The sequence below is a fragment of the Panthera leo genome, chromosome B4 (assembly GCF_018350215.1).
Source record: "Panthera leo isolate Ple1 chromosome B4, P.leo_Ple1_pat1.1, whole genome shotgun sequence".
Classification (NCBI taxonomy): domain Eukaryota; kingdom Metazoa; phylum Chordata; class Mammalia; order Carnivora; family Felidae; genus Panthera; species Panthera leo.
The window spans coordinates 63,099,167-63,206,942 of NC_056685.1; the positions used below are offsets into that span (position 1 = coordinate 63,099,167).

The 107,776-nt window shown below is 37.6% G+C and overlaps 1 protein-coding gene across 1 annotated transcript; it reads right to left on the reverse strand.

Moving 5' to 3' along the window:
• Positions 1–11,624: 11,624 nt before the first annotated feature.
• On the reverse strand, positions 11,625–97,881 carry IPO8 (importin 8). The gene is made up of 25 exons (XM_042946181.1): positions 97,594–97,881; positions 91,480–91,561; positions 84,306–84,462; positions 81,095–81,253; positions 79,940–80,096; positions 76,405–76,494; positions 74,564–74,658; positions 73,628–73,712; positions 71,136–71,270; positions 69,214–69,313; positions 66,146–66,222; positions 65,742–65,858; positions 65,221–65,310; positions 63,614–63,779; positions 62,274–62,434; positions 61,311–61,436; positions 57,564–57,630; positions 53,981–54,106; positions 53,212–53,309; positions 49,904–49,999; positions 30,997–31,217; positions 26,749–26,954; positions 23,937–24,140; positions 23,259–23,375; positions 11,625–13,574 (listed from the first exon to the last, which is right to left on the reverse strand). The coding sequence occupies exons 1-25, from the start codon at positions 97,675–97,677 to the stop codon at positions 13,477–13,479; spliced, it is 3,114 nt and encodes a 1,037-aa protein (XP_042802115.1). The 5' UTR covers positions 97,678–97,881; the 3' UTR covers positions 11,625–13,476.
• Positions 97,882–107,776: the final 9,895 nt, after the last annotated feature.

Here is a 107,776-nt window from a genome sequence, read left to right on the forward strand (position 1 = left end):
AGAAAATTTTCATTTTAAACTTGAAAGCCAAGAGTAGGTCATTTCAATTGATAAGCTTTAAGTTAAATACGTAGAGTGTAATTCTTTTAAATCTTCCTATATGTTATATTCTGCATTAGCTAGTACCCATTTTAACAGAAAAGGCATAAATGACAAGATTAGAAACCTCATCATGTCTCAGTTATCCATTCCAAACTCAATGCATCACCTTTGACTAGATGACAAGGTCATATCTGAAAGTCTTGTGCTTTGGAGACAGAAACAACCAGCTTCTTTAGCAACAAAAATGTCAGGAAGTAGGAAATTCCCTCAAGACCTGGATTTTAGATACCCTTATGAAGGTAGTGGAGATACAGGGATCCTTTTCATAATCCTCTGAATCACAGTGTAGGTGGTTGCCTAATAATTCTTGGTCCCTAGGGCATCTGGGTGGCTCAGTCAGTTAAGCATTTGACTTCGGCTTGGGTCATGATCTCTCAGTTCATGAGTTCAGGCCCCATGTTGTGCTCTGTGCTGACAGCTTAGAGCCTGGAGCCTGATTCGGATTCTGTGTCTCCTTCTCTCTCTCTGCCCCTTCCCCACTTGTGCTCTGTCTCTGTCTCTCTCAAAAATAAATAAAGTTTTAAAAAATAATAATTCTTGGTCCCTAAGTATAATGCTCATAGCCCCTGATAAACTCACCCAGACAAGAGGGGAAGGCCTAACACAGAATGCCAAGACGGGAGAGAGGGCAAAGAAGGGCTGCTGGGGTAATGTGATCTCTCCAGATGGATTCTTTCATCTTAGATGAAAAGGTCAGTCCTATGATCTTACTATTCTTTTGCAAACATTGCAGTGGTTGACTTTAATACAGGGATTAAGGTCTATCCTTTAAGTGATGTAATGTGAACAATTCTTTCTTAATCTTATATTGATTTAAGGCTCTGCATAGGCTTTGATTTAGTTAAGTGTGCGTAGTAGTTCACAGATAGCTGAATTCCAGCAACAACGACAATTGCTATACTTACACTGCAGCTGTTGAGCTGCTAACTTTTCTTTATAACAGTGTTATAGAATAGAAAGATAGTAGTTGTTTGAATACAACAGACATGATTCTCCATTTGTCTGTACTGTATTAAAATGTTTTAAAATCACATATTTTTTTAATTTTGAAAACACTCAAACCTTGAGTTACAGACTAGATTGTTTCCAGACTTTTTCATGAAACTTTAAAATACAGTAAATAATAATACTCCACTGATAATTTTTTAAGTAATTATTTAAGGGGATTTCATAATGTCTTAATGATAAGTGACACCTGCACATGAGTGCTCCTTTTGAATTGGACTCAGAGTCATTTAAAAAATAATATCTTGGGGCACCTGGGTGGCTCAGTTAAGCATCTGACTCTTGATTCCGGCTCATGTCATGATCTCACAGTTCGTGAGTTCAAGGCCCGTGTCAGGCTCCAAACTGACAGCACAGAGCTTACTTGGGATTCTCTCTCTCTCCCTCCCTGCCCCTCTCCTGCTTGCTTGTTCTCGTTCTCTTTCTCTCTCAAAATAAATAAATAAACTTAAAGAAATAATAGCACGGATGTTTCTCTTCCTTTACTAGCTAAATTCTGGATCAATATACTATCTATGAGTGGCAAAGCTGAGAGAACGTAGTGGAGAACCGGGGGGTAGGTAGGGGAAATTAAAAATAAGTGCTCTGAAGTCTTGTGATGACTGAAAGAATGTAAAACAAAAATGTAAGAATGCATGAGATAGCATGTTTACATTGTGCCAAAAAAAAAAAAAAAAAAATACCACCCAAAAACAAAAACCAAAACCCAAAAGCCAATACCATACTTATTATTTCAAGGAATACATCACAATAGCAGGGTTACTTGTATCATTTGCCTTGAAGTAACAGGTATGCCCACTCATTGCCTGCCATACCCATATCTCACCTCTAAAGAAAATCAGGGAGGCCAAATGCCTTTTGGGGTTTGGGGCAAAACCATGCTCTATAGAGGAATTCCACAGAAGGTAGTGACAAACTGACCAATTTCGTTCTTTCTTTTTAATAGACACAGATTCAAAGAACTATGCAGAAATGGAAGTTCTGTCCTAACGTTTACCAACGTATGTGCTGGTGCTCCGTGAGCCCTGCTGTGTAGCTATCTTTGGGAGCAAGGGTGAGTGAGTAGCTAAGAGGGAGATGATAACCTGTTAGACCTAACATGTTCCTGAATCCTTGTGAAAGAGACCCTTGTCACTGAAGGTAACCAGGAATGTCTTTTGTAATCCTGAAAAACCAGAAACTGGGCTTCTGCTTCAGAAATGCCCACTAAGGCTGGAACAGGATGCTTGTTTTCGCCTCCCATTAATCTCTTACAGATAACATAGTCTTTCCCCTTCCTGAAACACAGATGGTGACACAAGGTCTAATTAAAGGTTAGCTGCCGATTAGGTGCATGTGAGCCCTTTGATCTCACTACAGTGCCTTTCTGTGCATCCCCTCACTCTAAAACTTCTGCACAGTAAAACCCGAACTTTGCAGAGAATAACTATATACAGAGCCCGGATCATCTTCCACCCCATCCCCACTGTCAGTAAGTTACCCTGATAAAACTGTGCAAATTGTATGGAGTTGCCTGCTTCATTTCCGGTCTCACAGTGTCTTCTCAGTTTGGGGAATAGCTTCCTGTCCCTCCCCTAGCTTCTAACGGTAGAGATGAGAGTGTTCCACAGACAACACCTTCCCTCCAGCAGCAAATCATCTACTTCACCATCCAACTGTGGGGGTGGCTGCTGCTGTGGAGCTGTTTTCTCCTCCTAAAGGCCAGGTGCCTGCACAGAAAACTACCTGTCTCTGAGATCATATTTAGCCTCTGAGAAGCTCAAAGTTCCAAGCTCATTGGCAGAACCTCAAATACCCATTTATTCATTTGTTCATATTAATCATGCTTGGTCTCCAGATACAGGGTATATAAAGAAGGCAAAATGTGTACAAAATACTATATAAAACATAGTCTCTTCCCTCAAATCCCTTACAATCAATGGCATGAGCAATTCAAGGCAGATCAGAAAAAATACAAGTGCTGTGAAAAAGAAGAGGAAGGACCTAACAGCAAGGCCAGCGATTATCCACTGTGAAGGAATTCTAATTTGCTAACATGCACGAGGAGAGACCAGTTGGAGTCAGATGGTCTGGAAATCAGCAGTCAAGATAGAGCTGCAGAAGTTTCCAGAATGAATGACTGCCAAGCAAGAGAAATGACGGTACTGTCCTCACTCACTAGACTGTACGAATGGGAGTCACTATAAACTAAGAGAGCTGAGTTGGGGACACTGGGCCACAGCTGAAAGGTGCCCATAAGGCCTTACTGCTTAGTTCTCATCTGCCCCAGTTCTTCCCTTCATCCTCAAGGATATCTTTTGGGAAAAGGCCACTCTTGCCTCAGTTGCTCTTAGCTCCCTGCATATTCCAAACCCTTTGGAAATCCTCCCATTTCTAGCTCTTGGGGGGCATCCATCTACTTGTGAAATCTTTTTCACACAGATCTCCAGGGTGAATTTCCTCTCACATGACCTGCAGGGAGCACATGCACTCTCTCACCTCCTCTATCCACAGCAGAGCCTCTCACCCCCTCCTCCCTTCAACACAGCCTTCTCCTCCCTCCGATGCCACTGCTGCCTGCCCCAGACTCTCCCACTGCCCAGTCACTGACTCTCTGTTGCACACACACCTCTCTTCTGGCTATGGGATCAGCCACACACACCTCTCTTCTGGCTATGGGATCAGCCACACACACCTCTCTTCTGGCTATGGGATCAGCCACAGCTGCCCTGGTGTCTGAGCTGCGTCCAACCCTTTGCTCACTGATTTTTGTGGCCTCACTCCCTAGCAGACTGCCCAAGAAGATTCCAACCCATCCAGAGTCAGCACTTACACACTGATCTTAATGGAGAGAATGAAATGGGGACGGGAGCCATTTCAGACCCATCTGGATTTTTTTTTTTAACAGATGAAACATATGTGTATGTGTATCTGGTCACATGACCAAGTTTCCCCTTGATTTTCTCCATGGATTTTTTAGTTTTCACTCTTCCTTACTGAAGAGAAAAGTGGACTATAATTCACTATATTGCTTAAATGACATAATTTAAAATAATTGTTTTCTATCTTAGGAATTTTCCCTGATCAACAATTTACTGGTTTCAGTGTGGTCTTAACATAAGAGATGGGGAAAGGAACTTGCTGTCACGATAGGTAAGTACATGAGAATCAAAGGGCCAGCATTTACCATTGCACTCAGCTTTATTGTATTGTTATTCCATTTTTTTATTATCTTTTCATTATTTTTGAATTCCAGTATAATTAACGTACCGTGCTATATTAGTTTCTGGTTGAATCACTATATTGTAGTATATACATATACTGTGATTCAACAATCCTGTGAACACTGAATATGTATCAAGATAAGTATACTCTTAGTCCTTCACCTATTTTACTCATCCCCTCACCCACCTCCCCTCTAGTAAATACCCGTTTGTTCACTCTACTTAAGAGTTTTGGGTTGTCTTTTTTTCTTTGTTCATTTGTTTTGTTACTTAAATTCGACATATGAGTGAAATCATATGGTATTTGTCTTTCTCTAATGGACTTATTTCACTGAGCATTATACTCTCTAGCTCCATCCGTGTTGTTGCAAATGGCAAGATTTCATTCTTTTTATGGTTCAGTAATATTCCGGTGTATGGAATCCCTTCATCTAGTGATGGACACTGGACACATGAATTGCTTTCATATATTTAGCTCTTGTAAATAATGGTGCAATAAACACAGGAGTCCATGTATCTTTCCAGATTATTGTTTTCATATTAACTGGGTCAATACCCAGTCGTGAAATTACTGGATCATATGGTTATTTTATTTTCAATTTTTTGAGGAACCTCCATACTGCTTTCTACAGTGGCTGCACCAGTTTGCATTCCTACCAACAATGCATGAGGGTACCTTTTTCTACTCATCCTTACCAGCACTAGTTGTTTCTTCTTTGTTTTGTTTTGTTTTGTTTTGTTTTGTTCTGTTTTGTTTTAGTCATTTTGATAGCTATTAGGTGATATCTCATTGTGGTTTTTATTTGCATTTCTCTGATGATGAGTGATATTGAGCATGTTTTCATGTGTCTATTGGCTATTTGGATGTCTTCTTTGGATAAATCTCTATTATGTCTTCTGCCCATTTTTTAATTGAGTTGTTTGGTTTTGAGGTGTTGAGTTGTAGACTTATTTATATATTTTTTACACTAAACCCTTGTCAGATATATCATTTACAAATCTCTTCTTCCATTCAGTAGGTTGTCTTTTAGTTTTGTTGGTTGTTTCCTTTGCTGTACAGAAACTTTTTATTTTGATGAGCTCTTAATAGTTTATTTTTGCTTTCATTTTCCTTGCCACAGGACACATGTCTAGAAAAATATCGTTACAGCCAATGTCAGAGAAATTACTGTCTGTGCTCTCTTTGAGGAGTTTTATGGTTTCAGGTCTCACATTTAGGTCTTTAATCCACGTTGAGGTTATCTTTGTGTGTGATACAAGAAAATGGTCCAGGGTGCCTGGGTGGCTCAGTCAGTTAAGCTTCCAACTCTTGATTTCAGCTCAGGTCATGATCTGACCTCAGGCTCAGGAGCCTGCTTGGGATTCTTTATTTCCCTGTCTCTCTGCCCCTCTTCTCCCGCAAAAATAAATAAACTTGAAAAAAAAAGAAAATGGTCCCGTTTCATTCTTCTGCATTTAGCTGTCCAGTTTTCCCAACACCATTTCCCACTGCATATTCTTGCCTTCTTTGTAGTAGATCAATTGACCATATAATCATGGGTTTATTTCTGGACTCTCTATTCTGTTCTGGTGATTTATGTGTCTATTTTTGTGGTGATACCACACCATTTTGATTACTATAGCTTTCTAGTATGTCTTGGAAACTAGAATTGTGATGCCTCTAGTTTTGATTTAGCTATTAGTGGTCTTTTGTGTTTCCATGCAAATTTTAGGATTCTTTGTTCTACTATTGTGAAAAATTTTATTGGTATTTTCATAGAGATTGCATTAAATTTCTGTAGATTACTTTGAGTATTAACAATATTTTAATATTTGTTTTCCCAATCCATGAGCATGGAATATGTTTCCATTTGTTTGTGTCATCTTCAATCTCTTTCATTAATGTTTTATACTTTTCAGAGTACAGGTCTTTCACTTCCTTAGTTTAGTCTTAGGTATTTTATTCTTTTTAGTGCAATTATAAATGGGATTATTTTCTTAATTTCTTCTTCTGCTACTTCATTATTAGTGTACACAAATGCAATGAATTTCTGTATATTGATTTTGGATTCTGCAACCTTACTTAATTCATTTATCAGTTCTAGTAGTTTTTTGATGGAGTGCTTAGGGTTTTCTACATATAGTCTCCTGTCATCTGCAAATAGTGAAAGTTTTACTTCTTCCTCACCAGTTTCAATACATTTTATTCCTTTTTCTTGTATGAATGCTGTGGCTACAACCTCCAGCACTCTCCTGAATAAAAATAGTGAGAATGGACATTCTTGTCTTGTTCCTGAAAAGCTCTCAATTTTTCACCATTGAGTATGATGTTAGCCGTGGGTTTTTCATATGTAGTCTTTATTATGTTGAGCTACTTTCCCTCTAAACCTACTTTGTTGAGGACTTCTATCTTAACTGGATGTTGTACTTGTCAACTGCTGTTTCAGCATCTATTGAAATGATCATATGGTTTTTATCATCTCCTATTGATGATGTATCATGTTGATAGATTTGCAAATATTGAATTACACTTGTATCCCAGAAATAAATCCCACTTGATCATAGTGAATGATTTAGTGTATTATTGTATTTAGTATGCTAATATTTTGTTGAGGATGTTTGCACCAATGTTGATCGGAGATACTGGCCTATAGTTCTCTTTTTTTTTTTTTAGTAGTGTCTTTAGTTGGTTTTGGTATCAGAGTAATGCTGGCCTCATAGAATGAATTTGGAAGCTGTCCTTCCTCTTATATTTTTTGGAATAGTTTGAGAAGAAAAGGTATTAACTCTTTTTTAGATGTTCAGTAGAATTAATCTGTGAAGCCATCTGGTCCTGGACTGGGAATTTTCTTATTACTAACTCAATTTCATTCTGGTAATCAGTCTGTTCACATATTCTATTTCTTCCTGTTTCAGGAAGGTTGTTTGGGAGGTTGTATGTTTCTAGAAATTTATCCATTTCTTGTAAGTTGTCCAGTTTGTTGCCATTTTTCATAATAGTCTCTTAGAATTCTTTGTATTTCTGTAGTGTTAGGTGATATTTCTCCTCTTGAATTTCTGATTTTGTTTATTTTAGTTCTCTCTCTCTCTCTCTTTTTTTGGATGAGTTTGGCTGAAAGTTTTTCAATTTTGTTGATCCTTTCAAAGAACCAGCTCCTGGCTCCGTTGATTAGTTCTATTGGGTGTTGTTGTTGTTGATGTTGTTGTTTCTATTTCATTTATTTCTGCCCAATCTATTATTTCCTTCCTTCTGCTTGTTTGGGGACTTGTTTGCTCTTTTTCTTGTTCCCTCAGGTGTAAGGTTAGGTTGTTTATTTAAGATTTTTCTTCTTTCTTGAGATATTGTTATAATCTCTCTTAGAAAAGCTTTTACTGCATCCTGAATGAATGAATGTGGACCATTGTGTTTTCATTTTCATTTGTTTCCATGTATTTTTTTATTTCCTCTTTGATTTTTTTTTGGTTGACCCATTTATTGTTTAATAGCATGATATTTAACCTCCATGTATTTGTGTTCTTTCCAGATTTTTTGTTTGGTCAATTTCTAGTTTCATAGCATTGTGTTCAGAAGAGATGCATGGTATAAGTTCTATCTTTTAAAATTTGTTGAGACTTGCTTTGTGGCCTAATACGTGATCTATTGTGGAGAATGTTTCATGTGCACTTGAAAAGAATGTGTATTCTGTTGTTTAGGATGGAATGTTCTGAATATATGTTAAATCCATCTGGTCCAGTGTGTCATTTAAAGGCATTGTTTCTTTGTTGATTTTCTGTTTGGATGATCTGTCCATTGTTGTAAGTGGAGTGTTAAAGTCCCCTACTATTACTTACTTTGTTAATAGCTGCTTTATATATTTGGGAGCTTTCATGTTGGGTGCATAAATATTTGAAATTGTTATATCCTCTTGTTGGATTAGTCCCTTTATGATTATGTAGGGTTCTTCTTTGTCTCTTGTAAAGGTCTTTGTTTTAAGGTCTATTTTCTCCAATATAAGTATTGCTACCCTTGCTTTCTTTTCACTTCCATTTGCATGAGAATTGTTTTTCCATCTCTTCACTTTCAGTCTGCATGTATGTTTAGGTCTGAAATGAGTCTCTTGTAGGCAGCATATATATGGGTCTTGATTTTTTATCTACTCAGTCACCCTTTGTCTTTTGATATGAGCATTTATTTGGTCCATTTACATTCAAAGTAATCATTGAGAGGCATGTACTTATTACCATTTTGTTACTTTAAGTTGTTTTTGTAGTTCTTCTCTTGCCCTCTTCTCTTGTGGTTTGCTGGCATTCTTTAGTGGTATACTTGGATTCCTTTCTCTTTATTTTTTGCATATCTATTACTGGTTTTTGATTTCTGGTTTCCATTAGGTTTATATATAATATACATATAGGTGTCTATGCTAAGCTGATGGTCACTTAAGTTTGAACTCATTCTAAAAGCACATAAAGTTTTATTCCTCTCTCTCTCTCTCTCTCTCTCTCTCTCTTTCTCTCATGTTTTAGGCACATCATGTCATACTTTAAATCCTTTTATTTTGTGAATCCTTGACTGATTTTTATAGATATACTTGATTTTACTGATTCGACTTGAGCTTTCTATTTTTCCTACTCCTGCCTATGGTCTTCCCTTTCCACTCAAAGAATCCCCTTTCAGATTTCCTCTAAAGTTTACTGGCGGTGAATTCCTTTAACTTTTGTTTTTGTAGAAAACTTTATCTCTCCTTCCATTCTGAAAGATAGCCTTGCCAGATAAGGTATTCTTGGTTGTAGGTTATTTTCTTTCAACACTTCAAATAAATCATGCCACTCCCATCTGGTCAGCAAAGTTTCTGCTGAAAAACCACCTGATAGTCCTTAAGGGGTTTTCTTTCCTGTAACTGTTTTCTCCTGCTGCTTTTAAAATTCTCTTTATCACTACTTTTTGCCATTTTAATTACTCTGTGTCATGGTGTGGACCTCCTTGGGTTGATTTTGTTCGGTGCTCTCTGTGCCTCCTGGATCTGAATTTCTGTTTCCCTCCCCAGATTTTGGAAGTTTTTAGCTCTTAGTTCTTCAAATAAATTTTCTGCCCCTTTCCCTCTCTTCTTCAGGGATCCCTATAATGTAAATGTTATGCTAGATAGCATCATTGAGTCCCCTTAATCTAGTCCCATTTTTTCTTTTTTCTTTCTCCTGTTCATCATGATTGCTCTCCATCCATTACTCTGTTCTCCAGATCACTGATCCGTTCTTTCTCTGGTCTTATTCCAATTATTCATTTCAGTTATTGAGATTTTCATCTCTGTTTGGTTCTCTTTTATGTTTTCTGTCTCTTCGTTGAGGGTGTCAATGAGGTCCTCCACTCTTTTCTCAAATCTGATGAGAATTTTTATGGCCACTACTTTAAATTCTCTATCAGGCATATTACTTATTTCTGCTTGTTTAGCTTTCTTGCTGTGATTTTGTCCTATTCTTTCTTTTGGAACAAATCATCTGTCTTCTCATTTTGTCTAACTCTCTGGGTCTGTTTCTGGGTGTTAGAAAAATTAGCTATGTCTCCTACTCTTCAAAGTATTGTCCTTATGAAAAAGAGGCCCTGTGGTGCCCTGCAGTGCAGAGACCCCCGCTTACAGAAACAGGTGCTTCAGGGGCGTCTCCTATATGCGTTGCATGCACCCTATTGTGGCTGAGCTGCATTTGCTTTCAGTCTAATTGTCCGCAATGGCTGTTCCTGACTATTGTGGGTACGGTTTGGTCCCTGTGTCAATGGGCCAATAGGGGGAATACCTTGGGCTTGAGTTGAGCCAAACCAGGTGTTTGCCAGAGCTGCAGTAGCACCCAATTGCAGGGCACTCTCCCTATGTTGAACCCTGAGATGTTCACTGCTGGGTAGGGCCTGCAGTCAGACCACATATCTTCACACAGTCACTGCTGGCACATTTGGACTGGTATGTATGGTTTTCCTCACCCTTCCTCAGGGCAGGAGTCATTTCAGAGTGGTGCTGGCCAGGGCTGCTTTCATACTATCAAGCTTGTGGCACTGCTTCGGATGGACTTCTGAGTGTGGTTTGGGGGGAGATGGGTGCACTTGTTAGCAAAGCTAGATGGAGAGTGTCAAAGCTACGCTGGTTCCTGCAGGTATCTAGGCTAGGGGGCAGAGGAGAGAAATGGTGCTTGCTAGCTCTTTTGTTCTTGGAGAAATGTAAGATCCCTGCCCCTCCAGCACACATTCTGAGATTAGTAAATATATCTTCCTGTATATCCCAGGCATTTTTTTTTTTTAATTTTTTTTTTTTAACATTTATTCATTTTTGAGACCGAGAGAGACAGAGCATGAACGGGGGAAGGTCAGAGAGAGAGGGAGACACAGAATCCGAAACAGGCTCCAGGCTCTGAGCTGTCAGCACAGAGCCCGACGCGGGGCTCGAACTCACAGACCGCGAGATCATGACCTGAGCCGAAGTCGGATGTTCAACCGACCGAGCCACCCAGGCGCCCTCCCAGGCATTTTTAAAACTGCTGCTTCTATGCCATATCTCAGTAGGGTTGTTTGCTATGCTGTCTCTTTAAGGGTGAGGACTCAGTTTCCTCTTGCCCTCTTGCTCTGAGCAAAGCCTGATTTTTAAAGTTCCCAGTGTTGAGCCCCATTGATCGTAAAAACTCATAAAGTTCAGTCCTTCCCGCTTTCAAAGGCAAAAATTATGGGGATTCATCTTCCCATGGTGGATCCCCCATGCCTGGGGTGCTGGATGTAGAGTCTGCTAGTCTCTTCTATCCATGCCTGAGGTGTGCCTCCCTCCCCTCCTCAGTTTTGAGAGGCGGTTTGGTTTCTAACTGCATTGCTGCCCTTCCTACACTCTTTGAAGTGGCCTCTTCTCTACATTAAGCAGTGAAAGTCTGTTCTGCGAGTCTTTGGGTCATTTTCTGGCTTATTTACACTGATGTGGATTTTATCTAAGTGTATTCATGGTAGTAAGTGAGGTAAGGATCTTTCTACTCTGCCATCTTCCCTGGAAGTCCCCGTTCCACTCAACTTTGACCTCTCCTAATCTGATGACAGTCTATCAGAAAATGGCTCTCTTTCCAGCACCTTTTTTATTTTCCTTCAAAGTCCTGCTGTGGCTTAATGGCCTTAGCTTTTTCAGAGTTTGTATCTTTCTCATCGGGATACCACAGTTGATGAGACGGGCTCTAGCTCCCAACCGCTCCCCACTCTCGCCGCTCCTGATGAGCCCTTGTTACCCTCCCAGGCCAACAGTTACCTTGCTCCACCTGCCCCCAAATAAGGATTTTTATCACCTGCTTAAAGCACCTCTGCATTTCAGATTTCACACAAAGGGGTTCAGAATCCTGGGAATCAGTCCATGTTTTATTTTACAGTACATTCATATAAGTTCCTGCATTTCCAAGGTAACCAGATCACATTCAGGTTAGCACTGCTGGTAACAAAATTATACAACTACCCTGGCTTCAAAAACAAGATAGGATGATACACATTAATATCTGTTTCCCTTTAATACTGTAGAAGACAATACCTCACAAAAATAAAATCACATGCCTTTTACAATCCAGTGTGAAGGCATATTTATGTTAAAAGAAACCATTTTAGACATGTGGAGAAGAAGAGTTTCAAAGCTTAAGATATCTAAAATGTCCCCCCAGTGCCATCTGTCTCTTCTGTCAGCTGGCACATTCAATATCAATGCCTTGGGAAGAGAGGGACAGAGGAAAGCAAGGGACCATTTAGCTCTGAAACTCATGGCTTCTTAGGCTACTTCTGTAAAAACTACTTAAATAACCTAAAATGCTAAAAAGAGTTAATATTAACAAGGGATGGTAATATAGGAAGCACCTGGAGAAAATTCCTCCAGTAACTGAGGGGAAATAGAAGCTGCAGACATTTCACAAAAATGGAAAACTGTATCACATCCAGTAATACATTAAGTTTTGAAAATACACTTTCACTTTACTGTACGAAAAGACTATGATCCATGTTCTAGTCTTGAATCTGTTCATAAAAAGAGCCACAGCCTCCATCTGCAATATTTTCTGTAGGCATCATTACCATCAAAGAGTGACCAATATCCCAACCCTTGAAGAATATAACAAGCCAAACTGAGCTATAATAAAGGCTAGAATGAATTAGGTAGGAGAAAATTCAGATGTGTGAGAAGTAGAAGTTAAATTCATTTGGGTCATTTTTTCTAGATAAAAAAGGTTAGAAAATGTTTTGGACCCAGGTCCAACATAGCTGGAATGATAAGTTGTTGAAAATGCAAGCCCCCATCCAGAAACCACGTGCTTAACGTAGCACCCTTCTCCCGGAAGTTCAATGTGCTTTTGTATTATTACCAATTCATTACATAATGAAGTACATGATTCAGAATATACTTGGACTTATTGTTAATTCCAATGACTAAAGAGTTCCTGCCACTTGCTGCCAAGAAATTTTTGAGTCCTTCACTTATTAGGTTATAAATGGAATTTATACTCATATTTTCTGACCCCAATAGAAACACCACCCCTTTCAAGGCTCAAATATATGATGGAAGAGGGAATAAGACACTTAGTAAGAAAGCCTCAAAACATACAATGAAAAACCAGAGCCAGTGCATGTTACAACCCCTGAAGACAGCCCCCAGCAGCAGGGTGAGCAAGGGGAGCAGTGATGTTTTTGAAACCAGAGTGACTTGTAACTAACTGCCTAACAGTAAAATCACACAGTAAAATGCAGAATAAGTCAACAAATAGCCAAGGTTTACATTATATCTAGAAATATGTTTTATGCTTTAAAAAAAATTGCAATGCACTCCAAAAAAATTTTTCAGATAATTCATGTACAACAGAAGGCACTGTTATCCGCATAAATCCATTGATTCTGCATGGCAAAAACCTGAGACGTGCAATTCAATCCTTTAAATCCACCTTGGTCATTCATCCTTTGGAGAATATGATTTGTCCTTTTCAATCCACTGATTTTGTTCTTCTTTAATTTCATACATTACAGTAGCTGCTTAGAATATATATTTCAGGGTGAGAACGGTCAAAGGGGAAGAGGGAGTGGATAAATGTGCTGCCCAATGTCAGTTATCCGGCACAGCAGCAGGGTGCTGAAAAGCAGCCCACTGTCATCCTCCCCTTGACCTTCACATTCCCCCCGGTGAAGGAAAACATAGTGATGACATTCGGTAGGCTGATGTTCCTTCTTTCAGTTGTTGCTGGGCACAGTCCCAAAGTTAAATGCGGAGAGGACTCCTTTGTTTTCAAACGTGAAGCCTCCCTGTTGTTCAATCTTCTTCTTGGCCTCTAGTATTTGTCAAGAGAAAGGGAGGGGACAAAATTAGAGTATTTAAGGTGACAAAGTTGGAAATAACCTAAAATGAGCTAGATTTATTTATACTTAGCATTGTGAAGGACTGTGACTTATGATATTAGTTATCCTGCCCAACCAAGCATTAGCCTTTTTTGGTTTTAATTCTAGTGTAGTTACTATACAGTGTTCTATTAGTTTCAGGTGTATAATACAGTGATTTAACACTTCCACACAACACTCACTGCTCATCAAGGTAAGTATATTCCTGAACTCTTTCACCTATTTTGCCCACTCCCCACCCCCGCACCTCCCCTCTGGTAACCATCTGTTTGTTCTCTTTAGTTACGAGTGGGTTTTTTGGTTTGTCTCTCTTTTTTTCCCCTTTGTCCATGTGTTTCTTAAATTTCGCATATGAGTGAAATCATATGGCATTTATCCTTCTCTGACTGGCTTATCTTCCTTGGCATTATACTCTCTAGATCCATCCGTATTGTTGCAAATGACAGGATTTCATTCTTATTTATAGCTGAATAATATTCCATTGTACATATATATACACAATTTCTTTATCCATTCACTATTGATGGACACCTGGGCTGCTTCTATCAATTGGCTATTGTAAATAATAATAGCAATAAACACAGGGGTGTGTGTGTGTGTGTGTGTGTATATATATATATATATATATATATATATATACATACATATATATATGTATACATATATACACACATATATATACACACATATATACACACATACATATATATACACACATACATGTGCACATACATGTACATATACATATACATATCTTTGATTAGTGTTTTTGTATTCCTTATAGCTAAATACCCAGTAGTGCAATTACTGGATCATATGGTAGTTCTATTTTTCACTTTTTGAGGAACCTCCATACTGTCTCCCACAGTGGCTGCACCAATTTGCATTCCCATCAACAGTGCACAGGGTTTCCTTTTTCTCTACATCCTTGACAACACTTGTTGTTTCTTGTGTTTTTTATTCTAGCCAGTCTGATAGGTGTAAGGTGATCTCTCATCATGCTTTTGATTTGCAATTCTCTGATGATGAGTGATGTTGAGCATCTTTTTACATTGTCTGTTGGCCATCTGGATATCTTCTTTGGACAAATGTCTGTTCAAGTGTTCTGACCATTTTTTAAATGGATTGTTTTCTGGGTGTTATGTTGTATGAATAACTTACACTAACCATTTACTGGACTGTCATTTGCAAATCTCTTTCCCATCCAGTAGGCTTTTAGTTTTGTTGGTTGTTTCCTTTGCTGTGCAGAAGTTTTTATCATGATGTAATCCCAACAGTTTATTTTTGCTTTTGTTTCCCTTACCTCAGGAAACTGATCTAGAGAGACGTTGTTATAGCTGATGTCAGAAAAATTACTGCCTGTGCTCTCTTCTGTAAGTTTATGGTTCCAGGTCTCACATTTATGTCCTTAATATATTTTGAGTTTATTTTTGTATATGGTGTAAGAAAGTGGTCCACTTTTCCCAAAACCATTGAAGAGACTCTGTTCTATTGCATATTCTTGCCTCCTTTGTCACAGATTTACTGGCCATATAATTATGCGTTTATTTATGAGCTTTCCATTCTTGATCTTGATCTGTGTGTCTATTTTTGTGCCAGTACCATACCGTCTTGATTACTACAGCTTTGTAATATACCTTGGAATCTAGGATTGTGATACCTCCAGTTTTTTTTTCTTTTTCAAGACTGCTTTGATTATTTGGGGTCTTCTGTGGTTCATACAAATTTTAAGACTGTTTGTTCTAGGGGCACATGGGTGGCTCAGTTGGTAAGCGTCCGACTTCAGCTCAGGTCATGATCTCACAGTTCACAAGTTTGAGCCCTGCATCGGGCTCTATGCTGACAACTCAGAGCCTGGAACCTGCTTCAGATTCTGCGTCTCCCTCTCTTTCTGCACCTCCCCTGCTCCCTTTCTCTCAAAAATAAATAAAACATTAAAAAAAGACTTAAAAAATAATTAAAAAAAAGATTGTTCTAGTTCTGTGAAAACTACTGTTGGTACTTTGATAGGGATTGCCTTAAATCTGTAGATTGCTTTGAGTAGTATGGACTTTTTAACAACATTCTTCCAATGTTTTATACTTTTCAAACTATAGGTCTTTTACCTTCTTGGTTGAGTTTATTCCTAGGTATTTTACTCTTTTTGGTGTGATTGTAAATGGGATTGTTTTCTTAATTTCTCTGACATTTCATTATTAGTGTATACAAATGCACCAGTTTTCTGCATGTTGATTTTGTATCCCACGACCTTAATGAACTCATTTATCAGTTCTAGTAGGTTTTCAATGGAGACTTTAAGTTTTCTATGTATACAATCCCCATGTTATCTGCAAATAGTGAAAGTTTTACTTCCTCCTTATGAATTTGGATGCCTTTATCCCTTTTTGTCTCAAGCTGTGGCTAGAACTTCCAGTACTATGTTGAATAAAAGTGGTGAGAGTGGACATCCTTGTCTTGTTCCTGATCTTAGAAGAAAAACTGTTTTTCACCATTCAGTCTGATGTTAGCTGTGGGTTTTTCACATGTAGTCTTTATTATATTGAGCTATGTTCCATCTACCACTTTGTTGAATGTTATTATCATGAATGGATGTTGTACTTTGTCAAATGTTTTTTCTGCGTCTACTGAAATGATCGTATGGTTTTTATACTTTCTCTTATTAATGTGATATATCACATTGGTTGATTTGCAAGTATCGAACCACTCTTGCATCCTGGGAATAAATCTCACTTGATTGTGATGAATGATTTTTTTAACATAGTGTTGGATTTAGTGTGCTAATATTTTGTTCAGGATTGTTGAATCTGTCTTCACCAGAGATATTGGCCCAGTAGTTCTTTTTGTGGTATCTTTATCTGGTTTTGGTATCAGAGTAATGCTGGCCTCATAGAATGAATTTGGAAGTTTTGCCTCCTCTTCTATTTGTTTGAAAAGTTTAAGAAGAATAGGTATTAACTCTTCCCACCTGGGAAGTCATGTGGTCCTGGACTTTTGTTTGTTGGGAGTCTTTTGATTACTGATTCAATTTCATTGCCAGTAACTGATCTGTTCAAATAGTCTATCTCTTCCTGGTTCAGTTTTTGGAGAACTGGTTCAGTACTGGCAATGTTTCTAAGAAGTTATCCATTTCTTATAGGTTGTCCAATTCATTGGCATATAATTTTTCACAATATTCTCTTACAATCCTTTGTATTTCTGTGGTGTTACTTCTCCTCTTTCATTTCTGATTTTGAGTCCTTTCTCTCTCTGATGGGTACAGCTAAAGGTTTGTTAATTTTTGTTGATCTTTTCACAGAACCAGCTCCTGGTTTTATTGATCTATTTTTTTTCAGTTTCTATATCATTTATTTCTGCTCTAATCATTATTTCCTTCCTTCTGCTAGTTTGGGGATTTGTTCTTTTTTTCTTGTTTCCTCGGGTGTAAGGTTAAGATTTTTCTTGTTTCTTGAAGTAGACTGGTATCATTATTATCTTCTCTGTTGAGAATGACTTTTGCTGCTCCCAACAATCTTTGACCACTGTGTTTTCATTTTCATTTGTCTCCATGTATCTTTTTATTTCTTCTTTGATTTCTTGGTTGACTCATTCATTGTTTAGTAGCATGTTATTTAATCTCCATGTACTTGTGTTCTTTCCAGGTTTTTTCTTGTGGTTCATTTCTACTTTCATAGCATTCTGCTCAGAAAAGATGCATATGACTTCAATCTTTTTGAATTTGTCAAAACTTGTTTTGTGGCCTATACATGATCTACTGTGGAGAATGTTTCATGTGCAGTTGAAAAAATGTGTATTCTGCCGTTTAAGGACAGAATGTTCTGAATATATCTGTTAAATCCATCTGATCCAGTATGTCCTTCAAAGCCATTATTTCCATCTTGATTTTCTGTTTGGATATCTCTTCTTTGATATAAGGGGGGGGGGGGGGGTCCTTGGAGTCCCTTCCTATTACTGTATTACTATCAGTTAATAACAAGTAAAGGAACTAATTGTTTCATGTATTTGTGTGGTCCCATGTTGGGTGCATAAGTATTTACAATTATTTTATCTTCTTATTGTTCCCTTTAAAATTATGTAGGGTCCTTTCTTTGTCTCTTGTTAAGTCTTTGTTTTAACATCTATTTTGTCCAATATAAATATTGCTACCCTGGCTTTCTTTTTGCTTCCATTTGCATGATAACTGTTTTTCCTTCAGTCTGCACATGCCTTTGGGTCTGAAATGAGTCTCTTGAAGGCAGCATATAGATGGGTCTTGTTTTTTCATCTGTTCCATCACCCTCAGTCTTTGACTAGAGAATTTATTCCATTTATTTTTTAGGGTTTTTTTTTTAATGTTTTATTTATTTTTGAGACAGAGAGAGACAGAGCATGAGCAGGGGAGGGGCAGAGAGAGAGCGAGACACAGAATCCGAAGCAGGCTCCAGGCCCTGAGCTCTCAGCACAGAGCCCGATACAAGGTTCAAACTCACAAACCACAAGATCATGACCTGAGCCGAAGTCGGACACTTAACCGACTGAGCCACCCAGGTGCCCCTAGTCCATTTGAAGTAATTATTTATAGGTATGTATTTATTGCCATTTTGTGACTTGTTTTGTGGTTATTTTTGTAGTTCTTCTCCATTCCTTTCTTCCCTTGCTCTCTTCCCTCCCCATAAGCTGGCTTTCTTTAGTGATACACTTGGATTCCTTTCTCTTTATTTTTTGCATATTACTGGTTTTGATTTGTGGTTACCATTAGGTTTGCATATAACATCTGCTATATATAGCAGTCTATGTTAAGTTGATGGTCACTTAAGTTTGAAACCATTCTTTAGTCCTGTCCTTCCCCCCCAACCCGCATATATTAGGTATATGGTGTTATACTTTATATCCTTTTGTGAGTCTTTTACTGGTATTTACAGATATAGTTATTTTTACTTCTTTTGTGTGCTTCCTACTTTTATTACTCATGGTTTTTGTTTTCCACTAAAAGAGTCCCCTTTAACATTTCTTGTAGTGCTGGTTTAGTGGTCATGAATTTCTTTAACTTTTGTTTGTCTGGGAACCTCTTTATCTCTCCTTCTATTCTGCATGATAGCCTTGCTGGATAGAATATTATTGGTTACAGATTTTTTTCCTTCCAGCACTCTAAATATATCTTGTCGCTCGCATCTGGCCTGCAAAATTTCTGCTGAAAAATCCACTGATAGCCTTGTACATAACTTTCTCCTTCTCTGTTGCTGCTTTTAAAATTCTCTTTGTCACTACTTTTTGCCATCTTAATTACTATGTATCTTGGAATGGACCTCCTTTGGTTGTTTTTGTTGGGAAATCTCTGTACCTCCTGGATCTGGATTTGTTTTCTTCCCCAGATTGGGGAAGCTTTCAGCTATTATTTCTTCAAATGAACTTTCTGCCCCCTTTTCTCTCTTCTTCTGGCATCCCTATAATGTGAATGTTATCAAACCTGATGGAGTCACTGAGTTCCCTAAGTCTATTCTCATTTTGCATAATTTGTCTTCCTCTCACCCGCTCACCTTAATTTCCATTATTCTGTCCTCCAGGTCTCCGATCCATTCTGTTTCCTCTAGTCTACTATTCCACTTACAGTAATTTTAATTTCAATTTATCATGTTCTTCATCTCTGACTGGTTCTTTTTCAATGTTTTCTCTTTGTTAAAAATCCTCCACTGTTACTTCAAGTCCAGCAAGTATCTTTATGACCATTACTTTAATTTCTCTATCAAGCATATTACTTATCTCTGTTTGGCTTAGGTGTCTTGCTATTGTTTTTTCCTTTTCTTTCATTTGGGACATATTTCTCTCATTTTGTGTAACTTTCTGTGTTTCTCTGTGTTAGGAAATTCAGCTACATCTCTTGCTCTTGAAAGTAGTGGGTAGAGCATGGCATGCAGTTTTAACAAGGTGGTGCTGGTCCTCTGCCAGAGGGGATGTGTCTCTGCCCCGGAGACCATGGCTGGCCAGACTGATCTGCAAAGCATGCAGAGGCAGGGTGCACAGTGTTTGTGTGTTGGTTTTTTTTTAATTTACATCTAAGTTAGCACATAGCACAACGATTTCAGGAGTAGATTCCTTAATGCCCCTTACCCATTTAGCCCATCCCCCCTCCCACAACCCCTCCAGTAACCCTCTGTTTGTTCTCCATATTTAAGAGTCTCTTCTGTTTTGTCCCCCTCCCTGTTTTTATATTATTTTTGCTTCTCTTCCCTTGTGTTCATCTGTTTTGCATCTGAAAAGTCCTCATATGAATGAAGTCATATGATATTTGTCTTTCTCTAATTTCGCCTAGCATAATACCCTCTAGTTCCATCCACGTAGTTGCAACTGGCAAGATTTCATTCTTGATTGCTGAGTAATACTCCATTGTGTGTGTGTGTGTGTGTGTGTGTGTACACACACACACACACACACACACACCCCACATCTTCTTTATCCATTTATCCATCGATGGACATTTGGGCTTTTTCCATACTTTGGTTATTATCAATAGTGCTGCTATAAACACTGGGGTGCATGCGTCCCTTCGAAACAGCACACCTGTATCTCTTGGATAAATACCTAGCAGTGCAATTGCTGGGTTGTAGGGTAGTTCTATTTTTGGATTTTTGAGGAACCTCCATCCTGTTTTCCAGGGTGGCTGCACCAGTTTGCATTCCCTCCAGCAGTGCAAAAGAAATCCTCTTTCTCTGCATCCTTGCCAATATCTGTTGTTGCCTGAGTTGTTAATGTTAGCCATTCTGACAGGTGTGAGGTGGTATCTCATGGTGGTTTTGATCTGTATTTCCCGGATGATGAGTGATGTTGAGCATTTTTTCATGTGTCAGTTGGCCATCTGGATGTCTCTGGAGAAGTGTCTATTCATGCCTTTTGCCCATTTCTTCACTGGATTGTTTTTGGGGTGTTGAGTTTGATAAGTTCTTTATAGATTTTGGACACTGGGGCGCCTGGGTGGCTCAGTCAGTTAAGCATCTGACTTCGGCTCAGGTCATGGTTTCACGGTTCGTGGGTTCGAATCCTGCACCGGGCTCTGTGCTGACAGCTCAGAGCCTGCAGCCTGCTTCCAATTCTGTGTCTCCCTCTCTCTCTGCCCCTCCCCTGTTCATACTCTGTTTCTGTCTCTCAAAAATAAATAAATATTTAAAAAAATTATAGATTTTGGATGCTAACCCTTTGTCTGATATGTTATTTGCAAATATCTTCTCCCATTCCATTGGTTGCCTTTTAGTTTTGATGATTGTTTCCTTCACTATGCAGAAGCTTTTTATTTTGATGAGGTTCCAATAGTTCATTTTTGTTTTTGTTTTCCTTTGCTCTGGAGATGTGTTGAGTAAGAAGTTGCTGTGGCCAAGATCAAAGAGGTTTTTGCCTGCTTTCTCCTCGAGGATTTTCCTGTCTTACATTTAGGTCTTTTATCCCCTTAGTTTGAGTTTATTTTTGTGTATGGTGTAAAAAAGTGGTCCAGGTTCACTTAACAGCATGTTGCTGTCCAGTTGCCCCAGCAACATTTGCTGAAGTGACAGTCTTTTTTTCCATTGGATATTCTTTCCTGCTTTGTCAAAGATTAGTTAGCCATACATTTAATTTCTGGGTTTTCTATTCTGTTCCATTGATCTGAGTGTCTGCTTTTGTGCCAGATCTGTTCGTGTTATCTTGATGATTACAGCTTTATAATACAGCTTAAAGTCCGGGATTGTGATGCCTCCTGCTTTGGTTTTCTTTTATCAAGATTGCTTTGGCTATTCGGGGTCTTTTCTGGTTCCATACAAATTTTAGGATTGTTTGATCTAGCTCTGTGAAGAATGCTGGTGTTATTTTGATAGGTATTGCAATGAATATGTAGATTGCTTTGAGTAGTATTAACATTTTAACAATATTTGTTCTTCCTATCCAGGAGCATGGAATCTTTTTCCATTTTTTTGTGTCTTCTTCAATTTCTTTCATAAGCTTTCTATAGTTCTCAGTGTATAGATTTTTCACCTCTTTGGTTAGATTTATTCCTAGGTATTTTATGGTTTTTGGTGCAGCGTGCACAGTTTTAATAAGGTTCTTGCGTCCTCCACAGGTGACCAGCTGCCACTGCTGGGACTGAGACCCCACAATGCGCACAGTAGAGAGGCATGGTGTTGGCAGTTTGCAGTGGTCTTCTAGGGAAGGGGGCCCACAGCACCAGAACTGAGGCAGGCCCAGCTAAAAAGGATGGGGCATAGTATAAGCAAATTAGGTAGTGAATGCCGGCTCCAGGCTGGTTCCTGCAGGTGTCTGAGTGTTTATGCTGGAGGGAAAGGAAGGGAAATGGCACCCACCAGCTCCTTGTTCCTGGAGGAGTCTTCCAGCAATCTCAGTCTCTCTGGGACACAAAGATTAGTAAATAATTTCCCTCTTGTATGCCCCGGGCATTTTTCAAAGTACTGCTTCTATGCTGTGTTTCTGCAGGCTGTTGGCTGTGCTGTGTCTTTAAAGGGATGAGGACTCAGTTTCCTATCACCCTCCAGACTCTCCCAGAACTGAACCTGCTGTCAGAACTCATGAAATTTGGTCCCTCTGGTTTCCAAAGCCAAACGTTATAGGGATTCATCTTCCCATGCAAGCTCGCACCATGATGGTCTGTTCTCTCTCTTCTCCACACCTGCGGATCCCTCCCTCCAGTGGACAGACCCGTAGTCCATTTAGCTCCCCACTGCATCTCCACTCTTCTATCTTCTCTGATGTGGACTCTTCTCTACAGTTAGTTGTAGAGTTTGTTCTGCCATCTCTGGGTCATTTTCCGGGTTATTTACCCTGATGTGAGCATTACCTAGTTGTATCTGTGGGATGACGTGAGCTCAGGATCCACCCATTTCACCACCTTCCCTGGAAGTCCCTGAGTATCAGCTTTTAATAGGGCTATCTCAGTAAGTAGTTATGTTTACTATTACAGAAAAACTGCTAAAAATGAACAAAATGGAAAAACTTTACCTCCCCCAACTTCCAGGAAAAATGACAAAATGAAAAGGTGCAAAGTGGGTTTTTTAATAGTTCTATAGGCTACTGCTGAAAGTGTACCCAGAATTCTCCTGATACAGACTCTGTGCAGGGCTGACAAGAGAACTCTATGCAGAAGAACTTAGGTTCTAAATTCCAGGTGCCTATTCCATGTTTTCCACTAAAGTATTTTTGTAATTACAAATTTTTTTCCACTGATTTTCTAGGAGTGACCATAATAATGTCTGCATAGAACAATTTCTCCAAGTCAAAAACTGAAAATCAACAAGAATCACTAACATGTAAATCCCAGCAAAAGAAATGAAGAGTGTTTCTTTTCCAGGAAGACAAGCTCCTTATAAGAATTCATGAAGTGAACTGGCTCCAAAACAGAGGGTAAGTACATGAATACCACCACCACTAAAAGACACCTATTAATGCACAGGGTTTTGCAGAGCTAAGATATCATGATCAGTGATTAAAAAAAAAAAAAAAAAAAATCATACAATAATAATTATCTTGAAAGGCTGGCCTCTAACAATTTTTAAAACAATCTTTATGTGCCACAAGGCTCATTAAGAAGGTAAGAAGGTTGCTCATTAATAAGACTGACTACCGGCACGCTGATGCCCTCCAATCTGGGAATGCAGCTGGCTGACCTGCTACTGTCCTCCGGTGCTCTGCCAGGGTATACACCTCCTGCAGCGCCCTCCTCTGGTCCTCACTGAGCGGTGCCATCAGCAGCTGGTACCAGGCAGCATCCCGATTCTGCACAGCTGTTGCATTTGGGGAGTGTGTAGAAGAAGAAAAAGATAAGAGTCTAGTGAAAATTATCATTACAGAGAACAAAAGTACATGATCAAATTACGATGAAATGATTGCAGAAATTAAGAGACAAACTTATTCCAGCAAAGGATTATTTCTGAGTACCCACTCCATATCTAACCATGTGGGGCTATCAGAGGAAGGTTAGGACATTGCAAATCTCTGTGTTGCCCAGTTCTCGACCTCCTTCACCATCTCTTCCTCCTGGGGTTTTACTATGCTCCCTAAAATCCAGATCTTGGCAAACACCTCTACTCACATGCTACCATGTTCCGCCAGATTTTCCCAGTACCTGCAGTTTCGGCTTCACTCCCACACCAAGAACTCAAGTTGGTGCTTGGGGCAAAACCATGCTCTAAGCCTCCCAGATTTTTCCATTTGGACATCTCACCACTACTAAAACCAAACTTAACATCTAAACTGATTTTGGACAGATCCCAAAACAATTTTTAAACCAAAGGAAATAAAGAATTTAGAGAAAATATCTAAAAATTTAGGGAGTAAAGACATACTTAGCAGAGCTTGTGTAAAAATTTGATATTCATCCACACTATTGTCAAGATCAAGTGGAGTGCTGAATCCCTCAAGGGCAGTTTCTTCCAACACTTCTTCATCCCAGTCATCCTCCTCCTCCTCCTCATCTTCACCTCTTCCGTTATTCGACTGCATTGCTTGAGCGGTTACATTCGTCTCCTCTTCATCACTTGAAATCTCCTCTGGCAATCCATTAATTATTTAAAAAGAATCAGAACACAAAAGGACAAAACATAAAATTCGACAGAACAAAAATTATAAAATGACATTCTGGAAATGGAAAAACTACCGCCTATTTTTACATGAAATTCTAAAAATAAAACTTTATAGTTTGTTAAATTGAAAATGACTTTAGAGGCACCTGGGTGGCTCAGTCAGTTAAGCATCCAACTTCAACTCAGGTCATGATCTCATAGTTCATGAGTTCTAGCCCCGCATCAGGCTCTGTGCTGACAGCTCAGAGCCTGGAGCCTGCTTCAGATTCTGTGTCTCCTCCTCTCTCTGCCCCTCCCTGCTCGCACTCTTTCTCTCTCTCAAAACTAAATAAACATTTAAAAAAAAAAAAAATGACTTTATACTCCTCACTGAAAACAATTTCCAAGTAACCCTAAATCTATAGTCCACTGGACATTACTACTGTTTTGCTATGGCTGTCTCATATTCATTTATATAAAAATGCTAATTAATCAGAGTCCCAAATTTTTTGTCAAAAAAAAAAATTGTGCAGTCAGTGCATTTTTTTTTTTAATGTTTATTTTTGAGAGAGAGAGAGTGCAAGCAGGGGAGAGGCAGAGAGAGAGGGAGATACAGAATCCAAAGCAGGCTCCAGGCTCTAAGCTGTCAGCACACAGCCTGATACAGGGCTCCAACTCACGAACCACAAGATCATGACCTGAGCCGAAGTCGGACACTTAACTGACTGGGCCACCCAGGTGCCCCAGTGCATGTGTTTTAAGTAACGATGAGTTCCCACTGAGAATTTGGGTCTCTCAACAGTTAATTCAGTTGATTACAAACTACTCAGAAGTGTGCAAATGAGGTCATTTCTACTAATAGAAACATAAAAATACAAAAATAAAGAAAAAATAGCTACATGTGTGTTGAAAAGTGGAAAGCTGAATTGCATATCACCATGGATTCTGTTTCTATGTTCAGGGCTGATCTGTTCTAAGCAGTTAGCCCAATATTATAAATAACTGGAAGATAGTAAATGCACAACAAAATCAACCCAAGACGGAAAAACCTAGAGTAAAACCCAAACCAGGCAGTATTATTCCAAAACTATTTCTATAAAACATACCACACTAAAGCACCTGAATTAAATGGCAAAGTAGTTTTAGGGATAAGGCGAGAAACAGAAGTTTTGATCATATACACACACACACACACACACACATATATATATGTATATATGACACATATATATGACAAAGATAGCAAGAAATACCTTTCCTAATTAGTCATTCTATACTTCAGCACAAATTGAACAGGAAAGTCTGGAAAATTACCAGAAATTTTTTCTCACATATTAGTTATAAGCCAACAGTTTACAAAACAAAAAATTAGAACTGAAAAAAAGAATTCTATAATTGTTGGCCTATACTCAGCAAAAGAATAAAAACCCTTCTAGTAAAGATGTCCTACATAGAATTCAGGAAAGCAAATTAGATCAGAAGTTGTGCTCTATGTTAGGAGTTAAAGAGTACCATTCCTCGTACCCAAACTAGGATGATGCTAATTAAATGCAAAATGTTTAAATCTATACTTGTATGTTTTACATGAAACATTCTGATTTTTCTCATTTAAAGAAATTCTGTTTTTAACAGATATCATAAGTTTCTCAAATTCCACATATGAGTGAAAACGTAACAGAAGACCATGGGGGAAGGGAGGGAAACAAAAAATAGTTACAAATGGAGAGGGAGACAAACATAAGAGACTCTTAAATACAGAGGACAAACTGAGGGTTGATGGAAGCAGGGGGATGGGGAAAATGGGTGATGGGCACTGAAGAGGGCACTTGCTGGGATGAGCACAGGGTGTTGTATGTAAGAGATGAATCATGGGAATCTACTCCTGAAGCCAAGAGCACACTGTATGCTAGCTAATTTGACAATAAATTATATGAAGGAAGGGAGGGGAAGGGAAGGGGAAGAAATTCTGCTTTTAACCTGAAGAGGGAAAACTCCATTTGGAGTTGGATTTGGTTACTTCCTGCACCCAAGCAAGTAGTTTTGCAATTATCATCAAATAAAGATCTAATATCCTTGACTCTAACAATCTTATTCTGTCAATTAAGCAAATAACCTTCATTTATGTACTTTACTCCAAATTTAATAATATGTAAACCATAAGTTTCTCCCAATTACAATTTTTAAGAACCATTAAAAAAAAAACATCAGGCATTCTATTAATCTGTTATACTGATACTTCCCTTAACTAATGGTTCATTGAATTCATGCTGCCGACTTCACAGAGACTATTGGCACAAACAAGAAAATGAAATACTGGTTCCTAACTCATTGTCAAAACTATGTGATTCTGTTATAAATGTATCTGAATTTCTCAGCGTTTAACAACATTCATTAAGCTCAATAATTATTTAAATGTCAAAAAATTAACAGATTTAAATTTACATTACAGGGTATGTCAACCAAACCCAAAATATTTGTTAAATGTGCAACAAGCCAAAGAATGTAACTGAATGATTCCAAATAGACTAAAATTCAGAGAAAATGCATGCTCAAATCAAAATCAATTCTAGCATTCATTACAATTAGAAGATTTTACCGTTTTCTTCCATATCAGCCTTCTCTGCTTTTGAGCGATCTTCCTGGTTTACCAGTTGTCTGGTAGCACAAACCTGCTTTAGGCCAAGGAAAAGGAAAAGAATTGAGGGTACAATCTGTCCCACCACAGCATCTACTGCAGGAGGTCGATTTTGCAATTCCAAAAGGATACTCAGTCCTATTATACACATCTTCCGGTCATGATGCCTACAAATCACAAAGAAAAAAAGGTACTCATGAGAAATGGGGACAACTGAAGATTCTACAAGAAAAAATGGCCAAGGTGATTTTTAAGGTTCACTCAATGGAATTATACAGAGGGATCCTCCATCTTGTACTATGTGAAATCCTATATAAACCAAGTTTTGTAAACCAATTATCATCAAAGAGCTATAAAAGTCTGTAATCAATATGGTGAATTTTACTATAGTATCAATTTATAACTGATTTAAATGCTTTATCTGTGCCTTGGCATAACAAGTTCTATTAAAGCAGGAATACCTGTATTTGACAGCATAAAATTCCTATCCAATAGAAAAAAGGAAAAATTCAGACTGTGTCTTCATTAGATTGGTCTACAAGGTTTCTCAGCACATACACTGTATACTAACCCCCCAGTGCCAAAAGCTATTCAGAAACTCAGCATATAATAAGCAAGCTAAACTTAATGACTATAAGTAAATCAATTAAATATAGTCCGCTATAACCTAGCATAAAATTTGATTCTGAAGGGAAAAAAATTTTTTTTAATGTTTATTTTTGAGAGAGAGGGAGAGACAAAGCACTAGCAGGGGAGGGACAGAGGGAGAGAGGGAGGCTGAATCCGAAGCAGATGAAATGATGAATATATTATAAGCTACTATTATTCGCATTGCTCTTTTTTTTTCCCCCCAAGCTGGGCGAACACCTCTATTAAGATCCTGAGCAAACACATGGCCTGGCCCCTGAGGAAACAGGATGGCTTAGGTGAAGAGGCAGACGGTGCCATTGGCCCCTGAGAAAACCCACAGCTGGGGCCAGGGCGGAAAGCCACATCCAGTACACCCAGGTCTTGGCTCAGCATGTGTCCCCGCAGCACCTTCACAGGCACCAGCAGTTGGTTCTGCAGCAGGTCACTGTGTACCATCCTATGGCAGACAATGACACTCCCGTGGTCAGAGCTAGATGTGAAGACCTGGTACCAGGTGTGGAAGGCCACAGCCCTTGGGTCCTCCTGTGGTGCCTCACCACCCTGTAAGGCTCACCAGAAAGGTCCAGATGAAACCACACCAGCTTGCTGTCATAGCTCCCACAGATGACCTTGTCCCCTGCAGGGTGCACTGCCAGGCTGGACACCCACTTACAGTTGGGTCTCAGCTTCTGGGTGAGCTCCTGGCACAGGAGACAGTAAAGGCAGATGCTGCACTCGAAAGTCACTAACACAAAGGATGGGACAGAGTAGAAGGCCACCCACGGCACCTGGCCATGGCTGCAGAAGGGGGTCTGCCTGCAGCGCCAGCTCAGCTAGTGGATCAGCACCTGTGTGTGGCCTGCAGGGGCCAGGACCACAGCCAAGAAGTCCCCACACCCATGCCAGGTCAACAGAGTCACAGGCTTCCCATGGCAGATGTGCAGCCACAGGTTCCCCCTGGCGTTTCTCCTCTGGGGCCTCCAGCCAGTAGGCAGGCTGAACGGCCGGCATCTCAGGTGGGATGAAGGCAGACAGCAGCTGGTCCTCGCTGCCCACCACCAGCTGGGCCCCCAAGGCCAGAATCAGTAGCAGCACCACGTCCTCTACAGCCACAGCCACCAGGCAGATGATGGGGTGAGTGTTCCAGCCAATACTCCTCAGCATACCCACAACGGGCATGGTCCTCGTGCAGTGGGTGGCAGCCACCTCCCAGAGTCATAGTAAGCCATCGTCAGAGCCTGAAGCCAGCCACTGGCCCTCTCCAGGATGACACTAAGGTGGTGGACAAGGTTGCTGGGGCCTCTAGAGACCAGGACCTGACATGCGAGGAAAGGCTGTGGGTCCTGCAGCTGGGACAGTTTGGGGACGAGGTCTTCAGGGTTCACATTCACCCTCACCTTGCACTGCCGTGGACACAGTAGAGGTCAAGGCAGCATGTGAAGCATTCCTGGAGGAAACAGCTATACACAGGCACACCCCGCAGGTTCGGAAACTTGTGTGCCGGGAAGGTGGGCTTCCTCTCACCTGGCTCCCATTGCTCCCACACCTCTTCGCTGGGCAGATACGCAGGAGGTGGGCCGTAGAACTCAGTGTGACGCCGAGGACCAGCTTGGGACTGGGTATGTGTATCTTGTGCCCATCTGGCCCAACATCGGGGTCTTCCACACCCAGATTTCTGAAGCTAGGGGTGGGGTTCTGGGGCCCGTGAAGCTGCATCTGGCCCATCTTAATGGCATATGCCCCAAGTGAGAGACCCTCTCCTTCTCCACCAGGGATGGGATGAAGCTGTGCTTGTCCGCAGGTCAGCTGGTTACTGAGTGGAGCACCAGGTCCCCAGTGAAGAAGTCCAGCTCATACAGATCGAAGCTCATGTCCCCCAACTGGCCCCTCTGCAGCCACCATGCCAGGGCCACCTGCTCATCGGTCAGCCATAAGTCGTGCCCTGTCATCCAGTCCTGCATCATGCACCGGTAGTCAGGATCATCCATTTTGCGCAGAACCTGGTCCAGCTTGTCAAGAGTACGCAGGGGCTTGTAGCTGTGCCTGCCATCCGTGCCCAATGCCCGTGCCCACCATGTTCCAGATGTCCTCTGTCCTTGGGGAAGAGGTCCTGGCCTGCACCTGTGGCCCAGTGGTCTTCTCCATCACTGCTGATCCTATCTTCTCCCTCTGCCGAGTCATCTTCACTCCTGTCACTGCTAGAATCTTCCAAGCCTGAGAACGTGCTCTCTGTCAGAGAAGCGACAATCTCTGCCATCCTGGAGGCTAGGAGGAGGGGCACAGATCAAAGAGAACTCCACCAGCTCCAACTCCAGCTCTGGCTCCAGTGGCTGCTTCCCAGGCCGTGCCTGTGTCACCGCCACACGCCTGCCACACTACCCAGCCGGTCCCAGCCCACTGCATTGCCTGATTCAAGTTACTAAAGCCAAAGGAGTATATTATAACAGGAACTGCACTGGACCTGAGGATGCCCCCCAATAGGGGTGCACATTAGGTGTCAAGAGGATCACAGCAGGAAAGATGATTATCAAGTAGGACTCTAAAGAATCCAAGGAAGCATAAGCCAAGCCTGTCCAGTCTGTGCAATAGTAGAAATGGCCTTTCTATCTTTGGAAAACTGCTTCTAGATGCTAATAAAGAGAGAAGCATTCCAACTGCATAACTGTGAGTGACAAAGCCTCTGCTCCCTAAATCTTTGTCAGAGATAATTTCAAGCACAATTTTTTAAAGTATGTTCTTCCCTTCAAGTCTTTAATAAAAAATCTAAATCAATGACAAATTCCAGTATCTTCCCCCATACCTGTTCTGCCATGCTAATTCACACCTGTATCACTGGCAGTGTCCTGACTACTCCTACTGGAATTCTCCTTCCTCAGCATTTCTAAATGGTATCATTTCTAAATGTTATCTTACAAAACTTAAAAAACAAAACACTAGTTGTATCTAATGTTTTAAACAAATTAATTGCAATCTAGCTCAAATTCTAGCATAACAATCACTAATAGGTGTGGGGTCACTTGAGGTGAGCATGTACCTACTACTCGGCATCTCATTTTTCTTATGTTTGAGAAGTAGGAGAGTGCTTCACATGAAGACAAACTCTCGCACCAGGGAAGCACCCAAGCTACAACGAACAATCCTTCTTTCTGACCTCACATTTGAGAACAAGCTCCCTTGAGATCTGCAGAGTTCCAATATCCAATAACCTGGGCCAGTACATTTTTACCAGACTGGCATTTTCCTTAGAAACATGACCCCATTTAGAATGTTTTTACCTATACACACTTAATAGTCATGGAACCTGCTGGACACTTAGTTCTCATTGCCTAAAGATCTAACGCTATCATGCAAGTAAAAAACAACTAGGGACAGACTATACCTAATTTTCAGAGCCTGCATTCTTTCCACTAGATTATACTACTGAAACACAGTTTAATTCTCTAAAAATTAAAATTTCTGTTTACAATGCACTAAAAATAATCCTTAAAAATGAAAATTACCTCTTTATATGCTATTTTACATTTTTAAAATCAATGTTCCAGAAACAGAAATGTAGAGTAAAATCCAAAAGACACATACCCAAGAAAACAATCCGTATCGTTCATCCACTGATTTATAAACTGTACAGTTAACGGTCCAGGATTGTGAGGCAACTGAATTTGTTCTAAAGTATGTAGCAGCAAATCAGGGTTGTAGTACAAGGCAGCAATGGCAACCTGAAGACACATGGTGCGGAGCTCACTAGTTTTCACTCCTCGGGTTAGTCTCTCCAAAACAAGTTGAACAAAGAGAGGAATGCACTAGAGAAAACAATAAAGAAGAGAGTCAGCCATACACAGAGAAACCAGATAACTTTTATAGAAAGCAATATGTTGGTAGAGAGTATTCTCAAATAAGATACCCTTAAGGACAATTAAACCTTTGCTTACCTTGTTCTTATGGTATTAAACAAATTTATATTCTCATAAAGCCCAGAGATTAAATGGCCAAAAAGAGGTCCTACAAAGGGCTAATATCCAAAATCTATAAAGAGCTCACCAAACTCCACACCCGAAAAACAAATAAACCAGTGAAGAAATGGGCAGAAAACATGAATAGACACTTCTCTAAAGAAGACATCCAGATGGCCAACAGGCACATGAAAAGATGTTCAACTTCGCTCCTTATCAGGGAAATACAAATCAAAACCACACTCAGATATCACCTCACGCCAGTCAGAGTGGCCAAAATGAACAAATCAGGAGACTATAGATGCTGGAGAGGATGTGGAGAAACGGGAACCCTCTTGCACGGTTGGTGGGAATGCAAATTGGTGCAGCCGCTCTGGAAAACAGTGTGGAGGTTCCTGAAAAAATTAAAAATAGACCTACCCTATGACCCAGCAATAGCACTGCTAGGAATTTACCCAAGGGATACAGGAGTACTGATGCATAGGGGCACTTGTACCCCAATGTTTATAGCAGCGCTCTCAACAATAGCCAAATTATGGAAAGAGCCTAAATGTCCATCAACTGATGAATGGATAAAGAAATTGTGGTTTATATACACAATGGAATACTACGTGGCGATGAGAAAGAATGAAATATGGCCTTTTGTAGCAATGTGGATGGAACTGGAGAGTGTGATGCTAAGTGAAATAAGCCATACAGAGAAAGACAGATACCATATGGTTTCACTCTTATGTGGATCCTGAGAAACTTAACAGAAACCCATGGGGGAGGGGAAGGAAAAAAAAAAAAGAGGTTAGAGTGGGAGAGAGCCAAAGCATAAGAGACTGTTAAAAACTGAGAACAAACTGAGGGTTGATGGAGGGGTGGGAGGGAGGGGAGGGTGGGTGATGGGTATTGAGGAGGGCACCTTTTGGGATGAGCACTGGGTGTTGTATGGAAACCAATTTGACAATAAACTTCATATACTGAAAAATAAATAAATAAATAAATAAATAAATAAATAAATAAACGTTAAAAAAAAAAAAAAAGTCCTAGAGCAGTGAGAGGAAGTCTCCTTCCCTTGTCTTTTTTAATGTTTATTTATTTATTTTGAAAGACAGAGTGAGGGAAGGGCAGAGGGAAAGGGAAAATCACAAGCAGTCTCCGTGCTGTCAGTGCAGAGCCTGATATGGGGCTCGATCTCACAAACTATGATCGTGACCTAAGCCTAAACTGAGTCAGACACTTAATCAACTGGGCCACCCAGATGCCCCAACAAGTCTCCTTCCTTTTTGAGTGCAGATTACAGTGAAGACTATCCCACAAGAATCCACACTCAAACGATGGCAACAATCCAAATATAGACCCAGCCACTTCCACATTTAAGGTAAAATGACTAGGTTGGAATTTTTGTGAAATCAGATTAAATGGGACTTAGAAAATAAATAAGCATGACATGACCAGAATTTCTCTTGAGAAAGAAAATTCCTAAGTCACAGAATGTAAAGTACAGCATGGTGACTGCATTTCATAATGCTTTATTACAGCCACCTGGGTGGCTCAGTCAGTTAAGCATCTGACTTCAGCTCAGGTCATGATCTCACAGTTCATGAGTTTGAGCCCTGCTTTGGTTGACCCCTGCTTCTCTCTCTCTCTCTGCCCCTTGTGGGATTCTCTCTCTCTCCCCCGTCCCCTCTGCCCCTCCCTCACTTGCTCGCTCTCTCTCTCAAAAAACAATAGTAATGCTGTATTACATATTTGAAAGTTGCTAAGAGTAGGTATTAAAAGATCTTATCACAAAGAAAAACAATTTGTAACTGTGTATGGTGCTGGATATAACTAGACTTATTGTGATCATTTTACAACATATATAAATATCAAATCATTATGTTATATTATCTCAATAAAATAAAAATAAGAAAATTCCTATTAATAGAAGACTGAAAATGGTAGACTTCGCATTTGAAAACAAAGGCATCTGACTCCAATTCTACCATTGATGAACCACTTTCATTAGAAGTATTTCCTTTTTTTAAAATTTTTTTAATGTTTTTATTTATTCTTGAGAGAGAGGGAAAGAGTATGAGTGGTGCAGGGGCAGAGAGGGAAACACAGAATATGAAGCAGGTTTCAGGCTCCAAGCTGTCAGCACAGAGCCCACTTCAGATCCTCTGTCCTCTCTCTCTCTCTACCCCTCCACCACTCACACGCTCTCTCTCGCTCACTCTTTCTCAAAAAAAATAAACAAAAAAAAATTTTTTTAAAGAACTAGTTCCTAATAGTTATTTTCACTAAAAGGGATGGGCTGAAATGATTTGTGTAAAATAAAATCCTGAGGTGTTCATATAAGCTCATTTTAAAATTAAACTTTAGCAGAAAAAAATAAAAAAATAAAAAATAAATAAAATTAAACTTTAATCCTCAGGGAGGATTGGAGGACTAGGCAGAGCACAGAGGTGGTTGAGGGCAGTGAAGACACTCTGTATGTTACTAGAATGGCGGTTGCATATCATTATACATCTGTCCAAACCCATAAAATATACAACACCAAGAATGAAGCCTAGTGTCCAGCGTGGGCTCTGGGTGATAACGATGCATTATTAACGTAGGCACATCGACCATAACCAATGTACCACCCTCGTGTATATGTTGATAATGGAGGACACTATGCATGTGTGGGTAAGGGGTATATGGGATATCTCTGTACCATCTGCTCAATTTTGCTGTGAACCTGTAACTGCTCTAAATAATACTCTATTAAACAACAAAGTTTCACGTAGAAATTTACGAGTTAAATTTAATATTTTTTTTGTGGTCCAAGTTATAAATATATTAGGAGCAGCAGAATACTAACTAGCCTTATTTAGGAGGATACATAAAAGTACCATGTATAGTTATGTGTTTTAGTTTTAAGATTGAGATTTTAGGGACGCCTGGGTGACTCAGTCTAGGTTAAGTGTCCAACTCCCGATTTCGGTTCAGGTCATGATCCCACAGTCGTGACATCAAGCCCCATGTTTGGCTCCCCACTGATTGTGGAGCCTGCTTGGGATTCTCTCTGCCTATCTGCCCCTCCCCTGCTCATTCTCATTCTCTCTCTCTCAAAATAAATAAACGTTAAAAAAAATTGAGATTTTATAAAGAGATGACTAGTTTGATGTTTGATTAGCCCTACTGGTTTCTTCTCAAATTCCAATACAGAGCATTCAGATAGCACAACACATGTAGGATGTAGGCTACATTAAAAATTATTACTATGGGAGAAAGGGGAACCCTCTTACAGTGTTGGTGGGAATGAAAACTGGTGCAGCCACTTGTGGAAAACAGTATGAAGGTTCCCCAAAAAGTTAAAAATACAGTTACCCTATGGTCTAGTAATCATACTACTGGGTATTTACCCAAAAAACAAAAACACTAATTCAAAGGGATACATGCACCCCTGCTTATAGCACCATTATTTACAATAGCCAAATTATGGAAGCAGCCCAAGTGTCTATCAATTGATGAATGGATAAAGAAGATGTGGTGTGTGTATATATATGTGTATACACACACACACACACACACACACACACACACACACACACACACACAAATAGAATATTCAGCCATAAAAAAGAATGAAATCTTGCCACTTGTAATGACATAGATGGAACTAGAGAGTATAATGCTCAGCAAAAGAAGTCAGTAAGAGAAAGACAAATACCATATGATTTCACTCATATGTGGAATTTAAGAAACAAAACAAATGAGCAAAGGAAAAAGGGAGAGAGGCAAACCAAGAACAGACTCAAATATAGAGAACAAACTGATGGTTACCAGAGGGGAGGTGAGTGGGGGGATGGGTTAAACAGGTGATGGGAATTAAGGAGGGCACTTTTTTTTTTTTGTCCAATAACTCTTTATTTTTTTTTCAATATATGAAATTTATTGTCAAATTGGTTTCCATACAACACCCAGTGCTCATCCCAAAAGGTGCCCTCCTCAATACCCAAAACCCAAACTCCCCTCCCTCCCACCTCCCATCAACCCTCAGTTTGTTCTCAGTTTTTAACAGTCTCTTATGCTTTGGCTCTCTCCCACTCTAACATCTTTTTTTTTTTTTTTTTCCTTCCCCTCCCCCATGGGTTTCTGTTAAGTTTCTCAAGATCCACATAAGAGTGAAACCATATGGTATCTGTCTTTCTCTGTATGGCTTATTTCACTTAGCATCACACTCTCCAGTTCCATCCACGTTGCTACAAAAGGTCATATTTCATTCTTTCTCATCGCCACGTAGTATTCCATTGTGTATATAAACCACAATTTCTTTATCCATTCATCAGTTGATGGACATTTAGGCTCTTTCCATAATTTGGCTATTGTTGAGAGTGCTGCTATAAACATTGGGGTACAAGTGCCCCTATGCATCAGCACTCCTGTATCCCTTGGGTAAATTCCTAGCAGTGCTATTGCTGGGTCATAGGGTAGGTCTATTTTTAATTTTTTCAGGAACCTCCACACTGTTTTCCAGAGTGGCTGTACCAGTTTGCATTCCCACCAACAGTGCAAGAGGGTAAGGAGGGCACTTGTGATGAGCACGGAGTGTTGCATGGAAGTGCTGAATCACTATATTGTACACCTGAAACTAACATTACACTGTGAAAAATTTTAAATTAAAAAATTTTTAAATTATTATGGTAAAATAATTATAGTAAATCAATGAAGCCATAAGAAAATGTAAACTAAACTTGAAAAGCTCTTCTTGAGATACTTTAATAATAAAGCTTCATTTTAACAAATGTTTACTATTACTTGCAAAGCCATTAAGAATACAAAGAAATTCTGAGGTTTTAAAACTAATAAAACTAAAATTACCCTTTTACATTAATACACCATCAATTGTGGGGACTGATTATGCAGAATACTTCTATATACTACTATGGAGTGATCTACAGGATGGATATATCATTATGTGAAGAAGGTAAGATGGGAAAAAAAATATGTACAGTATGCGGCTGTTTAAAAAGGTGAGGAAAGAAAAAAGTGAGGAAGGAAGAATGAATACACCTCTTTGCTTACCTTTTATTTTATCTTAAATGTTTAGTTTTGAGAGAGAGAGACAGAGCACAAGTGTGGAAGGGGCAGAGAGAGAGGGAGACCCAGAATGCAAAGTAGGCTTCAGGCTCTAAGCTCCGAGCTGTCAGCACAGAGCCCGACACAGGGCTCCAACCCACAAACCGTGAGATCATGACCTGAGCCAAACAAAGTCAGACACTTAACAGAGTGAGCCACCCAGGCGCCCCTGCTTACTTTTTAAAATGAAAGGATAACTAGACACTGGGGGTGGGCAGACAGGGAGAATAAGGGGAGAGGGGAGAAGGATGGAAGCCAGACTTCTCTGAATACACCTTGTTTCATAAATTAGATTTCAGAATTATGTACACATTTTATATAGTTAGAAAAAAAATTAAAGCAATTCCTAAAAGTTAAAATAAAATGAAATAAATGAATCAAACAGCGATTATTTTAAATGACTTTAAAATTTATGATCTGACTATATTTTGGCTATATATATTCCTAGCATATGGACATACCCTGGAGATAAAAACAGCAAGTAAAAAATTTTAAACTGTTAATAATCATCATGTGTTAGAGATAATGTTGGTATAATTACTCTGAGACTGTACGTCCATATTAGTGGGATAAAGAAAGTGAATAATTATGATGAGAACCAGGATTTCGGGTATGGCAGATACAGATTCAGATCAATTAGGTTAAGTAAAAATAACGAAGTCCTGAATTTGAACTAGAAATGTCTGTGTGTGCTAATGATAAGTAAATCTTAAAATGATACAATATGTATTTCTTGGATCTCTTTGGAAATAATGACCAACTCATTAACAATAAATATCCCTTGTGTTTATAGTCTTGAATACCATTTCCCAAGGTAGGGCAGGACATGTACAAGATGAACCTGGAACATCTAGTCATACCAGACAGCAAGAACACTACTAAACACTACTGGAGTCACTTAAGGTGGGCATGTATGCTCCCAACTGGCCCAAGTTTAAGCAACTTTGTATACCTGAAATACACTGAAATACATCAAACAAATTTGAACCTGTAAGTTCATAATAATATTTAAAAAGCAAAAAAAAAAAAGCAAAACACCTCACTGGTCATCTTTGGAGAATGTTAGGAAACAAACTTATTATCTTGAATCATAGAAAATAAAAGGAAATACTCAAACTGTTCCTCAGAGTAACCCCAATAATTGACGAAAAGACATTTCATAGAAATATTTCAGCTAATAAATGAAAAAGAAATGACAGAATAATCACCACCAACAGCAGTAGCATCATAAGATGAGAGACAACCAGACATTCTGTGCCTCCTGGTAGAAATAGAAACCACCATCTATGAAGCATTCTTGCCAAAAGTATCACAAATGCATCTGACCAAATCTCTAGATCTAACTACCAAGTTACAGGAAATAAGAGGAATGTAATTTCAAGCCAATACAGCCGTGCAGCTCTACTTAAGTGCACCAGAACTGTAGCTTCCCTAACATTCAAGATTCCCTAGTGACCCTAACTTTCTGACATAGAAATACCAACTTTCCAATCCCTCTGGAACCCAGTTTTAGGAGCAAAAACCCACTGTATTATACTAGAAATTTTTATTTGCTAACTTCAAATGGATCTATCCAACTAAAAGCATTTTTTTTTTCAGCTTCAGGTATAGAATTTAGTGATTTAACACTTACATACAACATCCAGTGTTCATCACAAGTACCCTCCTTATTCCCCATCATCCATTTAACTCATCTCCCTACCCACCTCCCCTCTGGTAACCATCAGTTTGTTCTCTATATTCAGGAATCTGTTTCTTGGTTTGCTTCTCTTTTTTTCCCATGTTTATTTGTTTTATTTCTTAAATTCCAAACATGAGTAAAATCATATGCTATTTGTCCTTCTCTTACTGACTTATTTCGCTTAGCATAACACTCTCTAGCCCCATCCATATCATTGCAAATGGCAAGATTTAACTCTTCTTTTTATGGCTAATATTCCATCATATACACACACACACACACACATATATATGTGTGTGTGTATATATACACACACACACACACACACACACATATACATACACACACACACACACACACCACATCTTCTTTATCCATTCATCAGTCGATGGGAATTTGGAGTCGATGGGCATTTGGGCTCTTTCCATTGGGCTATTGTTGATAATGCTACTATAAACACTGGGGTGCATGTATCCTTGCTTCCAATTAGTATTTTTGGATCCTTTGTGTAAATACCTAGTAGAGCAATTGCTGGACTGTAGGGTAGTTCTATTTTTCAATAAAAGCAATTCTTTAATTCAACTTTTTATTACCTATCAGACTCCTCCAAATGAAATTTCAACTTGTTCCACTTTCCACAACCTCTCCTACTTTACTGAAAAGATAAAGCTATTGGATTTAAGCTTCCACACCCCTTCTTTCTACCTCAAGACATCTCTCGAGCATTATTCAAACAGCATTTTCACAACATTAGATGTTCCTTGGGTTTGGAAAACAAAAACATTCCAGAGTTAAATTAATTTGGAATACACAGATACTAACACACTCTTAGACACATTTTCAGATAAAGGCACAAGAAGTCAAGCAATAATGAAATCTGTTGAATATTGTTTTATCTAGTATTTCCTAGACTTATCTGACCATTGAATACTTTTTTGTAATGAACACCTACTAATACCATTAAATGGTCACAGTTTGAGTAATATCATCACTCTATTCCCATCTACTGGTATCCATACAATCTGTAACTGTGGGAAAAGTCATCTTTATAACTTTCCAAGGAAAACCTGTGCTCTCAAGCTTTTCCCTGGCCTCCTCATCTAACACCTTGTTTTTTCAGGTGTTTTCTATGCAATGTTTGCAATGGCACCCACTATAAATCTTATTCTAGGTTTCTCTTTCCAATGCTTCTCACCTAGAACAGAAGCAGTACCCTCAGACTGCAACTAGCAATAGCCTCCTTGCTCCTCTTCACAGCCAGTGTATGCAGAAGACCAGTTTAGATTAAGGCTACTGCTAGCAAACTCATTATTCTAAGTCCCTAACTTTGATCATGTCATTTCTCTGCTCAATGGATTCTCTGTTCAATTGCTTACAGCAAGGGTTGGTAAACTTACAGTAGATATTTAATAATACTTTCAACTTTGCAGGCTATATACAGTCTCTGTTGCACACTTTTTTTTTCTTTAAACATCCCTTCAAAAATGTGAAAACCACTCTTCATTCCTAGGCCATACATACAGGTCACAGGCTGGATTTGGCCCACAGGCCATAGCTTGCCTACTTCTGGCTTAGAGGAGAGATTCTGAACTCTTTGGTATGGGTATATTCCACACCTTCCAGGCATGATTAGATTCTACTGCTGAGGACTTTCCAAAAGCCAGTCAACAGAACTGAACCCTTCTCTACTTTCACTCAACTTCCGTTCTTTACTATCTCCTTGTTCTGTTGACATCACAATGTCTTTCTACCTCACCTACATCACCTAAAACAGTACTCGTTGAAGGAGAAAATGAGCCTTCAAAAATACATGTAAAACTTTATCAACCCGGAAAGGAGGCTGGAGGGTCACTCTTCTCAAAAATAATGGACAACTTGGTGGTAAGCAGCAAATAAGAGGAGGCTGGTGGTTCCTCCTAATTAAAATAAAAAGATAAACCGTAAGCTAGAAGTTCACATGAGAAAAACAGGAAAGAGACAGTCAAGAAGAATCCTCCTGGGGTCAGAACTAACTCAAACATGGGCTTTGAAAACCTCAAAACAGCCATTATAAATGTTTAAAAAATAAAACATTTTCTTAATGTTTATTTATTTTTGAGAAAGACAGAATGAGCAGGGGAAGGGTAGAGGCAATGGGAGACACAGAATCCAAAGCAGGTTTCAGGCTTGAACCCACAGACCACAAGATCATGACCTGAGCTGAAGTCGGATGCTAAACTGAGTCACCCAGACACTCCTAAAAGAAAACATCTTTAAAATATAGGAAGCTATGATGACCATGTCTCATCAAACAGAAAATATCTATTAGGACATGCAAATTGCAAAAAAGCATCAAATGGCAATTCTAGAGTTAAAAAATGCTATAGGGGCACTTGACTCAGACAGTAGAGTAAGTAGCTCTTGATCATGGGGTTCTAAGTTCAAGCCCCAAGTTCAGCATGGAGCTCACTTAAAAAAAAAAAAATGAAAAAAAAAAAAAGAAAAATTCATTAGAAGGGCTCAACAATAGATCTGAACTGGCAGAAGAGAGAATAAGCAAACCTGAAGATAGATTGAAAAAGAGTATGTAATCCAAACACCAGAGAAAAGAGAGAATAAAGAAAAATTATCAGAGCCTCAAAGAAATGTGGAACACCATTAAGCACACCAATGTATATGTAGAGGGAGAATCAGAAGGAGAGAAGAGAGAAAAAGAAGAAAAAATACTTGAAGAAATAATGGCTGGAAACATTCCCAGTCTGATAAAAAACAATCTATATATCCAAGAAAGTCAACAAATCCAAGTAAGATAAAAACAAAGACATTTCATAGTAAAAATGGTAAAAGACAAAGAGATAACATTTATAGCAGCATGAGAAAAAACATACATAGCGACCAAGTACAAGGGAATGCTAGTAAGATAAATCAATGTTAATCAATGTTTCTTATCAGAACAATGGAGACCGGAAGGCAGGGTGATGGTATATTCAAATTGCTGAAAGAAAAAACCAAGAATTCAGTAAAACTGTCTATCAAAACTGAAAGTAAAATAAAATACTCTCAGAAAACAACAACAGAGAATTCACTGCTATCAGACCTTACCCTGAACTTACTAAAGGAAGTTCAAGCTGAAAGCAAGTGACCCAGAAGGTTATTCAAAGACACACACATCCACACACACGAGCTCCCGTAAATGTAATTATGTAATTTTCAAAAATAGAAAAACACTATTTCTTTGACTTTCTCCTCTTAAATGTTTTAAAAATGAAATGCAATTAAAAAAAAAAAGAAAAAGAGAAAAGAGAAAGCGATTGCATAAAATAACATTTTAAAATTGTATTGCTGGGACTATAAAATATAGAAATGTAATATATTCAATATTAACAATACAAAGGAAATAGGAGCAACATTTTACTGGAGAAAGCAAATGACACCAGATGGTAACTCCAATCCAAAGGAACAAATGAAAAGAATTGAGAAATGGTAAATAAGAGAGTTAATATGCAAACTCTATAAACATATACTTGGCTTGCCTTTCTTAGCTTCTTTAACACATAAAATTACAAAAAACAACTATTTCTAGGTTTATAACATATATAAATGTAATATATGTAACAGTAATAGTATAAAAAGGAGGAAGAAAAGATAATAGGAGTAATGCATCTATTTCTCACTAAAATTATGTTAACCTAAATCTGAAGTAGATTCTAATAAGATGTATACAATAAGCCCTAGAGCAACCACTAAGAAAAAAAAAAATTTTGAGAGAGAGAGCACATGTGCACACAAGCTGTGGAGAGCCAGGGGGAGAGGGAGAGAGAGAATCTTAAGCAAGCTACACGCCCAACAAGAAGCCTGATGCTGGGTCTGATCTCACAACCAGGAGATCATGACCTGAGCTAAAATCAAGAGTTGGATGCTTAACCTACTGAGCTTCCCAAGCACCCGGAAAATTTTTTAAATAGTGAAAAAAAAATTAAAGAAATTAAAATGTGACCTTAGAAAATATTTACTTAGGGTACCTAAGTGGCTCAGTCAGTTAAGCATCTGCCTTCAGCTCAGCTCATGATCTCAAGGTTCGTGAGTTCAAGCCCCACATCAGGCTCTGTGCTGACAGCTCAGACCCTGGAGCTGGCTTCAGATTCTGTGTCTCCCTCTCTCTGTCCCTCCACTCATGCTCTGTCTCTCAAAAATAAATTTTTAAAAAAAATTTTTTAAAGAAAATATTTAACTATTTCAAAAGAAAGCAGTAAAAAAAGAACAGGGGAAAAAATGAGATATATAAAATAAAAAATGACAGACTAAATCCATGCATAACAATAACATTAAATATTAATATATTAAACAATCAAAAGAGAATGTCAAATTGGATTTAAAAAAACAAGATTCATCTATATGCTATCTACAGGAAACACACTTTAGATTCAAAAATATAAATAGCTTAAAAGTAAAAAGATGAAAAAAGATATGCAAACAGCAACCATAAGAAAGTCGGAGTGGCTATACTACTATTAGACAATATAGACATTAAAACAAAAAAAAATGTGGGGCGCCTGAGTGGCTCAGTCGGTTGAGCGGCCGACTTCGGCTCAGGTCACGATCTCGTGGTCCGTGAGTTCGAGCCCCGTGTTGGGCTCTGTGCTGACAGCTCGGAGCCTGGAGCCTGTTTCGGATTCTGTGTCTCCCTCTCTCTGCCCCTCCCCCGTTCATGCTCTGTCTCTCTCTGTCTCAAAAATAAATAAACGTTAAAAATTAAAAAAAAAAAAATGTTACTAGAGACAAAGAGAAACATTTTTATTGAAAAAGAGGTGAACTCAGGAAGATATAGCATTTATAAACATACATGTACCTAAAAACAGAGCTCTAAAATATCTGAAGCAAAAACTGACAGAAAAAAAGGGAGAAATAGACAAATTCAACAACAGTTGGAGACTTCACTTTCAATGATGGATAGAACAATAATGGATGAGGGACGCCTGGGTGGCTCAGTCCATTAGGCATCTGACTCGGTTTCAGCTCAGGTCATGATCTCACAGTTCATGAATTCAAGCCCTCATTTAGGCTCTACCAACAGCACAGAGTCTGCTTGGGATTCTCTCTCTCTCTGCCCCTCCCCCACTTGTGCTCTCACTCGCTCGCTCTCTCTCTCTCTCTCTCTCTCTCTCAAAATAAACATTAAAAAAATTTTTTTTTAAATAAAGAACAATGATGGATGAGTAGGCATGCCCAAGTGGCACAGTCGGTTGAGAAACCAACTCTTGATTTCGGCTCAGGTATGATCTCAGGGTTGTGGAACTGAGAACCACATCAGGCTCCACACTTAGCATGGAGCCTACTTAAGATTCATTCATTCATTCATTCATTCTCTCTCTCTCTCTCTCTCTCTCTCTCTCTCTCCCCCCTCTCCCTCACCCTCTCTAAAATAAAATAAAAATATTTTTTAAAAATAATGGATAAGTAGAAGATCAAGTAGATAAGAAACTTAAGCAACATTATAAATCAACTAGATCTAACAAAAATCTATACAACATTCCACCCAACAAAAGCAGAATACATATTATTCTTAAATGCAATGGAACAGTATCAGGACAAACTATATTTGGGGCCATAAAACAAGTCCCAATACATTTAAAAAGAATGAAATTATAGAAAGTATGTTCTCTAATCACAATGGAGTAAAATTAGAAATAATAATAGAGGGGTACTTGGGTGGCTCAGTCGACTGGTCAAACATCCAACTTTAGCTCAGGTTGTGATCTCACAGTTCATGAGTTCAAATCCCACACTGGACTCTCTGCTGTCAGCACAGAGCCCCCTTCAGATCCCGTCCCCCTCTCTCTCTGCTCCCCACCAGCTTGTGAGTGTGCACACATGTGCTCTCTCTCTCAAAAATAAACATTAAAAAAAAAATCAATAACAGAATTTGGGAAATTCACAAATACTTGCAAATTAACACACTCCTAAATAACCAATAGGTCCGGAATAAACCACCAAAAAAATGAGAACATATTTTGAGTTAAATTAATATAGCTAAAACAGCACTTAGAGGAAAATTTATAGTTGCAGATGTATTTAAAAAATAATTCAAATCATAACATAACCTTCCACCTTAAGATACTGGAAATAGGGATACCTGACCGGCTCAGTTAAGGGTCCAACTCTTGATCTTGGCTCAGGTCATGATCTCACAGTTTGTGAGTTTGAGCCCCAAGTGCAGAACGTGCTTAGGATTCTGTCTCTCCCTCTCTCTGTCCCTCCCCCACTTGTGCACACACATGTGTTCTCTCTCTCTCAAAATAAATAAATAAACTTAAAAAAATAAGATACTGGAAATAAAAGAGCAAACTAAACTCAAAGCAAATGGAAGAGAATAAATGGTAAAGATTAGACCAGAAACTAATGAAATAGAAAACAGAAAAACAATAGTGAACAAAACCATAAATTGGTTCTTTGAAAAGATCGACAAAATTGGAAAACCTTTATTTAGCTCAACTGACCAAAAGATAAAAAAGAGAGAGAGAAGACACTAATTACCAAAACTGGGAACATACTACCAACCTACAGAAATAAAAAAAATATGAACTTCATGCCAACAAATTAGTTAACATAAATTACACCAACAAATTCCTAGAAAGGTGCAAACTACTGAAATTAACTCAAAAATAAATAGAAATATGAATACACCTATAATAAAGGTATAGAAAAAGCCATTTGACAAAATTCAACATGCTTCATGATAAAAATAGTCAACAAAGTACAAACAAACAGGAACTCCCTCAACCTGATACAAAGCGTCTATGAAAAACCCACAGCTAACATCAGACTTAATGGTGAAAGGAATGTTTCCCCCTAAGATTAGGAACAACACCTCTCCTTTCACCACATCTCTTCAACATTGCACTAGAGGTTCTAGCCAAGGCAATTAGGCGAGAAAAATAAAAAGCACCCAGACTGGTAATCCTAAAAAGTTTACTGAAACATTAATCTAATAAACAAGCTTGGCAAGGTTGCAGGATACACAATAAATACATATTTTTAAAATGTATTTCTAAGCATGGGCAATAAACTTGAAAATGAAATTAAGAAAATAATTCCATTTACAATAGCATTAAAAAGACTAAACTATGAATATTTTAACAAAAGAACTGCGAAACTTTTACTGTGAAAACTAAACAACATTTTTAAAAGAAATTTGACCTAAACATAAGGAAAGAGATCCCATGTTCAGGGGATAAAAGACTAAGTATTCTTAAAATGGCAATATTTCCCAGATCTACAATGATTCTACAGATTGAGCACAATGCCTCTCACAATACCAGCTGACTTCTTTGCTGAAATTGACAAGCTGCCCTAAATTTCACATGGAAACTCAAGGAACCCAGAATAGTCCAAACAGTCTTGCAAAAGAACAAAACTGGAAGACTAGAACTTCCTAATTTCAAAATTTAATAAAGATAGTGTAGTCCTGGCTTAAAGATAAAAAAAAAAAAAATCAATCAAATAGAATGAGAATACAGAAATGAACCTCACCTTTATAGTCAATTCATTTGACAAGGTGCTAAGACAATTCAATAGGGAAAGAATAGTTTTTTCAACAAATAGTACTGAGACAACTTGCTATCCACATGCAGAATAATGAATTAACTCCTTTCTCATACCACACAGAAAATTTAACTCAAAACGAATTAAAGAGCTAAATGTTGCAGCTAAAACCATAAAACTTTTCGAAGAGAACACAAGGAAATCTCTGTGAACTTGTATTTAGCAACAGGTTCTTAAATATACCACCAGCCACAAGCAACAAAAGAAAAATTAGATAAACTGGGCATCATCAAAATTAAAAACTGCTTCAAAGGACACCATCAAGAAAGTGGTAACACAACTGCGGCGCCTGGGGGGCTCAGTTGGTTGAGCTTCCAACTTCAGCTCAGGTCAGGATCTCACAGTTCGTGAGTTCAAGCCCCTCTGCGCTGACAGTGTGGAGCCAGAGTGGGATTCTCTCTTTCTCCCTCTCTCTTTGACCCTCCCCCACTTGCATGCTCTCTATCTCAAAATAAATCAAACTTAAAAAAAAAAAAAAAAGATTTAAGACAGTGATAACACAATCCACAAATTGGGAGAAAATTTTTGCAAACTGTACATCTGACAATGGACTTGAATTTAGAATATTTAAATAACCCCCATAACTCAATAATAAACAAATAACCTAATTAAAATGGGCCAAGAATCTGAATAGACATTTCTCAAAAAAAAAAAAAAAAAAAAAAAAAAAAAGATATACAAATGGCCATAGGAAAAGATACTCAACATCATTAGCCATCAAGCAAATGCAAATCAAAACTGTGATATACTACTTCACACCTACAAGGATGGCTATAAGAAAAAAAAAACTGATCAAGAAAACAAGAGCAACAAAGCAAGAATTGATGAGGATACAAATTGGAATCCTCCTCATTCACTGCTGGTAGGAATGGGAAATGGTGCAGCTGCTTTGGAAAAAGTTTGGCAGTTCTTCAAACAATTAAACAAAGAACCGCCACTCCTAGATATATTCCAAGAGAAATGAAAGCACGTCCACACAAAAATCTGCATAGAAATGTGCATACCATTATTCACAGTAGACAAAAAGTGGGAATAATCAGGGGCGCCTGGCTGGCTCAGTCAGTAGGGCATGTGACTTCTGATCTCAGAGTCATGACTTCAAGCCCCTCATTGGGAATGGAGCTGACTTAAAAAAAAAAAAAAAAAGTGGATATAATCCAAGAATCCACCAACTAACGAATGGCTAAAATAAATGTGATATATCCACACAATGGAATATTTGGCAATAAAAAGAAATGAACTACTAGTACGCATGCTACCACATGGATGAACCTTTAAACCATTATGCTAAGTGAGAAAAGTCATTCACAAAGGACCACATGATTCTGTTTATATGAAATGTCTAGAATAGACAAATCTCTAAAATAAGAAAGCAGAATAATGGTTGCCTAGGCTGGGGGGTGGGGGGGGGGGGGGGGGGGGGAGGGGGTAGGTGTTAAGGGGAAATGAGGAGTTCTTTCGGAGATAGTGATGGAATGCTCTAAAACTGACCAAAGTAACCATAAAATACCTAGGAATAAACCTAACCAAAGAGTGAAAAATCTATACACTGAAAACTATAGAAAGCTTATGAAAGAAATTGAAGAAGACACAAAAAAATGGAAAAACATTCCATGCTCCTGGATAGGAAGAGCAAATATTGTTAAAATGTCAATACTACCCAAAGCAATCTACATATTCAATGCAATACGTATCAAAACAACACCAGCACTCTTCAAAGAGCTAGAATAAACAATTCTTAAATTTGTATGGAACCAGAAAAGACCCCAAATAGCCAAAGCAATCCTGAAAAAGAAAACCAAAGCTGGAGGCATCACAATTTCAGACTTCAAGCTGTATTGCAAAGCTGTAATCATCAAGACAGTATGGTACTTGCACAAGAACAGACATTCAGATCAATGGAACAGAATAGAGAACCCAGAAATGGAACCACAAACGTATGGTCAACTAATCTTTGACAAAGCAGGAAAGAATATCCAATGGAATAAAGACAGTCTCTTCAGTAAGTGGTGCTGGGAAAACTGGACAGCGACACGCAGAAAAATTAACCTGGACCACTTTCTTACACCATACACAAAAATAAACTCAAAATGGATGAAAGACCTAAATGTAAGACAGGAAAATCCTAGAGGAGAAATCAGGCAACAACCTCTTTGGCCTTGGCCACAGCAATTTTTTACTTGACATGTCTCTGGAGGCAAGGGAAAGAAAAGCAAAAATAAACTATTGGGACCTCATCAAGATAAAAAGCTTCTGCACGGCGAAGGAAATAATCAGCAAAACTAAAAGGCAACCAATGGAACAAGAGAAGATATTTGCAAATGACATATCAGATAAAAGGTTAGATCCAAAACCTATAAAGAACTTATCAAACTCAACACCCCAAAAACAAATAATCCAGTGAAAAAATGGGCAAAAGACATGAATAGACACCTTTCCAAAAAAGACATCCAGATGGCTGACACACACATGAAAAAATGCTCAACATCACTCATCATCAGGGAAATACAAATCAAAACCACAATGAGATACCACCTCACACCTGTCAGAATAGCTAACATTAACAGCTCAGGCAACAACAGATATTGGCAAGGATGCAGACAAAGAGGAACCCTTTTGCACCGCTGGTGGGAATGCAAACTGGTGCAGCCACTCTAGAAAACATTATAGAGGTTCCTCAAAATATTAAAAATAGAACTACCCTACAATCAATCCAGCAATTACATTACTAGGTATTTATCCAAGGGATACAGGTATGCTGTTTCAAAGGGGCACATACACCAACGTTTATAGCAGCACTACTGACAACAGCCAAAGTATGGAAAGAGCTCAAATGTCCATAAACAGGTGAAAAGATAAAGAAGATGTGGTATGTATATACACAGTGTAATATTACTCGGCAGTCAAAAAAAGAATGAAATCTTGCCATTTGCAACAGTGTGGATGGAACTACAGTGTATTATGTTAAAATAAGTCAGAGAAAGACATAGCATATGATTTCACTCATATGTGGAACTTAAGATACAAAACAGATGAACATAAGGGAAGGGATGTAAAATAATATAAAAACAGAGAGGGGGACAAACCATAAGAGAACAAACTGAGGGTTGCTAGAGGGGTATTGGGTGTGGGGATGGGCTAAATGGGCAAGGGGCATTAAGGAGGACAGTTGCTGGGATGAGCACTGGGTGTTATAAGTAAGTGATGAATCACTAAATTCTATTCTTGAAATCATTATTACACCATTTATATTAACTTGGATTTAAATTTTAAAATTAATTAATTAATTAAAAAATAAAACTGACTATATGAATAGTTGCATGATTCTGTGAATATATTAAAATACACTGAATCCACTGTAAATGAGTGAATTATATGGTATGTGAATTATAGCTCAATAAAGCTGTTACCAAAAAATACATGGAGCAAACATTACAGAACTGAAAGAAAAAAAGACAACTCCATAATTTTACTTGAAGACTTTTTTCTCAGTATCTATCATACCATGATTACACCAAATATCAAATTAATCTTTGTTGAAAATTTGTAATACTTTTTAAAAATTTTTATTTTGAGGGAGAGAGAGAGAGAGAGAGCAGGGGAGGGGCAGAGAGAGAGAGAGAGAGAGAGAGAGAGAGAGAGAGAGAGAGAAGAATCCCAAGCAGGCTCAGTGCTGTCAGCACAGAGCCCAATGTGGCACTCAAACTCACAAACCGAGCTGAAATCAAGAGTCGGACACTTAACCAACTGAGCCACCGGGCGCCCCTATAATACTTTTTAAATCAGTAAAAGAAACTTTTTCTTTTTTGTACAGTATCTTCATTTCTGGTTAAAAGAACAAATCTGAGAATATTTCAGTAGAATCTACAAAAACAAAGGGAAAATGCAAATCTCTGGGAAACCAATTAAGTAGAATTTACATATTCATCTCCTTCATGATTCGCTTGATAGCCTCTTAAATTATTACATATTTTTCTGTTTATTTCTTTCTCTGCTAGAATGCAAGGTGCAATTTTCAAATTGCATGGGTATTTTTCCTTGCCATTTAAATAGGATTTGTACCAGGCAGCACAAACTTCAGGCTATCTTTTTAATTTTCCATCATATAATATAAACAAAATGTCAATCAGGTAAAATTTCAGTATAAACATCAAGTACAAACTTTCCATACATGTATTACCTGATCAATTCCCTTTCCTTTGCACTGAAGAATGATGACTTCAAGGAGTTTGGCTGCATGACATTCCGCATCTTCTCCTGCATCTCCACATAGTACCTACAGTAATCACAATTTAGCTTAGCAGTGAATGGCACTGCAGAGAATTCAATCAAGTGTACATGAAGCAAATAGCTCATAAAAATTCACACATTAGAATCGCAGCTTTGCTTTCTAAGTTTGCCCACCCAAAAGAAGGAAGGTCAAGATAAAGTACATCTATCTTCTTTATCTACTCTAATTCCTTTTAAGAAGAAAGAATTCACCTATTTAACTTTGGATTAATAAAGTTAAGCTATAGGAATTAACTTCAGATAAACGAAGCTTCCCTTAAAGGCAACAAAACAACAAACCAATAAAATGAAATGAAAAGAAATTTTCAAACCTTACTTTTAAACAATGAAACAAACCCTGTAGTTTCTGTTTCTTTTGAGTTCTTGTCCATATATACTCACTTTTTTCAAAATAATAACCATAATTTGATATCACACACCTTTTAATTTCTCCATTTGGACTTTAAACTACAAACATTTTCCATCGATGTTATAACCACTTAGGACTGTAAGTATTACAGTAGATAAATATAACAGTTTACTAGATATTCCTCTATTGTCAATGCTGTATTTTCACTATTATAAACAATTCTACAATGCACATGTTCATACATAAAATTTGGAATATAATTGCCTTATAATAAGGTTCCCAGAAGAGAGATTCGCAGAGTAGAGGCAAGCTTATGTTGGAAATTAAGAAATATAAAAAAAATTAATAAATGTTCAAACACAAGCTATAAGAAAAAGAACAGACTTAACCCAAAGAACAAAGAGGAGACAGAAATTAAAAATACAAACAATACAAATAACAGAAACAAAAAACAGATTCACTGAATAAAGACAACAAAGTAGACAGCCTTTGTCAAAATTATTCTTAAAAAGAACAAAATTTTAAAAATATTAGAAATGATAGTTGCAAACAAAATACTTAAGCTATTTGTTTAAACAAAAGACATGAAAGACATAAATACAGATAAAGGAGAGATTAGAAATAAGTAAATATTATGGAGAACATTATATTCCTTATATATTTGAAAACTCAGGTTAATTGGATAATTCCTAGGCAAATACAATTTAAGAAAACTGAATTAAAAAGAAATTCCAGGTAAAGAAGACAGATTGAACATTCCCATTTAATTTTATTACTTCCCAAAAGACTATTAAAATGATAGTAAAGAGATTTTAGAGGCATAAATCCACAAAGACAGAGAAAAGGAAAAAGTAGATAGCTATAAAAATTTGGAAGCTGGAAAACAGATGGATCAGTGAGCTGAATCCTAAGCAGGTAGCTGGCAACACCAAGAACCAACACTATTTACATAAAGTTTAAAATTTACCTCTAGGGCAATGTATTTAGATCTAGATTCTAAATGTAAATGGGCTCTGGAACCAGAATGCTTGGTTCAAATTCCAGCACTGCCACTTATTATCTGTTTCAAACAAACTTATTAACCTCTGTGTCTTACTGTTTCCATCATGGTGGCATACAATACAGAAAGAATAAATAAATCACTCCTTTTTCCCCAAATTGTATTTGCTTGGTTTTTTGTTTGTTGGTTGGCTGGTTGGTTGGTTGGTTTTGGTCCCCACCTCCAAAAGGAGAAGAAACAAAATATGTTTAGTAATTTAAAAAATGGGCTCTGAAGCCAGACCACCTGGGTTCAAATATGGCTCCAACAAAGACTAGCTCTGTGACTTAGGACAATGTACTAAACCTCAGACACGATGCAAAAAATTATACCTTGGTCTCCTCTTTGACCAAAAGGTGATACCTTCCTCATAATATTGTAAAGATAAAATAAGTTAATATGTATAAAATGCTGAGGAAATACCTGGTATACAGGAAGAGTCCAGTAAGTATTAGTTATTACTAAAAACCAAGAGTAGGACATATATTTTAACTACTTGGTAAGTCTAAGGACATTACTGTGAGCATCACTTTTATCCCAGCAGATATAATACAGAGCAGCTGTACTAATGGGTGTAGGACTGTTATGTTTTCTGCTTGCTGCTTTCTCTTTCCCTTTCCCTCAATAGCACTTGTCTACACAACTTAGGAGAAAATACTAAGTACTGCCAAGTGATTTTGATTTAATAAGCTAGGTATTACAGAGCTAAAGGAGTCTTTAAAAATCATGATTCGGGGCGCCTGGGTGGCGCAGTCGGTTAAGCGTCCGACTTCAGCCAGGTCACGATCTCGCGGTCCGTGAGTTCGAGCCCCGCGTCAGGCTCTGGGCTGATGGCTCGGAGCCTGGAGCCTGTTTCCGATTCTGTGTCTCCCTCTCTCTCTGCCCCTACCCCGTTCATGCTCTGTCTCTCTCTGTCCCAAAAATAAATAAAAAACGTTGAAAAAAAAAAAAAAAATCATGATTCTACTCCTTTCATTTATATGTGATGAAATTTAGTGACCTCCCAAAATCTCCCAGGCTCTTTACAACTGAACTGAGACTTTAATCAGATGTGCTGATTGGCAGCTCAGAGCTCTTAACATATCTTGGTACACATCTCTTTTAGTGAGAAAGACAGGTTGTAGACTAGATACTTTAGTCCCAACTCCAAGGCCAAACTTAGATATTTGGCAGCTTTATGCAACATACAGTTTTATATTTATGTGTATATAAATATTCACCTAAAGGAGAAAGGAAAATATTATTTATACTCATCAATGATTCCTAGATATAACCAATAGAGGGCAAAATCTAACCTGTGACAAAGACAACACAGTAGACATGTCTGCATGTGAATCTAACAGTAGCCAGTATATGGCTGATAAATCAACCTGTATTGAGCTAAATGATACTGTTTTTCCAACTATTCCAATTTTTTGTCTTATTTATAATCAAAATATATACATCTAGTTGTTTCCAATATACACATTCAATTTAAAAAAATCAAGAATGACAAACTGTGTGCTTATTTTCTTAGCACTTTTCTTTCATCAAGTAGTAAGTTTGCATTTTTGAAAGAAAAACAAACAAAATTATTTACCCTGACCATTATAAAGTACACAGCTATAAAAGTGGCAAGCATTCTTAAGCACAACACAAATATAAAATTTTCAAATAATAATTCCAAGCTCTATTAGAAAATACAAAATGGCAAATATATGTTGATGGAGGCAATACAGAACTAAAGGTGTAAGAAACAAATTGAGAGTGACCAACAGTAAAACACTCAAACATTACTAAGAACCACTACAACTGATTAGGACACGCTTACCTTTCTACACATTGTAAAAAGTATTTCTAAATGCTTTGGATTAGATAATAAAGTATTTGTATCTATTGTCACATAATTATGCAGGAGAGGCATCATATCTGGAAAAAAAAAATTCAAAATCCCAATGAGACTTGAGTAACAGGAGTAGAAATAAATGATTCCCACGGAAGCTATATTTCTATAGCACCCACATATTACTATCTTCCTTCGCAGCCACAAATGCTAGTAAGGAAAGTGACAGATCTGCCCTATTTATAGATGAGGAAAATGTGGATCAGGAAGATTAAAATGCTCACCATTTATTATAGTGATTGTTCTGAATGTTTGTCCTTTTCTCTAAAGGACTCATCACCACTTCACAAAGTGTGTATTTTCTTGCTTATCTGTGTGTTCCCCACCTTCCCTCCCCCCAACCAGAAACGGAAGCGTCAAAAGAGCAATGCTGTCTATTTTGTTCACTGCTATACCGCTATACTTAGAACAGTGCTTGAAATATAGACAGTATTCAGAAAATACTAACTGAATTAATGTATGGACATTTGTTCTGACTGCAAACTAATTTGAGATACAACAGGAAACAGGCTCCTTCCTACTGCCTGTATCCCTAGCTCTGGAAAACACTGCTCTAATAGCACCACCCTTTACTCCACAGAGAAATAACAACTGTTTTCTGATTAGTACCGGAATCGTATGTGTCTTTATGTCATGTGTCAAAGGAAATAATGTCCAGACACAGAAAAGCAAAAATGTTACATGGCCAAAGGCATACCTGTAAAGTATTCAAAACAATCCTGCTGAAACACCTCATATAATATACCTAGCAGCTGCCACATTTGAGGGGAAATGCCATGGCAGGTTAAACTGTAGGCCAGTGAAAGAATTTCTTCATAAAATTCTAGAAGGAAGAAAATCTCTAGTTAGAATGCTAGGAAACAGCAAAAATTAAAACACAAAGACCACAGAGGGGAGGATTGAGACTATCTACCTGCATACATTCCTCTGCACCTAACATACTTGAGCACCCCTTTCTCAGCATTCCCATATTTGCCACCTTCCATCTGCCCCCTACCTAACAGGACAGGGCAAAGATTTGCTTTTACTAAATTTCCCTAGAATACTGGAAATACATATTTTCTTGATACTGTGTACTAAAATATAGTTATACTTCTAAAGCTATATTAGAAATGGGTACAAGAAGGAATTGTTGTATATCTCTTGTGCACAGTACTGTTAACTTACAAATAATTAATGTTCTTTGGAAAGCTTAATTAAGCTAGGCTACAATATCTTCCGGTCTCACATATTTTTACAAACTATGTTCTGGACCGTATTTTGTCAATTTACAAATCATGTAATACTTGTGCAGTATTTTAAAATTTATCTCAAGTCAGTGATACCCACTATAAAGTAGAAGAGTCCAAAGAGAATATTCTTGTATTTGCATATATATTTCTTATTGCTCTCAGTCAAAAGTACATCATATCTAAACATACAATCAGAAAACACAAATCTCAATACAAAATTTTTCAAATAATTCCCACCATGTCCATCACTGAGCAAAAGTCTTTTAAGTTCAAAGATTTTTTCCCTCTTATTTTAATTTTTAATGTTTATTTATTTTTGAGAAAGAGAGGCACAGCATGAGCAGGGAGAGAGGGAGACACAGATCCAAAGCAGGCTCCAGGCTCTGAGCTGTCAGCACAGAGCCCAACGTGGGGCTTGAATTCAGGAGCTGTGAGATTATGACCTGAGCCAAAGTAGGATGCTCAACCCACTGAGCCACACAGGCGCCCCTCCTATTTAAAAGGAACTAATATTCACTCTGGAAGCTTGGAGGTTTTTTCTGTAATATAATTTTTTTAATGTTTATTTTTGAGAGAGAGAGAGAGAGAGATGGGGACAGAGGATCCAAAGCAGGCTCCATGCTGACAGCAGCGAACCCAACGTGGGGCCCGAAACCACGAACCTAACACTGAGATCATAACCTAAGCAGAAGTCGGACGTTCAACCAACTGAGCCAGCCAGGTGACCCTGTAGCATTATTTAAAACAATATATATGGGGAGCCTGGGTGGCTCAGTTAAGAGTCCAACTTCAGCTCAGGTCATGATTTCAAGGTTTGTGAGTTCAAGCCCTGCCTTGGGCTCTCCTCACCTGCTTCAGAGCCTCTATCTTTCTCTGCCCCTCCCCCACTCATTCTCGTTCTCTCTCTCTCTCAAAAAATAAACATTAAAAACAAACAAACAATATATTCAAAAGCTGATAAGACAGATAGTTGCCTTACCAAGAACAAAATAAAGTGTCAATTACAGATATTGGGAAAGAACTTGTTACATAAGACAATCACTTGAAAAACAGCATTATCTGAATATGAAACATCTGAAAGTTCTGTTCATCATTACCCCACACCTTGGAGAAAAGGAGAGCAAACGCCTCTTCCTAACTTTATAAAGGCTCAAGACAGAAAAGGAGCCCAATATTTCCTTGCATACGCTCAGCACGTGTGCACAACCCGATACTCAGATGCTGAAGACCAGGACTCTGAAACTTGACAAAGAAACTAGAAGGCACAAAGCTGTTGCAGATTACTTTTTGCAGCTGTGCTGGAGGCTGAACTGTGGTGAGCAGCAATCTAGGACCCAGTGTGGACAAAGACAGCACTGACTTTCTCAGCAGACCACTTCTATGGCACAATCATGCTGGCTCCAGCCAATTCCAGCCTTCCCACGGATTCAGTGAGCTATCAAACATCCTTCCACTACATTTCATTTATGCTTGAATTCGCCAAAAGTTATTTCAATCATTCTCAATCAAGAAGACTCTTAGGGTGGGATGATTATACTAACTTTCACTTCCTGCATAAGATAAAGCAGATAAAGCAGTAATAGCTAAACCTGGCTTCTAATAATAAATGAAATCTTATAAGTAAATTAGCAATGAAAACAGGCAATGGAGAAAAGGAAAGTAAGACAATGGAAAGAGACTGGACCATGGACACAAACAAAGTCAGGCTGCTGTGGTGGGGGTCCCAGAAAAACAGATTCGGCCCATGACATCTTACAGAACTTTTTTTTTTTTTTTAATCTAAGATCCTGCATGGCCAAATATTGGTTCAAAAAGGGTCATTAACATTACATCACAACTAAAGACACAAGAAAAGACCACCTGTCACCTTAAAGCTAGGAATGAGATACTAGACAGGCAACTGGAGCCATGGCTTTCTCATCTGTTCACTACACCCAAAAATAGGCCCCTTTCCTTAACATCCCGACATTTCAATTGCTCAAATCAAATAGCTGGTATAGACAGATGAAAAAGTTAGTATAAACTATTTCTCTTTATCTTACTTCACAGTGTCACTCCTCCAGATCGCTTTATTTTAAATGGAGAATTTTTGGTTACAATCTCTTCCATGAATAAAGACATAAATGAATATGTTCTTTTTTTGCTTATCAGAATCTCTAGGGTTATGGTCCAGAAATCTTCATTTGAACTAGCTCCTTGGTGATTCTTATGCATACCAAAGTTTGAGAACTACAGCTTTATAGCAATGATTTCAAAAGTAAGGGGTATGTACCCTAGGCAGTGTACTGAAATGGGAAATAATATATATAGATATAGATATATGTATATAATATATACATAGTATAAAATGTGTGTGTATATATGTATATAATGTGTATTAGAACATTTTATATAGACATTTAATCCCATCCTTCTACATTTCTGTTTTTATATATGTAAATGTGGTTTTGTAACATATATATTGCCTATAATTTGTATTCAAATATCATTCACATATATTAGAAATGCATGCTCAATTTTCTATCAATGGTGTGAGTGAGAAAAATTTTAGAGACAACTGCTCTTAAGCAGTAACACGCTTTTCTTTCAGCTTTCTGTCTGCACACTATGTAGGCTGCAACACTCTCCAGGGCACAGGACTGGGGCTGCCACCTGCAAAGTGCTTGGATACTGGAAAAACAGCCTCTTCTACAAATTCCCATCTATTGTAACATCCTGATTCTATTAGTTACTGGTTCTATTCAGAAGTTGGGCTCTATAATAGATAACGGAACAATAATTATTTCATACTTCTGAAAAGACATAGATCTATCATTTCACATTTTTCAATTCCAAGACTAGGAATTCTTAATTGGATGTATTAAATTTTTCTCTAAATGAAAATACAGATATATAATACTCGAAAGTATATCCAAAAAACAGAAGAAAATGAAAGCTTCTCTCCTTCAAAATTGTCCATACTGTTGAATCTGAAGGGCTAAAAATGCACTTTAAGTTTACCAAGTTAAAAAATATCAATTAACTTTTTTACTCTACCTTTGAACTTACCAATTACATGTTTCTGTAAAACGAGATCAATGATCCGCAGACAGATGTTCTCTAACTGCTGAGTAACCTAAAGACAAATTTAAACATTTAGTTTAAAATCCATCGTGATAACTGGGGTGTCTGGGTGGCTCAGCTGGTTGGCCATCTGACTTCCGGTCAGGTCATGATCTCACAGTTTTTGAGTTCGAGCCCCACATCAAGCTCACTGCTGTCGGCACACAGCCCGCTTAGGATCCTCTGCCCCCTGTCTTTGTCCCTCCCCAACTTGTGCTCTCTCAAAAATAAATAAACATTAAAATAAATAAAAATAAAATAAAAGATAAAATAAAATCCACCATGATAACTCTTACTCTATAAATACTAACCCAGTAAAAACATCAACAAAACTTTTTTGGAGGGATAAGTTGACAATTCTAAATTTCAAGTGAAAAAAATAACCAAGAAATTCTGAAAAGCAGACGAATGATGGAAGTGAGAGTTAAATCCATAATAAAATTATAAATTAAATTAGTTCCTAACCTCATATTTTACAATAAAGTAAGTTCCTAGTGAATGAAAGATTTCAACGTGAAAACTTGGGCCATAGAAATACGAGAAGAAATGAAAAGAAGTTGTGCATAATCCTGAAGATGGAAAATGGCTCAAAGGCCAAAAATCAGAAACAAATATATTGAGCCATTTGATTTCAAAAATTAAAAATATCTGCATAGTGTAGGGAAAAGTCAAAGATGAATGAAAAATTGAGGGAAATATTTTCAAATGGTACCACAAATATCAAATTGGCTCCCGTGAAATCAAGTCAAGAGGAAAAAAAGGCAAAGGTCATAAAAAAGAAATAGAAACAGACTTTAAGCTTATAACAAGATATTAACTCTCATACATGAGAAGGGTACAAATTCTAAGCCCAAGATTACCATTTTTCACCTAACAAACTGGCAATGATCAAAAAGTATTAGCTGGGAAGAGAGGCACTGCTGTACATTGATTTGGGGAGTGTAATGTGGCCAAGTTAGCAATTATCTCTCAAGATCCTTTGACCCAGCAAGTCCACTTCAAGGAATCTGTCCTCCAGACATATTATTACCTGTGCAAATGACATGTAACAGGCCATTCACTGCAGCAATGTTTGTGATTAGTAACAACCAAAGGTCCGTTTAGGAAGGGACAGTTAAATGATATTCATTAATGAGGGACTGGTTGAATAAACTGACACATAAAGAAAGATTATGCAACTACTAAAAATACTAACTTTAGTGGCTAATAATTATGGAAGGATGACCAAGACATAATTCAAAAATGGCAGATAAAAACTGTATACTATCATTTTCATAAAAGAAAAAAATACACACTCATTTTTTTTTTTACTTAGATGTTATAAGAGAAAATATCTCTGGAAGGGTACAAAAACCTAGGAGAGGAACTACCTCCTCCACAGAGGAGAATGACATCTGGGGAGCTGAGTGAGAAGGTGAAATTTCACTGAATACCTTTTCATGTCTTTTGAATTTTTCAACACAGGTTGTACTAAGTATTTTTTAAATAAGCAAAAATTAAACTCCATCATGGGTTACATTGTCCATCTAAGTATCCTATTTCAACTTTTGAGCATATTCTTTGAATATTCAGCTTTAAAGTACTGTGTTAAAGTTCAAATGATCCAAAATCTCCAGTTTGAAAATTTGTCAATATATTTAAATCATTAAAGAAAACTGCATATATGTAAACATCTGGTTTAGATTTCTAATTTTGTTCTGCATATATTCAGTGTGCATGTATTCATACACATGTGATTTTTCCTTTTAAGGAAAGATTTTTCTCAAAGTTGGCTTTTAATAAGCCAAAGTTCAAAATCCCAAGACAGGCAGTCAGGAGACCAAGATTCTACTCCTTGTTTTGCCTCTAATTATCTATGACCTTCGTAAAGCCACTCACTGAAGGCTTCACATTTTTTTCATAGGTAAGGAAGCTGGATTGGATTAGTGCTTCTCAATTTTAAACCATGCCTCCTTTGATAATCACAGTAAGTTCACATGCTCCTTTAACTTTATCTGAAATGCAAAATTAATATCAAGAGTAAAAATATTAAAACAAAAAGGTAAAGTACTGTTTTGTTTTCAAACTAATCCTGCTGCTCATTTTACTACTGCCCATCTTCGACACACACATATGTTAGAAAACTGGATTAGGAGATTTCTAAGGTCTCCAAATTTAAAAATACGAGTTCTGCATATAAGGCAAAAGAATTATCCTTCAGTATGCTTGTTGTAATTTGGAACATCTCACTGTTCCTGAATGGCCCATACAGTTTTAACAAGAATACAAAAATAAAATAATGAATATGGGAATAAAAATTCACATTAAGCCTTTTTAGGTGAAGGAGGCCTGCCCAAGAGAAGAATATCGAACTGTTTTTAAGAATCCAGTAATTTTCCACTGGTGTGTGATAAACACAGGATAAATCAACAGCCACGGGGTTTAACAATGCTATTTAAAGAACCACCACCTGCTTCCTAAGTCCCACTGTATGAAACAGGAGCTGCCGCCATTGCTGAGCAAGTCAGCCTGAGCTCACAGAAGGAACCAACTCAAATCTGAAAGGCGATGTAATACTTGGGGAGGAGGGTGGCAGGTTTCAGGTGGAGATAAATGGATATATTATCAGAATAATCTGACTGCAAACCCAAAACTCTATGGCCATGAGCAAGACTCCTGATACTACATAAACTTGTTTTCCACTTCTGCAAAAGGACACTACCATTTACCAGCTCCAGTGATCTCATGGTGACACTAGTAAAATCCTATCAGTGAACAGAGGGGAAAGCACCTAATAACTATCTGCACAAATTCTTCTCCCAATATGGTTCTGGAATTCAGTTTAAGAAAGATGATGTTTTAAGTTCTTCTTCCCTTCCATTCTCATGATGTTTGTTACATTTGAATTTTGTTCCACTACTTAATATCTGCCACTGTGATTGAATGGCTATCACTCTCTACAAGAAGGACTAGACTGTGGGTTCCAAAAGGCAGAGTTCGGGGCGCCTGGGTGGCTCAGTCGGTTAAGCGGCCGACTTCAGCTCAGGTCACGATCTCGCGGTCCGTGAGTTCGAGCCCCGCGTCGGGCTCTGTGCTGACAGCTCAGAGCCTGGAGCCTGTTTCGGGTTCTGTGTCTCCCTCTCTCTCTGCCCCTCCCCTGTTCATGCTCTGTCTCTCTCTGTCTCAAAAATAAATAAACGTTAAAAAAAAATTTTTTTTTCAAAAGGCAGAGTTCATGTCTTATTCAATTTGATATTCCCCAAAAATCTAGCCTGGAACACAGATGTGATGAACTAAACTCAGTTTAATAATACAGAAATGTCCTATATACCTTACAACAACATGTAATATTTCCCCCCTCAATCATTTTAATATGGCCTTTGAAAATTTGAAGGTAATTTTTAAAATCTAGCAACATATATAATAGCAATTTTAACGTTGATTTATTTTGAGAGAGAGAGATAGAGAGCAGAGAAGGCACAGAGAGAGAGAGGGAGACAGAGAATCCCAAGCAGGCTCTGCAGCTGTCAGCACAGCTGACATGGGCTCGAACTCATGAACCATGGATCATGACCTGAGCCAAAACCAAGAGTCAGACACTTAATCAACTGAGCCACCCAGACGCCCCTAAATAGCAACTTTAAAGTCATGCCCATTGATCATATAAATTTCAGTTAATGGTACTATAATGACATAATAAAACACAAATTCCACCTCTTTATGATCTTCTACAACTGTCAAGATAGTATCAATAGTATGTAAAATTCCCATCGCCATTACTGTTTTGTCTTCGATTTCTTCATATTCATCACTTTGAAGGACTTTGCCAAATATCTCAGCCTATGAACATAACGTAAACATATTCAACAATTAGTAATGTTACACCTACCCCTCGTTGTTGTTGTAAGTTAATAAAAGGGCAGTGGCACTCATCTAGACGTCAGCATTGCTCAAACATAAGTTACACACTTTACCAAGTAAATCAATGATAGACTATCATGTTTTAAGTACAGTCAATTTTTCCTTATCTAGTCACTAGAGTGGAATATACATTAGTTATAACAATTAGCTATTATTTAACATCTGGTTGTCATTAAACAAATAAACCCAAAGTCTAAGAAAACTGAAATCTAGCAATAGTCAAGTGAAAAATTTGATAGAAGGTAGAAGACAAAGTTAAGAAATCACCTAGAAAATGAAACAAAAAAGACAGATAGACATGGAAGATGAGAAAAAAAGGTAAGAAAATTAAAGACTCGGTCCTGATCCAATATTCCTTATCAGAACTATAGAATAGGAAAAAAAAAAAAAAAATGGTAGGGAGAAATTAATCAAATAAGTAATGCAAAAATTGCCCAAAACTGAAGGAAATGAGTTTCCAGATTCAAAACCCACAAAATGAAAATTTAAAAAGCTCACAAATTACATCATTGTAAAATCTCAGAATATTACAGATGAAATGATCCCAATGTTATTAGATTTAAGTCTAATTAAATATAGAAATTAACAACTGTCAGAATTACTAGAGCAAACATTTTTATATTAACATTTCAATTACATATAAAACTGAACTCCAAATTTTGGAATTCAATTTACTTAGATCAGTCAAGGCTTTTATTTCTATTATTCAAGGCTGAATTTATTTTCAAACTAACATAAAACTTTGCCCATTCTTACCAAATGTTGGGTCATATCAACAGCAATTGAAGCTACTTCTTGACTATATTCACATATCATCTTCTGGATAACATTAGTGACATCATCATTTTCTGTCTCTCTAACAATGTGCAACAGCTCCTGCATGATAGGCCTTACGTGTGGCTTCATATATTCCTTAGCTAATGCAATAAAACAAACAAAATGAGTAAAAAAATTAGGTATTCAAAATTGGCGATAGAAATTAACTTGGTCACAAGGTTAAGTGACACAGGGTAATAGGCTCTTGACAGATACTTGCTTTATGGTATAAGATACAAAGCTGTACCAGGGCACCTGGGTGGTTCAGTCAGTTAAGCGTCTGACTCTTAGTTTCGGCTCAGGTCATGATCTCACAGTTTGTGAGTTCAAGTCCCGCATCAGGCTCTGCACTGAAGCACAGAGCCTGCTTGGGATTCTTTGTCTCCCTCTCTCTCTGTCCCTCCCCACAGCACATTCTCTGTTTCTCTCAAAATAAAAAAAATTTTTTAAAAGCTATACCAAAATAATCTTCACTAACACATCCACTTCCCCTTAATTAAAGGCAATCAATCCTACAGAGGAAAGAACTGTCCTGCCCAAAATGCCAAGACCCTTCATTGAGAAATTCTAATTATACAAACGTTCTATCATCAGGATGACTTACAGAACATGTATATATCAAGATATAAGTATAAAAAATCATGTACATAAAAACTATGCTGAATACTTCCTCCCACATGTCCTTGTACAATATTCAGTCTTCCCACTGAAACACTGTTGAACAGAAGTAAATTAGATTCACGTACTTCATAAAACTGAATTTACTTCCCAAGGTTTACTTGAACTTTGAACAGAATATTCTTCTGAACAAACAAACGAGTTATCTGTGTTATCACTCACCAGAAATTCCACTTGCTACTTTCAGAACTAGTAGAATCAGAGTCCTAGAGCTGAAAGGTCTCTTGAGGCCATTTAGTTCAATCCCCTGAATTTAAATATATGGAAAGCTAACCCTTGACAGATGTTATGCCTCTACACAGGCTTACACAGCAACCTAGTAGCACAATCAAAATTAGACACCAGGTCTCCTGATTCCCAGCCTACCCCAGCGGCCAATAACTATCAACTTATTTCCTAATCCAAAATTTTTCTGGAGACCAGTCAATAGGAACTCCTGAAAAGGGCAAGGATAAACTGCTATAAAATTCTGAGGGAACAAAAGCTCAGAAATCTAAACCTTGCACCTGAAGACTCAGAGAAATCATCCTTATTAGGATAAGAAGAAAGGATTTCAAAAAATAAAATAACATAAACCCTTTAAAAGGTATTTTTGGCTTTACCTTGTGTCTGGTTAGAAATTAATGACTGAAGAGCAAGGGCAGCTTCAACTTTGACAGGCATCTCCTTATCTTCAATCAGGCTCTTCTTTGCCAGTTCGACTGCATTTCTCAGATTGAGCTCATTATGAAACTTCAAAGAACTAAACGCATGAAGTACCCAACAGGACTATAAGAAGAAATTAAGTAGGAAACTGTTAGGATTGTGGCATTCTATAATAAAGTCATGCACATAAGAACTTCTTAGTAAAATATCATTAACTCTACCAAGTACTGTTTGTTTTTGGAGGGTAGCATATTACCCATAGTTTTTAACTTCTGGACTTCCCACTCTTTTTATTTAAAAAGGCAGTTGTTACTTCTAAATTATCTACACGCAATTTTTCACAGGGAAAAGAAAATGGGCCTAACTGAAGCGTCTCTGAAAAAAGAAATCCTGTTTATGCTTAATAAATATGATGAGTCATAACTAATGTGTTATTTATATGTAAGAGCTACTACAAACCAACGTTTAACTTTCATTTGCTGGCCTTCCCAGCAAACAAATGAAATATTATTTTCTCTTACTCATGTAAGGACTTAGCAAACTTTTTTGCTCATATAAGGTATGAAGAATTTTAAATCTTATATAGATTACCAAACTTTAAACTATTAGACCACAGAATCATATTATTACTTTAATTCTCCATGTACATAAGACACAATTAATGGTAATTTGTTTTACTGCTAAAAGACTTTTAGCAAGAGAATTACAATTCACACAGCCTGTCAAAGGTTACAGCCTACCTATAAAAACACTTGTATGCCCTCCATACCTCTAATCTACATGTGCCCAAATACTTCTCCAGGGAATGTTGCCATCTGTTTATAAAAAGGCTTTAGTGTGTAAGACATTGTTAACGTATGTTCTTTATAGCAAGACATTTTTTGTGTTGATGTAATTATAAAGATAAACACTAGGCTCTCGAATTAAAGTTCTATTTTTATTTCTCCATAAAAGATATTGATTCTAGAAGTCATATACACTTAGAACACAAATAAGTTTATGTGAATTATTATCTTCTCCATTTTTCTAAGGCATATCGACCTAATATACTATCTGTACTAATTAAGGTTTTAGCCAAACTAGAATTTCAGGTTGTTTTGGACACTGAAAATTAATCAGTTTATAAATTTACATTGTACTATTGCTATAACATTATCCCTCTCACTCCATGTTTTATGAATGCAGCAAGTGGGGCTAGAGTGAAAATCTAAAGCAGCTGGAATTAAAATCCATAAATCCTTTATTTATTAGTTTGTTCTTTATTCAGCTTATGTGACCATAAGGGACAGTCTGACTGACTTCATTTTGTTCCGATACATGGTAAAAGGTCAATTTATCCAAAAACATTTAGTTCAAAAAATATCTTACAAATGAGCATTTTTTAAAGTTTATTTTTCTTAAAAAAAAAAAAGAAAAGTTTATTTTTCTTAATAATCCCTATACCCATCGTGAAGCTCGATCTCACAACCCCAAGATCAAGAATCATATGCTCCTTTAACTAAGCCAGCCAGGTGCCCCACAAATGAACATTTTAAGAAACACAATGGAAATATGGAAAACTTACTCTAGCTCGAAGATATCCCAGGTTAGACAATAATAGTGGAAATACATGATTCTGTAGCAACAACTCCATTTGGTCCTTGAATAAACTCTTCTGTTAGGAGATAGATATGAAGTTTTAACTTATCAATGCCTTTTTCATATATAAAAATCACAACCAAATAAAGTGTTTATTATGACTTATGCTTAGTATACTTCTATGTGTAATTTTATAAAATTATTTGACCTACATATTGTATGTTTTAAAACAAGAAATAGTACCTTACAAAATAATTTGATACTGATTGACTTTTGCAGCAATAACACTAAAATCATATTGCATCCTTTTTTAATTTAGCAACAGTTTCATGCTGAAAAACTGACAAAGTAAAATTTTTGTTTTAATCAAAGAAACGGGTGACAGAGAAAAGGATGTTTACAGTCAAATCAATTATGCAGAAGCAGTCACAAGTTTTAAATTATTCATAACTGTCATATCCTCTCATTTGCCTATGCTCAAGTAAATTATATTTTGAGTAGTTGAACCTTCAATAAAATATCAGCAAGGGAACCAATCACATGCAGGGCTCCATCTTTCTTCCTAGGGTCAAAGTTCGGGTCTGTCAGGATTTGATAACAGAATGCCATCATTTTTGGTAACACCTACAGAAACAGAAGAATCTGTTTTAGTCTACGTGAGCTTTCACTGCCCAACTGCTATAGTATTAAATAGGATGTACAAATTTTCAAAACTAAAGCCATCTTACTGTGTTTTATCAAGCAATTATAATTAAGAAAACAACCCTTTTCCCTTACTAGGACAGAAAAATATTCCTAAAGTGATAGGTTATAATGAATAATATAATTTGTCAAATACTAGGGGTATAACAGAGTGTCAAATCCACACAGTGCACCTCTCAATCTTGGATTTAAAAAGAATTACTGCATACCTCTTTTCTTTTCTTTGCAGCAGTATATAAGAGAGTCTGGGCTGCTGTGGTGGGAGAAGCATAATCTTCAAAAATATCTAAGATTTTAAAAGGTTAAACCACATTAGTAAAAATACAATTACTTATTATAGATTTTAAACCTGACTGACCACTATTCCAAAACAAAAAAATAAAACAGTCCACATATGACACTGGTTTATAGCATAAAAAAGTTAAAGGTGTACCGGTGCTCCCATGCACAATTATTTCTCAAACTCTGTAGGCTGTCCTTTTAAACAAGCATATTAAAGAGAATAATACATGGCTGGCATATCTGTTTCACAGGAAAAGTGCTTTCTATCAAAAAACAACAACAATTTATTTAGTGCTTACTATGTGCCAGCACTGTTCTAGGCTCTGGGGACACAACGATCAAACAGGGCCCTCACAGAGCTCACATGGTGGAAAAAAAAGAAACCAATTATACACATATACACACATACACACATAATAAGTCAGGCTCAGAACAAATATACAACAGGATAAGGAGAAAGAGAATGATGGAGTATGGAGAGTGAGGGAAATGGGGTGTCAGGGAAACCATCTTTAATTCTGTTAGGGGAACACTTAAGCAGAAATTGAATGAATGAGGGAGAAAACTCTACATGGAATTCTAAAGAGAAAGCTCTCCAAGCCAAGGAACCACAAGTGTAAAAGCCTTGATGGACTGCTAGGCCAGCGCTCAGCTCTGTCAACAGGTAGATTTAGCAGGTATTCAATGCGCATTTATTGAATACACACCTATTTAAAACACACTGTTTAATGTCAAGAAAAATTTCACAAATTTCAGAATAGGTAGTTATAGATAAAAATCTGAAAACTTGAAAAGTATCTTATATGCCCATATTTCAATATATATAAAAAAAAAATCTAAGTCTTTGCCAAAATATAAAATACAAATGTAATAATACTAATAACTATCACTTATTGAGTGCCAGGCACTATACTAATGAGATTACCTACTGTACCAGGCACTTACTTCTTTGGTAGGCACTATGCTAAGATTTTACAACCATCTAACATTCTACTCTAAGCAGTTAAATAAGTTAATAAACTATTATCCTGCTTAATCTTCCCAACACTATTAGCATTGCTGATTTTATAGCTGAAAACACTGCATCTCAGAGAGGGTAAGTAACTTGCCCACAATCACACCAGGGCACCTGGTGTGGGCACCTGGGTGGCTCAGTCGGTTAAGCGTCTGACTTTGGCTCAGGTCATGATCTCACAGCTCATGAGTTCCAGCCCGGCATCCGGCTCTGTGCTGACAGCTCGGAGCCTGGTGCCTGCTTCAGATTCTGTGTCTCCCTCTCTCTCTGCCCCTCCCCTGCTCATGCTCTGTCTCCTTCTCTCAAAAATAAATAAACATTAAAAAAAAATTTTTAATAAAATTTAGAAATAAGTGACCAAGCCAGCATCACACCCATAATGTCATAACATCAGGAACCTGTGAGCTCTCATAGTTTTTACCAAATCTAAAAACATTATTAGTATCAGTCAATGCATTTAGGTAAGAATAATTTGTTCATGTAAATAACTATAAATGACAAAAATGTAAAAAGAAAATTATACGATTCTATAATTATTCTTTCCTATAGTTATCCAAAAGTAAAATATATGTATCCAAAATATATGCATCCAATATATCCAAAAGTAAAAAAATAGTAGGCACTATGTTCTAGTACACAAAAGATTATTTTTCAAAAAATACTTCAGTTAGTCTTGAATTGTCCATATTATTTTAATCAATAAAATGTAAATTCTATCAATCAACACTCACAGCTCTTAAGTATTATATTTCTAAAAACTGAGATACTATCTCATTCAACATGAAAAGTGAAATAATGATAGCTTCCTGAACACTAAGCAAATACTCTGCACATTAGAAAAACACACAGGTATTAAAGAAAAACTAAACACTAAAAGAATATCTTGAAGAAGACAGAAGAAAGATAGGCTAATCACTCTTTTCCAGAAAACAAAAGCGTTAGGAAGGAGAAATAAATCATGCATATGTGAAATGACTTTCAAAAGGAAATGGTAGAATGGAGGGATAAAGCAGATGGTAAATACTGTTTCTCATTCATTTGCTTTTCCCATACTTTGTCTCCAAGACAAGAGGCATTCCCTCACTCAATAGACCAAACAATACTAAGTACAAAGCACTGTAAAAATAATATAACCCAATAATTTAGCATCTATACCAGCAGACTGAAGTAGCCAGAGACACCTGGCCCAACAAGGGAAAAGCACCATGTTGTCACTATCTTCATCATGACTTGGGCAGGGCTAATTTTATCAATTATTTATTTCAACATTTACTGAAGGTAGACTAGAGCCAAATACTAGTAGAGGAATGGAGAGGTGTAGGAGGGATGGAGAATGCAACATAAAGCAAATAAACAAGATAAAGTCCCTGCCCTCAAATGGCTCTAAGCTGCAGGAGAAACAGGTATTCAAACAACATTTTGCTATGTTAAGTGACAGTATTCCATGAAGCGACTCATTTAAACCAGGGTAAAAGGGAATGAACTCAGGCAACCTACACAACTCAATAACTGCCAGAAAAATCCAAGCAAAAAGAACCTCCAGAGAACGGGACCACACAGTGGTAATCTCACTCTCTTCTGGAATACTTAGCCACTAAGATAAAGAAGCATACTAAATTGGAATGCTCCTAAAATATGCAGAAATCCAAACGATCCAGACTAAGAACAACCCAACCTACAAATGGGTATTCCCAAAGGTAGAGATAGGGATGGTCCCTCCAGATCAGCATCAAAACAGAAAACGTTGTAGCTGGCTCCATGACTGCTTCGGCACCCCTAAGAGGGGTGAACAAAACAGCTTTCCATCTTTTACACTCAAAGGCCTCAAGTCCACTGGCTCAAGAGAACATCAAACTCTTCAGAGTTTCTCATGTAAAGCAGAACTTTGGGAATTTAATACAGCAATAAAATATAAATTAAGTTATATTACTCTACATATCAAGGGACTAATGTAATGAGGAATAAAATCATCTCGATTACCAAATTTCATTCTTATATATTCATATGGATCTTCTTGCCACAGTTCTTCATCCTCATCTTTATAACACATCACAGAAAAAATCACATCTTCAGAGATATTCTAAGAAGAGAAAAAACAAAACAACAAATGGCTATAGGCTATTCAAATTTGGGGAATATTAATAATGTATTTACTGATAGCCTTTCTGATGTTCGTTTTCCAAACTGTTAATCTTTGTGTTCAGCCTGTGTTGGCTGAGGGGAAAGCAGGAAAGCAAGAGCCTGCGGGTGTGGGGCAGACAGAATTAAACTTAAGATTGTTTTTAAACAACTGATTAAAATATAAAGAGATGAATGGAAATGCTATTCTTGGAAGCAAAAGCAGGGATAATAAAGTTTTACTAACAGATCAATATTAAACACACCTTAATTCTTTAAGGAAGAGAGATAATTATCAAGCCAAGATTATATTTATTATTGTATTTCTTATTGTGAACATTCTTACATTTCCATTTTGGTCCTAAATGTCAACGTGCCAGCAATATTAAAATTTCTTTTCCTCTTCCACTTTCAAAAACCTAATTTCCTACTCTAGAAATGCAGGTTTCAGTCAGAAAAAAAATCACATCTGCTGCTAATGCTCTACTAAGCCCATTTAACAATTATACATGTAGAAATAGGATCATCTCTTCTCACTTATTCCAAATTAAATTCTGGGAGAAAAAAATTCAACCAAGAGACTGGACTTTTCTTATTCCTATACAATGGCTATGTAAAAATAAGGCCAAAGGCATCAAGTAAAGAAAAAAAATCCATTCTTACTTTATAAGAACATAGCATATAAAATGAAATCAGTACCATTATTAACTGCAAAGAAATTATCACTATTTGATCAATAGGATTAGACAAATATTACTAAGAGGTCTACAGAAAACAAAAGATATTATATTTATAAAACCAGTAATAAAGTAATACTAAGCAAATTCCATCCTGGACACCAAAGGCAAAGTAAAGAAATGTGTTTTCCTTTTTAGGAACTATCATAGAGATTACAGAATTTAAGAATTCACAGTTTGAGAAAAAAAAAAATTCAGTTCCTAACATCCCTGAATTACCTAAAATTATCTACATACATATAAGAATTTATTCATTAATGGCTCATAATTTTTGATTCTCATTTGTTCTTTAATGAGGCTGAATTCTATCTTTAAGTAAACAATTGATATAAAAACAGAAAACTATAACTTCTGCTACAGAACTTAAGCCAAAAAGAAAAATAAAAACCTCATTAGCTTCTATCTACAAAAGAAAATGATCATGCTTCAGGCTTCATCTACTGCAAAATAATACTACCTTAGTACAGCCCTGGTGACTCTTTTCAAAATGCTATTGCATACAATACCACATCTGATCCTAGTGACCTTTAGATGAGAGGGATAGAGGGGCGCCTGGGTGGCTCAGTCAGTTGAGCGTCTGACTTTGGCTCAGGTCATGATTTCATGGTTCGTGAGGTCGAGCCCCGCGATGGGCTCTGTGCTGACAGCTCAGAGCCTGGAGCCTGCTTCAGATTCTATGTCTCCCTCTCTCTCTCTCTCTGCCCCTCCTCCACTCATGCTGTCTCTCTTTCAAAAATAAATAAAAACATTAAAAAAAAGAAGATAAGAAGGATAGAAAAACACTAGCCAACTGAACAGAGGAGAAACTGAGGCCACATGAGACTCCAAGAAAGACCAAATGAATCCAGGTCTTACAACTCTATTAAACTTGAAAGCTTCACTCTTCTCAAATACTTAAATTTCCAAGCCCTTCCTATCAAATATAAGACTGCACACATTTGAAATTAATAGAAATAAAAATATGTTAAATATGACATACAGGATTAGTGTCTAGAAAACCTAACTTAACCAGAGAATAATTTTGGAGAGCTATTCCCTGACACTGACCTGTATGTGTGGCTTCATCTGCTTCCAGGTGACAGAATGAACAATCCCTTGATTGAGATAGTTGAATGCTTGCTGAAGAACACGGGGGGCTACATACTCTTTCTGTCTATATTGGTCTAAAATTTTTAGTAGTACCTACAGGTAAATGGGAAAGAAAGTATAGGAGAACATAAATAATTTTAAGGTTAAAGGGAGGGGCATTTTAGGCATGACATAAAACCCAGAATCCACAAAAATACAAATAAACTGATTTTTAGAGAAACTAATATTTTGTGAGAAAACATGTGGGCAGTTTTAATTAGATGGATCCAAGTTATACTGAACTGAAGGACGTCTCACTGGGATTTCCAGCCTTTTGTCCTACTTCTAACCTGTGGAACAACGCAGAACAAGTCACAAGTCTATGCTCTATTCCATGTAACTAAGCTCTTCAAATAAGTTAAGACTCCGGTTAAGAGAAATAATAACAGACTTCACAAAATGAACACTGAAAACATCTATACAGCAAGAGATACCATTAACAGATTTTAATTATTTGATAAAGCTGCATTTCAAATTGGAAGAGAAATAATAAGTTATCCAGAAAACAGTATCAGGACAACTGATTAGCCCCACGAAAAAAAAATAAATTGGCTCCCTAACTAAACTCCATCCCAAAATTAATTCCAGATGGGGAACTATTTCAACAACAAAAATGAAAGCCTAGAAGAAAATATCTTCTAGATATTTTCTATATATTCTTTCTATATATTTCTATATATTCTTCTAGAATGCCTAGAAGAAAATATCGAAGAATTTTATTTTATAATCCCACACCACAGAAAGTCTTTGTAAATATAACACAAAACTGAAAAGTTTTTGTTTTTTTTTTTTTTTTTTAAATTGTTTCTAAGGAAGGAACCATGCCCAAAGTGGCTTATGACTATCCCAAGGACCTGCCCATCAGAGATAGCACTACGACAAAATCCAAATCTTCCAATTCCCAGTCCCAGAGCACTTCAGGATAGCAAGCTTAAACCTAAACTGCTAAATAAAGAGAGTTCTCTCAAAACATGTACAGAATTGATGAACTCAGAACATAAATTCAGCTCAAGTTATGTAAAATTAGGTTTATAAGCATTGTAAGAAGTCCCACCATCGCCTAAATGCCCTTTCTGCAATGCAGGCCAAAAGGGGATGCTATGGAACATGGGTCTTCCTAGACAGTTTGGCTCACCCAAAGAAACAACAGCAAAGGAGACAACAGTTTTTAATAAGAAAATAATTTTTAAATGCTAGGAATATATATCTTAAATAACCAATGTACAAATAGTTTATGACATGGATGCAATGCCATCAAATCTGAATGTGTATGTACATACAAAACATACACACGTTTACATGACACTGGAAAAACTCGGCCAAACACACTTCAAGAAGGCATCAACTTCAAGATGGTTAATGAGTTTAACTGCAGTGGAAATAATAGAAGACAGAACTGCCTGGCTTCCTGATTATCCTAGTTTCCATACTGAATGGCTGAACAGATAATTTTATTCATTATTCACTAATATTCCCTACAGACTGTCTTGTGGGCCAACAAAATAATTTGTGAGAAAATTACAGCCACAGCTTTCCTGAATTGTTGCAAGGTACTTTTTAGAAATGATAATCTATAAAATGATAGTAGACAAAACGATCATCTATCAAAGGAAGTACTCCATCTATGATGACAGGTTTGAGGCAGTTAGCTTGATATCACTGACAATAAAGAAGACTAATATGCATAGATTTATAAAAATCTAGAAACACCCTCTATATCATTAAAGCCTTTTACTATGTCTGATTAATCTTTGCTTCCTCACTATAGTCCTGAAACAGCCAGTGCTTGAATAGTTTAAATTTTATTTGTTGAAATATAAACAAAAATGTGATTCAAATGGCAATACAGATCAACCAATCTTCATGCCCAAATGTCCTGTGTACGTTTTAAATATTAATATCAACTTGGATTATTTCTCAAGAACTCCTAATTTGCACTGTAGAGAATGGTTCCTCAACTTCCACAAAAATGTGTAAGTTCTCAACCAAAGATCTTAATTTCTGAGCTCAAGCTCTCTTGAAATGAATCAATTCATTACATAAATCTTCTGATATAAAAGTTTAGAACAAAGAGGGGAGATCAAACGAACAGAGAATAAGAAACCCATAAGAGGTCCAAGAGTTAATAGAAGAACCCAATCTAAGCACTGGTCACTGTGACATCAGTATCAATAAACTTAAAAGCTTTGAATCTAGCATCTAGGAGTTTGGAAGGACACTTCTTATGCAAGCTGCCCTAGGACGTTTGGTTCTAAAACTGATTGCACTATATTAGATTCCCAGATCTGCCATTTTATCCCCTATAAATATATAATGTATTAATATGTTCATAATCTACTTTTAAATGAATAGAAATGACAACTATTTTCAGGAGTAACTGTCCTTCTATTTAAAAAGCATACGTTTATTACCTGCTGAATTCCCACTGCATAGGTTTTCAAAAAGAATTCAGAAAATTCAAAGTATTCTTTTGTGACATTTCCTGGGCTTCCATATCTTAAAACACAAAGAGAAAATGTTTAAATGCTGTAAAATTTTAAAACAAGAGCATGCTCACTGGTTTAAATACCATCCCTTGTTGAAAGATCTATGCTATGTGGGCAGAAAACTAACACTTGCCCCTTTTCCACAAGCCCCAAGATGAAATCATAATAAGCTTGTACTTAGATTCTGGGCCATACTTAAAATTTCAGACAGAAGCTTCCACCTACTTAACCAAGAGTTCCTAAAGGGCAAATATTACAAATAAAAATATTACATATGACTCTTTTTTCTTTTTCAAAAAATGCATCAATAATTAAATTTCACTAACTTTCTTATGGAACTAAGTAGCCATGAACCTTCTTGTACAATTCCTAGGTATTTCCAATGAACTAAAAAATGTCATGCCCATTCTTTTTTTACAGAAGAACAGAAAGACCAGAGAAGACTGTCCACATCATTATAATCTCAAAACCAATAATCACAGTTAGGCCTACCTTAAAACAAACAAAGGGTGACTTCTTTTTGCCCACTGTGGCTTTAAAGACTAACAGTGAGGGGCACCTGGGTGACTCAGTTGGTTAAGCATCTGACTTTGGCTCAGGTCATGATCTCATGGTTCTTGAGTTTCAGCCCTGAGTCGGGCTCTGTGCTGACAGCTTGGAGCCTGGAGCCTGCTTCAGATTCTGTATCCTGCCCTCTCTTTGCCCCTCCCCCTACTCGCTCGCTCGCTCTCTCGCTCTCTCAAAAATAAAAAACAAGGCTAACAGTGATATACTGTGAAGGATCAAGGGACCTATCGAGCTTTATTATATTCAGTACTGAGGTATTGACCATAAGATCACAAATCTAGTAAACAGAATTACCGTTCAAAGAGACGAGCTACAATATGTAGTGCCCATTTCTTACACTTCCACCAGACTAGTTCTGGTCTATCATCCTCATCAATCTGCAGAGTCTCCTAAGGGGACAAAAACACCCAGATTAAATTCCTGCATGGTAAAGGGGTTTATGTAAATAACAAAAGCAAAATAAATCTTATTATAAATTAATATTATAGTGAGTTTAGGTTGCCATACAAATGCAAATTCTTACTTACGGATTGCTAGGTAGGAATTAAATAAGCAAAGCAAATTTCAACTAACTAATGCTATTGTTCACATTTATCTCCTACCTTCAAAAGGCCCAAATAAATGTAAAACAAAATACACAACACCATGTCCCTTGAGGAAACTCTGGGATGACAGAAAGGTTTTATATCTTGATCTAGGAAATAGTGATGCAGGTAAATGTTTGTCAAAATTCACTGATCTCTTACCTAAGTTTTGTATATTTTGTATATAAATTAAACCTCAATATAATCTGTCCCAAGATATGGATAAAAGAAAGAATATTGCATATTTGAAGACAAGCTTACATTTAAAAATATGTAATTTAATTTAGTTATTTTGACTAGTTATTAGGTTGACTAGTGAAATACAGCATCACTGTTATTACAGATAAAAATGATACACTGTCAATGTTAAAAAAAAAAAAAAGAACTAAAATAAAGAAAAAAAAGGGCGGGGGGGGGGGGGGGTTGGTGCCTGGGTGGCTCAGTTGGTTAAGCAGCTGACTTCGGCTCAGGTCATGATCTCAACAGTTCCTGGGTTCGAGCCCCGCATCGGGGTCTGTGCTGACAGCTCAGAGCCTGGAGGCTGCTTCAGATTCTGTGTCTCCCTCTCTCTCTGCCCCTCCCAAGCTTGTGTTCACTCTCTGCCTCTCAAAAATAAATAAATGTTGGGGCGCCTGGGTGGCTCAGTCGGTTAAGCGGCCGACTTCGGTTCAGGTCATGATCTCACGGTCCGTGAGCTCGAGCCCCGTGTAGGGCTCTGTGCTGACAGCTCAGAGCCTGGAGCCTGTTTCAGATTCTGTGTGTCCCTCTCTCTGACCCTCCCCCATTCATGCTCTGTCTCTCTCTGTCTCAAAAATAAATAAACGTTAAAATTAATTAATTAATTAATTTTAAAAAAAATTAAAAAAAAAGAGACACCATCTTTCATCTACCAAACTGGCAACCTTAGAATTTAACATGACAGACATTCTCAGTCCCTACTTAATAAAGTATAATCCAGGACAATGTTTCTAGAGAGCATTTTGTAAGATCTGTCAAAGTCTTAAACACTTCTAGGAGTTTATCCAAAGAAAATAATAGTGTATGTACATAAAAATTTAACTACATACATCCTTATAGTTCAAACACCAACACCCTAAAGCCACCTAAATGTCCAGCAAATGAAGCATTCAACAAAAATGACAATATAAAAACATTCATAATAAAAAATATTTACAAGAGATTTTAAATGAAAAATGAATTTCAAAACAGTACCTACCTATGCCATTTTTATAAATAAAATGTGGCCATATATAGATCCAGAGGGGAAAAAAGGCCAGAAAAATAAATACCAAGTTTTAAAAATGGTTTCTCTCCTTCAAAATAAACTTAATTTTAAAAATTAAAAAAAAAATGGTTCTTATTGTCTTTAGTAGGATTAAATATATTTTATTAATTTTGCTTATCTGAACTTTATAAAAATAAGTATTACTATTTTTATGAGAATAGTAATTGTTTTTACAAATAGCAGGCTAAGATAATCAATTGGCCCACCACAAATATCCCAAACCCAAGTTTTCCCAATTTTTCTGAAGAACAGAAGCCCTTCCTTACAGGAGGAACTGTCCTGTCAATAATAGTTCGAAAGATCTCCATCCACGCTGTCATGGTCTGGTTAGTCACCAGTTGAAGAGGCAATGCATACTGAAAGCAAAAGAACGATGTCATCAAACAATAATTCTTCCCCTCCGAAAAAAGCCACAATTTCACCTATATTGGAAGGCTGAAATACATCCAATGGTTAACGTTTGACCATGAAAATGGTAATTTCATATGGTTCAACGTAAATTTAACTTAAATATAAGCATATATACATAAACTAAAATTTTGAAAATCTAGAAGTATACATGCCATGAATTGTTTCTCTGCAACGTTTTTAAATGAAAAAGAAAAAAACTTTATTACAGTAAGGTCTCATTTATTCAGCATGAGATTCTAGATAAGTGATTTTTACCATTTGCACCTTTGTGTATCAAGCTTTTCCTTTTAACCACTTTTTTCCCCAGCTTTATTGAGATATAATTGACATATACCATTGTGTAAGCTTAAGATACACAATGTGATTATCTGATGCACATATATATATTTTTTTAATTGATTACCAAAATAAGGTTAACACCTCCATCACCTCACACAATTACCTTTTTTTGTGGTGAGAACTCATTTTAACCACTTAAATGAAAATCTTTACCTCATGACACACTTTGTTCAATTACTTTCCTCTACACTGCAGCACAACACCATAGCTACTCTATAACCACACTGTGAGTTACAGGAGGCAAGGCACAGTGCCTCTGCATCCATGCATTTTCGAAACCTCTACACGTTAAGAACACAATGACAGGTAAGAGGCAGTCTCTGTCCTCACAATGCTTACACTCTAGTTAGGGAAAACACACATATAAACAAGGAATTACAATATGGTAGGATATATAATACAGATAAAAAAACAGTACAACATTGTTAAAGGCACACATGGAAGGATCGCCTCATCCAGGCTGGTGGGATCAGGGACATCTTTCTAGAAGTGATACACAAGCTGAGACCTGGAGAAAGAGCACAAACTGCCCAGGGCATAAAGGACAAGAGTGTTCCTGTATTTTTGTACAGCGTTTCAGAGGCTGAAGGCATGACGTTCTCATGAAGCTGAAAGAATTTCGGTATGCCTAGAGTATAAAGTACAAAGGTAAGAATGGTAAAAGATAAGGTGGAGCCAGAAGGGTTTTATAAGCCATGTTAGGAAGTTCCCAGCTTAAGTGCAATGGGGAATGGTTTGGGCCTGAGATAGGGAGCAGAGGATTCAGCATTAGTGGGAGAGTGACGAGGAGTTCACTTCTGGACAAACTGAATTCTGAAGTATGTATGGAATATCCACATGCTCTGTACACAATGTTTAATAAATGCTACTTAGACAAAGTCAACTTAATTGTATCATACTCCTTAAAATAAATTTTTCTGCCTCTTCCCAAATTATCAGACATTAACTTTCTCCATACATTATCCTTGTATGGTACCTCTTAAAGCTGCCTGAATTTTTGCTTCCAGGATTCCCAGAGGGAGCATATTAATGTAGTAGCATAAAATAGATTACCAAAGTGATTAAAAATGTTGAGGGTTTGCATTGGTTTTTTATGTTTGCAGCAGCAAATGTTGAGAGAAAACATTCTAGACTTTGCCCTCTTAGCAAATCAAACAGAGGTGGAGGCTTTAGGAAAATCATTTCATCAGCCTCTTACTTCCTGATTCCTACTATGCTTCTTTAGATGGGAAAGGGAAGTCCAGCCTCTGTATAAATGGGATGTTCCTCTATCTAATAGCAGAACATCTCACTGAATAAAAAATATTTCCCTCAGAGTAGAGTGCTTCTCCCAAGGAAAATTTCTGAACAGTGTTTTAATAAATAGCCAAAGGTACCATCTATCTTCCTTCTCTATTAGTTTTAAAAAAGGGCAGGGGTGGGGGGGCAGAATATAGTTTCCAAGTATCCTAGTTTCTTCTCTCTTTTCAGATACACTTCCTCCTCCCTTCCATCTCCCTACAAAAGGCTAAGCTGGAAAAAAAAAACACACACAAAAAAACAAAAAAAACCTACATCAGATCATTCTCTATTAAAAGTTTAAGAGATGCTGGAGTGCCTAGGTGGCTCAGTCAGTTAAACGACTCAGGTCATGATCTCACAGCTCGTGAGTTCAAGCCCCATGTTGGGCTCTGTGCTGACAGTTCAGAGCCTGGAGCTTGCTTCAGATTCTGTGTCTCCCTCTCTCTCTCTGCCCCTCCCTCACTCACTCTGTCTCTCTCTCAAAAATAAAGAAAAACATTAAAAAAATTTTTTTAAGTTTAAAAGATTCATCTAAAAATATAAATTGTTATTAAAGTGAAATATTCTGAAATACTACAAAAGTACTTAATTAAGTGGCATATGGAGACAAGAACAAAACCAACTATCTCGGCTCTCTAGCTCAACAACACTACCCTCTTGCCATGACTAACTAAAAAGTCATGTTAGAGGAGTCTAGGTGGCTCAGTTGGTCAAGCGTATGATTCTTGATTTTGGCTCAGGTCATGATCTCAGTCATGAGATCAAGCCCTGTGTCGGGCTCCACGCTGAGTGTGGAGCCTGCTTAGGATTCTCTCTCCCTCTCTCTATGCCCCTTTTCCACCCCACGCTCACTCTCTCAAAATAAGTAAACTTAAAAAAAAAAAAAGGCATGCTAACAGAGATATGACTCATTCATCTTCAAACACTTTAGAGCCTGACAATTATTCTTCCTCCACCCAGATCTAAATAATTTATCTAAATCTTTCAAGGATTAAATTTAAAATATTTTTATATTTAAAACATTCCATCTCTGTCCCCTTCTAATTATGTTTTAGACTCTCATATTAATGTTCTTTACAGCTTTCAGATAAGAAAAAGGAAGTAGTTTAAGTGAAGAAAAATGAGGTACTAAATCTTTTTTGTTAGCTTTAAATTGGGTCAAATTGCAAAGAAACTATCACCAGTATGATTTCCCAGTAAAAGAGGGACCCTCTTCTTTTCCTTCCTCTTCTCCCATAATCCTAATTTATCAGTAGGCAGAATGCTGACAGATTAAGCAAGTAATTTAGGGGCAGTTAATTACCCTGGTTCTTCCTTACCCAGCACTTCAGACACTGGAGTGAAAGGTATAGTCAGTGACTCTGAGCTCTGCCACTAAGATAACCTTGGATGACTAAGTTAATTTCTGTGAGCCTATTCTCTCATGAGGTTGTTTTTGTTTTTTGTTTTTTTAAGAAATACATGTGAGGGGCACCAGGGTGACTCAGTCGGTTAAGGGTCCAACTCTTGATTTCGGATCAGGTCATGATCCCAGTTTTGTGAGATCAGGCCCTGCGTCAGGCTCCATGCTGACAGTGCAGAGCTTGCTTGGGATTCTCTCTCTCCTCTCTCTGTTCCCCTCATCCCAACCTCAATAAATAAAACATTTTTAAAAAATAAATAAATACATGTGAGAATATATAATAATTTTTAATAACTGACATTTATTAAGCACTTTCCATATGTCATATTTACAAGACCCTATATTTTTCTTCTGCAGTAGAAACTTACCTGAACAAGTGCATAAAAGATTTTCAGAATCTGTTTCTGTAGTAAAACAGAATAATGTGAGGAATCAGGAAGGAGCTGCATGATTTGTTGCTGAATACGAGGCAGAAATATTTGCATTGCTGCTATAAGAGGCTCTCTTTCCTCTGCTTTCTTATATCTACATGAGCAAAGACAAAAAGACAAAAAAATCATTTCCCCCCTACAAAAGAGCTATAAATAATGAATAAAAAATATTTTTTAAACTAGATAAAGCTAACAAAACATTCCAAACACTGGCTAACATTTTGTTTGGACTGTTAGAATAAACTTGGAAGAAACTTTGAAAGAGCACATCCCTGTTTTAGGCAGCGAAACTAAAATCTTTCTAGAAAGATTTAAATTGATTTAAAAGCATTCTAGACTATTTTGCAAATTTCCTAAATGAATTTTTCTACTAAATTTTCATCATACCACAACTCTTCCTATAAAATACAAGTTGATATGCCTTTTTAAATGGACAATCCTATTATAATGTGGGGAAAAAAACATTTCTTCTTATAATACGCTAAATTGAGAAGTTAAAATAGCTTGCAAACTTAGGTGTTCTTAGATCATTTCAATTGCTCCCAATTTAAAATAATCTTCTAAAGACTCTACAGAGTCTGAACTAACTAGTTTTTAACTATAGGACTCTGCATACCTAAGAAGGAAGCAATCCTCTTAGAAACCAGAAAGCAATGCTATTAAATGTGACACTAGTCTCCTATCTCCCAAGCAACTTCTATCGAAAAGAAGGTTACTAGCAAAGAAACTTCAACATCTTGCATCCAAAAAGTTAAATGTTTGGTTTACTTAACAATGCACCCACCTGAACACAAATGTTAGAGTACCTCTATATGAGAGTTTCCAAGGAAACCTGTTACTAAATGGGCCTCTGAAACTGACAAATTCAAGAAACACTGCATATCTTATCACTGCCTTAGAGATTAGCAATGTACAATAGCAGATTAAAGGTTCTTTGAATGACTGTAGTAAATAAACATGTTTGTGCTTAACCTAACATTTCCCAAACTAACCTGATTTTGCAGAACACCCATAGAGCAGATCTCTCTATGCAATTTAATCCTTTCTAAGTAACACAAGACTGGTATCTTCAGCCAACAGAAATCAACTTACTCATATGTCTTCACCAGTTGATACAGACATAATAAACTGCCAAGCCAGCTTCCACTGCTCTGTGATTGCAAGTAATAGTCTATCTTGTCGACTACCGCTGGCCAGTGACCAGGGAAATCATATTTAATGATGGCACGGAGACACATTGTTAACTGGACTCTATAAGGTGGGGGAAAAAAGTCCAAAATCTAAGTAGTTATAAATATCAGGTTTCAAACACCTCTAATAATTTTCATAAAAACACTCTAACTCCTATTTACCTATATTATATAGTTACATATCGGGGGTAGGGGGAAAAAAACAACAGTCCTATAAAGGAAAACTTTCTCAGTATCTTTACTTATGGAAACAAACAAAATAGGTAATTTCCTAAAATGAATGAAAATTTTCAAACAGGATTATCCTAAATACAGCTTTGGGGAAAAACAAGAAATTAAAAATAAAAATTCATTTAAATTTTTGCCAAAAAAAAAAACAAAACAGACAACAAATCCACCTCAGCTCTGCAAAATTTTCCAGCTTTTGGTTATTATATCCTAAGGGGAAAACAAAACAAAACAAATATTGTATAATTTCAACTGGAAAAAGTCTAAAAATAGTCAAAGTAGGTAAAACAGAGGCCGTCATAACTGTGGGAAGCATCTCTGTGAGCCAAAACCTTGAAGCATCCATTATCAGTTAATAGCCAACACAGTATGCTGCTCCTATCAAAGCTTCCTGAGGTAATAATTTCTTTACTTTAAGAATAAGAAACTATTAGCAGGCAATTCTTGAAGATGAAAGCTAAGAGTTATTTGCAAAGAAATGAAGAAAAAGGCGGTAAGAAAGTCATGAAACAGAATTCTCTTTAATTTTTTTTTAATGTTTTATTTATTTTTAAGAGAGAGAGACACAGAGTGTGAGTGAAGGAGAGGCAGAGAGAGGGAGACACAGAATCTGAAGCAATATCCAGGCTTTGAGCTGTCAACACAGAACTTGACACAGGGTTTGAACCCACGAACCGTGAGATCATGACCTGAGCCAAAGGTGGACGCTCAACCCACCGAGCCACCCATGTGCCCCGAGAGAATTCTCTTTAATAACACCACAAAGTGATAAAAGATGTGACCTCATAACGTTTAAGTCGGTAATCATTTCTCCAATGGGATCCCTACTGTATTGAGATTGAAAAAAAAATAAGGAAAACATTTTTCTTCTACAAACAATCAATATGTCCTTATGTGGTCATTTGCAAATGGTTAGGAAACAAAACTGTGTGTTCAGTTGAATAGCCAATAACTAGGATTCTCTGAAATGAAACTCACAAAATAATACCTTTACTTTATGTTACAAAATCCACTTGAAAAATTTCCTTTGCAATACTCTTAAACTTTGAAAACAGTTCTTCAAAAGTGATTACAATTAAGCCTTAAGGACATAAAGCAACTGCCTCATAACAAAGATAAACGTCTCCTCTTGCACCACCAGCAGTTGTTCCTAAACAATAAATAGGTCATATTTGTGTGCAACAAAACTGAAACTTTTCATTTTTCTAAATTTCACCTTCAGGTGACCCTCCCCCGTCAACCCTTTCTTATTCCAATCACACCAAGAATGGCAATGAGCAGCCATCCTTTCTTACATTACCGTGTTTAAGGATCACACAATTCAGAGAGGAAATGTAAAGATCTGACAAGACACAAACACATGACAGTAGCATAGGGGAACCACTGCCAGACTGGCGTTTGGGCACCCCACTGAGAATAATGGCGATTGTCTTTAATCAATATGCCTACTTTCTCCTCTTAACAAAATAACTACACAAAGAGGAGTTCAATGTTTATTCTCCTTCCTTTTGTTCTCCTCCCACGTTTTTCCCCTACTACTGCTTATGACATAATGTACATGAGACACTCGGGGATAAAGCTATATCTATCTCATCTCTTAACATTAAACAGTTTCATTCCCCTACCTCAGGTTCACCTATTTCCCTCCTCCCTTTTCAACAGAAACTTAATTACAAGCTCACATTGAAAAAAAATCTATTTTTCCTTTTTTAAAATTGCAAAATTTTTATGACTCAAGAGCTCTGCTGTGCAATAGGGGAAGCCACTAGCTCTATGTTAACACTTTAACCAAAATTAGATGAAAAATTCAATTCCTCAGTTACAGTAGCCACATTTCAAGTACTCAATAGTCATGCCATGGCTATAGATTTCCATCATCATAGACCATCATAAAAAGGTCTCTTGGACAGTGCTGCTCTATAGCATCTAATCTGAATTTTATATTTTTTTTTTTATGTTTGTTTGTTTGTTTATTCTTTTGAGAGAGTGCACACACCACAGTGGGGCAGAGAGAGAGGGAGAGAGAGAATCCCAAGCAGGCTCCATGCCATCAACCTGGAGCCCGATGCAGAGCTCAATCCCACAAATTGCGAGGTCATGACCTGAGCTGAGAAATCAAGAGCTGGACGCTCAACCCACTAAGCTACCCAGTTGACCCTCTAACCTGAATTTTAAAAACCAGGGGCTCCTGGGTGGCTCAGTGGGTTGAGCATCTGACTCTTGATTTCAGCTCAGGTCATGATCTCATGGTTCATGAGTTTGAGCCCCACGTCGGGCTCTGCACTGACAGCATGGAGCCTGCTTGGGATTCCTCCTCTCTCCCCGCCCCACCCCTGCTCATGTTCTCTCTCAAATAAACATTTTTTAAAAATAAAATAAATTTAAAAACAATAAAAAATAAAAACCAGAGCCAATCTTCTAGCTTATACCTACTCTATCCTGTCTTCTCCAAAGGAAAAGATACTCAGTTCATAAAAAATGAGTAAAAAGATAGGTAAAGTATAAAGAAAAGTGGTAGGTTAAAATTCCCAGAAGTCAATTTCCCTGTATCAGGGTGGGGGAAGTGGCAGAAACAGATAGTAAAACGTAAAGAAACCATAACTAAGAACACAGATTATTTAAATAGCAAGGATTTATATAATCTTAGTTAAGTATGATTTTTGCCTTAACTCTTTGTGGCTAATTATGGCAACTAAATCTTTTCCAAAATATTCTGAGGCAAATAATTACAAATGCAAAGACAAATAAGTAAAACAATATTTTTTGAGTGCCCACCTTCATTACTTTACCTCTTTAGAAATACGAACTTGAAGCTGATGATTAAATCCAACCTCTCCCATCCAAGTATTTTGTGCCTGCTACTAATCATATATAGTATAATGTACCTCACTAAATCTGGAGACCGAATTATTCCTTCCACAATGTTATCACGTATTTGCTGGCGATCATTTTCATGAATGTTGAATGGAAATACCGCTTCCCCTGGTGGAGGTTCTCGGTCAGGCCAGTACTGTGTCACCATGTTCTTCAAGTAAATGGCAGCTAAGATAGAGGAAAACAATGCTAATGTAGCAGTATTGAAAAGATGGCTTTAATTCAGCTTTACAGAGCATGCAAGGCTAAGCCCTGCTAAACAGGATACTCAGCAAAAATGGAAAATCTTACAATTATAAATAGCAAACTGGGGAAGGGAAAATGTGTAAGAAATGTAAGTTTCTCTTTAACTCGTAAAGCAAATTTAAGCAGAAAACATTTCATTAAATCAAGCTTCCGAGTTTATATGACAGAAAAATGATCGAGGAATCAAGTATGCATCCTTAGACTAAATACCAGGTAGTCTAAATGAAACTATCTTAATGTACTTTAATATCATAAAAATCATACAGTTCATAATGCCTATGCTGAGTTTACAACAGGTGAAATTCTACTGTCCTTCATGTAGACTGCTTTTCCTGTTTATTTTCTTTCACTGGCTACTATCCTGCACATACTACCATATTTGAAATATTGCTAATTTTTGTCTAACCCTTCTAAAATAATTACCACTTATAAATACAATAATAGGGAAAAGGACATCAGCCTTCAAATATTCTTGTAAAACCTCAGGAAATTTCTCAGCTGTTTATTTCTATCAAAATACATAATTAATCATTTTGTTCCTATTCTTTCCAGCCATCTTCAATAGTTAGCAAAACGCTTCTGAAAGAAACAAGCTGACATACTACAACAGGGTTTTGATAGGGAAAGTGAAGCTCTCTAATTACCCCAGCTGAATACTGAATGTAAATACTCACTTATAATATCATATGCTTATATATACATAATATATAATAAAGAAATGTGAACTACAAAGATGTGTGACTTTCTTCCCTTCAATTTCTCCTCTCCCTTTTTGCCCCACCATACCCTCCCTTCATCCCAGTTTTAACATAAAACTAAATTGGTTCACAGAAGCATTATAACACAAAGAATAAACCAACATGTTCTACACTGCCTGTAATACAGTTGAAATTTAATGAAGCCATGAACTTGACATACTATAAGCTCTTCTTTCATTAGTTTTGATTCAACAAAGGTCTGAAAAAGACAATTCTACTTAAGATTTCCATTTTTTTTTTTTTTTTGGATAAAAACAAAAATCATTTGAGAAAGAGAGACAGAAAGTGGGGGGGGGGGTTTCCTTGAGTTTTTGTCTTAACTTGTTTTTAATTAGGTTACACAAGCTCTGGACTAAGCACCATCTTTTATCCCAGTCATTTATTATATTATTAGCCATAAAAATTTATAGGCTGGTGAAAAACTGAATAAGTGATCTAAGAATATGGTCCAACCTGTCAGTAGTTCAGAATGATTTTATTAGACTAATCTTTGCAAAAAGAAAATCATCTATATATTTTTAAACATTTATTTATTTATTTTGAGAGAGAGAGAAAGAGAGAATGCAAGCAGGGGGAGGAACGCAGACAGAGAGAAAATCCCCAGCAGGCTCTGCACTGTCAGCAAAGAGCCCTACATGGGCTCAAACCCATGAACCATGAGACCATGACCTGAGCCAAAATCAAGAGTCGGACACTTAGCCACCCAGGCACCCCAAAAATCAGCTATATTATACACAAGACCAAATTTTAATCTCTACAGAACTAGCCTTGAAAATAGTACCTTTCAGACAGCAAAGATACAGACATAGCAAAATAGTGGACTTATCTATAATTTAGTCTTTAGTGCTATTAATTTTACCACAAAAAAATATTTTTATTATAGGGCTCCATACAAGATGACCTACATAAAAGGCACACCAATTTATATATGTTAAAATAAATCTTGGGGCACCTGGGTGGCTCAGTGGGTTGACTGTCCAACTCTCGATTTCAGCTCAGGTCATGATCCCAGGCTCATGTGACTGAGCCCCTTCTCAGGGCACCACAGTGAGCATGGAGCCTGCTTAAGCTTCTCTCTCTCTCTCTCTCTCTCTCTCTCTCTCTCTCTGTCTCTCTGCCCTTCCCCACACCCTCTCTCTCCCTCAAATAAAAATTTTTAAAAATCATAACATAAATCTTCAATTAGTTAAAACAAAATTGAACTTAATGTAATAATTTAAAAAGAGAATATTAATTTCTCTTATGGATAATCATGGATTGCTAAGAATGATGAAGGAAAAGTACCAAAGATAATTCAAACTATCAATAACCTAAAAACCTCCCTTTAATTATTTAAAGTTATCTAACCATCTGCCAGACCTAAGAAACAAAATCAAAACAAAACAAGTATCATCTTAATCCAGTCATAAAGAAATTATTAAACTTTATTTTTCTGCAACATCTCCTTACCATTCCAAGCATCTTAAGTTTGAAATTAACTTTCTAAAGCATACACACAGTTCCCTTCTCAAGCATAATGAATCACCACTTACGCCCTATGCTCTGGACCCAGACCCACAACTACACAGGTCAGTCAGTCCCAGAATGTCAAAGGGGAAAGGATGCCACTATGAACTCATGGAAGCAAAATGCTGTGCTTTTTGAGTTGATGTTTCTAAGCTTTTCTATTTTCATTGTAATTTAGTAGCCGCCCCCCCCCCCCACAGCTGAATCTGTTAATGGCTAGGAAATCGAATAAAGTGTGTAAATTATATCCAAAACAAAATCAAATAGATTCTAAGAACCAAGGAACTTCATAAAAACAAGACCCACGAATTTTAATGGAAGAGTTTCTTGTAATGCTTCTGGACTGATCGGAGGCATATTCCTGGTTTTTTCTAGGTTCTGTATTTTAGAACATTAAGGTTAACCTTAAAGAATCACCTGTGAATTGCTTAGCTATAAGCTGAATTTTTATATCCTCTCCCTATCCATCTTTTAGAAATACATACAAAAAGCCAGGAGAACAAAAAGCAAGCAACTGACAGAAAACAGAAACCATGCTATTCTTTAAATGACAGTCCCCGCACCAGGCACTAACAATGCTTCTTTGGGTCTAATGTAACACCCACTCCTCAACTACCACTTTTTTTTTTTTATCTTTTTTTTTAAAGATTTTATTTTTAATCTTATTAATAAAGATTATTAATAAAGATTAATCTATTTATTTTAATTTTCACACCAAACATGGGGCTTGAATTCACAACCCCAAGATGAAGGGTCACAAATTTTAAATCCAAACTACTTTTCTGCTGACAGTAACTTGAAAATGTACTAAAGAAAAGACATTTCTTAACCTAAGTTTACATATATTAGAGGGTCTCCTCACAGGCAAGGAGTAAAAAACTGGAAGCAAAGTCACTTGAGAGATTCTTAATCATAACTGTACTAAATTTAAAATGGGTTCCTTTCTCTGCATATTACATGATATTAATAATGCTATTATGCCTCTCAATACCTCAAAAGGAAACAAGAGAACATCCAAATTTATTTTATTCTGCTTACCAATATCAAAATGTTACATTTTTTTTTCCTATTTCTTCACAGTAAGGTGATATAAGGAACATTCACTAATGAGCTTGATTGATGGTAGTAAGAATATTTTAGTATTGCCCACAAACCAAAAAATCAAGAACTGAATATTCTGCAGAACTATGTCTTTCCAGTTAACACTAGCAAATTTTTTACAGTTTTATGCAGGCTTATTTTTTTTTTTTTTTTTTTCAAAGCAAAGATCACATCATTCTTTTTTAAATGTCATGATAAAACAAGTTACTTGTCTGGGTGTCACCATAAGGTTCTTAGAGCATCCTTGTATTTTAATCATAGATTAAATAGGACAGAAAATGTATAAGTGGCATTCAAATTTAGGACAGTTATAATGTAGAATTTTACACTGTGTATTTCAGATTCTATGATAAAATGGATGCTCTAGGATAGAAAATTACCTAATAAATTAAAAAATGAACCACCAAGATAAACTCTGTCCTGTGACTAACAGATTTGAAATCTACATAAATTATGAAGAAAAATTGCCTACAAATGCCATTTACATTTTATATCAAAACTTAATTACCTAAGTTATTAAGATTCAAAGTTGCATAGAGGATATGAGGAATCTAGCATTTAATGCAGTACTGATACAAAAAGTAAGCAAAAGCAACTTGGTGAAAAGAGTCAAAATTCTAAACGTTGAGGAGCCTGGGTGGCTCAGTCAGCTGAACATCTGACTCTTGATTTCAGCTCAGGTCATGATCTCACGGTTCGTGAGTTCGAGCACAGCATTGGGCTTGCTGCTGTCAGCCCAGGGCCTGGAGCCTGCTTCAGATTCTGTGTCTCCCTCTCCCTCTGCCCCTCCTCTCCTCATGTTCTGTCTGTCTCTCTCTCAAAAAATAAAATAAACATTAAAAAAAAAAAAAGATTTAAACTGAAGTACTCCCCCACTCACACTCTCTCTCAAATATGAATAAACATAAATATATACATATATACGTATATATACGTATATATATACGTATATATATATATACACATATATACATATATATACGTATATATATACGTATATATATATATACGAATATATATATCAAATTGTTTAAATTAACTATAGTAGTGGGGTGCCTGGGTGACTCAGTCAGTTAAGCATCCGACTTCAGTTCAGGTCATAATCTTACAGTTCCTGGGTTCCAGTCCCACGTCGGGCTCTGTGCTGACAGCTCAGAGCCTGCAGCCTGCTTCCAATTCTGTGTCTCCCTCTCTCTCTGCCCCTCCCTTACTCACACTCTGTCTCTCTCAAAAATAAATAAACATTTAAAAAAAAATTTTTTTTTTAAACCAATAGTTAGTTGATCATAGGTATCAATGGGGGTGGAATTAAGGGCAATCCAATGAGTTTCTGTAATGTTTATACGTCATGTAAAGAATACATATTAAATTAACAAAATGCTTTAAGAGCTTTAAAAATACTATTTCTACAAAGCTTCACAGGAACTTCACAATGGCCCAATAAATACTTATTTAGGTTATTAAAATAGGTTCCATTTAGCAAAACTTTATTTCGGAACAGCCCTATTTTATGAAACAAAGATTAAACAACTGAGAGTTATGGTTTCAAAAAATCTACACAGAAGTCTTATAAACCTTATTAAAGTAACAAATAATTGTAATGCGTATGTTTCTCTATAGGTTTTCCTTTGTTTTCTTTTTTTAATGTTTATTTATTTTTTGAGAGAGAGAGAGACAGAGCACAAGCAGGGGAGGGGCAGAGAGAGAGGGAGACACAGAATCGGAAGCAGGCTCCAGGCTCTGAGCTGTCAGCACAGAGCCCGATGTGGGGCTCAAACCCACAAACGGATCATGACGTGAGCTGAAGTCAAACACTTAATGAACTGAGCCACCCAGGCTCCCCTCTACAGGAAATAATACATATTGCTGTTAAGTATTTTCCCAAAGCTAATGATTCCTTACCTTTTTCTTTGTTATGTTCAAGGAAAATTAAATACTTTCATCAGCATATGGAGTATAAACTCATCTCTATAAAACTGTTAATCTGTACTTCTACCTGAACATATGCAAAAATTAATGTTCACCTAATATTAACAATGGCCATTTCTGAGCAATGAAAATACTGGGCAATTTTTTTTACTTTCCTCTTTGTATTTTTCTGTATTGCCCAAATTATTTACAATGAGCATATAACAATAACATAATAAAAAAAGTCTTTTCAGATTTTTAGCATTTGTCATTTTACTCCTTTTATCTTGAAATTACTATCTTTTCAGGACTCATGACACTCCAAGGCTTTCTCCAGTTTTTACTTTCTGGGCTTTAATGACCAGCTCATTAAAAAGGCAAAAAGAGGAATACACAGCATCATGGAACTACCATAAGGTCCCAGAGACTTCAAATTAAGTTTCATGTTTAAAACAAAAGTCCTGGGGCGCCTGGGTGGCTCAGTTGGTTAAGCATCCGACTTTGGCTCAGGTCACGATCTCGCAGTCCGTGAGTTCGAGCCCCGCGTTGGGCTCTGGGCTGATGGCTCAGAGCCTGGAGCCTGCTTCCGATTCTGTGTCTCCCTCTCTCTCTGCCCCTCCCCCGTACATGCTCTGTCTCTCTCTGTCCCAAAAATAAAATAAAAACGTTTAAAAAAAATTTAAAAAAAAAAATAAAACAAAAGTCCTGCTCCCCAAACATGTGTTTAGGATCATCTGTGCATATATTATGTCCATGATCTGACTTATGAATGGAGCTCAAACCCACATACATAAATTCATAGTCTTACACTGTGGGACCAAAGAGTGGGCCACCAGGAATAAAAAAAAAAAAAAAAAAAAAAAAAAAAAAAAAAATTATGGGGATTAACCTATTAAAATTGTGAAAGCCAAGGGAAAAAATGGCAAAGTTACCAAGGAATCCACAGGTAAAAAGGAAAGAAGAGGAAGAGGTAGGGGAGATGTAAGAGCTCAATATCTACCTCTAAGTTTCCAGGGAAAAAGAAAGTGAGTTTCTAAGCCATTAGAAATGCTTTATGTGTGGGGCACCTGGGTGGCTCAGTTGGTTGAGTATCAGACTTTGGCTCAGGTCATGTTCTCGAGGTTTGTGAGTTTGGGCCCCACATCTGGCTCTGTGCTGACAGCTCAGAGCCTGGAGCTTGCTTCTGATTCTATGCCTCCCTCTCTCTCTCTGCCCCTCCCCCACACATACTCTGTCTCTCTCTGCCTCTCAAAAATAAAGAAAATTAAAAAAAAAATTTTTTAAATAAAAAAAAGAAATGCTTTGTGTGTACTTCCATTTTTTAAAGAAATCACAGATACTTAGAATTAAAATAAAACTCTAGTTGTACTTTTACCTATAAATAATTTTATAAAAGATAAAAAACCTGGGGCGCCTGGGTGGCGCAGTCGGTTAAGCGTCCGACTTCAGCCAGGTCACGATCTCACGGTCCGTGAGTTCGAGCCCCGCGTCGGGCTCTGGGCTGATGGCTCGGAGCCTGGAGCCTGTTTCCGATTCTGTGTCTCCCTCTCTCTCTGTCCCTCCCCCGTTCATGCTCTGTCTCTCTCTGTCCCAAAAATAAAATAAACGTTGAAAAAAAAAAAAAATTTAAAAAAAAAAAAAAAAAAAAGATAAAAAACCTACTCACCTGCCTGGCGTACTGGGAATTCCACATGGTCAGAGACTATAATCCGAAGTAAACTGGGGGCAAAATTGATAATCTTGTAGGACTGAAATTACAAAGAAATATTTATAAAATAGGGCAATACAAACAAGTAACTGTTAACACTGTAACTGAATACATTACTATGCAAATAAAAGGAAAACTTTTAAAGTGAAATTCTCTAAGGCAAAATTAAGATTACCAAAATACTTCATATCAAAATTGTAACAAATTGATGAATAAAGGAGTAAGAACATTTTTACAGTTTTTTTAACATACATTGTCAAAATGCTCTCTAGAAACTATGTAGCAATTTACACTCCCTAAAGTAGAATACCCCCATCTATCCAATACAAGGATTGGCATTATCATTCTTTCAAAACTTTAAAACCTTACTCTCATATCATTTCTGCTAGGTTGAAATTTTATCAACAAAAAGGTTGGCTATTTGTTTTCTTCTACAAATTCAGTATTCCCTTTATCCTTTTTTAAATAAAATATTTGTTTTATTCTTTAAAAATCCTAAGAGCTATTTGTGAATTTAAAATCTTAACCTTTTATTGCACCTATACATTCCAAGTGTTTCTTCCCAGCTTATTTGTGCTTCAATTTTGCTTGTATTATTTTTGACAAACAGAAACGTGGAAAACATGGGCTACGGAAAACAGGAGATCCAACGCAGGAAAACAGACAACAGACAAGGAAAACAAGATAATGTTAATTATGGAGAGGAGGAGGTTATGGAGATTACGGAGGTTATGGAGAGGAACCAGTCCAGATTGGAACAATGTGCCTCACAAGACAGTGTTGAGAGGTGTCATCACCATCTGCCCTCTGCTGTTGGAGCATCTTTTAAACTTGACACCCAGGGGCACCTGGGTGGCTCAACTGGTTAAGCATCTGACTTGGGCTCAGGTCATGATCTCATGGTTCATGAGTTCAAGCTCCACATCAGGCTCTGAGCTGTCAGCACAGCACAGGAGCCTGCTTGGATTCTGTGTGTGTGTGTGTGTGTGTTTCTGTCTCTGTCTCTGTCTCTCTCTCTCTCTCTCCGCCCCTCTCCTGCTCACACTCTTTCTGTCTCTCTCAAAAACAAACATTAAAAAAAAGTTTTTTAATAAAAAAAATAAAATAGACTTGACGCCCAAGTGAGCCTATACTGAATGCCTGCTGCCTAGGTCACTTCCCACACACATGTTCTAATTTGAACTACTCCTGAGTTTGGCCATGGTGACTTTAGAAGTTAAAAAATACAGGGGCACCTGGGTAGCTCAGTTGGTTAAGCATCCAACTTCATCTCAGGTCATGATCTCACAGTTCATGAATGTGAGCCCCACATAGGGCTCTGTGCTGACAGCTCAGAGCCTGGAGCCTGCTTCAGATTCTGTGTCTCCCTCTCTCCCTGCCCCTCCCCTGCTTGCTCTCTCTCTCTCTCTCTCAAAAATAAATAAACATTAAAAAAAATTAAAAAAAAAAAAAGTTAAAAAGCACAGAGCAGCCCATTCCTTCTGACCATATTCCCTCCAGATGTCTACTACCTGGACCATGTTACCACCGTGCCACATTCCCAGAGCTTACAATTGGCCTTGCCCACAGACATTCCCAGAAAGGACTCAAATTCTCAGTGAGGCTAAAGCTGACAATGATGCAGAGAATCTGTTCAGTTTACCTTCTCCCAGGAGCCTGGATCTATGGTGGCATCCCTTTCAATATACCGTTAGGTTTATGTATGCCACTCAACTTATTAATTTATCACCTTTCTTATTCATTTATTCATAATAGCATTTATTAAGATAAGTATTTGACTAAAAAATCTGGAGAAAACCCGCATCTTTAAAATATCAATCCTTTCCATCCAAGAACATTATGCTTTCCAAATCTTTCTATAAAATTTTGAATTATCTTATAATTGTTCTCCTTTTTATCCTGTATAAATCTCAGAATCTTCAATCTGTTGTATATAAAGTAAATTCTCTTTCATTTACCATTGAAACCACCATTTTAAAGTAGTTTTTAAGAAAACAGATTTCTTTTAACAGCAGTTTACAGGAGTCAAAATTAATACAGATTTAACCCAATCTAACCTATCTTTACATTCTTATTAAACAACTCATGTTTATGATAATGAAAGATCCTTTAGTGAATCAAGATTAAAACTCTACTTGGGACACCTGGGTGGCTCAGTCGGTTAAGTGTCTGACTTCAGCTCAGGTCATGATCTCACGGTTTGTGGGTTTGAGCCTGGCATCATGCTCTGTTGCTAACAGCTCAGCCTAGAGCCTGTTTCAGATTCTGTGTCTCCCTCTCTCTCTACCCCTCCCCCACTCACACTCTGTCTCTCTCTTTCAAAAATAAACATAAAAAATTAAAAAAAAAAAAAAAAAAAAAAACTCTACAGTTTTACATGCCTGGGCGGCTTGATTGTGTAAGTGGCCAAGTCTTAATTTCAGCTCAGGTCATGATCTCACAGTTCAAGAGAGCGAGCTCCACACTGGGCTCTGCACAGACAACGTGGCGCCTGCTTGAGATTCTCTCTCTCACCCTCTCTCTCTGCCCCTACCCTACTTGTACGCTCATCTCTCTGTCTCTCTCGCTCTCAAAACGAATAAAAAGAAAACAAAAAAACAAACATCTATAGTTCTAATCCATACAGTTAGATACTTAATATACAAAGTACAAAATCTTTACACTTGATTAATGGTATCTATTTAAGAAGACTTATTGTGGAGATTGCTTTTATTTCAACACTATTGCCTTTATACACATTTTGGAACTCCTCTTTTTGCAAATGCTTGCCATTTCAATGAACTTGTACAACTTTTTCTCTTCTCCTTTCAGCCCTGATTCAGCCTATGTTAATCTGGCCAGCTAAAACATTCAAGGGTAAATTCAGATAGAGTCTCATACTACTTTCCTCACAAATATTTCTCCCATTTCTTTTTCCACCTTGGGCTTCAAGTTTCTAAGAAAAAAAAAAAAAAAACCCATTTCTTGATATTTACTTTGTATCTGTGAAGCTTTCTGAAAACAAAAGTTTGCTTACTGGGGCACCTGGGTAGTGCAGTCAGTTAAGCCTGATCTCAGGTCAGGTCATGATCTCATGGTTCATGAGTTCAAGCCCTGCATCCGGCTCTGCTGTCAGCACAGAGCCTGCTTCAGGTCCTCTATCTCCCTCCCACCCCCGCCCCTCCCCTGTTCCATGCTCTCTCTCTCAAAAATAAATAAGCATTTAAATAATTAAATAAATAGATATATAAATAGATAGATAAATAAATAAATAAATAAGAGTTTGCTTACTTACCTAAATTCTGCATCTGATGAGAACTCATTTAAAGCAACGATCTGATGTTTCCCATTCTCTGCCTCACTGTTCCCACTACATTAACTTTTCTAGTCCTCCAACATCCAAGTTGAAGTCCTTTACTGGACTTGCTCTTCCCTCTGTTGCCTTCCCAGTCCTTCAGTTGCTTCACTCCTTCACAACATCTAGGTCTCTACTCAGGAGAATGACCACCCTATTTGTACACCCCAACACTGTCTCTCCAGGAATTTATTATCTATAGCACTAATGACCTGAAATTATATTATTTACTTGTCTGTAAACCCCACTAGAATGCAAGCTCCGTGAAAGCAGAGCCTTGTATTAGTGCCTGCATTATAACTCAATAAATATGTTATTCATATAAGCAATCTCTCTTAAAGGGCAACAGAAATGATATAGATAGATGCACGGAAAAGCGGGGATTCCAAAGCTTGGCAATGAAAGTAATTATCTTTATTTCCCTATTAAGGCCATGTGGAGAATGCTTTTTTAGAAAAAGATACCTTTCTATATGAGTTATGGGAGCAAGATATCTACCCATTTCTACTTTCCTTTGCTGCTGCTAAAGGGACTTCTGCATCTAGAGACAAGGAGGAATATATTCAGGATGCATTCTTATTATGAGAGAAATGAAAATGCATTTTCCCATATATACAACATCATACACGGCAATCAAGAAACCAGTCACTGGTAACAGATATATGTTGGCTACAGAAAAATATAGCTTCAAACAAGAATTTACCCTTCAGAACACAGGCTGTTGTTTTGAAACTGCCTACTCTTCTACCTAACAATTGACAAATCATCAATACACTGCTCCCATTTCCTCAGCCTATTTGCTGAGGGGGGGACCTAGACTAAAATAAATGAACTGGACCCTAATCACTTATGGTAGATGACCCACCCATTTATCCAACAAAGCAAGATGTTACAGTGGCGATAAAGAATAAGCATACAAAACCCAACATTATAACCGTATTTTACTATAAGGTTATGCAACATTATACTTGTCTTCTACTTACAGACAATTCAAAACAAAACACAACTCAGAGCATATTACAATCCAAAGCATTACACAAAATATAAATACTAAGCGAGTGGCACAGCAATAAGCTACTTTTAGAAGTTGCAGAGGAAATTATGGTCTGTGATGAAATGGGTGGATATGGGGCAGGGCAGAGTCAGGGCGAAATGGTTTTGGATTGAAATACCATGAAGAAAAATGCAGAACTGGGCCCCAAGTGTCTCTCCTAGTTCTGCAAGCTTTCCCACCAACCTTCTCCTTCTATACAGTCTGCACTTAAATACTGATGAATCAGAAACAAAGCAAGGATAGGCTAACAGAGGCAGGAAGGTATAACATGACATCAAAGATACAATCCCTACTGACACTATCAAAATAACATCTGGCCTCATTGTGAAGAGAAGGGGGTCACAAACAGGCCAACTCCCCTGTTCATACTAGTAGACTGCAAGTTCAGCTCTTGCTTTGTTCCTTCTAACCAACCCCTGGATTGCTATTCTTCTGGCCAATCAACATATAGTACCTCTACTCTGCAAAGCCCGGGACAGGTACTGACTTTAACTTTCCACTAGTGAGCAAGAGTCCTTTTCTTTTTGAGGTACTAACACATTCTTTTAGGCTTCAGTTTAACTCAACCAGTGTTTTCACTCTCCCTTTTATCTCTTCAGAATCCTGAATTCACACTTACTCCAAGCACCACTCAGATTTCCCACTGGATTTCAAAGATTCAAAACGCATAGCTGCACTTTGAAGTCAATTCCAACCAGGGAAAACTTGAGAGAACTCCTACAGAAACTTTTACTTAAGTTGCTCTCAAACTTCAGGAAGCACAGAATCACCTAGCCAGCTAATTAAAACATAATTAGGCCCCACCCCAGAGTTTCTGATTCTCTAAATGTGAAGCCCCATAACTTCCATTTCCAACAAGTTCCCAGGTGATGTTGATTCCTTTACATTTTAAAGAGTACCCCCAAAATCAACCAGCTGTCACTCTTAATTCGTGAGAGGTCTATCATTATTTACAGGTGAGGAGGGAAAACATAAGGTAAATTTTGGGATCATTACAATTTCTAAATGTCAGTGGTAACGCTGGAACAAGATCAGGGCTAGTAAGAACAGAGAAGTTAAAAGAAAGTCTTACACATTTTAGCGTTTATAAGACATCCCTCCAAACACAAATTACTCGACGTGTCTTTTGTAAAGTAGTACCACCATGAAAATTGCCTGTTATTCCCCCAGCACTCTCCCGGCAGCGTTTCCCAGCAGTCCAACAAAACTCTGCCAATCAGTGTCAAAAACAGTCCTACCAAGCCCACAGAAGCAGGCGCTGGGCAGGGTTTCCCACCGCAACACCTAAAAAGGGCTGGTCTGGAGTAAAGCCGAACTCAGATTTGAATTTTGAGCGAATTTTCCCACCCGTGTCCCTAAATCAGCGAACTTAGGGAAATCACACCCTGCAAACACCAGCAAAGCTTGCCAAAGCCTCTTTCTCCGGACCAAACGGGCTAAACAAACTGCACCGTGGAAGGAAAATGACACGAAAAGATGCAAAGGTGGCCAACAGGTGCGCGAGTTGTTCAGAAAACATCCAGGGAGTGCCGCTCAACTGGACCCCGGGGCGGGGGGCGAGCCGGGCCGAGACCAGCGCCAGGGTCCGAAGCCCCCGTTGGGGTGGAGATCAGGGGCGCCGAGGAGGGAAAGCCGGGCGAGACCGCGGGGGGTGCCAGGGGGGCGCCGCAGGCCCGCTCCTCACCTGGTTGAGCTCATTCTCAGCTGCAATTCGCAGCTTCGGGTCGATGGTGCCCTTCAGCGCCTGGATGATTCGGTTGAGGTCCATCTCCCCGGGTGGGGGCTCCGCGGCCCCCGGACCAGTAGGCCAGACTGCAGCTTTAGTTTTTCTTTTGACCCACTCAGCCTCCTCCTCCGCGACCCCTGGACTACCTCACTCCCCACCCCCCGCCACCGTCGCCACCTGCAGCCACTTGCTGCGCCACTCTGACTCCGCGCCCCCTGTCCTCCCTTTCTACCCCCCACAACTCGCTCTCCATTCACCCTTTTACGACAGCCGGTGGGAGGCGGGAGAAGGGAGAAGAGGAAGCGGCGCTTCCTTTACGGCGGCCTCTTCCCCAGGGCGTGATTCTATGGCCGCTCCCACAGGCGGCCTCCATGCTGCTGTACGAAAAACCAGTAGTGGCTTCTCTCCGGGAGGGAAACGGCACTTACTGGCTCCGGCAGGCGGCCGCCATGCTGCCTTACGGAAAACAGTCTGCCGCTTCCCAGATGAGGAAACCAGCGGGCTCGGTGTCTCTTTACAGCTGCTTCGTAATTAAGCATATACAGATGGAATGGCACTTTTTCTTAGTACGAAAACTGGGCATCACAACTGAACCTGTGCCAGGGCAGACTTGTTGGGACCTTAAGATCATCTAGCCCACACGAGGACAGGGTTCCCTTGGTTTGTAGAAACCATCATTCATTCATTCATTCATTCACTCACTGAACATTTGTGAAACAGATGTTTCTGAACCAGAGTACTGAGATATTTAGGTGCCACATTACAACAAGATGAATGAGATGCAGGTTATTATGAAGGAAATTACAATCTGATAGAAGAGACAGATGTACAAACATTTGAAGTAATTGGAAATAAAGAGATCGGAGAAACTATGTGCCTGAGGGTTTCTGAAAAATGTCCTACCTTCTCAGAAAAGTAGTAAAAGGCAAGAAGGGTTATACAATTTCCACCCACTGTGGCCATACTTTACCTGATAAATTCAATGGCATAGTGGATGGCGATATGTCTCTAACCGCTTCCAGTTTTGCCCTTCTTTAATCCATTCTCCACACTGCCATCAGAGCATTTCTTAAAGATTAATACTGTCATGTCCCTTCCTTGATGATTTCCATCAATTTCAAGATAAAATACAAACTCCTTACCACTCCAGGGTCTTAGGAAACCTAGTGCCTTTCAACTGTTCCAACCCTCAAGACTCTTCTCAAATTCCCTACCTTGTCTCATAGAGCCCTGCAAAGATGAGCAAAGCCATCAGGCTCAACTCACTCAAACACAAATTAATCTCTGCTTACCCCTCTTCACTTCCTTACCTCCAATACAAATCCAATCCTTTCCCATCTCTTCTGGGAACTTGCTCCATAAGTTTCTCTCTTTTCTATAGATTTTTCATTAAAATAAACGTTTAGTATTAGTACATGCCTGCACTCACAATTTTGTAAAACTTTTTCCTATATTTTCAACCCCTTTCTCTACACGGATTCAACCTCAGCCTAAAAATATTTCCCCAGGTTAAAAGACAATCTTTCTCCAGTAATGTTAATTATTGTTCATTCTTTTTCACTTTTCATTCCAAAGAATGGTCTTCACTTCTTGTCTCTACTTCCTTACTTTCCACTCATGCTTCAATCAGCCATCCCCAGGCTTCTGACCTCATTTCCCCCACTGAAACTGCCAAGCGAAAATCAATACTGATCCTTTAGATACCAAATGCAAAAGACATTTTCAGTTCTTTTCCTAAAACGTCTCTTTCTTTGGTATCTGGCACTATATTACGTGCCCTTCTTCTTCTTTTTTATATGTTTCCTTATTTTCTCTTAGAGAATATATTTGTAATGTTTTGATTACTGACTTGATCACCCAACTGTTAAACACTGGTGCTTCTCAGGACTCTGTCTTCAGCCCTCTTTGTCTTCAACCTATTCTGCTTTTGTCATTTCATCCACTTATATGCTTATATCCACAAAACTGCTCCTAACCAAAATCTCTTTTCTTAAACTAGATATTGCAAATACCTACCATGTTTCTACCCAGATATACCCAAATCCTTTAAGGCACATGTCTAAAACTGAACTCTGGTAGCACTGAAGATGGTTTGGAGTAGGGAGAGACTTGATGCAGTCATTCCAATAGCATAAGAAGAGAGAAAAGACTTTAAAAAAATGCTGGCAAGGATGCAGAGAAACTGGATCACTCATATGTTGTTGGTGGGGGTTTAAAAGGATACCACCTCTCAGAAAACAGTGGTCAAACAAACTGGCACACCTATACCATGGAATACTACTGAGCAATAAAAAGGAATGATACATTTAACAACCAGGATGGACCTTCGGAGAAGTGAAAAAAGCCAATTCCAAAAGGTTACATACTATCTGATTCCATTTATATAACTTTTTAAATGTAACATTCTTAAAATAACAAATTACAGAAAGAACAGATCAGTGGTTGTGAGGGCTTAAATGGGGCTGGGGACAAAAGGGAAGTGGGCATTATTATAAAAGGGCAACATGAGGGATCCTTCTGGTGATGGATATGTTCTTATCTCCATTGTACCAATCTCAATATCCTGGTTGTAATATTGTATCATCGTTTTGCAAGATGTTACCATGGAGGAAATTAAAGGGTACACAGGCTCCATCTGTATTATTTCTTATAACTGCATGAGAATCTACAATTATCTCAAATAAAAAATTTGACAAAATACATAATTAAAGGGAACTGATGCGCCCATTAAACCTCTGCAGACATTGGAAAGACTCAGTGAAGATAAATTACTAAAAAACAATGTTGTCAAATTAGCAGTGTCTAAGGCAACAGGAAAAAAAAAAACATAAGTATCTATGATTCTGCTCTCAGATTTCTTTGCAAGTATTTTAAAATAGCTTTCCCTAAACTATAACTCATATTTAAATTCTATATGGCTCATTGTTTATGAGTCCCTTTTTTTTATTACTTTACATGAGAGGATGTCTTTATTTCTTGATACACTCACATTATTTATGGTAGAATTTGAGCCAGCTATATTGTCTTGTACCATCATGGTTTGCATATGCCTCTCCTCTTTGTACCTCTGTTTCCTCATCTGCTTCCAAGAGCTGTTGTGAAGACTAAATGAAATAGGCACATTGCCCATGGTACATGCTCAGTATTAACTATCTTTGTATTCTATTTAAAAGAGAGGAGAGACCTTGTTCAACCTTTGTTGAAAGAGACATAGTGAGACCTAGTCTCACACTATGCATGGTACATAAAAAGTAATCGATAAATGGTTGAACGAATAAGTAAATGCATGTGAGAGAGGTAAGGGTTCTGAAACGGGATATCTACAATAGAAATTAAGAAAGTAAGACAGATATGAGACATTTCACAGGCTGAATCAACAGGAATTTGTGACTTACACAACATATAAAGTAACAATGGGAAGTCAAGAGTGATTCTGAAGTTTCAAGCTTTGATGACCTATGGAAGTCATTAACCAGGGAAAACAGGAGTATTAAGTTTTGGACAGAAGATCAGTTTGCCTTTCAACATGTTGAACTAGAAGCGCTTATGAGTTCTACAGCTAGAAGTTTCCAGTGACAACTGGAAATTCACATCTAGCTCTCCCTAAAGAGCTGGGTGAGGAGGTAGGAAACTATGGCAGGGATTAGAGGAAGGAATGCAGGGATGCTGTTAGAGAACTAGGAATCATCTGTCTATATAGGTTACTTGGCACAGAAACATGGACATTACCCAAGAAATACAGCATAGAGAATCACTGGCATGATTACAACTCAAATTACAGGATGTAGTTTTTACTCCAAGCACTGCCACTGTAGCCTTTGAGATTTAATATGTTTAGTCCTCAAAATGGAATATCACACAGCTGTCCTCCCCATCTGCTGGTCTATGTTAGTAGACTTGAATCTAGTCCATACCGTAAAGAGAAAATGGGAGTAAAAACTCAACACACAAAAATCCTGATCTGTAAGTTTAATAATACATCTTTTAAACCATGATAATCTGTAAGTGAATACCTCTACCCCAAAAGTATCTACAATGGCATGGTTCTACATCATAGCATCTGCAATATATGCAAGAGTATATACACACATTTTCTAAATATAAGACCCTTAGCATTTGGGTAATAAAAGTCAATGAGAGTCTCCTTTAAAATGTCACGTGTAACCAAAGGTCCTAAATGGACTTTTCTAAAAGAATGTGACAGACCTCTCAGTTTTAAAAATAAAAAAATCAGGGGAGCCTGACTCAGTCGGTTAAGCATCTGACTCTTGATTTCGGCTCAGGTCATGATCTCACAGTTTGTGAGATCAAGCCCCACATTGTGAGGCTTTGCACTGACAGCACAGAGAGCCTGCTTAGGATTCTCTCTCTCTCTCTCTCTCTCTCTGCCCCTCCTCCTGCTCGCTTGCTTTCTCTTTCTCTCTCAAAATAAATACACATAAAAAATAAATTTTAAAAATAAAAATAAGAAATCAGTGATAAATAAGCTAAAGCAATAAGGGATTAGGAAATTTCTGAAAGAAGCCAGAAACTTCCTTCTCCAAGAGACTGAAACAGTAGTGGTATGGGGAGGGATAAAGGCTAAAGATAGTAGTATTAACTAGAACTAAAGAAGAAATATTTAGTTTCAAATCTGGCATTTTTCTCAAAATGTCATTTCTTTATTTCCTCAGGCTTTCCACATTTCACACTGGAAAAGGAGTCATCCTGTCTCAGCTTCAGAACCTACTGGAGTTACAACTAAGGACAGTCTCAACTGACTCCAGTTTACCCGGTTCACAAAGTGTTTAATTAATTATAGCAAAACTGAGTAGTGCACCCAAAACGTGTGAGTGCAAAATGATGGGTAAAATATGGTAAAAGCAATAGCACCTGAGAACTGAAGACAAGGAAAAAATACTGTAGAAATTCTAGGCTGGGGCGCCTGGGTAGCTCAGCCAGCTAGGTGTCCAACTTCAGCTCAGGTCATGATCTCATAGTCTGTGAGTTCGAGCCCCGCGTCAGGCTCTGTGCTGACAGCTCAGAGCCTGGAGCCTGCTTTGGATTCTGTGTCTCCCTCTCTCTCTGCCCCTCTTCCGCTTGCACTCTGCCTGCCTCTCTCTCTCTCTCTCTCTCTCACAGTCAAAAATAAATAAACATTTTGAAAAAAGAAAAAAGAAAATGCTAGGCTGGATTTGGACTTGAGAGAGTGAAGTCTGGCCCCAGCACTTCTGCTAGTGGCCTTAGAAAGTCAATCTCCAAAAGACTCCATCTTCTTATCCCAAAGCAGTATCTACCTCACCAGGGCCACTGTGAGGATCCAATAATATCATACATGAGGTAAATGCAAATATTAGTGCAAAGTGAAGGTAGTTAGGTTTTTACAGTAAAACTCTTCCATGTACTGCCCCGGGCTTAATGATATAAAAACAAACCCTCAACTTCTATCCAAGACAAGGTGGTATAAGAACCATGAAACCTACCACTTTTTAACAGGGGCTTCTGGGTGGCTCAGTTGGTTAAGCATCCAACTCTTAATTTCTGCTCAGGTCATGACTTCATGGCTCATGGGTTCAAGTCCCCACTTCAGGTTCTGCGTGCTAAGAGTGCGGAGCCTGCTTGGGATTCTCTTAGTCTCTCTCTGCCCCTCTCCCACTCACACTCTCTCAAACTTTAAAAAAAAATTTTAACAAGTGATATGTACATTTCAAACTCTATAGCAAGGTTCAGAATGAAAAGTAAAAGTCTTCTTCCCTCTTACAACCCCCTTTCCTTAGAGGCAACATTAAATTTCTTGTACATACTACCAGAAAAACTGATCCAAGTAATCATACATACATTCTTTTGGAAATGTTTACAGGAACAATATTGCACTCCATAACTTCCCTACTGGCGGGCATGTAGGTTGTTTCTCCAGATTTTGCTTTAGTCATTCATACTATACAGAATATCTATAGGCATGTATCATGGCATAATTCCAAAACTACCTGTAAGATTCCAACAGTGGAATTTCTGGGTCAAAAAGTATATGCTTTCTTATCTTGAAAGCTATTGCCAAGTTACTCTCCCAAAATACCAATTTTATTCCCATCTATAGTGTGAGTGTCCATTTCCCCAAATCCTTGCCAAAATATGCCCTTCAAAACTTTACGTATGCTTATTTTTCTGTGTATGTTTGTACAAACTGCCTCTCCACACATGTTGCCCTTTTTGGGGGGCTATCTTTTTCTTGATTTCCTCTGATTGCAGGTGGTCATTCGTCTTTTGACATTATTTCCACCAAACAGAAGTTTTGGAGAATAAATTCTATGTGTAAGATTTGTTCATCTTTTATGGCTTCTGGGTTTTGTGTCCCATTTAGAAAGCTCTTCCTTCTCCCACATTAGTGCCTCCATCCTCCGCTCCAAATCACACTACCATGAAGGCCAAAGTCAACTAGCCCCACCACTGTATTCAAAGCTTCCAATTAAATTTTTGGTGCCCCACTCTTAAATATGAACAGTCAACCAGTTATCACAAGGTTCTAAACAAATATAACAACGCAGATAAGAAACTAGAACCAACAGAAAAAGCGTAGGGAATAAACTACACAGGGAAGAAAACTTTATCCTTAGAGTTAGAAAATAATGCAATCGTGAAACAAGAACAGAATACATACATGTAAGGAACATCCAGATAAAAGAAGTGTACTTATAAATTTTAAATGTAGCAGAAATTTAAAACTCTGTGAACAGACAGGAAGATAAAATCAAGGAAATCTCCCAGAAAGTGAAACTTGAGAGACAAAAGATGAGAAGATTAAATAACTGGTCCAAGGAGGTCTAGCTTTTTTTTTTTTTTTAATGTTTATGTATTTTTGACAGAGAGAGAGAGAGAGAAAGAGAGAGAGAGCATGAGCGGGGGAGGGGCAGAGAGAGAGGGAGACACAGAATCCAAAGCAAGCTCCAGGTTCTGAGCTGTCAGCACAGAGCCCGACGCGTGGCTCGAACTCACAGACCACGAGATCATGATCTGAGCGGAAGTCAGACACTCAACTGAGCCACCCAGGTGCCCCAAGGAGGTCTAGCTTCTATAGTAAGAGTTCCAGATGTAAAACAGGAAAAAAAAAAAAAAAAAAAAGTGTAACAGAATCAAAGAAATAATTCGAGATTCTCCTTTGACAATATTTATAACAGCCAAGATGCAGAAGCAATCTAAGTACCCACTGATAGAGTAATAGACATATAAGTGATGTGTATATATACCATGGAATATTACTCAGCCATAAAAAGGATGAAATCTTGCCATTTGCAACAACATGGATGAACCTAGAAGACACTATGCTAAGTGGCATAAGTCAGAGAAAGACAAATACCATATGATTGCAATTATATGTGGAATCAAAAAACAAAATGAAAACAGAAACAGACCCATCAATACAGAGAACTGGTGGTTGCCTGAGGGGAGGGAGTGGGAGGATCAAAGAAATGAGTGAAAGAGAGTGGGAGATACTGGCTTCCAGTTACAAACTAAGTGAGTCATGAGATGAAAGGCACAGCATAGGGAATAGTCAATGGTATTTTAACAACATGTACGGTGGCAGATGGCAGCTACACTTGTGATGAGCACGGCATCATGCAAAAGAGTGATTTGCTCTCAGCAAATGAAATGGATGAAATTGAAATACCTGATGTGTCTGAACATCAGAATGTCTTTCATCTTTGTAGCCCCAGAGCCAGGTACAAATTACATAACCCACATACTTGAAAGATTAATCGTTTATTTCAAAAAAAGAAGCCACTGAAATAAAATGAATAAAGAAATAATGTTTGGAAAATCTAGAATTAGTGAGCCTAAGGCCTCCTGGTATCGATAATGGGTTAACAGTTTATAATCTGACATTCAGCATCTTGCACTGATCACAACTGTGATATACCTATCAGTTGTCAACAGTTGCACAAAAGCTGAAAAGTGGGGACAAAGCTATTGGCTAATCATTAAAGTGGTGATTAAGAACAACCCTGAGATAAATTATCAAGTAGAGGACCTAGGGAGACAAATCTAAGGTTTTCATCAAAATGAAGTGTATGGCAGGGAAGCAGAGTGGAAATCCTATGGAAAAACTTTGATGTCTATATGCCAACAATTATTTCACTTCATAAAATAAACTATCATTCTTCCTATCACGAGAATCACAGTAGAACATTAGCCATTAGAGCTAAGGAATTAAAATTTGCAATCAGGAAAGATTAAAGTATAAAAACACAGTATGTGATATCAAAGCAGTGTAAAAATATAGCGATTATGGAGTTGAGAAAGTTAAAACAATCAGGTGGTTGACAAATAATTGGTACAGGAAGCGAATATGCAAATCTGCCAAAAAAACATTTCCTGCTTTAAATACCTGAACTTATTCATTAAACCATTATAGAGAAGATAACAGTAGCTCACAATTCTTGGGGGACAGTTCATTCACAAAAGACTAAAAAATTTAAAGTCAAAGAAGAAAACTCCAGGGAGAATTCAGTACATAGAAAAACTTTCTCAAAGTCCCTGGGTGGCTCAGTCAGTTGGGTGTCTGACTGGCTCAGGTCATGATCTCAGTTTGTGAGTTCGAGCCCTGCATTGGGCTCTGTGCTGACAGCTCAGAGCCTGGAACCTGCTTTGGATTTTGTGTCTCTCTCTCACTCTCTCAATAAATAAACATTAAATTAAAAAAAAAACAAAAAAAAAAACAAAACTTTTTCTCTCCCACAGTAAGAGAGCTAAAAATCTATATATATTCAGGGACTACATGGTAACTATATGGAATGCTTTTCCTCTTCAGTTGTATCTACAAGAGTTTCCCAGTAAAATATAAGTTCTTTACATGAGGTCCACAAATAGGCTTTACATATCTTTCTATAAAGATATCTGGACTTTTACTAAAACCTTCCAGAAGAATGGTATCTTCCGAAAGTTATATTAGTTCAGAATGAAAGGTCTTTTCCATTCATTCTCAGAAGTCTAAGAATTGCCCATTTCTAATCCATTGTCTTTACACTTGGGGAAAATAGTATTCCATTTAGAATACTCTCTAAAACATGACTATCATCATAAGGGGATACCCTAATGAATCTCTTTGTCAGATACTTTAAAAAATATAAAAAAAGGAGTTACTCACAATATTTTAAATAAATTAACAAAAATGGTCCTGATTGTGTGCAGGGGAAAAGACTAAGCTTAAGATCCTAATGTGGTAGAAAACAAAATGGCTAAAAAAAGCTGAGAAAGGCCTTGTTGAACTTGATCCACAACTCTTCTTAAACATCAAGTTTTCCAAAAAAACCAAAAACAAAACACATCGTTTTCCCCTTAGTCATTTAATAATATTTGTTTTTCCATATATCTCTTGCTTTGTATTCTGTACATAAGAGCCACTAACTAATTTATTTAACTGGAATACTAACATCCCTAACCCACAAAATACCTACCATGAGTTTAAAAAATTCTGTTAAATAGTTAATGACATTACATCCTCCATCTTGAGAACATTATACTAACATGGAGAGTTAAAAGTGGCCTAAGGGTTTAATTGATGAACCCACGCCCAGATAAAAAATATTGATTACAGGGGCCGCTAGGTGGCTCAGTCAGTTAAGTGTCTGACTCTTGATTTCAGCTTAGGTCATGATCTCACAGTTCATGATTTCGAGCCCCACACTGATAATGTGGAGCCTAGGTAGGATTCTCTCTCTCCCTCTCTCTCTGCTCCTTCCTTACTCACACTGTCTCCCTCTCTCAAATAAATAAAATATATTGACTATAAGAGGGGCGCCTGGGTGGCTCAGTCGGTTAAGTGGCCGACTTCAGCTCAGGTCATGATCTTGTGGTCCGTTAGTTTGAGCCCCACATCGGGCTCTGTGCTGACAGCTCAGAGCCTGGAGCCTGCTTGGGATTCTGTGTCTCCCTCTCTCTCTGCCCCTCCCCCGCTTGTGCTATCTCTGTCTCTCAAAAATGAATAAATGTAAAAAAAAAAAAAAAAATTTTAAAAACACTATGCTTTAATTAATAAAATTATTAAGCTCTTATTCATGAGAAACATAAATAAGCTTAAATTGTGAAGTGTGAGGGGCGCCTGGGTGGCTCAGTCGGTTAAGCAGCCGACTTCGGCTCAGGTCATGATCTCGTGGTCCGTGAGTTT

Coding starts and splice junctions, on each gene's coding strand:
- IPO8 (XM_042946181.1), bottom strand. CDS start 97,677: ATGGACCTCAACCGAATCATCCAGGCGCTGAAGGGCACCATCGACCCG. Junction 65,859..66,145: donor CTGCAAAGAAAAGAAAAGAG/GTATGCAGTAAT, acceptor CTGTTTCTGTAG/GTGTTACCAAAAATGATGGC. Junction 26,955..30,996: donor GATACGGATTGTTTTCTTGG/GTATGTGTCTTT, acceptor TGTGATTTGTAG/GCATCATGACCGGAAGATGT.